This window comes from Orcinus orca, chromosome 6 (assembly GCF_937001465.1).
Source record: "Orcinus orca chromosome 6, mOrcOrc1.1, whole genome shotgun sequence".
Lineage (NCBI taxonomy): Eukaryota > Metazoa > Chordata > Mammalia > Artiodactyla > Delphinidae > Orcinus > Orcinus orca.
Genome location: NC_064564.1, coordinates 64,562,456 through 64,684,351, shown reverse-complemented (window position 1 = coordinate 64,684,351; position 121,896 = coordinate 64,562,456). Strand labels below are relative to the sequence as shown.

General features: G+C 38.5%; 1 protein-coding gene across 3 annotated transcripts; it reads right to left on the bottom strand.

Annotated features, from left to right (window-relative positions):
• Nucleotides 1-353: 353 nt before the first annotated feature.
• On the bottom strand, nt 354-89,069 carry RANBP6 (RAN binding protein 6). Of its 3 annotated transcripts, none has more exons than XM_004279116.4 (2): nt 88,984-89,069; nt 354-5,110 (listed from the first exon to the last, which is right to left on the bottom strand). In XM_004279116.4, the coding sequence occupies exon 2, from the start codon at nt 4,916-4,918 to the stop codon at nt 1,601-1,603; it is 3,318 nt and encodes a 1,105-aa protein (XP_004279164.1). In that variant the 5' UTR covers nt 4,919-5,110; nt 88,984-89,069; the 3' UTR covers nt 354-1,600. The 3 variants fall into 3 exon arrangements, with proteins under 3 accessions (XP_004279164.1, XP_004279166.1, XP_004279165.1); XM_004279118.4 differs by lacking the exon at nt 88,984-89,069 and having other exon boundaries at nt 354-3,667; nt 4,783-4,938; XM_004279117.4 differs by lacking the exon at nt 88,984-89,069 and having other exon boundaries at nt 354-3,667; nt 4,724-4,935.
• Nucleotides 89,070-121,896: the final 32,827 nt, after the last annotated feature.

Genomic DNA, 121,896 nt, shown 5'->3' with positions numbered 1-121,896 from the left:
AGAAAAACTGCCTTTCCATCCCACCATCCAGAGAAAACCTCTATTACAGTAATATCAATACTTTGTAGTGGGGTTTTTCTATTTATTCATCTATACTTTAAAATTTTATCTTAAATAAACTTAAAATTGTGACTATACTGTACCTAATGTCCTTTTCTTTTTTCTCTCATTAACAATAAATAATTGTAGGGAATGTACAAGAATTGCATATCTAAAATCTCAACTTCATATCTGTCCACAATGGCCTAGATGGCCTGCTCATGAACTTGTAGGAGGTGAAACAGAGATTCTAATGTAAAAGGAATTCCAAACCATAAAAAAGAACACAGCAGAAGTAAAAACACCAACAGCAATAACAGCTACCATTTATTAAGCACTTACTAAGTCTTAAATATTTACTAAATATGTTACATAGACAGTACTCATAATAGCCCCAGGAAATCCTGACAGATGTATTTGTTCTTAAATTTTGGATTAATATCTTGCTGAGTAGAAAGGTTTTTTTCTACCCTACAAAAAGCCTGACATTAAAGACCAACATTGCAATTAATTAACCCTAGATTTACAGAACTGTTTTCTTACAATGTATACCTACTGCTAAATAACTTCTCAAAGCTGTTTTCTTTTTCTCGTTTAAAGATTAAATTAATTTTGCTTCCCTTTCATGATCACAATAGAATTCTCTTTAATGCTACTATATAATCTATTAAGAACTTCTCCAAAATAGAAATCTATTTAAGCCCCACCTTGAATCAGGGCTTCTCTTCTTGTTGAACTGCTTTGCAGGAAAAAATGGCATACATACACAATGCAATATTCTGCTCAAATACATAACACTGATTGACTCCCACAAATATTATTTACTATTTGTCAAACACTGTGTTACAGTATGTTACATGCTACCAATGTTAGATGTACCAGGATGCGCTTTTCAGTAACCATGGTCCTTAGAGTCCTGGATAACTTGAAAAAAAAGAGACTGGTCTAAGACTTCAAAGTTTTAACTCTCAGCTGGACACTTTGGGAACTAGAATATGGATATATCTCAGTCTCAGGAGGACATTATTAAAACGTTCATATGTATTATGGAGAAAACTTCCCACATCCATTGTAATATCTCAAATCTCTGTTCCAATTTCAGCATCCTCCCATTACTATGATAACTAGGAGTATTATCAAGGAGGAATAAGCCTGCCACTATATTCTTCACCCACAATTCCAAAGATGTTTGTCCTGGAAGTTCTCCTATCCCATCTTTGTGAGCTCTTAGCATCTTGTGGTAGGCAGCATGACATCTTGACACCAAGTATACTGCTTGCCCAGCATCAATAATTCAGACAAATAGCAACAACAACAGGAAAGGTGACAAACATTTTAAGACAACAGAAGCACAGGTTATCACCAAGGTCTGTGTTTAAGAGATAAAACATGCAAGGTAAACAGAGGCTATAACACTGACTAATCCTGGAGAAACATGGGGAAGGCATATAAACTGCTTAGCAGGAAGAGAACAGTTCTCTCAATCATAATGGAATCCACGCACAAAACTTGTTCAGAGTTACTTTTATGGTGGATGATATTCAAGTAATATTAAGGTGCTTCAGGCAAAATTTAGCAACTCCTGTAAGGCTTCCTGCTGCTCATCATCAAGCTGGGAAATGCATTCCAACCATAATTCTTCAGAAGTCTGTACCTGACGCACGACATTAGCTAGGCGTTTGGCACAAGGATCTTCATAGTTAATAGTCTCATTCATTTTTCCTTCTGCAATTACACTGATTATTTTTGGAAGATTGGAATTATTTGGACCAAGTACAACTGGGTGGTTACTTTCAATTAAGTCACAGAGAAAACTCAAAGTCTGAATAGCTTCCTCTTTATCCTCATGCAATGGAAGCCATGACAACCAGTGTGGAAGAACTTCATCTACATTTACACAGTTAGGCTTAAACCTCAAAATCTTGCCTACTGCTGAGATACAGTTCTCTGTAGCAATGACATTTTTTTTGGTTTTGGAATTTGCACACTTAATAACTTTTACCAGCAGCGGAACAGCTTCTGAACATAAAGAACGATAATCATCTCCACCAAACTGTGCCATAACACCCAGGCCATAAGCAGCCGCTTGCCTGACTTCAGGGTTGTTGTCTCGCATATTTAGTAGCATTGGCCACCGAAAATATTCTACATATTTAAATGAGGTTGGACTACAGTGTTCTATGATATCATCAAATATGCACAATCCCCACTGTCTGTCTGGCCATGGCCTATTAGAACAAATTAGTTTTACAATTAATGGAAGCAGCTGTTCAAACCACGGTAAAATCTTTTCCTTGTAAGTACTAAATAATGAGTGCAAAATATCTGATACTTTGGTCAGAATATAAACATCACATTCATCCTCATCTTGCAGAGACATTTCAACCTGTTGGTCATAGTTTTCTTCCTGTCTTTTAACCTGTCTCAGTTCTTGGTTTTTAAAGTGCCCTTCAAGTTTTGCTTTCAGTATTTCTCCCAGTTCTTCCAACTGTTCATCATTGAGGCACCCATCTCCCATTACTTCAATGGACTTTGCAAAAGAATTCATTATTTCTGAGAGTACATCTGTATCAGGTTCGGTCCCAATAGCCTTGATTAAAGGATCACATATGAAGTGCCACATCTGTGCAAGATACTCTGGGCCATGAATTCTTGCACATTCCAGGAGAAAAGGCATGGACTCTGCTGCTGCCACTCGAACATTGTCATGGAAATAAAATTTCAGTAAAGGAACCATCAGTTTTACAACTTGTTCTGTGTATTCCACGAATCCTTCCCTTAACTCCTTAGCATAATAAACCAACATCTGGCAAGCAGTTGCTTTTGCTTCAAGCCCTGAAGTCTTAATTCCAAAACTCTGCTGGTCTCCAAGATTTACAAACTGCCATCCATCATCATCACTCATATTCTCCACATCTTGTGTGTCTAAGAGAGCAACGTCAGGTTTAGCTGAAGCAGTCTTAATAAGAGGCTCAATAACCAGTGGAAGGTACTGTTGAAAATCATTTCCAAGAATTTTACACATTCTGGCCCACGCTGAAATGATGTAAGAGGTCTGAGGGTCATCATCTTCCATATTATTTAAGTCTGATTGTGTTTTTAACAACAGTTGCATCACATTTGATGCATCTTGCATGAATTTTTCCTTCCCAACAGCAAGACCAACATGGCTAATGCATTCAATAGTTTTTCCTTTCAGAAGTTTGAGTTCCTTTTGAACAGCAAGCTCAACAATCTGCTTTAGTGAGGGCATAAATATATCATAGTATGGAACAAATTTTTCTTCTATTGTATCTGCAACTGAGGCAATGGCTGTCACAAGCTGTTCCAAGGCCAACTTAGTTCCATTGCGAATCAACTCTTGAAGTTTAATCACCAAGATGGAATGTAGATTTCTCACCATACTATCCAAATATAGAACTATCAATGATTTGGGGCAGTCTTCAATAAAAATAATAAGCGCAGAAGCTGCATGTGACTGCACACGCTGATTACCTTGATTTTCCATGGTACGCAACAGAGCTGCAATCACCGTTTCATGGAATTTCTTTTGGAAGTTAGGTGCAAAATCTGTAGCCATCTGTCCAAGTGTAGTACAGGCTGCAGCCCTCACCCTTGGATGAGGATCCTGAAGAAAAAGCAAAACAGAGTTAACTGTTTCGTCTAGAATTGATTCCATTTGCTGATGGCATCCTTCTCCAATAGCAGATAAGGCCATTAATCCAGCATGTCGATATTTCCAGTCAGGGCTCTGAAGCATCTGCATGATATGCTCCTTAGTCATTGGTAAAACAAGTTTTCCACCGAGCCCACAAGCCAGTCTGTCTAGTGCACTCTCAGCAGCAACTGCATTGCTGTCAAAATCATCTTCTTCCATTTCATCAGCATTTACCCAGTCCTCATCATCTTGTAGATCGACCATCATTGCCAATATATGAGGAACTGCCTGTGCAATAATATTTGTATGTTTTTTCAACATTGGGGTTGCAGTTTCAGACAAGGTCACTATTACTTCAAGAGCCAGCTGGCGTTGCAGATTACTAAGTCTAGAGTCTCCACATAACTTTAGACTCAATTGCAGAGTATCTTCTAAATAAGGACCCAAATATTTAGGTACAGTATCTGCAATCTCAACAAGGGATTCTAGCACTGAATCATCATCCTGGTAGCATGAATCATTCACAGCCTGTAAGATTCCAGGAAGCAAGTCTGCAAAGTCTTTGAAAAGAGCAATATTATTCTCATTAGCAAGTACAAATGCAGCTGCAGCTCTAGCAGATAATGTCCTGATTGCTGGATGTTCTTGATCTTGAATACACTGGTCCAACAACCGTTTGATGATATCCAAATCGTGCCGATCTTGGGTCCCAAAAATCCCAGGAAAGTGCCAGAAAACGTGAAGTGCAACTTCCCACAGAACCACATTTTTAGAGTAGATTGAATCAACAAGGAACTTCAGACCTTCGGGCCAGTGGTTAGTGCCATCCTCATCTATCAAATTCCTGGCCAGCACTGCAAAAATATCACAAAGTTTTTTCCTCATACTAGCATGGGTTTCTAACTTAACAGCCAGTATCAGTTCAATCTTGACGTCCCTCTGAACATCAGAAGGCAGATTTGGATAGACTTCCTCAAACCCAGAGGACAAAAGCCGTCGTAGCAGGGCGGCAGCCATTTGTCTCACCTCATAACCTGCTCTTCTATTTCTGACGGCATCTAAGAGGAATGTAGTCTTACACAGACCTGGGATATTTTCATAGATTTCCTCTGCTTGTCTCCGCACCATACAGCTTGGATTGATGAGGTTCTTCAGAAGCTGGTAAAACTCTTGCTTTCCCGACACGGTCGCCGGTACTCCGGCAGACCCGCACGCCGCCATCGCGTTCTGTCAAAGCGACCGCGACGGAGCAGGAGGGCGGGGGTCTGCGGCTCGAAGCAGTGACGTCAACGAGGCGCCGGCGGGGATGGGCGGGAGCGCTCTTTCCTCCCCTGCCTGGCCCTCGGTCTGGGCCCTGGGAAGGTGGGAGCGAGGGTCGCTCTCCAACAGTTTTCCAATCAGATGAAAATGTACCTACCGAGGAGAAAGAAAATGAAAGAAAAGTATGATATTGATTGTATTAGAATGGGATTATGGATGATTTTTTTTCGCCTTTTCTTTATTTCTAAACTATCTCTATTGTTACACTGATAATTTTAAAACAGAGAGTACTCCTTGAAAAGCCGCTAAGTGAAAGAAGACGATCACAAAAGGCCACATGTATGATTCCCTTTATATGAAAGGGCTTAAATAGGAAAATCCATACAGAAAATAGATTAGTGTTTGGCAATGGCTAAGGGGAAGGGAGATAGAGAATGACGGCTGTCAGGGGGGTTCTTTCTGGGTGATGAAAATATTGTAGAATTGATTGTGGTGATAGTTGCACAACTCTGTGATTATACTCAAAACTATTGAATTGTACAATTTAGATTGGTGAATTCTATGGCATGTGAATAATACCTCAATAAAGCTGTTCATCAAATAAGTACAATAAAAGATAAAGACAATGATTACTACCCCACTATTAGGTGTGCAGACTCAGGTGTGTGTCGGAATCACTTGGCCTGTGGATTATAATAAAGAATGAGAAAGACAACTGAGTAAAGTATGATGAAAAGTGACCTGGGCTAGTAATCAGGAGACTAGAATTCTGGTCTTGTCTCTAAACTGATTTTGTATCCCTGGTCACGTCACTCAAGATTTTCTTTGCAAACTGTAAAATGCCTTTACAGTTTTTCTTTTAGTAGGAAGCTGCTGAGATTATTCTAAGAAATAAATGCCCCTGAGGCTAAATATTGTTTCTTTAATTCAAGCAAGTGTGTCAATCAAAAACAATGATCATTCCTCTAACAATGATTAGATCTTACTTTTGTATTGGCACCTTGCCATTCTGTCATTTTGACCATTATACAGGTTTGCAAGGTTGGTAAGATAGGTATAATACTAATTTTAGATGAGAAATGGAAACTCAGGGCTGACTTTTGATGGATGGATTTTTATTAACTATTTGAAGAAATAGAAGAAGTTTCTAAGTAAAGGGAAGAGCTGTGTTCAAATGCAGAAAGGTCTGAGAGCCTAGTGTGATGAGTTCTGTCAGTACTTTTTGCTGGAGCATTGGGTATGGGACTTAAGGGTCTTGGGGATGACATAGGAGGCAGTAAAGAAGAAGACAAGAGTTATATAGAGGCCAGATCATGAAGAGTCTTATATTCCATGTTAAGAGATTTGGCTTTTTTTTTCCCCCAAAGGTAAAGAGGAGCCTTTTAAGGATTTTACTCAAGGCTGTGAAATAATCCATTTTAAGAAAGATTACTTTGATGGCAATGCAAAAACTGAAGTGTGAAGACTGGAGGCATTTAGGAGGACAATAACCTAGTTCAATTACACTGAAAGTCTAAATCACAGCAGTGGTGGAGGGAAAGAAAAGAGGGGAAGGATTGCAGGTCTTAAGAAGTCATATCAATAGCAACATAGAGGGGAAGGAGAAGCCTAGGAAATCTCCCCAATGGCCTGGGCATCTTCTTGGAGGTGCTGCAATTTACCTATTTCTTTACCTACACATGTATAAAGAACAGAATTAATGCAGACCAAAAGACTGCTAACTCTTTCTGGAGGAAAAAGAGGCTTCCCTAAGAAGGTGAGTCCCCAAATCCTTTTTGTTCTCTAGTTGCTCCCACTCTATGGTGATGGTCATTGTTACAACAGTAAGAGTTAAACTGAATCCATTTTAGGAAAAATATTTATGTTCTTTTATTTTAGAAAAACATACACAGATTTAAAATCTTAAGGTACTTCCTCTCTAGCTTGCATTTAACTTTTGCATTGTTATTTCCCTTCCCCCCCCTGCCCCGCACCAAGAAGCACACATAATAACCAAGATTTCAAGACTGGACTTGAAGACTTGGTTAGAGTTGAACAACTTTATGAAAATTTGTAATTAAAATTGGCTTTTAAAATACTTTGCACTGTTGAGAGGCCATTTAAGAATGTTTCCATAAGGTGGCTCAACAGCAGACAATTCGAGTGTTTATTAGCAGCTTACTAAGTGAAGAAAGTGCAAAATAAGTTGCAAATTTCTTCCAAGATCTGAGAGATTTAGAGTCAAATGAGGGGGGTAGAATTAAATTGGACATAGGGGGTAGAATTAAATTGGACATACTTGACATTTTTTCAAGAATAATCCAGAATAAATAAAAATACAGAAAACAAAAAATACTACTATGAAGGCTCCTACCGATCTAATATGGAACAATATGAATATCAAAAAGAATAACGCCTTCGATGGATTAAAAAAACTTTAAATATATCAACAAAAGTTCTGAGTTTCTAATACTAACAAAAGCCACCAATGCATTGATCATCTTTGGAGGATGCTAAGTCACCAACTGAAAATTGATAAAGAGGAATAATCAAGATTTTTCCTGCCTTTTCTGTACAAACTGTATTTCAGGATAACCAAATAGTTATCCACTTCTTCTTGATAGAATTCCAGATAAAAGGAGCACAAAAATGCTAAAATCAGAAAATTGCTGTGTTGTAACCCCAAATGAAATAATGAATGTAGGTAACAGTAACCAATGGATGCTAAAACCATTAAATGAAACATTGATTGGGAACTTACTAATAGAGGGATAAGGATGAAACCACCTAAAGTTCCTGATTAATCTTAATATTCTTAAAAGTGGGATAAACCAGAAGTGTCATTTACATGTTGTCTTTCGGCTTCACATTCATACTTTCTCTAATTTGTTCTCTGATTCTGAGGTTAGGCTCTGGAAACAAAATTTCTCCTTTTTCAGCTGGGTCCCTGATAATTTCCACCAATAGGAGCTGCTAGATATTGGAGGATAGAAAAGGGACAGAAAAGAGATTGATCCTTCTTGTTTTTCCTTTTCTTGTCTGGATTGCCCTAGCAGTGGCCCTTCCTCCTGGTGACATCAATTTCCTCCCTCTTGCAGCCCAATCTCTTCTCTCTGCAGATATACCCACAGTAGCCTGGGGGCACTCCTTCCTCAGAGGTTTCAGCCATAGCTCTGAACTCAAAGATACCAGTTCTGTTTTGTTCCTTCAGCTTTAGGGATGGTAGCAGTTCCTTCAGTTACCATCTTTTGATTACCTCAGTGCTATTTATTCACTCCTTCAGGTCTCTCACACCTGTGTGACCAATCTCTTAAATCTCCTCTTGAAGTACTTAGTGTGGTTTCTATTTTCCCACCTGGAACTTGACTCATTCATATACCAGGCATTATGTGATGCAAAAACTGCAAAGTATTTTTATCTTAAATCAGGTTTATTAAGGTATAACTCATGTGCAATAAAATTCACCAATTATAAGTGTTTAATTAGGTAAGTTTTGACAGTCAAGTAACCATGACCACAATCATATATAGAATATTTTCATTACCCCAAAAAGTTCCTTTGGGTCCCTCAGTAGACAATCTCCTTTCCGCACCCCTGGCTCTAAGCAACTACTAATCCGATTTCTGTTGCTATAGCTTTGTCTCTTCTAGAATTTCATATAAATGGAATTATTCAGTATGAAGCTTTTTGTGTCTGGCTGCTTTTACTTTGTACAATGCTTCTGACATTTGTCCACTCTGTTGCATGTTTGTTCCTTTTATTCCATCATATGAATACACCACAATTTGCTTATGCATTCACCAATCGACAGACATTTGGGTTGTTCCCAGTTTTAGGCTATTATGAATAAAGCTTTTATGAATATATGAGTACAAGTTTTTGTGGGAAAATATGTTTTCATGTCTCTCGACAAATACTAGGAGTGAAATGACTTGGTCAAATAGTAAGTGTACGTTTATAAGAAACTGTCAAATGCTTTCCAAAGTGGATGTACTATTTTGCATTCTGACTGAAATATATGAAAGTGCCATTAGCTCCACATCCTTGTCAGCATGTGGGATTATCAGTCTTTTAAGTTTTAGTCATTCCAGTGAGCATGTCTTGGTATCTGATTGTGATTTTAGTTTGCATTTCTCTAAATACTAACAGTGTGGATTATCTTTTCATGTGTTTATTTGCCATTTGTGTATCTTCTTTGGTGAGGTCTTTGTTCAAATCTTTTGCCCATTTTTCAAAAAATCTAATTTTTTTGTCCTCTTGCTATTGAGTTTCAAAAGTTCTTTAAATATTCTGGATACTAGTCCCTTATCAGATGTATGCTTTCAAATATTTTCTCCTTTTCTTTTTCTTAACCATGCTTTTTAAAAATCAAAAGTTATTAATTTTGTTGAAGTTCAATTTATCATTTAAAAATTTTTAAGGTTTCTGCTTTTTATGTCCTATTTAAGAAATCTTTACCCAACTCAGGTTCACAGAGATTTCCTCTAATGTTTTCTTCTATAAGTTTTATAGTTTTAAGCTTAAAGATTTTACATTTAGATCTAGGATCTATTTCAAGTTGATTTTTGTATATGGTATGAGGCATGGGCAGAAGTTCATTTCTTTTTGCATATGAGTTTATAGTTGTTCCACTTTTATCCCACTGATTTGCCATCTTTGTTGAATATTAATTGACCATATACATGTAGTCTTATTTCTGAACCTTCTTTTCTGTTCTATTAATCTATATGTGTATCCTTATTCCAATGCCGCACTGACTGTATTGATTACTATAGCTTTACAATAAATCTTGAACCCAAGTAGTTATAGTCAGTGATTCTAAAGATCACTGAACACTGTAATTTTTAGAAAGTACTCTCTAGACTTTAGTAAGTTTAAGATATTTTTAACCTAATTAAAGTCCATACATATTTGTGAATTTGAGTATAATTGGGAACTTTTTGCAATCTATACACATTGTGCATTTAAAAATTAAATAATGGACCAGAAAAAATGAGAAACAAATTTCTTCTTTATTTGTTTTCAATGTAAACTTATTGATTTAGAATAATACCTCAACTTTTTCACACAGATCATCTCCCTCCCCTCCAAAAAATAGCTGAGGAGAAAGGAATTTCTGACACTTTGGGCTGTAATCTGAAGCAGCTTATGTTTTAACTTAAAATTTGAATGTAAATATGATGTTCCAGTTGCTAATATTTTCAAGCTTTTTCATATGAAATTGTTTTCTCTATAAGCTTTCCATTTCCTTCATTTATTCAACAAATATTTAATGAGTACCTACTATGTTCCAGGCACTGTGCTGGGACACTGGGGATACAATAGTGAATAAAACAGAATGCCTACCTTCGTGAAGTTTACAATCTACTTTGGAACTCCTTAGCTTATGCCAGGAGGACCAGCCATGTTTAACCTGTGGTTTTATGGATTTCTCAGCATATTACCCCTTACATCCAAGTATATGAGAAGCACAGTAGTAAAACACTGTTATCGTCTTTAAGAATTGCATGGCAATAATTCAGAATATTAAAAGTTGAATAAAAACATCATGAATTGGAGAGAACAGAAAACTCACTATGTGAGTACTGAACTCGCTTCTTTACCAGATGGTTGAAAATATGTACATTAGTACTTGCAGGTATTAACTGATTTAATTTCATAACAAATAAATGAGGATACAGATAGATTAAAAAATTTTTTAAATACAGATTAAATAACTGAGAGGAAAGTTATAATAATGATGGAGGATATCAACCATCCAGACATTTCATGTCATTTTGTTCTTCTAAAATTAGAATGTTTGGCTCCAACTCCCAGGGTTAGACAGAACCCAGCAGAAACAATGCCCAGGGCAGAAGTGGTGAAGAATGAGAAAAGAACCAAAGTAGGAATCAGCCTGGGCCCCACTACTCCAAACAATTAATTATAAACTATATTAGCTGTAATTTTAATAAAAAAGACAAAGCAGACATATTAAACTAAACATATTATCTTACAAAGATAAAACACTCAGAAGAGTGTCTCTTTTATACTGCTACTACTACTACTATTACGGTTATAAGAATGAAAATATATCTGATTAATTAGAGACAATATTTTGTACAGTTTCTTGTATAATAGGCAAAATATAAATTATAAAAAGGACCTGTCCCACTGGGTAGTATACTTGGGAAGATCATCTTGAAAGATGACAAAACATTATTATCTGCATTTTCAGTTGGTGTGAGAGGTAATCCTGACTTTTTAAGTAAGTTTCAGAAGTTGTACAGTCAGGAAGAAGTAATAATAATAATGAAATAATAAAGAATAAATTATTTTTCCATTGAATTAGAACTCTTGTTAGTGTAAAACTGTTATTAGTGTACTGATCTGTTTTGTAGCCATTATAACATTTTGCCTAATTTATCACTGTGTGTCTACTTTTAAAAGATTTATGAAAATCTGATATATTAGAATTATGAAGAGTCTAATTGGTTAAACTTGTGCTAGGGTGACCAATCATCCTGGTCTGCCTAAGACTGGGGTTTCTTGGAATGAGGAGTTTCAGTTCCAGGACAGTCCCAGGCAAAGTGGAACAGTTTGCCTAACTTTCAATCACTTTTTAAGTATTGGAAAAATATCATTTGTAAAAAGTCATTAACTATAAAGGTTAAATTAGATTCAAGTTAAGCACTTTTGACAATAATCCTTTATAAGTGATGCTATGTACTTCATATGCATTTCATTAAGTATACATAATGTTTGGTTGTCCTACAGTTATTGTTACTAAGCTTTAAGTAGTGACTGCCTGATCTCTCCATTTTGTTTTTCCCGTTGAGACAAATAAGTTATCTTTGGGGTAATACTTTGACAACCTTCAAACTCTCCTTGCCTAAATCAGATATTTCATCAGGAGTGGGGAAAAGGTAAACTATTCTAATTCCATCATTTCTTCTATGTTTGTAAGCTGGCATTTTTCTGTAATAAAGAGCTCTCCCTCATGACCTGAGGCTATTTGGCAACTGTGAAGGAGTGCTTAATTCTTTCTCATTAATTATCAATTTTCAGAGTAGGGAGGTGAGTAATAGCCACCTCCAATCATGACAAATACAGTTGGTTTGTTATGTTTTGTTTGGCTTCTCTTTTTTGAATTGTCAAGAGCTGTGAAGAATCTGAGATTTTACGCTACTTCAAAGCTAACAAGTTAGCCTGCCATAGTTTCATGGATGATAGTAAAAGATATGAGACTCTGCATCAGAGACAAAAAATAATTTGTTACTCATGGCAACAGCAGCAGTCAGAGTATCAGCATTTTTCACTGGTTCCCAACTCGCAATTCCTACAGCATGATGCAAAGAGGGATAGATGCCAGCTATACACATCAAGGACTGTGTTACAGGAGGGAAACGCTGAGCTTAGATTACAAACCTTTTATAACGGACAGTAAAGCTGACTGCTTTTTTTCCAGGGGGGGACATTATCTTTTTATTCTGGATAGTAATCATGCTTGCCCTTTGCTCCAGAGGGAGACATTATATCTGTCTTCCAAGGCTATTCACTACACAAGCATACTTAATAATATAGTCCAGAATGTCTTTGCTCACAAGATGTGCAGAAATATGAGATACCATGGGTATAGTTATGTGCTGCTTGTTCTCCATTGCTCCCCTCCCTCCTTACATTCTCTGCCCTTTTCTGTAGCCCAGGAGGCTGACATCTACAGACTGCATCACTCAGGCTCCCTTGCTCTCTGTCTTCTGGTTGAATTGGCTTATGAGAGGCATTAGCAAGAGACTGGGAAGAGGTGGCATCGGGTATTTAGTCCCCATCTCTCTGCCCTGTTCTCGCCCCACCTTGAGGCAGTCCTGGTACAGGCTGCATTCTACTGATACAATTCTTATAAGGAGGCCCTTTTTTCCAGGCTGCAAACTCTCTGTAGGTTCATTCTCTCCCATATCCACTTTAGGCCTAAATATGGTAAAAGTGTATAAACGTTCCTAGACCCTGTGTTTTGTTATGTTCTCTTAACCTTGCCCACATTTTTGTAAACAATCCTTTCAGCACACTCTCTTCAGTAACACTTTCTAAATATGTTTTCTGTTTCCTGCCAAGATCTTGATAAGAACTCATAGATTCAATTAATTTTAAAAGAGAAAAAAGCTAAAATTAATAAAACCAAAGATTAGAAAGGTAGTTTAACAAAAAAAGAGACTTTTAAATTTAATTTTATTTTATTTTATTTTGGCTGTGCCATGCAGCTTGTGGGATCTTAGTTGCCCGATCAGGGATTGAACCTGGGCCTTGGTAGTGAAAGTGTGGCGTCCTAACCACTGGATTGCCAGGGAATTCCCAAAAAGAGATTTTAAAACATGAAAATATTATTATCCTCAACATGCTAATTCATGCAAATATATTTATACAAAAATATAAGATCAAAACCAATAAAATCCTTTTAGAATAATTTATAGAATGTGAAATTATTTGAAAAATAAAAGAATAAAAAATACAAAAGATGGGCTTCCCTGGTGGCGCAGTGGTTGAGAGTCCGCCTGCCGATGCAGGGGACACGGGTTCGTGCCCCGGTCCGGGAAGATCCCACATGCCGCGGAGCGGCTGGGCCCGTGAGCCATGGCCGCTGAGCCTGCGCGTCCGGAGCCTGTGCTCCGCAACGGGAGAGGCCACAACAGTGAGAGGCCCACGTACTGCAAAACAAAAACCAAAAGATTTATATCCTACTTGATAAATGGCCAGAGCAGATGATTTATCAACAAAGAAATATAGACTATAAATCTTGACGAGAAAAAATATTCAATTTGGGTAGTAATTAAAACAAAGCAAACTAAAGGCACAACCACATCTCCACATAACTAAGATAAATTACAGGAACAACACAGCACTGGTGGATTGTTGGAAAATAAATCTATTGCTGGTGGCCCCTGATTATTAGCTGAGAATCTAGAATGGTGGTTAAAAAGTCTTTGATGCAGAAATTCCACTTTGAACAATAGATCCTAAGTGGATGATACAAAAGAAGACAAAAATGAGGTGCATATTTTTCACAATAGATGTATGTTAAGAGTATTAAAAAAATGAAAATAACCCAACAATGGGTAGAATAATTGTTAAATAAGCCATGATATTTTAAGATGTGTTGAAATGTTTCAGTGAGAAAAAGAGGATATATTATATGTACACACTACATATACTGTGTATTAAAATATGGCTCTATGTGCCTGGAGTGAGGGAGACTCTGGGAGAGACTTCCTTCCCAGAGGGCATCTCAGTGGGCCTCCAGACGTGTGCCAGAGGTTCTTCCCCTCATGCCAGGCTCCAGGACAAGCAGGTAGGCCTCTGTCACAGAGGGACAGTGGTGTATCTGTCCACTCTTTCTGTTCTGTGCCCTCGGGGTGGTGGCCAGCCAAGAACTGTCTCTCCGTTTGTTGCAGTCCCAGGAGACCCAAAAGTACAGGCTCTGCTGGCCATGAGCCAAGCAATCTCGAGGTGTCCCCTGGGTGGCAGCCACAAAAATCTTATGCCAGACATGTGTGCAGTTTCCCCTCCATTATCCAAAAGAAGACACAAATGAAGTGCATGTTTTTCACAGTAGATGTACCTTGAGTTGCAAAATCTGGGGTCCTGTACTCTGGAGCGTGGCAGAGGGAGAGCAGGAAGATAGCACCTGCCCTCTGGGGTCTCTGGAGAGGATTACAGTCAGCCCTTAGATGTGTAGATGTGTGTTTACCTACAGGCCTGCCCCTCAGGCTGCAGCTATGAAAATATGGCATCTGAAGCCTGACGGGTTTGTGTCTTGGCCAAGGTCACACAGCTGGGACATGATGGCAGCAGCACACACCCTGGACAGGGGTGAGGAAACTGCTCCCAGATTTTACTCTACATTAGTTAAGGTGTGGTTCCAGGACATCCAGACTCATGCATCACAACTTCCTACCCGAATCTATGGAGAGATGTGGCATGAAAGAAAGCACCTTGAACCTAAAGGCAAATAGCGATAACATCGGTTGTCAGAAAAGTGGTGAAACAGCATGGTGAAAGGAATGCTATGCACAAAAGCAGGTGGCAAGTTTTGCATGAGATCCCATGGCAGGTGAATCTCTGGATAACTCATTCATTAAACAGTGGACTCTACTATCAATGATACCAGCACCTTGGATGAGAATTCTTAAGAGTGCTGATGAAGCTACCACAACTCACAGATAGCAGAAACCTACCACACAATCTCCTAGAGATTAGCCAACACAACAAGCCTAAATATAAGAGAAGGGTTAAAAAAAAAAGTTCATTTTCCCAGAGACTTCTCAAGAAAAAGTATCTTCCTTTGAAAAAGGAGCACCCAAGACAACAGCTTTCCTCAGTGAATTTAAATCCTATTTTAAGAACAGAATCATCTAGACAGAATTGCATGTGGAGTTTTCTTCCTACCATGATAAGTGTAGCAATAATATTGGAAAGACTGACTCTATGCTTTGGACTAGGTGAGCCCTCTTAAGGGTCCTTTTCAAATTCCTAAGCTATAGTTTTGGGAGTCATTTAACAGAAAGCTTTTACAGAAATTGTAGTCAATCACATTATAGTAGGTTTCCTATTATTCATCCTGGTCATTGTTTTATTTATTTTTTTTTTTGCGGTACGCGGGCCTCTCACTGTTGTGGCCTCTCCCGCTGCGGAGCACAGGCTCCGGATGCGCAGGCTCAGCGGCCATGGCGCACGGGCCCAGCCGCTCCGTGGCATGTGGGATCCTCCCAGACCGGGGCACGAACCCGTGTCCCCTGCACTGATAGGCGGACTCTCAACCCCTGCACCACCAGGGAAGCCCTGGTTATTGTTTTAATAACAATAAAGTGACAGACTGATAAGAAAATGTGGCTCTATGTTCTTTGGGTTCTTTTTGTTTTCCTGTAAAGTTTCTTAGATTTCTAACTTATTTTGAAGATGTTGATTTACATAGAGATTTAGTGCAACATTCTATGTTTGTGGCATTTACTTGGTCTTTACCTATGCATTTTTTTAATGAAGAAAATGTATCAATAAAATTAATGAAAATGTTATATGAATAGATAGAATAATGGCTGGAACAATGAGTATTCTTAGAGGACAATAAAAAAACCCTTTAGATTAGTGTCATTATAAATCATTCATTGACAATGGGAACAGAACCTTTCCTAGGCCCAGAGAACTTAGGTAACTTGTCTGAGGTCACACAGCTAGAAAGGGCAGAACAAGACTGGAAGTTAGTCTTTTTGGCTTTCAAAATGCCCCTGGTGTGGGAATATACACCATTCAGAGTACAAGTAGAGGGGATAGATCTTAAGGAAAAGAATGGACACTTCTATTGCAAAGGAGGAGAGCCTGAAAGAGAATGCATGGGAGGTAAGCTTGCAGTTGAGGTGGTAGATAGGCAGTAACTGAATGACTTTTTTAAAAGACGATGATCTCTATTTTCTTGGCGAGACTATTGGCCTTAAGTAAGGCAGTGAGTGTTTGAGGAAAAAGTCAAAGGTTTTGGAGAAGCCACTGGAGTGAGGAGTGCAGGATAAAGGAGTTGAACAAAGATAACTTTAAGAATTGAAAAGGAAAAAAAAAAAAGAATTGAAAACTTTTCTCCAGTTGAGATTAGAAACCAGGAATCCACAGTGGCAACAATCCATCAATTATACTGTCAAGTGAAAAAGGCAGGGTTCAATGTCATTGGTTCAATTCCATTTTGTAAAACACCTATATGTGTGTATAAAACATGTGCAGGAAAATGTATAGTATATATACCAATTTGTTACAGTGGTTACTTCTAGGAGGTGAATGCCTTTGAGGTTGGGGGAAAGGACTTTTACTTTTTACTCCATATATTTCTGTATGGTTTGAACTTTTGTAGCAATATATTCTTGCATTACTTGTATAAAAAATGGGGAATGTGATGGTCTGGTAAAGGCTTTAAGTTCCTGAGCATGTCTATGTTTCCATATAGATCATCTAGAGCCAATTATATAGTGACCTAAAGCTTCAGAGCCAGGAAAAGTCCTATCTGGCTCCTCACAGCACAGCTCACAGCTGCTGCAAAACCCACAAGGCTTAAAACAGAGCCAGCACTCTAGAATTAGTGGTATCTGGTCCCACTGCTGCTGTGGTGGAGGATTCCAACTAACCATACTGCTTGCATCTGTCCATTAAAAGTCATTCAGACTCAGAGAAGATCTGGAAGGCTCATAAAATTATACTTTCCAGCTGCTGAAAACTGTGCTTATAGGGAATCTCCCTCCGGCTTGTGGGGGAGGTTTCCAGGTTCTGTTTTGGCATCTGTGATGAGTGACAGTTGCAGAAATTTCATGGCTGGCCCCGAATGTAAGTGCTTTCCTGTTTATATTTGTATCTCAAGATAAATCTAAAGCAACACCAGTTAATTTCTTGAAATATTTCTAGTCAATGCAGTTTTCCTGTGAAGATTAATTCTACAGAACAAGACAGATGGGAGATACCAATGACAAATGAACATTCAATAAGCAAGACTCTTCTTGATAAAGGAAACAGAAACTGAGGATTGAAGGCCAAGAATCAAAATTAAACTGTCCATCCTGATTACATAGCATTAATACTGGAAAGGACCTGGAAGGTAGAGAGATTCAAATTTGAGTTTCACCACTTAGGAGGTGTGAGACTTTGGGGAGAATTACTGAACTTCTTCAATCCACAGTTTGCTCATTTTCAATGGGGAATAATAAGACTTAGTTCACTGGGTCATTGTGACATCCAAATGAGACAAAATATAAATGGAGAGGTTTTTTTGCAATATTAATTCATGTGGGATTTTTTTTCTCTATATTTTCCCCATCTTCATTTTCCAAGAAGGTCCTTTGTGTATCTCTTCCTTGGGAGTTATTATAAGGAAGAAAGCTGTTGTTTGAAGACAAAGTTGTTTTTCCTATGTTTCGTGAAAGCTTAAACTCATCAAGGAGATTGTTTTAAGTATGAGTGGGGTGGGAGGGGAGTGGGTATCCTTACAAGGAATGAAATGGAACAGAGAGGAAGTGGACATTTCCCCCCAATTTAGGGAAAGGATGAAGAATGTTCCATGAGGATGGGGGAACTACTGTTCTTCTGGAAGTTGGATCTCCACAGGTGTGTGGAGTACATGTGAAACTATATGCTAATACCTGGCTCCCAGACTTGTAAATATTACTGTGCCCCAAAGGAGCACACTCCCATACTTGCATACTTCCAAGGGACTATTTGGGCTTGAGTAATGAGCATCTTAGTTGGTGGTCCAAAGTGTGGACCAAAGCCCGGAGTGGTTTCTCCATTTATTTTTTTCTTATAAGACCCATTGAACCTTTTGTATAACTCAGTTGGATGGGAGCGTGTCTTTGCCTGTAGTCCTTTGAGATCACAGCTTGAGACAAAGGCTGGGGTGTAGGTAATTTATTTGAGAAGTAATCTCATGGAACAGGAGTTCAGCACAGGAAATGAGGGGAAGTCAATAAAAGGTTGCATTATTGAATTGGTTACTGGCATGGTTTCAAATCAGAATTGTCCCCCCAGAGAGGACTAGGAACAAGAGGGAGAACTGTTTATTCTTCTGCTCCTGCCTCCCATCAGTTGGGACACTAACCTCTCTGGTTTGCATGTATGTGAGAGCTGAGCAGGCACCTACGAGCACTCACAAAAAGGAATCAGAGAAGCCCTGAGGCAGGAAGTGAGGGAAACTAGGCACAGGCTTGAGGGGAGGCACTTTCAGTGCAAAGAGGGAGGAAGCCTGCAGGAACCTGTTTACCACAGCCATGGCTGGAGTCGGAGTTGAGGGTTAGAGGATGTGAAGTGGGGTTCCAGGTGTCTGATACAGAGAGAGGCTCAATAATGACTGAGCAATATGGGGCATAGAGATTTTAAAAATTTATTTTCCTCCTGATTAAAAAGATATATATATATATATATATATATATATTTGGAGTAGAAACTAACAATTTGATTAAATACAACTGTAATCTTTCTGACATACCCTTATTTGGGGTCTAAAATTTAATCCTGCTGTAGTAGCACAATGCCTAACATAACAGGCACTAAAAAAATACTCAATGAAACGAAAAAAAAAATGTTAGTTTCCTTTCTCTAATCACACACGAATATACATAATAAGCACACACACATGTACACACACAGTCTTTTCTAAAAATAAGAGGAAAGATATTAGTAAGTGCTGTGATTCCATTATGAGTTTGTACCTGTGTGATGTTAGCATTTGGCTCTGAACCTCCTAGAAACTGACCAACAGTCACCCCTCACCTGGCTGGCAACAGAGTCCTCACAGTGCTGTCTAATGGTACATAGAGCTACTCCATTAGCCCTCTGAGGAAGAAATTAGTTCTGAGCCCTCCAGAGCGGAATCACCCAGCAGAGCTGTATCAGAGCATTAACTGTCCAGTTTGCCCCACTTTGTAGGTCCCATAAAGGCACACAGGGTAAGCCCTTATGCTCCAAGACCACACTTTCAGAAGCACCCTGTGAAATCCATCCTTTCTTCTTGGCAAGAGTATCTAAATTTCAAGTATTTAGAGGACCTGGATACAAAACCCAACATTTTTTCACTGTTCAGACTCTAATCCTGTCCCTTCTTATAGAGCATATAAATATTCATAGAAATGAAGGAAAAATCATTATGCGATTCCTGAAGGCCTACCTGCAAACACAACTAGAATTACAATCCTTAATTACAAGAATAATAGAGAAGAGCTGCTTCTGAAGGAAACGTAACATAAACATATTATGGCTTATTGACTGGAGTCTGGGGATACCTGGCTATAACAGTATTTTTATATAAGTGGTCCCCTTTGTAATTCTATGTACTGTATTTTATGGATTTACAACTATTAATCTGAGAAGGAATCCAAAGCTTCACCAGAGTGCTAAAGAGTTACTTAGCACGTTAAGAACAGCTGTAAAAATTTATATGTGCTAGTGTGAGGAAACCTTTTAATCTTACCACACGGTGGTGCTATTGCTTTGAGCGTAGGGAGACTAAGGCAGGGTTCTTGAACAGGCATACAAATTACCTCAGAGAACCTTGAGGAACAAGGGGTGACGTGGCTGCAGAAAGTTACAATAGTCTTAAGAGAAAGTTTCAAATTCCTAGCAGATAAAATGCAAATCCATTAACTAAGACATTGATGATCTAATACATTTACGTGATTTAATATGTAAAATGTGGTTGGGTTTTACTGTTTTAAAATAGTATGTAACACAAAAATGCAAGGTTTTAAGGACCTACTGGCTAACCAATTCCCTAAACATTTATTTTACACAATATTATAGGTTCTCTTCAACACACAGATGGCTCACTATGTGGTACTATTGTTCTTGCTGTGTTGTCCGAGTTTTATTTTTCCCATTAGCTCCATTCTGGATTTTTGTATGTAGACATTGTACTTGGCATGCATTGAATTCCAGCTAGATTCAATCATTCATTACATGCAGATGGAAAGTTCAAAGTAGAAGATACAACTCCTGCATAAGAACAAAAAACTGTCTGATGGAAATTGCATGAAGAACCCAAGGAAGAAACATAACAGAGCTGGTTACGTCGGCAAAAGCAAAATATACTTACAGATGAAACAATTTGCTTTAAAAGAATATGAGGGAGAAGGTGGTGGTGGGAAGTAGGTGGTTGTATAGGTGAAATGGGATGAGCATGTGATAACTAGCAGGGTGATAGGTAAATGGGGGTTCCTTATGCAATTTATTTTTGAATATTTTTGAAATTTTTCGTAAAAAATAAAATTAGCGTATACATAAAATAACAATGCTAAAGGGCTGGGTAAGTGAATTTTTGGTAATCGGATTCAGGAGTGTGAGAACACACATCAAGCCACAAAATTAATGGAAATGAAGGAAGAATACTAATGCAGAAAATGTTTTAATGCAAAGGAAGTGAATAAACTGGAGTCAAGTGTGATACTGAGTTTATATTATTCAATCATCATTTAGATTAAACTCTGTTGGCAAGAAAAATACTTCACAACATTTTTCTAGCAAATCTAAAATCAGTTTTTGAGACTTTAACTATCCTAGCCTTTTTTTCTTTTAGTGGGGGTAAGGGGATTGGCAAAAGAGTTAGCAAAGAACTGTTAGGAAACACGAGGGACTCTTCTTTTCAGCAAAAGGGGCTGGAAGAAGGCTGGTCCTTCCAATTAGCCTTGTAAATTCTTCATGGCTTTAAAAAGAGAAGACTTAACTAGTTTATTTTTATTATCAATGATCCACTCAAAGGTATTTCTTTTGAGAAATCTGTTTTATCTCCACTGACAAAAGAGGATCTTCCCAGGTTGTTACAAATGTATGTCTACGGGATTTAATATTTTTGAAAAGGTTACATGAAAATGTGTTTGTATCCATGAATATCTCCTTTTCATTTTTTAATTACAGTATAGTTGATATACAATATCATATTAGTTTTAGGTGAACAACATAGTGATTCAGTATTTCTATAGATTATCCTCCATTTAAAGTTACTACAAAATAATGGCTATATTTTTCTGTGCTGTACAATATATTCTTGTTGCTTTTTTATTTTGTACATAGTAGTCTGTAGCTGTTAATCCCATACCCCTATCTTGCCACTCCCCCTTTCTCTCCCCAATGAACAACTAGTTTGTCCTCTATATCTGTGAATCTATTTGTTCTGTTATATATATTTGTTTGTTTTATTTTTTAGATTACACATATAACTGATAACATGTAGTACTTGTCTTTTTCTGTCTGACTTCCTACACTAAGTACTATATTCTCTGGGTCCACGCATGTTGTTGTAAATGGCAACATTTCATTCTGTTTTTTAAAACTGAGTAATATTCCATTGTGTGTGTGTGTGTGTGTGTGTGTGTGTGTATACACACACACACACACACATATAAAACACGTCTTCTTTTTTAATTTAATTTTTATTTTATATTAGAGTATAGTTGATTTACAATGTTGTGTTAGTTTCTTTCTTTCTTTTTTTTGCGGTATGTGGGCCTCTCACTGTTGTGGCCTCTCCCATTGCGGAGCACAGGCTCCAGACGCACAGGCTCAGCGGCCATGGCTCACGGGCCCAGCCGCTCCACAGCATGTGGGATCTTCCCAGACCGGGGCACAAACCCGTATCCCCTGCATCAGCAGGGAAGCCCAGTTTCTTTTCTTTTCAACCACTGCGCCACCAGGGAAGCCCAGTTTCTTTTCTTTTCTTTTTTTTTTAATTTTTGAATTTCATTTATTTTTTTATACAGCAGGTACTTATTAGTTATCCATTTTATACATATTAGTGTATACATGACAATCCCAATCTCCCAATTCATCCCACCACGCCCCCCCAACCCCTCCGCCGCTTTCCTCCCTTGGTGTCCATATGTGTGTTCTCTACATTGGTGTCTAAATTTCTGCTCTGCAAACTGGTTCATCTGTACCATTTTACTAGGTTGCACATATATACGTTAACATATGATATTTGTTTTTCTCTTTCTGGCTTACTTCACTCTGTATGACAGTCCTAGATTCATCCACGTCTCTACAAATGGTCCAGTTTGGTTCCTTTTTATGGCTGAGTAAGATTCCATTGTATATACGTACCACGTCTTCTTTATCCATTCATCTGTTGATGGGCATTTAGGTGGCTTCCATGACCTGGCTATTGTACATAGTGCTGCAATAAACATTGGGGTGCTTGTGTCTTTTTGAATTATGGTTTTCTCTAGGTATATGCCCAGTAGTGGGATTGCTGGGTCATATGGTAATTCTACTTTTAGTTTTTTAAGGAAACTCCACACTGTTCTCCATAGTGGCTGTATCAATTTACATTCCCACCAACAGTGCAAGAGGGTTCCCTTTTCTCCACACCCTGTCCAGCATTTGTTATTTGTAGATTTTCTGATGATGCCCATTCTAACTGGTGTGAGGTGATACCTCATTGTGGTTTTGATTTGTATTTCTCTAATGATTAGTGATGTTGAACATCCTTTCATGTGTTTGTTGGCCATCTGTATATCTTCCTTGGAGAAATGTCTATTTAGATCTTCTGCCCGTTATTTTTTATTTTTATTTTTTTTTGCGTATGCAGCCTCTCACCACTGTGGCCCCTCCCACTGTGGAGCACAGGCTCCGGACGCGCAGGCCCAGCGGCCATGGCCCATGGGCCCAGCTGTGCCACAGCATGCGGGATTCTCCCGGACCGGGGCACAAACCCGTGTCCCCTGCATCGGCAGGTGGACTCTCAACCACTGCGCCACCAGGGAAGCCCCTATGCCCGTTTTTGGACTGGGTTGTTTGTTTTCTTGATATTGATCTGCATGAGCTGCTTATATATTTTGGAGATTAACCCTTTGTCAGTTGCTTTGTTTGCAAATATTTTCTCCCATTCTGAGGGTTGTCTTTTGGTCTTGTTTATGGTTTCCTTTGTTGTGCAAAAGCTTTTAAGTTTCATTAGGTCCCATTTGTTTATTGATGTTTTTATTTCCATTTCTCTAGGATGTGGGTCAAAAAGGATCTTGCTGTGATTTATGTCAAACAGCGTACTTCTTATATTTTCCTCTAAGTGTTTTATAGTGTCTGGCCTTACATATATGTCTTTAATCCATTTTGAGTTTATTTTTGTGTATGGTGTTAGGAAGTGTTCTAATTTCATTCTTTTATATGTAGCTGTCCAGTTTTCCCAGCACCACTTATTGAAGAGGCTGTCTTTTCTCCATTGTATATTCTTGTCTCCTTTATCAAAGATAAGATGACCATATGTGTGTGGGTTTACCTCTGGGCTTTCTATCCTGTTCCATTGATCTATATTTCTGTCTTTGTGCCAGTACCATACTGTCTTGATTACTGTAGCTTTGTAGTATAGTCTGAAGTCAGGGATCCTGATTCCTCAAGCTCCGTTTTTCTTTCTCAAGATTGCTTTGGCTATTCAGGGTCTTTTGTGTTTCCATACAAATTGTGAAATTTTTTGTTCTAGTTTTGTGAAAAATGCCATTGGTAGTTTGATAGGGATTACATTGAATCTGTAGATTGCTTTGGGTAGTATGCTCATTTTCACAATGTTGATTCTTCCAATCCAAGAACATGGTATATCTCTCCATCTGTTTGTATCACCTTTAATTTCTTTCATCAGTGTCTTATAGGTTTCTGCCTACAGGTCTTTTGTCTCCTCAGGTAGGTTTATTACTAGGTATTTTATTCTTTTTGTTGCAATGGTAAATGGGATTGTTTCCTTAATTTCTCTTTCAGATTTTTCATCATTAGTGTATAGGAATGCAAGAGATTTCTGTGCATTAATTTTGTATCCTGCTACTTTACCAAATTCATTGATTAGCTCTAGTAGTTTTCTGGTAGCATCTTTAGGATTCTCTATGTATAGTATCATGGCATCTGCAAACAGTGACATCTTTACTTCTTCTTTTCTGACTTGGATTCCTTTTATTTCTTTTCCTTCTCTGATTGACTGTGGCTAAAACTTCCAAAATTATGTTGAATAATAGTGGTGAGAGTGGGCAACCTTGTCTTCTTCCTTATTTTAGAGGAAATGGTTTCAGTTTTTCACCATTGAGAATGATATTGGCTGTGGGTTTGTCATATATGGCCTTTATTATGTTGAGGTAAGTTCCCTCTATGCCTACTTTCTGGAGAGTTTTTATCATAAATGGGTGTTGAATTTTGTTGAAAGCTTTTTCTGCATCTATTGAGATTATCATATGGTTTTTATCCTTCAGTTTATTAATATGGTGTATCATATTTATTGATTTGTGTATACTGAAGAATCCTTGCATTCCTGGGATAAACCCCACTTGATCATGGTGCATGATTCTTTTAATGTGCTGTTGCATTCCGTTTGCTAGTATTTTGTTGAGGATTTTTGCATCTGTGTTCATCAGTGATATTGGTCTGTAGTTTGCTTTTTTTGTGACATTTTTGTCTGGTTTTGGTATCAGGGTGATGTGGCCTTGTAGAATGAGTTTGGGAGTGTTCTTCCCTCTGCTATATTTTGGAAGAGTTTGAGAAGCATAGGTGTTAGCTCTTCTCTAAATGTTTGATAGAATTCATCTGTGAAGCCATCTGGTCCTGGGCTTTTTTTTGTTGGAAGATTTTTAATCACAGTTTCAATTTCATTGCTTGTGATTGGTCTGTTCATGTTTTCTATTTCTTCCTGGTTCAGTCTCCGAAGGTTGTGCTTTTTTAAGAATATGTCCAGAGACAAATTGGGAGACAGGCACTCTAGTACGGAATGGTTCCATGTAGTTGTCGGGACTCCTCAGTTCACTACCATGCCATCAATAAAGCGTGTTGTGAGGTCTTCATCCTTAGTTCAAGATAGTTGCTAAGACTCCAGTTACCACATCTGTGTTTGATTCAGGAGGTTGCAGAAAGGGATAGTGATGTACCTCCTATCCTATTTCAGCAGACTTCATGGAAATCTCATACTCATTCAACAAAGATTTTTGGAGCACCACTGTGTGTCACTCATGGCTTTGGACACTGACCATACAAAAATATAACTTAATTCTGATTGATGAGAATTTAGCCACATGGTTGCATTTAGCTTCTACAGAAGCTTAATGATATGCCCAGCTAAAAACAGAGATTTTCTTACTAAGGATGAAAGGTTAACTATAAAGGAAGGTAACTGGAAGTCTTTGCCACACTGTTATTGAAAAATAGAAAAATATTTACATTTAACATCTCAGCCTAAATCCTTAACAAAGTCTTCAAAACTCTACAAGATATAGCTTCTACCTACTCTGTATTTTCATCCTTATTTTTGTACTCCCATTACACTGGCCTTTTAAAAAAATTGCTCTAGTAAGTCATATTCCTTCCTGCTTTAGACCCTCTGCCCACATTGTTCTTTCATTCTTTATGTAGCTAACTTCTGCTTATCCTTTAAATATTTTTTACAACATTAATTCACATACTATGTAATACATTTAAATTATGCAATTCATAGGTTTTTAGTTTACTACCAGAATTGTGCAACCATCACCACAATCAATTCTGAACATTTTCATCACCCTAATAAGAAATGACATTCCTTAGAAGTCACCCCGCATTTACCGCTAAAGCCCTCATTCCTGGGAAACCATTCATATGCTTTCTGTCTCCAGAGATTTGCCTATTCTGGACATTTCATATAAATAGAATAAAATAACATGTGACTGGCTTTTTTCATTTAGTGTGATCTTTTCAAGGTTCATCTATGTTGTAGCATGTATCAGAACTTAACTATTTTTCTTACATTATCATATTACATTGTTTGGATAAACCACATTTTATTTCTCCATTCCTTAGTTGGTAGACATTGCAGTGTTCCCATTCTTTGATTATTATCAATATTGCTATGAACATCCATGTACAAGTTTTTGTGCAGACATATATTTTCATTTCTCTTGGCTATATACCTAGAAGCAGAATTGCTGGGTCATATAGAAACTGTATGTTTAATTTTTCAAGAACAGTCAGACTGTTTTGCAAAGTGGCTGCACCATATTACACTTCCACCAGCGTGTATGAAGGTTCCAATTTCTCCACATCCTTGCCAACACTTGTTGTTTTTCTGTTTTTTAAAAAAATATAGCCATTCTAATGCATGTGAAGTGGTATCTTATCGTGGCTTTGATTTTCATTTTCCTGATGGCTAGGGATGTTGAGTATATTTTCATATACTTATTGGACATATATATATCTCCTTTGGAGAAATGTACAGTAAGTCCCCTACATATGAATGAGTTCTGTTCTGAGAACACATTCATAAGTCTAATTTGTTTGTAAGTCCAACAAAGTTAGCTTAGGTACCCAAGTGACACAGTTGGCTATATAGTACTGTACTTTAATAGGTTTATAATACTTTTCACACAAATAATATATAGAAAAAACAAAAAATAAACACTTTTAACCTTACAGTACAGTACCTTGAAAAGTACAGTAGTACAGTACCACAGCTAGCATACGGGGGCTGGAATCGAGTGAACAGGAAAGAAGAGTTACTGACTGGAGAAGGGAGAGGAGGTGGGAGATGGTAGAGCTGAAGGATTGTCAGCAATAGGAGATGGAGGGCAAGCTGCAATTTCACTCACGCCTGATGTTGATGGAATGCACATTCACATCTTTGAAGGTTCGCAACTTGAAGGTTTGTATGTAGAGGACTTACTGTATATTTAAATGTTTGGCCCATTTTAAAAATTGTGTTGTTGGTCTTTTTATTGTTTAGTGTTAAGAGTTCTTTATGTATTCTGGATATTAGTCCCTTATCAGATAAATGATTTGTAAAAGTATCTCCCATTCCACACATTGTCTTTTTACTTTTTTGATCGTGTGAAGCATAAAAGTGTTAAATTTTGATGAAGTCCAAGTTATTTACTTTTTCTTTGTCGTTTGTGCGTTTGGCGTCATACCTAAGAAACTATTGCCTAATCCAATATCAGAAAGATTTACCGTTATGTTTTGTTGTAATAGTTTTATGTTTTAGTTTTCATCTAGGTCTTTGATCCTTTTTTTTTAAGAAGATGTTGGGGGTAGGAGTTTATTAATTTATTAATTTATTTTTGCTGTGTTGTGTCTTCGTTTCTGTGCGAGGGCTTTCTCTAGTTGTGGCAAGTGGGGGCCACTCTTCATCACGGTGCGCGGGCCTCTCACTATCCCGGCCTCTCTTGTTGCAGAGCACAGGCTCCAGATGCGCAGGCTCAGTAGCTGTGGCTCACGGGCCCAGCTGCTCCGCGGCATGTGGGATCCTCCCAGACCAGGGCTCGAACCCATGTCCCCTGCATTAGCAGGCAGATTCTCAACCACTGCGCCACCAGGGAAGCCCCTAGGTCTTTGATCCATTTTTAGTTAAATTTTGCATATGGTGTGAGGGGCTAATTTCATTTTTTTTACATGTGGATATCCAGGTGCCCCACACCATCTGTTGAAAAAACTGTTCTTCCCCATTGAATTATCTTGGCATTCTTGTAGAAAATCAGTTGACTATAGACACATGGGTTTATTTGTGGACTCTCAAATCTATTTCATTTTTCTATATGTATATCCTTATGCAAGTACCATACTATCTTGATTTCTACAACTTTGCTGTAAGTTTTGAGATTGGAATTAGTGGTCCTCCAACCATGTTCTTCTTTTTCAAGATTCTTTTAGTATCTTTCAAATCATATTATTTTTTACTTATGTATAATTGACTTACAATATTATACTAGCTTCAGATGTACAACATAGTGACTCAATATTTTTATACATTATAAAATGATCACCACAATAAGTCTAGTTACCATCTGTCACCATACAAAGATATTATGATATCCCTGACTATATTTCCCATGCTGTACATTTTATCCCTGTGACTCATCTCTTTTATAACTAGAAGTTTGTATTTCCTAATCTCTCTTACCTGTTTTACTCATATCCCCACCCTCCTTCCATCTGGCAATCACATGTTTGTTCTCTGTATCTATGAGTCTGTTTCTGCTTTGTTATGTTTATTCATTTGGGTTTTTTTTAGATTCCACATGTAAGTGAAATTATATTTGTCTTCCTCTGTTGATTTATTTTGCTAAGCATAATAATACCCTGTAGGTCCATTCATGTTTTTGCAAATGGCAAGATTTTATTCATTTTTAATGGCTGAATAATATTCTGTTGTGTATATATACCACATCTCCTTTAACCAGTCATCTATTGATGGACACTTAGGTTGCTTCCAAATCTTGACTTGTGAAAATAATGCAATGAACGTAGGGGTTCATGTAGCTTTTTGAATTAGTGCTTTTGTTTTCTTTGGTATTTACCCAGAAGTGGAATTGATGGATCATATGGTACTTCTATTTTTAATTTTTTGAGAAATCTCTATACAGTTTTCCATAAAGTATGCCCCAGTTTACATTCCTACTACAGTACACAAGGGTTCCTTTTTCTCCACATCCTCACCAACACCTATTATTTGTTGTCTTTTTGATAACAGCTATACTGACAGGAGTGAGGTTATATCTCATTGTGGTTTTGATTTGCATTTCCCCGATAATTAGTGACGCTGATCATGTTTTCATGTGTTTTTTGGCCACCTGTTTGTCTTCTTTGGAAAAATGCCTATTCAGAATCTCTGCCCATTTTAAAATCAGATTTTTTTTTGATGTTGAGTTGTATGAGTCCTTTGTATATTTTGGATATGAATGCCTTATCACATATATCATTTGCAAATATCTTCTCTTGTTCAGTAAGCGGCCTTTTCATTTTGTTGATAGTTTCCTTTGCTGTGCAAAAGCTTTTCAGTTTGATGGCATCCCATTTGCTTATTTTGGCTTTTGTTTCCCTTGCCTGAGGAAACAGATCCAAAAAAATTATCATTAAGACTGATGTCAAAGAGCATACTGCCTCGGTTTTCTTCTAGGAGTTTTATGGATTCAGGTCTTATATTTAAGTCTTAATCTATTTTGAGTTTATTTTTGTATATCTGTGAGAAAGTAGCCCAGTTTGATTATTTTGAATGTAGCTTTCCACTTTTCTCAACACCATTTATTGATGAGTGAGGCTGTCTTTTCCCCATTGTATACTCTTACCTTCTCTGTCATAGATTAATTGCCCATATGAGAGTGGGTCCATTTCTGAGCTCTCTATTCTGTTCCTTGATCCATGTGTCTGTTTTTGTGCCAGTACCATAGTGTTTTGGTTACTGTAGCATTGTAGTATAAAGTCAGGGAGCATGATACCTCAAGCTTTATTTTTCTTTCTCAAGATTGTTTGGGATCTTTTGTGTTTCTATACAAATTTTAGAATTTTTTGCTCTAGTTCTGTGAAAAATTTCCTTGTTATTTTGATAAGGATTGCATTGACTCTGCAGATTACCTCAGGTAGTATGGTCATTTTAACAGTATTAATCCTTCCAATCCATGAGCATCATATATCTTTCCATTTGTTTGTGTCATCTTTTTTTAAAAAATACATTTATTTATTTATCTATCTATCTATCTATTTATTTTTGGCTGTGTTGGGTCCTCGTTGCTGTGCGCGGGCTTTCTTTTAGTTGCAGCAAGCAGGGGCTACTCTTCGTTGTGGTGCATGGGCTTCTCATTGCGGTGGCCTCTCTTGTTGCGGAGCATGGGCTCTAGGTGCACAGGCTTCAGTAGTTGTGGGACACAGGCTCAGTAGTTGTGGCACGCAGGCTCACTAGTTGTGGTGCATGGGCTTAGTTGCTCTGTGGCATGTGGGATCTTCCCGGATCACGGCTCAAACCCGTGTCCCCTGCATTGGCAGGCGGATTCTTAACCACTGCACCACCAGGGAAGCCCCTGTTTGTGTCATCTTTGATTTCTTTCATCCGTGTCTTATAATTTTGCAAGTACAGGTCTTTTACCTTTTTAATTAGATTTATTCCTAGCTATTCTTTTAGAGGCAATTGTAAATAGGATTGTTCTCTTAATTTCTCTTTCTGATAGTTTGTTGTTAGTGTATAGAAATGAAACAGATTTCTGTACATTTATTGTGTATACTGCAATTTTACTGAATTCATTTATTAGTTCTAATTTTTTTTTTTGGCGGCATCTTTAGGATTTTCTATATATAGTATCATTCACCTGCAATCACAGTTTTACTTCTTCCTTTCCGGTTTGGATGCCTTTATTTCTTTTTCTTGTCTGATTGCTGTTGCTAGGACTTCCAATACTATATTGAATAAAAGGGGTGAGTGTGGGCATCCCTGTCTTGTTTCTGATCTTACAGGAAATACTTTCAGTTTTTCACAATTGAATATGATGTTGGCTGTAGGTTTGTCATATATGACCTTTATTATGTTGAGGTATGTTCCCTGTATATCCACTTCATTGAGAGTTTTTTTTTTTCTTTTTTTTTTTTTTCATTGAGAGTTTTTGTCATAAATCGATGCTTGATTTTTTCCAAAGCCTTTTCTGCGTTTATTGAAATGATAATATGACTTTTATCCTTCAGTTTGTCAAAGTGGTATATGATGTTGATTGATTTGTGGATATTGAACCATCCTTGCATCCTTGTGATAAATCTCACTTGATCATGGTGTATGATCCTTTTAATGTATTGTTGTATTTGGCTTGCTAATATTTTATGTCTTCAGTGACACATTTGTTCGTTATTAGCACATGTTTTAGCCTCCATAGATTTGTGGTATTTTACAGTTTTTTTCCTTGTAGTTGATTTCTAGTCTCATGCCATTGTGGTCAGAAAAGATGCTTGACATGATTTCAATCTTAAATTTATTGAGACTTGTTTTGTGGCCTAGCTTGTGATCTATCCTGGAGAAAGTTCCATATGCACTTCAAAAGAATGTGTTTTCTGCTGCTTTTGAATGGAATGTTCGATATATATCTATTAAGTTCACCCGTTATAAGGTGTTGTTTAAGACCATTGTTTCCTTATTGATTTGCTGTCTGGATGATCCATCCATTGATGTAAGTGGGGTGTAAATGTCCCCTACTATTATTGTGTTACTGTCAATTTCTCTCTTTGTGTTTGTTAGTATGCTGTATGCTTTTAGGTGTTCCTATGTTGGGTGCATATATATTTACAATTGTTATATCTCCTTCTTGGATTGATCCCTTTATTGTCATATTATGCCTTTCTTTGTCTCTTGTTACAGTCTTTGTTTTAGAGTCTATTTTGTCTGATACAAGTATTGCTACCTCAGCTTTTTGTTTCCATTTTCATAGAATATCTTTTCCATTCCCTCACTTTCAGTCTGTGTCTGTCTTTAGCTCTTAAGTGAGTCTCTTGTGGCAGCATATAGGTGGGTCTTGTTTTATTAGGCATTCAGCCACTCTATGTCTTTTGATTGGACTATAGTCAATTTACAGTTAAAGTAATTATTGATAGGTATGTACTTACTGCATTTTTAAAATTGTTTTCTAGTTCTTTTTTGTTCCTTTCTTCTTCTTTTGCTCTCTTCTTTTCTGATTTGATGACTATTTTTAGTGTTATGTTTGGATTCAGTTCTCACTTTTATGTGTGTTGTTTCAGTTTCTTTCATAGATATTCATATTATCTATTTCTCCTTGTGTTTTCCTTGTTTGTGTCTTTAAAGGAACTGGTCTATTTCAGATAAGTTGTCAAATTTGTCAGTATTGAGTTGTTCATAGTGTTCCTTTATTAATCTTATAATGTGTTGACATTAGTACTAATGACCCCTTTTTCTTTTCTGATATTGATAATTTGTGCCTTCTCTCACTTTTTCTTGGTTAGACTGATGAGAGCTTCATCAATTTAATTGATGTTTTCAGAGAACAAGCTTTTGGCTTCATTGATTTTCTCCATTGTTTTTCTTTTAACAATTTCATTCACATCTAATCTAATTTTTATTATATATTTTCTTCTGTTTGCTTTAGGCTTCAATTGCTCTTCTTTCTTCAGTTTCCTAAGATGGAAGCTAAATAACTGATATTAAATCTTTATCCTTTGATCAATAATATATGAATCTAATGACTTAAATTCCCCTCTAATCCCTGCTGTTGCTGCATCTCACAAATTTTGAAAAGTTGTATTTTCATTTAGTTCAAAGTATTTTTTATTTTCTCTTAAGACCTGTTATTTGACCCATGGATTATTTAGAAATGCGTTATTTAATTTCCATATATTTGTGAATTTTCCAGCTATCTTTCTATTACTTATTTCTATCACTTATCACTATTTCATTATGGTATGAAAACATTCTTTTTATTTTTTATTTTTTTGTGGTACGCAGGCCTCTCACTGTTGTGGCCTCTCCCGTTGCGGAGCATAGGCTCCGGATGCACAGGCTCAGCAGCCATGGCTCACGGGCCCAGCTGCTCCGCGGCATGTGGGATCCTCCCAGACCGGGGCACGAACCCGTGTCCCCTGCATCAGCAGGCAGACTCTCAACCACTGTGCCACCAGGGAAGCCCAAGAACATTCTTTGTATGATTTCTATTTTTTTACATCTGTTACAGTTTGTTTTACAGCCCAGAATGTTGTCTATCATGGTGAGTGTTCATGGTTGAGAAGACTGTGTATTCTGCTGTCATTGGGAGGAGTGTTCTATAAATATCAATTAGATGTAGTTGATAGCACTGTTCTTCTATATCCTTACTGCTTTTCTGCTTGCTTGATCTATTTATTACTAATGGAAGGGTATTGAAGTCCCTGTTCTAATAAAATGGGTTTGTCTTCAAGTTCTATCAGTTTTTGTCATATATTTTGACACTTTCTTGTTAGGTGTATACATATCTAATATTGTTATGTTTTCTCAGAGAATTTATCATTATGTACTGCCTTTATCATTGTGCAATGCCCTTCTTTAACTTTGATAATCTTTCTTGTTCCAAAGTCTTTTTTTGTGTGATATTAGTATAGATACTCCAGGTTTCTTTTGTGCTGCTGTCCCTTTACTATTAACTTAATAAAGTCTTCATCTTTATAGTGGGGTTTTTTTCTTCAGGGAATGATATTTTAAGGCTTGATTTTTTTTTTTTTTTGGTCATGATTCTCTACTGATTCCTCCATGATGGTGTAATCTTCTTCAACAGTGACCAGGACCTTCTTGCTCACCAGACTAAAGATGTCTTCAGGCAGATAGCCTTTGGGCTCATCTGTCTTTATAGTGACCATGTCCAGTGTTAGAGGATGCTTTCTGGAATTTTCTAAAGTTGGTTTCTTGTAAACAACATAAAGTTAGGTCTTTTTTTCACTCTGATAATCTGTCTTTTAATTGGCATATTTAGAACATTCACATTTAAAATGATTATTGATATAGTTGTATTAATATCTACCATGTTTTTAACTGTATTCTATTCATTGCATTTGTTTTTTTTCTTCTTTTCTCCTATCTTTTTTGCCTTCTCTTGTTTTAATTGAATATTTTATATGACTTCATTTTATCTCCTCTATTAACCAATCAATTATTCTATTTAAAAACTGTAGTGAAATTTAAAACGTACATTTTTAACTAGTCTAAGACACTTTCAGATAACACTATGTCACTTCACGTGGGCAGATACCTTAAAACAGAGTACTTCTGGGCTTCCCTGGTGGCGCAGTGGTTGAGAGTCCGCTTGCCGATGCAGGGCACATGGGTTCGTGCCCCGATCCGGGAAGATCCCACATGCTGTGGAGCGGCTGGGCCCGTGAGCCATGGCCACTGAGCCTGCGCATCTGGAGCCTGTGCTCTGCAACGGGAGAGGCCACAACAGTGAGAGGCCCGTGTACCGCAAAAAAACAAAAACAAACAAACAAAAAAACAGAGTACTTCTAATTCCTCCCTCTTATCCCTTGTGATATTGCTGTCATTCATTTCATTTATATACATGCTATAATGACCCACTACCTTGTTACTATTATTGCTTTAAAAAGTTATATCTTAAATTTACTTAATTAAGATTAAGAAAAATAAAAGTTTTATTTCACTTTTATTTATTCCCTGATTCTATTCCTTATTTTTATGTGGCAGGTTTCTGAGCTGTATTATTTTTCTTCTGCCTACAGAACTGCTTTTTTTTTTGAGTCAAAATAATTTTATTATAATATTGCTTACATATGTACAAACTTAACACTACATAGAAATTTCTTAATCTCATTACATTTTTACCATTATAAAATCTAAACCAATTTCAAAATCAAAACACAGTATAAAAATAGAATTAAAAAATTAACAATATTAATTCAATATGCTAGATTTTATTTCACTAAAATCACCATTAGTAAGAATGTGAAGTACTGATTGCTTGTGGTATGGGCTCCTTTGAGATTGGCATGTCTACAGTTTATTTTATTTCATTTTTTTAGACTTTATTATGGAAAATTTCAAACACAGAAGTGGAAGGAGTAGTGTAATAAATCCTCATGAATCCATCAATTAGCTTCAAGAATTATCAACACATGGCCAGTCTCATCTCATCTATATCATTCTCTTGTCCCCTCTTCATTTTTTTTATACAGTAGGTCATTGTTGCTTATTTATTTATTTAATTATATTTTAAAATTTATTTATTTATTTTTTTTGGCTGCATTGGGTCTTTGTTGCTGTGCACAAGCTTTCTCTAGTTGCGGCGAGTGGGGGCTACTCTTTGTTGTGGTGTGTGGGCTTCTTATTGTGGTGGCTTCTCTTTGTTGCGGAGCACAGGCTCTAGGCACATGGGTTGCAGTAGTTGTGGTACATGGGTTCAGTAGTTGTGGCTCATGGGCTCAGTTGCTCCATGGCATGTGGGATCCTCCCAGACCAGGGCTTGAACACATGTCCCATGTCTTGGCAGGCAGATTCTTAACCACTGTGCCACCAGGGACGTCTGGTTATTTATTTTAAATACAGCAGTGTGTACATGTCAATCCCAAACTCCCTAACTATCCATCGACAGAGGAATGGATAAAGAAGTTGTGGTTCATATATACAATGGAATATTACTCAGCCATTAAAAAGAATGAAATAATGCTATTTGTAGCAATATGGTTGGACCTAGAGATCATCATACTGAGTGAAGTAAGTCAGAGAAAGAGAAATATCATATGATATTGCTTATATGTGGAATCTAAAACAAATGATACAAATGAACTTATTTACAAAACAGAAACAGACTCACAGACTTAAGAGAATGAACTTATGGTTACCAAGGGGGAAGGGGGAAGGGGAGGGATAGTTACACAACTCCTTTTAATATTTATTCTGGTGATTAATTCTCTGTTGTTGTGGGTTTTTTGTTTTGTTTTGATTTTATCTGAGAAAATCTTTTTTTAATCCCTTACTTTTGGAGAGTAATTTCACTGGATATAGAATTCTAGGTCGGTGGTTTTTTTTTTGTTTTTTCCCAACACTTTAAATATTTCACTCCACTTTCTTCTTGCTTCCATGGTTTCTGACAAGAAGTCTGCTCTAAGTCTTATCCTTGTTGCTCTAGAGATAATGTATTCTTTTTTGCAAAGATTATTTTCAGATTATCTTTTTGGTTTTTGTAGTTTAAAAAAATTTTTATTTATTTATTTTTGGCTGCCTTGGGACTTTGTTGCTGCACATGGGCTTTCTTTAGTTGTGGTGCGTGGGCTTCTCATTGCTGTGGCTTCTCCGTGGCAGAGCATGGGCTCTAGGCACATGGGCTCCAGTAGTTGTGCCATGTGAGCTCAGTAGCTGTGGCTCACTGGCTCTAGAGCGTAGGCTCAGTATTTGTGGCACACAGGCTTATTTGCTCCACGGCATGTGGGATCTTCCCAGATAAGGGCTCAAACTTGTGTCCCCTGCATTAGCAGGCAGATTCTTAACCACTGCACCACCAGGGAAGCCCAGTTTTTATAGTTTTAATATGATGCACAGTTATATATGTGGGGGTTTGGGGTTGTTGTTTAGTTTCATTTATCCTTCTTGGTGTTCTCTGAGCTCCTTGGATCTGTGGCTTGTCTGGCATTAATTTTGGAAAGTCTTGATCATTAGTATTTTACATATTCTTCTGTTTCTTCTCACTTTCTTCTCCTACTGGTACTCTAATTATATGCCTAGTACCCCTTTTGATATTGTCCCACATCTCTTGGATATTATGTTCTGGTTTTCTTGTCTTTCTTTTTTTCTCTCTTTGCATTTCAGGTTGGGAAGTTTCTACTGACATATATTGAGGCTCACTGATTTTTTTTCAGTCATGTTGTGACTACTGATGAGTCCATCAAAGACATTCTTCATTTCTGTTACTGTGTTTCTTATTTCTACAACTTCCTTTTGATTCTTTATTAGAGTTTCTACCTCTCTGCTTATATTCTCCATCTGTTCTTGCATGTAGTCTATCTTTTCCATTATAGCACTTAACAATAATCATAGTTATTTAAATTCCCTGTCTGATAATTCCAATACCTATGTCACATCTGAATCTGGTTCTGCTGATTGCATCTCTTTAGACTGTGTCTTTTCTTGTCTTTAGAGGATTAATACTAAACTGGTTAGAAATTCAACTGTTTTAAATATTTCCTGTAGATATTGGTGCCAGAGACTTCAAATTCCTGCAGTGTCTTTGTCTCACCTGTTGACTTTGGGCTTCTCTCAGTACTCCTCCTCAGAAAATCTGTATCTTGCATCTGTTTCAGCTGTGGTCCATAGTTGTTATTGTGCAGCCCCATCTGTGTGGCATAGGGGAGGGGGAACATTCTACCATCTTCTGATTACATCTCAGTCTTTTAGTGGGTCTATGTCTTCAGGCTGTGACCTTTACAAGTGTTGCTTCAGTGATATAGCTTTTCCATCCTACCTTCTACTTCCTTCCCTTGTTTCAGCTTTACAAATCTATTTTTTTGAAGACCTTATGCCTGTTGAGTATGCTTTTTTCCCCCATATTAGGTGAGACAGAAAAGCTAAAGGAGAATAAAATAGAAGGAATGCTTTTCCAAGCTGTGATAAGGCTCTGACAATGTACTTTCACCTAGAGAGTGGTTTTTTGTCATGGAGAAGATCCTGGGCATATTTTATAATGGTCATTCCTCATCTTTCCCTGCCAGAACCACAAAGAATCTTTCTTGGGTCTTTACTATGAGAACCTGGTGGGGTTCCTGGAAGCAAAAGCCACAAAAGTGTAGTGGCCTCCAAAGTTTCTCACTTACACACCAGTCCAATAGTCCACATAGCCTCCAGAAATTCATCAAAATTACCAGTTAAGTGTTTTACCAGTTTATGGCTCCAGCAACTTCTGCTTCAGGTAAGCATATATCATCTTTTTCTCTCTGGATATACTTGTCTCTCCAGATTTCAGAGTTGTGGTTTGTCCTGTGACCTCAGTTTTTTGATGTGTCCATGAAAAGTTGTTGATTTTCAGTTTATCTAGGCTTTTCTTTTTGTAGGGACAGGAATGATAACTTCTAAGCTCTATACATGATAGAGCTGAAACTTGAAAGTCATTTTTCCTCTGTTTTCTTTCATAAACTGAATCTTATAACCCTTTTATTGAATTTTTAAAATTTTGGCTTTCCTATTTTACATTTTCAAGAGTTCTTTCTGGTTTTCTAAGGTTTTTAAACCACATCCTGTTCTTATTTTTTGAGTGCCACATCTGCTTTTATCTTTCTAAGGACACTAATTTTTCATTGGAATTCTAAAGACTTTGTACAAATAAAATTTCTTTGGGTTTCAAATTTCACTTTCACAATTTAGAATTAAATTTTTTTCTCACTCTTTTTGGGAGTAGTTTTGCTTCATTAAAAGCATTATTATACTGGAAACCACTTTTCAGGTTTTGTGTTTTTAAATATCTAGTTATGTCTTAACAGATATCATATCTATCAGAGACCAAAAACCTTAGTTAAATTTAAAAACTTTTCTGGTATGGACTAAGAAGTGGACTAATTGTTCACAACATGTTGACAGCTCTCTTTAAATCTTTGTAGGTTCCAACAGATGTACAATATTCAAAACATCTGGCTAAGGAGAAATTATTAGGCTGCCCCTGAGTGGAAGAAATTAGCATTGCTTTCAGAGAAACAGTTCTTTTTAGTTCTTACAGGTGAGGATTGCAGTCCTTAAGTTGTTTTGCTCTATTTTTCAAATAACATTATAAAATGCCAATGAATCCCCAGCTAGAGATAATGCTACTATTTCTTTAAAACAATTTTTTTGTATTATGAACTTCTGGTAAAAATCTTAAAACATCTTTTAAATAATTCATTATTATAGACTCTTCCATGTCAGGTGTCCAGCTAGACATCCGGCTGTTCTACAGTCTAAAATACAGGATTGTTTATCTCTACATACAAAAGCTTCTGTCAATATTAATACTCTTAGTTCAAAACTAGAAAAAAAAACTGCTGTTACTACCATCTGCCATTTGTTGAGTCCTATTAAATGCCAGATACTAGTCTAATCTTCAAAGATAACTGGTATTATACTCAAATCACAGAAAAAGGGAACTGAAGCATAGAGAGGTTAATGACTTCCTCAAAGTCATAGAACCAGATAAGTGGGAAGCCAGAATTCTCACCCATGTCTCTCTGGTCTATATCCACTCCCCATACCTTCTTTGTTTCCAGATTTGTGTCCATTTTTAGGGGTCTGTTAACATTGTGAATGATCTTGTGTAATTCTTTCTTCATGATCATTTTCCCATTCAGCTGAGAAATTTCTATTTCAAGATCTCTCTATCTAAAGTCTTCAGAATTAGTATTTTTGATACCTGTATAAAATATTTTTGATGTCTGTGTAAAGTCTTGCTCTATTTAAGTAGTCTTGTTATGTATAAGACTTCACTGGAGAAGACTTCCATGGAGGTAAAGAAGTCAATCACAAGTGCAAGGACCAGGAAAGCATCACCTATGAGATCTTCCATTAGTCTTCTCTACTTACCAAGGCTTCTGTGACACTGGACTGACCTTGAAGTGGAGGAAGGGGAGTCACATGATACCTGAGTTTGGGAACTACCATAACAGGTCAATCACTGTGACCACTGGGAGCATGAGTCAGAACTACTAAAAATGGCTGAAGCTTATCCAAACAATGACCTGAAATTAAGCACTAAAATCTATCATCTCCTAAGAAATAGTCACTAGCTTCCTGACAGTGTAGTCACCAGATCCCTATGAAATTAGAGGAAGGCGGTGAGTAAAGAAGCCTCCCTGGAGATAAGAAAACACCAGTGGTCATAGTTGACTGTGATTATCAAAATAATCTGATAATTAATCTAGTAACACTGAAACTTGCATGTATCCTGGAAAGACAGAAGTGCATCCAAAATGTATCCAAAAAGGCCATGCTTTCTCTGAAAAAAAGGATGGCGAAATGGCAATTCCATGAGACCTTAAAACTCCAAAGAACTGCTGAAACACTTTCTCAAGCATAAAATCTAAATAAATTTATGTATTTTACTAGACCCAAGAAATATTGGGTTGGCAAAAAAATTCCTTGGTTTTTAAAGTAATAATAAAGGACACATTTTTCATTTTTACCAAGAACTTTATTGAACAACTTATTCACCCTTTTTTTTTTTCTTCCACCGCGGAGCACAGGCCCCGGACGCACAGGCCCAGTGGCCATGGCCCACGGGCCCAGCCCCCCCGCGGCATGTGGGACCCTCCCGGACCGGGGCACGAACCCATGTCCCCTGCACCAGCAGGCGGACTCCCAACCACTGCGCCACCAGGGAAGCCTCGTATTCACTCTTTTGTTCCACTACCTTCTGCCATTTTCCAGGCAACTTCATAATTCCATCTTCCCCAAACGTTTTATCTTTTTGAGCAAAGAACTGTTCCAGGTGCCTTTTACAGTCTTCCAGGGAATTGAAAATTTTTCCATTAAGAGAATTTTGTAAAGACTGAAATAAATGGAAATCCAAAGGTGCAATGTCTAGTGAATATGGCGGATGAATCAGAACTTCCCAGACAAGCTGTAACAGTTTTTGCCTGGTCATCAAAGAAACATGCGGTCTTGCGTTGTCCTGATGGAAGATTATGCATTTTCTGTTGACTAATTCCGGACAGTTTTCATCCAGTGCTGCTTTCAGTTGGTCTAATTGGGAGCAGTATTTGGAATTAATCATTTGGTTTTCCGGACGGAGCTCATAATAGAGGACTCCCTTCCAATCCCACCATATAAACATCACCTTCTTTGGATGAAGACCAGCCTTCGGTGTGGTTGGTGGTGGTTCATTTCACTTGTCCCATGATCTCTTCCATTCCTCCTTATTATACGGTATCCAATTTTCACCTCCTGTCACAATTTGTTTTAAAAATGGAATGTGTTCGTTGCCTTTAAGTAGAGAATTGTATGTGGAAATATGGTCAAGAAGGTTTTTAATCACTTAACTTGTGTGGGAGCCGAACACCAAAGCGACTAACATAAACAAGCTGGTGTAAGTGATTTTCAGTGCTTGATTTGGATATTTTGAGCATGTCCGCTATCTCCCATGTGGTATAACGTTGATTGTTCTCAATTAATGTCTCGATTTGATTGCTGTCAACTTCAATTGGTCTATCTGACCCTGGAGCATTGTCCAGTGAGAAATCTCCAGCACGAAACTGCACAAACCACTTTTGACACGTTTGATCAGTCACAGCATCTTCATGCACCAGACAAATCTTTTTTGTGTGTTTCAGTTGCGTTTTTACCTTTCTTGAAATAATAAAGTTTAAATATGCCGAAAATGTTGCTTTTTTCCTTCCATCTTCAATATTAAAATGGCTACAGAAAAATTTACCAATTTTGATTTTTTTTTAATGCATGTTGAGGGCTTCCCTGGTGGCGCAGTGGTTGAGAGTCCGCCTGCCGATGCACGCGACACGGGTTCGTGCCCCGGTCCGGGAGGATCCAACATGCCGCTGAGCGGCTGGGCCCGTGAGCCATGGCCGCTGAGCCTGCGCGTCCGGAGCCTGTGCTCCGCAACGGGAGAGGCCACAACGGTGAGAAGCCCACGTATCGCAAAAAAACAACATTAATAATAAAAATGCATGTTGATATGACAGATGTCACAATATAATCTAACAAAATTGTTTTTAATGAAGTTAAAGACAACTAAGCACTACTAGAGCCATCTTACGGAAAAACCCAACGAAGTTTCTAGCCAACCTAATATTTAATTTTGTGTGTGGTATGAGTTATAATAATATTTTTTATGTCAGTATCGCTTCTTAAATTTGAACTAATTTATTGGTATCTCATCATTTCAGCTCCAGAGAAATGTAGTGCTGTGCCCACCTAATTGAGACAAGCTGGTTCTCTATAGGGAGATGCAAATTAGCTTAGAAGTCATGGATTATCCATTAATAGTGACATGGTGGGGTGGGGATGTCTTGTAGAGAGAAGGTTTGGGCATTGGGAAGATGATACTGTGTCTAACTTTTAATAATCAATAGAGTACTTTTGAAGATGCTGCCTCAATTTAAAAGGGAGTTTTCATCCAAACTTGGCACCCAAATAATCATTTCTCTCTCTCTTGTTTTAAATAACAGCTTTATTGAGGTATAATGCGTATATCCTAAAACTTACCTTTTAAAGTATACAATTCAGTGGGGTTTTTGGGTGTGTGTGTATTCACAGAGTTATGCAACCTTCACTATCTTATTCCAGAACATTTTCATCACGCTGAAAAGAAACCCCATACTCATTTGCAGTCATTCCCCATTAAATCATTTCTCTTTGGCATTCATCTTCTGGGCAGTTTTACAGGGTGCTCCTGCCTTGTCCTGGACTCTGTGTGCTCTCTATTCATGTATAAACTTCTATGACATGTGCTTAAATTATTCCTGTCAACTCTGAGTCTTCCCAGCACCTAGCCACTGGCTGTTTTTCTGGCTATGTCCAGTTAGGGCCCAGCTCTACCTACCTGACTCTACAGAGAAAAATCCCCCTCCAAGAGTGCTCAAAAACTCCATGGGAATGTGTCAATCTGCTACTTCCTGTGGTTTTCCAAGAAATACAATAGATATGTAAAAATGTTTTTGGAATTATAATTGCCAATGAAATCTCTTTGAGATTTCATTAGCTTGGAGCTCTTTTCCAAACAACATTTGTAGTTTGATCAATGTAACACAGTAATATACATATCTTTGCTTTGCTAAATGGTTAAAACACTTCACACAGTTTATTAAAAATATCAGAAAACTGATAAAGTTAAAAAGTAAATAAAATAAATATTAAAATAAGTTGGAAATCATCTATTCTATTGCTTCATAGTTAACCATTCCCTCCTTCATAAATAAGGATGACTCTTTTATGTTCCACTTTTTGTATTATCCTTTTGTTCACCTACATCAAGTATTATTTAAGGATCATGCTTTCTCTCTTTTACTCCAACACACTAGTTTTTATTTTGTTTCTATTTTTCAATTATGATGATATTAAAGCAATTTTTAAAGGAAAAATATCCATCCATAATCCCACACACACCTAGTAAAATTGCTGCTATTTTTCTCTTCATTTTTACTTTTTTCCCAGAAAACATATTTTTTTGATTAATTTTCCTGAAATAACTCTATAATACATTTCCCCCTGTATTTCTGCAGGAAAATTTTAAGAAACCCCCATCAAGTTTCTTTCAGGTTGCTTGTAGGCTTTCTATAGGTTTACGCTTACAAACTCAGGAATCTGATAAATTCTACTTCACATGATTACTATAATAAAAACTCCTTTCCACATGGGCCTTTCTATAGAGCTTGTCACAGCATACCAGCTGGCTTTATCAGAAAGTGGAAGCAAGAGGGTAAGAAAGAATGCCAGCAAAAGAACATGCTCCCTTTTTCCTTTTCTACAGATACATTTTCTCATAGCTATAACTCAGGTTGCATATATTTTTGTGTCCTTACTTTTCCACTTAACCCAGTTACTTTAACTTATCCCATGTATAATACCATTAATTTCAAAGCCTCATAACAGATTGTTCTATATTTTACATATATTTTACTTACACATTTTTTATTTTGGGGCTAATATGGTAGCTTCAAATTTTTCAAAAGTATAATTTGGATAAGGAAAATGTTGAAACTACCTGGTAGAAGAAATGAAGCAGACTTTGAGCATGGTCAGGCCCCATACACTGAGTTTAAGACTCTCCATCAAATAAGGGGAGACTAAGACTGCTCTGGGTTTAGGGTCTAGAAGCAGTAGGGAAGGAGATATGGGGAAAGGGCAGGGCCTCTATCTAATGTCAGATGGAATTGAAATATTTGGGTCCCTTCTCAGATCCTGGGGCCACATCAGAGGAGAGTGCTTACAAGGTCATCTCTCTTCTGCTATCCACTTTCTTCCTGGTGATTCCTCCCTAGGAGTAGCCCCAAACTTCGATTGACTGGGTGGTTGCTTGATGGCTAAACCATGTAGAGGTCATTCTTCCCAAGGGCTGGTAGAAGAACTGGCTCATCTGCAGTGAGCTAGCTCCTTCTTTTTTTTTTTTTTTTTTTTTTTTTGCAGTACGCGGGCCTCTCACTGTTGTGGCCTCTCCCGTTGCGGAGCACAGGCTCCGGATGCGCAGGCTCAGCGGCCATGGCTCACGGGCCCAGCCGCTCCATGGCATGTGGGATCTTCCCAGACTGGGGCACGAACCCGTGTCCCCTGCATCGGCAGGCGGACTCTCAACCACTGCGCCACCAGGGAAGCTGTAGCTCCTTCTTTAGGGAGGAAGCACCATGGTTCTCAGAAAACTTGGATTCAACAGCACTGGCAGAGAAAGGGCAGGAACAGAGTCAGAAACAGTTACTTCTTGTTTCTTCAGAAGCCAACTTATCATCTCTTCTCCAACTCTGCCTGACTCCAACTCTTCCTCCTGGGTTCCCTAATTTTGGGCAGGCTCCACCATCCATCCTGTTACCCAAATCACACACCTGGATGTCCACATGACACTGTCCTCTTCTGACCAAGTATTTTCTGATCACATACGAATATTACAATAAATAAAGAATCTAATCCATGACTACATATTGTCAAGTGGTTGAAGGAATTATTGAATAAGTGGACTGATAGTATTAAAGGTTTTTCTGTGTGCAGAAGGTCAATAGGCACATGAAAAGATGCTTATCACTGCTAATTACTAGAGAAAAGCAAATCAAAATTACAATGAGGTATCATCTCACACCAGTCAGAATGGCCATCATCAAAAAATCTACAAACAATAAGTGCTGGAGAGGGTTTGGAGAAAAGGGAACCCTTATGCATTGTTAGCGAGAATGTAAATTGATACAGCCACTATGGAAAACAGTATGGAGGTTCCTTAAAAAACTAAAAATAGAACTACCATATGACCCAGCAATCCCACTACTGGGCATATACCCTGAGAAAACCATAATTCAAAAAGAGTCATGTACCAAAATGTTCATTGCAGCTCTATTTACAATAGCCAGGACATGGAAGCAACCTAAGTGTCCATCAACAGATGACTGGATAAAGAAGATGTGGCACATATATACAATGGAATATTACTCAGCCTTAAAAAGAAACTAAATTGAGTTATTTGTAGTGAGGTGGATGGATGTAGAGTCTGTCATACAGAGTGAAGTAAGTCAGAAAGAGAAAAACAAATACTGTATGCTAACACATATATATGGAATCTAAGAAAAGAAAAGAAAAAAAAAGTCATGAAGAACCTGGGGTAAAACGGGAATAAAGACACAGACCTACTAGAGAATGGACTTGAGGCTATGGGGAGGGGGAAGGGTAAGCTGTGACAAAGTGAGAGAGTGGCATGGACATATATACACTACCAAATGTAAAATAGATAGCTAGTGGGAAGCAGCCGCATAGCACAGGGAGATCAGCTCGGTGGTTTGTGACCACCTAGAGGGGTGGGATAGGGAGGGTGGGAGGGAGGGAGACCCAAGAGGGAGGAGACATGGGAACATATGTATATGTATAACTGATTCACTTTGTTATAAAGCAGAAACTAACACACAATTGTAAAGCAATTATACTCCAATAAGGATGTTAAAAAAAAAAAACAAACACATGCACTCCAATGTTCATAGCAGCACTATTTACAATAGCCAGGACATGGAAGTAACCTAAATGTCCATCAACAGAGAAATGGATAAAGAAGGTGTGGTACATATATACAATGGAATATTACTCAGCCATAAAAAGGAACAAAATTGGGTCATTTGTAGAGTTGTGGATGGACCTACAGAGTGTCATAGAGTGAATAAGTCAAAAAGAGAAAAACAAATATCGTCTATTAATGCATATATGTGGAATCTAGAAAACTTGTATAGATGATCTTATGTGCAAAGCAGAAAAGAGACACAGACGTAGAGAACAAATGTATGGATACCAAGGGGGAAAGGGGGGTGGTGGGAGGAATTGGGATATGGGGATTGACACATATACACTATTGATACTATGTATAATATAAATAACTAATGAGAACATACTGCATAGCACAGGGATCTCTACTGAATGCACTCTGATGACCTAAATGGGAAGGAAATCTAAAAAAGAGGGGATATATGTATATTTATAGATGATTCATTTTGCTGTACAGTAGATACCAACAAAACATTGTAAAGCAACTATACTCTAATAAAAATTAATTTTAAAAAGTCTACAAATAGTAATGCTGGAGGGAGTTGTGGAGAAAAGGGAACCCTCTTACACTGTTGGTGGGAATGTAAATTGGTGCATCCACTATGGAAAACAGTATGGAAGTTCCTCAAAAAACTAAAAATAGAGTTTCCATATGATCTAGCAATCCCACTCCTGGGCATATATACAGACAAAACTATTATTTGAAAAGGCACATGCACCCCTATGTTCATAGCTGCACTATTTACAATAGCCAAGACATGGAAACAATCTAATGCCCATTGACAGATGAATGAATAAAGAAGATGTGGTACACACACACACACACACACACACACACACACACAATGGAATATTACTCAGCCATTAAAAAGAATGAAATAATGCCATTTGCAGCAACATGAGATTATCATACTAAGTGAAGTAAGTCAGAAAGAGAAAGACAAATACCATATTATATCACTTACATGTGGAGTCTAAAATATGACACAAATGAACATACCTATGAAACAGAAACAGACCCACAGACATAGAGAACAGACTTCTGGTTGCCAAGGGGAAGGGGGGTTGGGGGAGGGAAGGATTAAGAGCTTGGGATTAGCAGATGCAAACTATATATTATATATAGGCTAAATAAACAACAAAGTCCTACTGTACAGCACAGGGAACTATATTCAATATCCTGTGATAAACCATAATGGAAAAAGAATATATATATATATAAAACTGTCACTTTGCTGTACAGCAGAAACTAACACAACATTGTAAATCAACTACACTTCAATAAATTTTTTTTACATAAAGAATTTTTTTAACTTTTTACTTTATATTGGAGTATAGTTGATTAACAATGTTGTGGTAGTTTCAGGTGTACAGCAAAGTGATTCAGTTATACATGTATATGTATCTATTCTTTTTCAAATTCTTTTCCCATTTAGGTTATTACATAATATAGAACAGAGTTCCCTGTGCTATACAGTAGGTCCTTGTTGGTTTTTAAAGTCCATTTAAAAAAAGATTTTTCTATGTGTAGAATGTAAAAAAACTGTAGATATTTAACAACACATTTATTACTAGATGCTTCCATGTATATCTTCAATTAAAATAATTCTGACCAAACACGGTTTACTTCAGATTGCTTGTGTCTGGCATACGAGAAGCGTTTAATCAAACTGGTATGGTTTTCACATGATGTCCACAACCACTAGCAACTTTTGATTCATTTCTGACTGAAGACAATGATTCAAATAGGCAGAATGTTCTTTTGCTGTGTTGAAAACTTTAAAATTTTAAAAATTTTCTAGGGACTTCCCTGGTGGCACAGTGGTTAAGAATACACCTGCCACTGCAGGGGACACAGGTTTGAGCCCTGGTCTGGGAAGATCCTACATGCCACAGAACAACTAAGCCTGTGTGCTACAACTACGGAGCCTGAGCTCTAGAGCCTGCAAGCCACAACTACTGAGCCCGCATGCCACAACTACTGAAGCCAGTGTGCCTAGAGCCCATACTCTGCAACAAGAGACGCCACTGCGATGAGAAGCCCGTGCACCACAACAAAGAGTAGTCCCCACTAGGCACAAGTAGAGAAAGCTTGCACGCAGCAACGAAGAACCAATGCAGCCAAAAATTAATTAATTAATTAAAAAAATAAGTAACAAAATATTCTAATCTGGTTGCTTTAACAAACAAATAGCAAGGGAAAAAAGAGGAGAAGGTGAACTGCAGAAAACCAGAGAGACTTAAGAGATATAATGAGAAATGTTTGGATCCTGATGTGACAAACTAAAGGTTAAAAAATTCTGAGACAGACCAGGACATCTGAACTATGACTGGATATTTTATAATATTAAAGAATTAATATTTTTTAGATGTGAATTGTGCTTTTATGTTTTAGAAAAGAGTCCTTCAGAGAAAGACAAATACCATATGATATCACATATACGTGGACTCTAAAAAAGTTGAACTCATAGAAACAGGGTAGAATGGTGGTTGCCAAGGGCTGGGGGGCAGGGGGGAATGTGGAGATATTGGTCCAAGGGTATAAACTTCCAGTTACAAGATGAATAAGTTCTGGGGATCTAAGGTAGAGCACGGTGACTATAGTTAACAATGTTTTATTATATTCTTTAAAGTTGCCAAGAGAGTAGACCTTAAATGCTCTCACCACTACCACGACCACCAAGAAAAAAAAAAAGGTAATTATATGAGGTGATGGATGTGTTAACGAACTTTATGGTGGTGATCTTTTCACAATATATATGTATCAAATAATCCAATGTACATCTTAAACTTACACAATATTATATGTCAGTTATACTCAATAAACCTGGGGAGGAAAAAAGAGTCCTCACCTTTTATAGAAGCATAATGAAGTATTGACAGATGAATTGAGATAATGTCTGAGATTTGCTTTAAACAATACAGTAGGGTGGTGGGGCTGGCTGGGTGAAAAGTAGATGAAACAAGACAGGTTCACTGGCAAGCTGTTTGGCTGGCCATGACTCCTCATGTTACTACTTCACCTCAAGACCCTGACTCTCACCACTTCATGGCTACCCTCCTTTTGACTTTACCTTCTGCTGGTAACTATCTCAGTTACTAATTCAGAGGTAGCAGGAACTTGGAGGCAGATGCCTCATCTCTTCTATAGTTGGATCCAACATTTCAGATTACTTCTCAGCAGGACAGAAATTTTACTCTCCATGCATTTGACAGGCTTAATTTAGCTTAGCAGCTTTCAAACTTCTTTCATGGCAGAAACATTTTCTCAAACAAAATCTTAAACAAACTTAGATATATAAACATATAAAAGTGGAGCCACTCCAATTGACCAATCATCTAGGAAAACACTCTATGCTGGCTCATATTAAAGAAAGTGCATGTTCTAAGATAAGCCAAGGGGGAAGACAGATGCAAAGCTACATCAAAGTAGGGCTCTTCCTAGAAATGTTGCTGGACTGAGCATGGTGAGAAATGAGGGGAGAGAAGATACAAGAGTCTGGAGTCAGGCTTTGGGCACAGCTTCTGCAATAGCCAGTGGTCCCTTTCTTCCAGATATCCTGTTGTTGGGTAAGTTGCTTTGCACAACTTTATCCTCACCATGGGATCCACTCTACTCTTGCCCATTATGATTGTTTGCTCATTCTATGCACCCATGCAGAGGCATGTCTCACTCAGGCTGTCCCCACTCATGACCACATGAGATTTTTCCTAGTACAGAAAGTTTTATTCACTGGTGATTAAAACCTGATTCATGAGTGAGTCTTACACCAACGTAGGTCATGATTTACAAAAAGCCTGCAAATTTCCTTATTTCCAAGAACTGGATAGTTAGTTTTTTCTTGGCCAGGTTTAGAACAGCTTACCATGTATGGAAAGGGAGTCCTTTCTTTGGGAACTTCTATTGTAGTCGGTGCTAAGCTATCTGGTGGGATCCATGGTTTCCTTCTTTTAGAAGCATCCCTGGAGTGAATCAGGGCTCAAGATTCTTTGCCAGAAAATGGCTGGAGAGGAATTCTATAGGTATGAATCACAAAGGCTTAGCTTTCTTAATATTTATTAGTGTTTTATGTTAATACATATCTGCAACTTTTCTCATTCCTAATTTTAACATATATTCATCAGCTGACGAATTTGGCTATAGTAAGTACCTGGTGAGCTCAACTAAGTGGGACTCAATATTATTAGTTGTGGTGTAGTTGTTGTTGTTAAAAAACGTTATTTTTAAAAGTTTTAGATTTACAGAAAAGTGTTACTGTTATTATATGAAGGTCAACTACATATAATCCTCATGTTAAGGGTACAGGAGACAATAGTTATCCTCTTAGAGTCAACCACTCAATCTTGCCCCTTTCACCAATTTCCCAATCTGTAACACTGGCCAATCACTTTGGATCTTTTAACTAGCAAATCTCACTAACCAGGGGTCCAGTACCCCAAAACTAGACCCAGGGAGGAGGGAGTGGGGGGAAGGCAAGGTACCAGACATGGTCCATTGGACATAACCTTAGCATCATTAACAGAAAGTTCTTGAGACCAGCCAAAGGGGCCAGTTACTATGTAAAAGAAAGATGGGTAAAACCAGAAACCATAAAACTCCTAGAAAAAAATATAAGTGGAACCCTCTTTAACATAAATTGTAGCAATACTCTTTTGGCTCCATCTCCTAAGCAAAGGAAATAAAAGCAAAAATAACAAATGGGACCTAATTAAATTTAAAAGCTTTTGCCCAGCAAAGGAAACCATTGCCAAAATAAAAATACAAACTACTGAATGGGAGAAAATATTTTCAAATGATATGACCAATAAGGGGTTAATATCCAAAATATATGAACAGCTTATACAACTCAACATCAAAAAAACAAACAACCTGATTAAAAAATGGGTAGAAGACCTGAATAGACATTTTTCCAAAGAAGACATACAGATGGCCAACAGGCACGTGAAAATATGCTAATGATTATTAATCATCAGAGAAAAGCAAATTAAAACCACAAAGAGATATCACATCACACCTGTCAGCAACAAAAACCCCCACAAATAACCAACATTGGTGAGGATGTGGAGAAAAGGGAATCCTCATACACTGTTGGTGGAAATGTAAATTGGTGCAGCCACTGTGGAAAACAGTATGGAGCTTTCTCAAAAAACTAAAAGTAGAACTACCATATGACCCAGAAATTTCACTCTTGGGTATCTACCCGAAAAAATAATGAAAACAGTAATTCGAAAAGATACATGCCCCAATGTTCATAGCACATTATCTACAATTGCCAACATATGGAAGCAACCTAAATGCCCATCAACAGATGTATGGGTAAAGAAGATGCGGTATACACACACACACACACACACACACACACACACACACAGTAGAATATTACTCAGCCATAAAAAAAAAATTAAATTTTGCCATTTGCAACAACATGGGTGGACTTGGAGAATATTATGCTAAGTGAAATAAGTCAGACAGACAAAGACAAATACTGTATGATAACACTTATATGTGGAATCTAAAAAATACAACAAACTAGTGAATATAACAAAAAAGAAACAGGGAGGAATCAAGATGGTGGAATAGAAGGACGTGGAACTCACCTCCTCCCACAAATACCTCAAAAATACATGTGGAAAAATTTTCACAGAATACCCTACTGAATGCTGGTAAAAGATATCAGATATGCAGAAGTGCAAGAAAGATCACATAACCAGGTAGGATGAAAGAAAAAAAGAAATTGGGACAGGACCTGTACCCCGGGAGGGAGCTGTGAAAGAGGAAATGTTCCCGTACCCTGGGAGCCCCCTTCAGAGGTGGGGAGATCAGCCTGGACAGGAAGGGAGCTTCAGAGGCTCAGAGGAGAGTGCAGCAGCTGGTTGGCAGCAAGCAGAACAGAGAGAGACTGGCACATAGGACCTGCACTACCTCGCTGCAATCCCCTGTCCAAGATGCACGCCTGCTGGTATATGTGGGGGCTGGGTGCTGAAACTCCAGTTTCAGAGGACAGACCAGGGAGAGGACTGGGGTCGGCTGCATGGAGACAGCCAGAAGGGGCTGGAGAGTGGTGCAGGCCACAACTGGGGGGTTTACGTGGAAGAAGCCCAGGCCTGCCATAGAAGCAAAGCACCATTGCTAAGGGATATGCGAAGGGAGGTATGGGGCCTGCCATAGCGGGTGCTTTCTCCGCTCCAATTTTATGAGCTCTGGGAGTAGGACAATGGGTGCTACCATGGCTGGGATGGGTCCAGCCTTAGCAGCTGTGGGCTTTGTGGGCATGTGCATGCAGAGGTAGGTCCGGGATCTGGGCTGCTTCCATAGCTCCCACAGTGGGTCCAGGTGTATGACTACTATAGTCCTGGTACCTGACTTCAGTAGACTGGCGCCTAAGGATCTGTGCTGGTGGTTTTGTGAACACAGTGACTAAGGGTCACTAGAGCTAATTGCCTGCATTCCCACAGTGGAGGCGAGGTTGAGGGAAGTGCCAACAACAGTGTATTTTGTGAGCCCAAACAGATGACACCACAGAGCACACTCCCTGGTGGACAGCTCTGATGAAGGAATACTCAGTGGCTCCTCTCCCAGCTGGGGTGCTCCAGTCCTGCCTACCTCACACTACAGCGCAGAAACAGATCTGGGGGCTTCTATTCCAACAACCAGGGCACAGACCTTGCCCCTGACAGGGCAGTGACAAACACAGAGCAAAGAAGAGGCCCCACTCAATATCCAGTGCAGGCTCTAGTCACCAGAACACCAGTCATGCCCCCTATCAAGGGGATAACAGCCAGCACACAGTGAGGAAAGAGCCAGCAGGCATCCACACTAAAAACAGCCCTTGCACAAAAAATATTAAACCCATGCAGGCTATGCAGGGACACTCCCACATAAAAATAGCCCTCCAAGACCACAGTAGAAAACTGTTTCTCCTAAACTCATAGAATAAGAGAAATATAAGTAAAGTGAAGAAGCAGAGCTTTGAGATGGAAAAGCAATAAGGCAACAGAGATCCTAAATGATACAATAGAACCGTTAGACTTAATTGATAATTTCAAGACATTACATCCCCAAAAACAGAATACACATTCTTTTCAAGTGCACATGGAACATTCTCTAGGATAGACCCCATACTAGGGCACAAAACAAGGCTTGACAGATTTAAGAGCATAGAAATAATTTCAAGCCTCTTTTCTGACTACAACATCATAAAACTAGAAAGCAAACACAGTAAAAGAAATAAGAAAAAAATGATTACATGCCGGCCAAACAACATGCTACTAAAAAACCAATTGGGTCAATGATGGAATCAGAGAAGAAATTTAAAAATACCTTGAGGCAAATGAAAGTGAAAAGACAACCATAAAAAGTCTGTGGGATGCAGCAAAAGCAGTTCTTAGAGGGAAGCTCATAGTCATAGAGGGCTTCTTCAGAAAACAAGAAAAATCTCAAATAAACAACCTAACCCACTACCTAAAAGAATCAGGAAAAGAAAAACAAAAAAACCCCTAAAGTCAGCAGAAGGAAGGAAATAATAAAAACCAGAGAGGAAATAAATAAGAGGTTAAAAACAATAGACAAAAGTCAGTAAAATCAAGAGTTGGTTCTTTGAAAGGGTAAACCAAATTGACAAACCTCTGGCCAGGCTCACTAAGAAGAAAAGAGAGAAGACCCAAATAAACAAAATAAGAAATGAAAGAGGAGAAATCACAGCTGATACAGCAGAAATACAAAAAACTGTATGAGAATACTATGAACAATTATATGTCAACATATCCAACAACCTATTTAGAAGAAATGGACAATTTTCTAGAAACATATAGCCCACCAAAACTGAATGAAGAAGAAATAGATAACTTGAGCAGACCAATCCCTAGAAGTGAAATAGAATCTGTAAAAAAAAAAAAAAAAAAAAAAAATTCCTACAAACAAAAGACCAGGACCAAATGGCTTCACAGGCAAATTCTACCAAACATACAAAGAAGAACTTATACTGATCCTTCTCAAACTCTTCTAAAAGACTGAAGAAGAAGGAACACTTCCAAAGACATTCTATGAAGCCACCATCACCCTGATACCAAAACCAAAGACACTATCAGAAAAAAAATATATAGATCAATATCTTTGATAAATATTGCAAAAATTCTGAACAAAATATTAGCAAACCGAATCCAATAATATATAAAAAAGGTCATACACAATGACCAAGTTAGATTCATCCCATGGTCAGTCAGAAGGATGGTTCAACATATGCAAATCAAGCAATGTGATACACCACATTTACAAAAGAAAAGACAAAAGCCACATGATCATATCAATAGATGCAGAAAAAGCATTTGATAAAATTCAACATCCATTTGTGGTAAAAATCCTTATGAAAGTGGATAAAAAAAGAACATATCTCAACATAATAAAAGCTGTTTATGACAAACCTACAGCCAATATAATACTCAATGGTGAAACGCTGAAAGCCTTCCCACTAAAATTTGGAACAAGACAAGTACACCCACTCTCATCACTTCTATTCAACATACTTTGGAAGTCCTAGACACAGCAATCAGACAAGAAAAAGAAATAAAACGTATTCAGATTGGTAGGGAAGAGGTAAAATTGTCATTATATGTAGATGACATGATACAGTGTATAGAAAACCCTAAAGATTTCACACAAAAACTACTAGAACTGATAAATGAATTCAGCAAGGTAGCAGGATACAAGATTAACATAAAGAAATCGATTGCATTTCTTTACAGCAACAATGAAATACCAGAAAAGGAATGTAAACAAACAAGTCCTTTTAAAATTGAATAAAAAAACAATAAAATACTTAGTAATAAACCTCATCAAGGAGGTGAAAGACATTTATGCTAAGAACTACAAAGCTTTAATAAAGGAAATTGAAGATGATTCAAAGAAATGGAAAGATATCTCATGCTCTTGGATTGGAAGAATGAATATTGTTAAAATGGCCATACTACCCAAAGCAATCTACAGATGTATTGTGAGCCCTATCAAATTACCTATGCCATTTTTTCACAGAACTAGAATAATCCTAAAATTTATATGGAACCATAAAAGATCCAGAATTGCCAAACCAATTCTGAGGAGGCATAACCCTCTCAGACTTCAGACAATACTACAAAGCTATAGTCATCAAAACAGCGTAGTATTGGCACAAAAAGACATGTGGATCAATGGAAAAGAATAGAGAGCCTAGAAATAAACCCAGACACCTATGGTCAATTAATCTTTGACAAATGAGGCAAGGATATACAATGGGGAAAAGACAGTCTCTTCAGCAAGAGGCATTGGGAAAGTTGGACAGCAACATGCAAATCAGTGAAGTTAGAACATACCCTCACACCATACACAAAAATAAACTCAAAATGACTTAAAGACTTAAATATAAGACAAGACACCATAAAACTCCTAGAAGAGAAGGTAACATTCTCTGACAATAAATTGTACCAATGTTTTCGTAGGTTAGTCTCCCAAGGCAATAGAAATATAAGCAAAAATAAACAAAGAGGACCTAATCAAGCTTATAAGCTTTTGCACTGCAAAAGAAACCATAAACAAAATGAAAAGATAACATATGGACTGGGAGAAAATATTTCCAAATGGTGTGACTGACAAGGGCTTAATTTCCAAAATATACAAACAGCTCATACAATTCAATAACAAAAAAAGAAACAACCCACTCGAAAAATGGGCAGAAGACCTAAATAGACATTTCTCCAAAGAAGACATACAGATGGCCAATAGGCATGTGAAAAGATGCTCATCATCGCTAATTATTAGAGAAATGCAAATCAAAACTATGAGGTACCACCTCACACTGGTCAGAATGGCCAATATTAAAAAGTCTACAAGTAATAAATGTTGGTAAGGGTGTGGAGAAAAGGGAACCCTCTTACACTATTGGTAGGAATGTAAATTTGTGCAGCCACTATGGAAAACACTATGGAGGTTCCTCAAAAAACTAAAAATAAAGTTGTCATATGATCCAGCAATCCCTCTCCTAGGCATATATCTGGAGAAAACTTTAATTTGAAAAGATACATGCACCCAATGTTCATAGCAGCACTATTTACAATAGCCAAGACATGGAAACAACCTAAATGTCTATCAACAGATAAATGGTTAAGGAAGATATGGTGGGACTTCCCTGGTGGCGCGATGTTTAAGAATCTGCCTGCCAATGAAGGGGACACGGGTTTGAGCCCTGATCCAGGAAGATCCCACATGCCATGGAACAACTAAGCCTGTAAGTCACAACTACTAAGCTTGTGCTCTAGAGCCCAAAAGCCACAACTACTGAGCCTGCGTGCCACAACTACTGAAGCCCACAGGCCTACAGCCCATGCTCTGCAACAAAGAGAAGCCACCACAATGAGAAGCCTGCATACTGCAAGGAAGAGTAGCCCCCACTCGCCGCAACTAGAGAAAGCCCATGTGCAGCAACAAAAACCCAACACAGCCAAAAATAAATAATAAATAAATTTATTAAAAAAAGATGTGGTGTATATATATGTGTGTGTGTATATATATATTATATTATTATTATACACACACACACACACACACACACACAATGGAATATTACTCAGCCATAAAAAAGAATGAAATAATGTCATTTGCAGCAACATGGATGGACTAGAGATTATCATACTAAGTGACATAAGTTATAAAGAGAAAAACAAATATCATATATATCACTTATATGTGTAGCCTAAAATATGACACAAATGAACATCTCTATGAAACAGAAACAGACTCACAGATATAGAGAACAGACTTGTGGTTGTCAAGGGGAGAGGGGTAGGGGAGAGAAGTATTGGGAGTTTGGGATTAGCAGATGCAAACTATTGTATGCCAGATGGATAAAAAATAAGGTCCTACTGTATAGCACAGGGAAATTATATTCAATATCCAATAAACTAATGAAAAAGAATATATATATGTATAGCTGAATCACTTTGCTGTACAGCAGAAATCAACATGACATTTTAAAACAGCTATACTCCAATAAAATTTTTTTAAAAAAGAAACAGACTCACAGATATAGAGAACAAAATAGTGGTTACCAGTGGGGAGAGGAAAGTGGGGAGGGGCAAGGTAGAGGTAGGGAATTAAGAGGTACAAACTATTATGTATAAAATAAATAAGCTACAACACAGGGAATATAGCCAATTGTATACTGTACAGCACAGTGAATATAGCCAATATTTTGACTATAAATGGAGTATTACCTTTAAAAACTGTGAATCACTGTGGTGTACACCTGAAAATTATACAATATTATACATCAACTATACCTCAAATAAGAAAAAAAAACCAGACTCTGGTTAAATGAAAAAAAAAAAAAGAAAGATGGGTAGGAAGGAGGAGAGCAACTGTGAACTAAGGGAGGGAGTGAAGGCAAATCCAGTAGCTTAGGTTGTCAGACTAACATGGGCTGGGGCAGCAGATAGCAAGAGAACTGCAGGAAGGGGTCTCTATAGAGCAAACAGGGCTGGCATGAGACTCTAGCCTGATGTGCTTCAGAGATGCCAGGTCCCAATCACCACATGCCCTTCACACATGGTTTGAGGGCTCTGAAGTGGTTGAGGGCTCTGATGTTCCACAGAGAGACTACTTTGCACACTAGTGCCTTCACCTCTTTCATCCCTACATCTCCCAGGAAACTACCTGCCAGTCATTCTCCAGAAAACTAGGCTGAACATTGGACCCACCTAGATGCTTCTGAACTTTACCAATGTCCAGACCCCATGGTTGTGAACTACTGCTCTCAAAGGCCAAGCTTTTTCTTATGCTCCTGGAGTGGAGCCAGAGAGAAGGGAAAAACAGGCTCCACAGGCTGCAGTGTGGCTGCTGGCCAGATGGACTTCTTCTGGCTTGGGATTTAATTTCTGCTGTCCCAGGGCACCTACACCTCTCCTGTGCCCTGATCTACCTGCTGAGGACAGCTCCATCAGTGCAGGTTTTTAAAAATTAATTAATTAATTAATTAATTAATTTTATTTTTGGCTGTGCACGGGCTTTCTCTAGTTGTGGCGAGCGGGGGCTACTCTTTGCTGCAGTGCATGAGCTTCTTATTGCAGTGGCTTCTCTTGTTGTGGAGCATGGGCTCTAGGCACACGGGCTTCAGTAGTTGTGGCACACGGGCTCAGTAGTTGTGGCTCACGGGCTCTAGAGCACAGGCTCAGGAGTTGTGGTGCACGGGCTTAGTTGTTCCATGGCATGTGGGATCTTCCTGGACCAGGGATTGAACCCATGTCTTCTGCGTTGGCACCACTGCACCACCAGGGAAGTCCCATCAGTACAGTTTTTAATTATTGTAACAAAGCTCTGTCAGAGAGGTCCTAGCAGGAAAACAATGGCACTCCAAACAGGGAACCCAAGCAGGGCTAATGAAAGAATCAGTTACAAAAGTTACAAGCACAGTATGACGGGGAACCGAGCATGGTGCTGCTTTTTGTGCTAGAAGGGTCATGAAGGAGGAGAGGGCTGGGCCCAGAAAGTGTAGTTCTAGGAACGGACTGTCAGGTGGCAGCTGAGGGTTCAGCACAGGGAAACCATCAACATGCAGAGACTTGGTAAGGAGGGAGCTCAGGAACTACAAGCCCTGACCTCGCTCTCCTGTATGTCCCAAGAGTGACTGATCCTTCGGCTAAGGACCCTGGATTTTAAGACAGACATGTGGCACAGACCTGTAGTGTCCCCACACCCACAGCTGAGCCACAGAGACAGAGATGTGCCAACAACTCTCAGCCCTCGTGTCACGTGAGACAGAAATAGATATTTGTTATACTAATCTGGGCAAAGTTGCTGAGCGGGGCAGCCCATAAAGTCAGCCTCTGTAATCACCAGCAGATTGTGGGGGATGGAGAGTGGGCCTAGAGAGGCACACAGAAGGTATCCAGCTCAAAGGCCAGAGATCCCCATCTCTATCTAGGCATCTTCCCTGGGCAGATATCTCTGTCTGAGGGCCAGGGGTCTAGCCTGAGGCAGAGCTGGAAGTATGCTCCTTGGGTCACTGGGTATCTTCCCAGACTGACACCCTCTCCTAGATGAAATTCCTAATGGTGCCTCATTCTTCTTTGTATCCTCTGTGCCCAATACCCGCTCATGGAGACATAATAAAGATGAAGGTGCTGAGTGTACATAAAGCCATTTATCTCTGCCACACTAGTTTCAGAAGATCATATTACTCAAGACAGTCTGGATAATCTCTTAAAAATTAACCTGAAAGGTTTTTTTTGTCAAAATGTTTGTTGAGCAAGGATTTCCCTGGTGGCTCAGTGGTTAAGAATCTGCCTGCCAATGAAGGGGACACGGGTTTGAGCCCTGGTCCGGGAAGATCCCACATGCCATGGAGCCACTAAGCCCGTGCACCACAACTACTGAGCCTGCACTCTAGAGCCCACGAGCCACAACTATTGAGCCCAAGTGCCACAACTACTGAAGTCCGTGCGCCTAGAGCCCGTGCTCCGCAATAAGAGAAGCACCGCAATGAGAAGCCCGCGCACCACAACGAAGAGTAGCTCCCGCTCTCTGCAACTAGAGAAAGCCCGTGCAGCAACGAAGACCCAATGCAGCCATAAATAAATAAATAAATAAATAAATAAATGTTGAGCAGAATGTGGTATGACTTAAACAATGTACTTACTCAAATAGTTACCGTAAGTGCTTCATCATAAGGCTGTAGCCCTTATTCTTCTTCAATTACACACACACCAGGATTATTGAAAGGTTGGTCTTCTAATTGTATTTAAGCAATAGAACCCAAAAGTCTTGAGGTAAGTCAGGATAGAGAGATCTAAAGTTTAACCTGGAAACTCTGAATCGGGTATCACTAATTCTCCTGTCCAGTTTTCTCTTGACTTGAAAGCTCTTGTTGGGTAATCTGACTTTGCATAAATGCTGAAAGATGAAGTTGTGGGAGTGGCAAAATGCAGAGACTCACAAGTGTGTCCTCCTTAAAAGACATTTTAATAAATAAGAGTTGCGGCTGGAGTTTCCTGCAGTCATTGTGGTTGGGCATTTCTAGCCAACAACAAAGCATTTTGTACTTCAAAAAAGTACAATGGTCTCAGTTTTATCCAAGTGGCTTCCCCAAGGAACTTTAACCATAACCCGTTCAAATTTGAACTTGTATTCAAAGTACAAATATTTATTTAAATTAGTATTTTTGTAGTACATAAATGAATGTGTATATTTTCTGAATTCTTTTAATAAGACTTTTTGCTTCCATGCCCTGTTGCTTACTTTGAGCTATGTGCCATACTAAACACCTTACATGTACTATCTCCTTTAATCCCATAATAACTCTACAAGGTATATACTATTTATCCTCATTTTACTGATTTACAACTAATATTCAGCGATGTTAAGCGACTGGCCCAAGTCAGCCTTCATAATATCCAGAATTCAAACATTTGTCACCACTTCCATTGCTCTTATCTGGTCTAAGTCAACATCACCTGTCACTAGGATTACTGCTATAGTCTCTTCTCAGGTATGCCTGCTTTGATCCTAGTCCCCCTACAGTCTATTCAGATAATGCCACTCCTCTGCTAAATGCCTGTAGAGGCTCCCCATTTCTCTTTGAATAAAAGTAAAGTCCTTTCTTTGAGTTTTAAGGCCCTATCTAACATGCCATAGTTACCTCTTTATACCCACAACATCTTCCCCTACACTCTTCCTTGCTCAGAATGGAATTCTTGCTATTTCTAAAGGCCAAATGTGTCACTCTAGCCTTGAGGCTTTGTCCCAGCTGTTTCCTCATACTGGAACAATCTTCCCCCAGATACTTGCATGACTAACTCTTCATCTCCTTTAAGAATTTGCTTAAATGACACCTTCTCAATGAGGCCTACCCACTCTTACCTTCCTATGTTAAATTGAAACCCATCTGCTTTATCTCTCTGCATTCCTTTCTTTGGGAGCCAAAACCCCCCAGGTCAGTCTGGATTTGAGATGCCTTTTTTGCTTACTCCAGGTGGCTGTGCAAATGTTATCATTTTCTATGTGTGCTAGGTAAAAAAGTTTGACAAGCCCTGCTTTAAGCAATCATGCAGATAATTTAATTTCTCAGGTTTCTTACTGTTAAGCAAGACAGATACACAAGACAGAAGTTACAAATGAAAAAGATGGTTTTAAAGTCTTAGAGAGATAGATATTCTTAGATATGAAATGGAATGAATATTTAATTACATATATTGCAAAAAACCAACAAAGCTATAATAATTAAAACAATGTGATATTGTCACAAAAATAACAAAAAGTTCAGACTGTTTCTTTCTCTCTTTTTAAAAAACAAATTTCAAGTTTACAATACATTATTTTAACTACAGTAACCATGCCACATTAGCTTTCCAGGACTTACTCATTTTATAACTGAAAGTTTGTACCTTTGAGCAACATCTCCCCATTTTCCCCATCCTTCAGCTCCTGATAACCACCATTCTACTCTCTGTTTCTGTAAGTTCAAATTTTTTTAGATTCCACATATAAGCAAGATCTTGCAGTACTTGTATTTCTGTGTTTGGTTTATTTCAGTTAGCATAATGTCCTTTAGGTTCATCTTCGTTGCCGCAAGTGACAGCATTTCTTCTTTTTAATGACTGCATAATATTTCTCTCTGTTAGTGCCGGTCACACAGTGAGGCCAAACAAACTGAAATGTTGGAGTTTGGAGCAGAGAAAGGTTTATTGCAAGGCCATGAAAGGAGGTGGGAGGCTCATGCCCCTCAAAACCCTGAACTCTTGTGTGTGTGTGTGTGTGTGTGTGTGTGTGTGTGTGTGTGTGGGTGGGTGCATGCACACCTGTGTGTACACACACCACATTTTCTACATCCATTCATCCACTGACAGACACTTAGGTTGTTCCATGTCTTGTCTATTGTGAATAATGCTGCAACAGACATGCCAGTACAAATATCTTTTGAAGATAGTGATTTCATTTTCTTTGAATATATACCCAGAAGTTGGACTGCTGGATTATATGGTAGTCTATTTTTAATTCTGGGGGAAGTTGATATATTGTTTCCCATAAGGCTGGACTAATTTACAATCCCACCAACAGTGTACAAGGGTTTCCTTCTCTCCAAATCCTCACCAATATTTGTTATTTTTTAATTTTTAAAATAATAGCCATCCTAACAGGTATGAGGTTAGGTTACTATAATTTTGATTTGTATTTTCCTGTATATTAATGATGATGTTGAGCACCTTTTCAAAATGTGTTGTCTTCTTCAGAAAAATGTCCATTCGGGTCATTTGCCCATTTTTAAATTGGGTTTTTTGGTTGTTTTGTTTATGCTTCTAAGAGTATTGTGGTTTCAGGTCTTATGCTTAAGTCTTCAATGCATTTTGAGTTGATTTTTATGCATGGTGTAAGATATAGGTCCAATTTCATTATTTTGCATGTGGCTGTCCAGTTTTCCCAATACCATTTACAAAAGAGGCTATTCTTTTTCCGTTGTGTGTTCTTGGTACCCTTGTCGAAAACTGGTTGACCATATATGTTTAGGTTTATTTCTGCACTCTCTATTCTGTTCCAATGGTCTAGGGATCTGTTTTTATGCCAGGTCAGACTGTTCCTGATTGCAGTAGAAAAGAATACATTCACAAAATTGTTGGTTGCATACCATTTACTGAAGGCCTTATCCATACACTCTAGTAATGATACCATGCCTGGCATAGCAGCTGCTACTAGGCTACTACTTGGTTGAGCTTGCAGTAGCTACAGTCATCCTCCAGAATCTAGCCAGTTTCTGCAGGGGACAGGCTGATAAATTAAATGGAGATATGATAAGGACCATTACTGCTATGTCCTTTAAGCCTTTAAAGTGGCACTAATTTCTACCAGCACTGCCCTCCCACCTCCACCATAAGGATGTGATACTGCGTTTGACTTCATATCTTGTCCAGGTTACTTGGCTTTTCCTACTATTATAGCTCTTTCCTCCTATGTCAAAGGAACTGGGCACTCCTTTTTCTCCAGTGTACAGTCACCCGAGTAAATGGTCATAAGGAAGAACTGAAAAAATCATTATAGCATATACTTGCTATCATGTTTCAAGGTCCTTCCTCCTAGGGACCCAGCCAATAGGTTCTGGATCTAAAATTGGCTCATATGTAGGAACTGAGCAAGGTGCCATAATGCTATTGGGGCGTCTGCCCTCAGCTTCTTTGTCCTCAGCTTCTTTGTCCTCCATGCTTGCCCCTCTCCCTTTTTTTGTTTGTTTTGGTTGTACAATACCTGCCAAAATTGCTGCCTGTATATTTTGCCTATGGGGTACCAAACTCCATAATTATTTCAATAACTCCCTGAAGATCAAGCTTTCTTGGCAGCCTACCTGATTTTGCTGGTCATTATGAAAATTGTGACACTTTGGCTTTGAGTAGTCAAGTACTACCACCAGGAATTTACTACTTCATGGGTCCCATCATCCCCATGATATTAGTGAACCCGGCTCTGTGACTGCATCTCCTACCAACAGTCTGGGTAAGCAGAAAAGAGCCGCCACTGAACTTCTTAATGATCCTGCATATCCTTTCGACCAGTGCGTTCCTAATAGCTTGAAAAAATGACATGTACTCTGGGCCCTTCTTTGGCACATAATCATCTGAGAGTCTTTGGTTTCACATAATATAATCACTTCAGCATGGCTACTTCCTTCAGCTTCTTTATTCCCTACTCTGCTATCTTCTGGGAAACTCAGCAGTAGCCATCGTTCTTTCCAACCTTCTAAGAGTCACCTTAGAAGGTGACTTAGAGTCACACAGTTTGTCCTATACACTGGGGTCCTTGCCAAGGTGTTAAATCTCATATTCCAAGAAAGTGCTTCTAAGTCAAAGAATTCTGCTTATCTCCTCTTACATTTGAGGCCCCTTGATCCAGCATCCTCGACATCAAACTTTGAGGGTATTACCCTGACAACTGCTCACACATGCTAGCTGATTCTTGCAATTTATTTGGTATATGGTCTCTTTCCTCCCTTACAGGCCCAGTCAACCCAACTGAATTATACTGAGATTTAACCCTATGACCAACCTAGTGACTAAGAGAGGAGAGGAAGCAACTCCTCAGGGGAAAATATTATCTTAATGAATGAAAGGATAGGACTCTAGGCTGAGAAAGTGAAATTATTAAAAATAAATGAAGATGCTACAACTAAAATGTACAATAATGTTTTTAAAAAAATCACTGGATGTGCTAACAAGACAACTGGAGATGGCAGAAGAAAGAGTCAGTGAACTTGAAGACAGATTGATAGAAATTCAATCTGAAGAACAGGAAGAAATATGATAAAGGAAAAATAAATAATCTCTTGGACCTGTGGGACAATATCAAATGATCTAACATGTGTGTAGTTAGAGTCTTAGAAGGAAAAGAGAGAAGGGGCGGACAAAATATTTTAAGAAATAATGGCCAAATATCTTAAATTTGGAATTCAACAAAAACATCAACATCCAAATCTGAGAAGTTCAGCAAACTCCAAGCAGGATAAAATACACATAAGGGTGCATATGTGTGCGTGTGCATGCACGTGTGCGCACGCACACACACATACACACACTCCTATGTATACCATAGTCAAACCGCTAAAAAAGAAAAGTTAAAAAACAAGTAACCAGAGAAAAGAGATACATTAACATACATAAGAACAACAATATAAAAAACAGTGTTGTCCAAACACAATGAAATGAAATCTTTAAGATACTGAAAGAAAAAAAAACAAAAGTTGCTCAGCCCTAATTCTATATTCAGCACAAATATCCATCATAAAAGATGGTTTTGGACCTTTCCCTTACACCATATATAAAAATTAACTGAAAATGGATCAAATACATAAATGTAAGAGCAAAACTATAAAACTCTTACTTCTTAGAACATTTTTCGGAGGTTCGAGACAAGATGGCAGAGTAGAAGGACTTGAGCTCTCAACTCCTCTCACAAAAACACCAGAATCACAACTAACTCTGAAGAACCATTGACAAAAAAGACTGGAACCCACAAAAACTGATATTCTACATCCAAAGACAAAGAAGAAGCCACAACAAGATGGTAGGAGGGGTGTATACGTGATAAAAAGACAAATCCCATACCTGCTGGATGGGCGACCCACAAACTGGAAAATAAATGTATTGCAGAGTTTCTCCCACAGGAGTGAGAGTTCTGAGCCCCATGTCCAGCTCCTCAGCTGGGATATCTGACATTGAAAGGAGGAGCCCTCAGAGCATATGGCTTTGAAGGCCAGTGGGGCTTGATCACAGGAACTCCACAAGACTGGGGGAAACACAAATGCCACTCTTGGAGGGCGCACACAAGGTCTCGTGTGCACTGGGTCCCAGGGAAAAAGCAGTGACTTCATAGAAGCCTGGGCCAAACATACCTGCTGGTCTTGGAGGGTCTGCTGGGTAGGTGGGGAGCAGCTGTGGCTCACTGTAGGGACAAGGACACTGGTGGTGGAGGTACCGGGGAGTACTCATTGGTGTGAGCTCTCCTGGAGGCCACCTTTTCAGCACCAAGACCTGGCCCCAACCAACAGCCTGTAGGCTCTAGTGCTGGGACACCTCAGGCCAAACAACCAATAGGGCAGGAAAACAGCCTCATCCAGCATCAGACAGGCTGCCTAAACCTTCTTGAGCTCACAGCCACGTCTAAACACCCTGCCCTGAAATGGCCCTGCCCAGCAGAGGAACAACACCCAGTTCTACCCACCAGTGTGCAGGCATCAGTTCCTTCCACCAGGAAGCTTGCAGAAGCCTCTTAGACAAGCTTCACCAACCAGAGGGCAGACACCAGAAGCAAGAGGAACTACAACCCTGCAGCCTCGGAACAAAAACCGCAATCACAGAAAGTTAGACAAAATGAGATGACAAAGGAATATGTTTCAGATAAATGAACAAGTTGTTCCAAAAGAACAACTAAGTGAAGAGGAGAGAGGCAATCTACCCAAAAGAGAATTCAGAGTAATGATAGTAAAGATGATCCAAGATCTCAGAAAAAGAATGGAGGCACAGATTAAGAAGTTACAGGAAATATTTAACAAAGACCTAGAAGAACTAAAGAACAAACAAACAGAGATGAACAATACAATAACTGAAATGAAAAAAACATTGGACGGAATACATAGCAGAATAAATGAGGCAGAAGAATGGATAAGTGAGCTGGAAGACAGAATGGTGGAAATCACTGCTGCAGAACATAAAGCAAAAATGAAAATAAATGAGGACAGTTTAAGAGACCTCTGGGACAACATTAAATACATCAACATTCACATTATAGGGGTCCCAGAAGAAGAAGGGAGAAAGGGCCTGAGAAAATATTTGAAAAGATAATAGCTAAAAACTTCCCTAACATGGGAAAGGAAACAGTCACCAAAGACCAGGAAGCACAGAGAGTCCCAGACAGGATAAACCCAAGGAGGATCATACCAAGACACATATTAATCAAACTGACAAAAATTAAATACAAAGAGAAAATATTAAAAGCAACAAGGGAAAGCCAACAAATAACATACTAGGGAATCCCCATAAGGTTATCAGCTGATTTTTCAGCAGAAATTCTGCAGGCCAGAAGGGAGTGGCATGATATATTTAAAGTGATGAAAGGGAAAAACCTACAACCAAGAATACTCTACCCAGCAAGAGTCTTGTTCAGATTTGATGGAGAAATCAAAAGCTTTATAGACAAACAAAAGCAAAGAGAATTCAGCACCAACACACCAGTTTTACAACAAATGCTAAAGAATTTCTCTAGGTGGAAAAGAAAAGCCCACAACTAGAAACAAGAAAATTATGAATGGGAAAGCCCATTAGTAAAGGCAAACATACAGTAAACGTAGGAAATTATCCACACACAAATATGATACCAAAACCAGCAACTGAGAAGAGAGTAGAAATGCAGGATATTGGAAATGCATTTGAAATTAAAAGACCAGCAACTTAAAATCTTGTTCATATATAGACTGCTATATCAAAACCTCATGGTACCTGCAAGCTGAAAATCCACAATAGATATACACACAAAAAGAAAAAGGAATCCAAACATAGCATTAAATTTAGTCATCAAATAACAAGAGAACAAAAGAAGGGAGGGAAAAAAAGACCTTCAAAAACAAAGGCAAAACAATTAACAAAATTGCAATAAGAACATATAAAATGAGTGTGCTAATAACAGTACCTGCACCTTTATTGAGCTGTTGTGAAAATTAATGGAGTTAATACATGTACTACAGGGTTGGTGCTCGCTCAAGAACTAAGCAGCTGGACCTTGGGTGAGTCAGAAACTCCAGGGCTCAATTTATCTCTCGATAGGATAAAGGACACAAACTAAATCATTGCTATCAATGAAATCAATTTTTAAAAAATGGAGTGTAGTGATTCTGGCTGAGATAGAGGGGACCCAGGCTCTGTCTGCTAGCCTTGCCCTGTTCCCTCTCTATCTGGACACCGCAAGGAAGCCCATGGAGTTTGAAAGGGAATGAAACCCCATTATAAGATATAGACTGGCTCAATGAATACAGAAACAAGACCCATATATATGCTGTCTACAAGAACCCACTTTAGATCTAGGGACATATACAAACTGAAAGTGAGGGGATGGAAAAACGTATTCCATGCAAATAGAGATCAAAATAAAGCTGGAATAGCAATACTCATATGAGACGAGATAGACGGTAAAATAAAGGCTGTTACAAGAGACACAGAATGACAATACATAATGATCAAGGAATCAATCCAAGAAGAAAATATAACAATTGTAAACATATATTCACCCAACATAGGAGCACCTCAATATATAAGGTGAATGCTAACAGCCATAAAAGGGGAAATTGACGGTAACACAATAATAGTGGGGGACTTTGAAACCCAACTTACATCAATGGACAGATCATCCAGAAAGAAAATCAGTAAGGAAACACAGGCCTTAAATGACACATTAGCCCAGATGGACTTAATTGATATTTATAGAGCATTCCATCCAAAAGCAGCAGAATACACATTCTTCTCAAGTGTGTATGGAATATTCTCCAGGATAGATCAGATGCTGGGCCACAAAGCAAGCCTCAGTAACTTTAAGAAAACTGAAATCATATCAAGAAACTTTTCCAACCACAATGCTATGAGATTAGAAATAAACTACAAGAGCAAAACTGCAAAAAACACAAACACATGGAAGTTAAACAATATGCTACTAAACAACGAATGACACACCGAAGAAATCAAAGAGGAAATCAAAAAATACCTAGAGACAAATGAAAATGCAAATACAATAATTCAAATCCTATGGGATGCAGCAAAAGCAGTTCGAAGAGGGGAATTATAGCAATACAAGCATACCTCAGGAAACAAGAAAAATCTCAAATAAACAACCTAAACCTACCCCTAAAGCAGCTAGAGAAAGAAGAACAAATGAAAGCCAAAGTTAGTAGACGGAAAGAAATCATAAAGATCAGTGCAGAAATAAATGAAATAGAAACAAAGAAAACAATAGCAAAGATCAATAAAACTAAAAGATGTTTCTTTGAGAAGATAAAACTGATAAACCTTTAGCCAGACTCATCAAGAAAAAGAGGGAGAGGACTCAAATCAATAAAATTAGAAATGAAAAAGAAGTTACAACTGACACCACAGAAATACAAAGGATCATAAGACACTACTACAAAAAAACTGTGTGACAATAAAATGGACAAATTCTTAGAAAGGTACAATCTCCCAAGACTGAACCAGAAAGAAATACAAAATCTGAATAGATGAATCACAAGTACTGAAATTGAAACTGTGATTTAAAAAATCCCAACTAACGAAAGTCCAGGACCAGTGGCTTCACAGGTGAATTCTATCAAACATTTAGAGAAGAGTTAACACCTATCCTCCTGAAACTATTCCAAAATATTTCAGAGGAAGGAACACTCCCAAACTCATTCTATGAGGCCAACATCACACTGATACCAAAACCAGACAAAGATACCACAAAGAAAGAAAATTACAAGCCAATATCACTGATGAATATAGACATAAGAATACTAAATGAAATACTAGCAAACCAAATCCAGTAATACATTAAAAGGATCATACACCATGATCAAGTGGGATTTATCCCAGGGATGCAAGGATTTTTCAACATCTGTGAATCAATCAGTGTGATACACCACAATAACAAATTGAAGAATAAAAACCATATCATCATCTTAATAGATGCAGAAAAAGCTTTTTTTTTTTTTTTGCGGTACACGGGCCTCTCACTGTTGTGGCCTCTCCCATTGCAGAGCACAGGCTCCAGATGTGCAGGCTCAGTGGCCATGGCTCATGGGCCCAGCTGCTCCACAGCATGTAGGATCCTCCCGGACCGGGGCATAAACCCATGTCCCCTGCAACAGCAGGTGGACTCTCAACCACCAGAAAAAGCTTTTGACAAAATTCAACATCCATTTATGATTAAAAACTCCAGAAAGTAGGCATAGAGGGAGCATAACTCAACATAATAAAGTCAACATATGACAATCCCACAGCTAATATCATTCTCCACAGTAAGAAGCTGAAAGCATTTTGTTTAAGATCAGGAACAAGACAAGGATGTCCACTCTCACCACTTTTTTTTTCTTTTTTAATGTGGTACACGGGCCTCTCACTGTTGTGCCCTCTCCCATTGCGGAGCACAGGCTCCGGACACGCAGGCTCAGCAGCCATGGCTCATGGGCCCAGCTGCTCCATGGCATGTGGGTTCTTCCTGGACCAGGACACGAACCCATGTCCCCTGCATCGGCAGGTGGACTCTCAACCACCAAGCCACCAGGGAAGCCCTCTCTCTCACCACTTTTATTCAACATAGTTTTGGAAATCCTAGCCATGGTTCATCAGAGGAAAAATAAATAAATAAATAAAAGGAATCCAAATTGGAAAAGAAGAAGTAAAACTGTCACTGTTTGCAGATGACATATTATACATAGAAGATCCTAAAGATGCTACTCAAAAACTATTAGAGCTCATTAATGAATTCAGTACCAATGGTATTTTTCACAGAACTAGAACAAAAAAATTTTTAATTTGTATGGAAAAACAAAAGACCTCAAATAGCCAAGGCAATCTGGGTAAAGAAAAACGGACCTGGAGGAATCAGGCTCCCTGACTTCAGACTATACTACAAAGCTACAGTAACCAAAACAGTATGGTATGGGAATAAAAACAGGAATAAAGATCATTGGAACAGGATAGAAAGCCCAGAAATAAACCGACACACCTATGGTCAATTAATCTACAACAAAGGAGGCAAGAATATACAATGAAGAAAAGATAGTCTCTTCAATAAGCGATGCTGGGAAAACTGGACACCTACATGTAAAAGAATGAAATTAGAACATTTTTTAACACCATATTCAAAAATAAACTCAAAATGGATTAAAGACCTAAATGTAAGACCAGATACTATAAAATTCTTAGAGGAAAATATAGGCAAAACACTCTTTGACATAAATTGCTGAAATATCTTTTTGGATTCAACTCTTAGGGTAATTAAAATAAAAAGAAAAATAAACAAATGGGACCTAATTAAACTTAAAAGCTTTTGCACAGCAAAGGAAACCATAAGTAAAATGAAAAGACAACCCACAGAATGGGAGAAAATGTTTGCAAATGAGACCAACAAGGGGTTAATCACCAAAATATAGAAACAGTTCATGCAGCTCAATATACAAAAAAAAAAAAAACTCAATTAAAATATGGGCAGAAGATCTAAATAGACATTTCTCTGAAGAAGTCATACAGATGGCCAAAAAGCACATGAAAAAATGCTCAACATCTCTAATTATTAGAGAAATGCAAGTCAAAACTACAATAAGGTATCACCTTACACCAGTCAGAATGGCCATCATCAAAAAGTCTACAAACAATAAATGCTGGAGAGGGTGTGGAGAAAAGGGAACCCTCCTCCACTGTTGGTGGGAATATAAATTGGTACAGCCACTACTGAGAACAATATAGAGATTCCTTAAAAAACTAAAAATAGAGCTACCATATGATCCAGCAATCTCACACCTGGGCATATATCTGGAGAAAACCATAATTCAAAAAGATACATGCACCCCAATATTCAGAGTGGCACTATTTACGATAGGCAAGACATGGAAGCAGCCTAAATGCCCACTGATAAAGGAATGGATAAAGAAGATATGGTACATATACACAATGGAATTGTACTCAGCCATAAAAAGAATGAAATAATGCCATTTGCAGCAACATGGATGGACCTAGAGATTATCATACTAAGTGAAGTAAGTCAAACAGAGAAAGACAAATATCATATTATATCACTTATATGTGGAATCTAAAAAAATGATAAAAATGAACTTAATTACAAAACAGAAACAGACTCACAGACTTAGAAAACAAACTTATGGTTACCAAAGGGGAAAGGGGAGGGGGAGGGATAAATTAGGAGGTTGGGATTAACATATACACATTACTATAAAATAGATTATCAATAAGGACCTATTATATAGCACAGGGAACTCTACTCAGCATTCTGTAATAACCTGAATGGGAAAAGAATCTGAAAAAGAATATATATATAGGAAGATGGCGGAAGAGTAAGACGCGGAGATCACCTTCCTCTCCACAGATACACCAGAAATACATCTACACGTGGAACAACTCCTACAGAGCACCTACTGAACGCTGGCAGAAGACCTCAGACCTCCCAAAAGGCAAGGAACCCCCCACGTACCTGGTTAGGGCAAAAGAAAAAACTAAACAGAGACAAAAGGATACGGACGGGTCCTGCACCAGCGGGAGAGAGCTGTGAAGGAGGAAAAGTGTCCACACACTAGGAAGCCCCTTCGCGGGTGGAGACTTCGGGAGGCGGAGTGGGGGAGCTTGGGAGCCTCGGAGGAGAGCACAGCAACAGGGGTGCGGAGGGCAAAGCGGACAGATTCCAGCGCAGAGGATCGGGCCAACCGGCACTCACCAGCCGAGAGGCTTGTCTGCTCGCCTGCCGGGGCGGGCGGGACTGGGAGCTGAGGCTCCGGCTTTTATCGGAGCGCCGGGAGAGGACTGAGGTTGGCGGCGTGAACACAGCCTGCAGGGCGTTGGTGCGCCGCGGCTGGCCGGGAGAGAGTCCGGGGAGGGGTCTGGACCTGCCGAAGAGGCAAGAGACTTTTACGTCCCTCTTTGTTTCCTGGTGCACAAGGAGAGGGGATTAAGAACGCTGCTTGAGAGAGCTCCAGGGACGGGCGCGAGCCGCGGCTAAGAGTGCGGAGCCCAGAGACGGACATGAGACGCTAGGGCCGCTGCTGCCGCCACCAAGAAGCCTGTGTGCGAACACAGGTCACTAGCCACACGCCCTTCCGGGGAGCCTGTGCAGCCCGCCACTGCCAGGGTCCCGGGATCCAGGGACGGCTCCCCCGGGAGAGCGCACGGCGCGCCTCAGGCTGCAGCGTCACGCCAGCCTCTGCCGCTGCAGGCCCGCCTCGCACTCCGTGACCCTCCCTACCCCCGGGCCTGGGTGAGCCAGAGCCTCCGAATCAGCGGCTCCTTTAACCCCGTCCTGTCTGAGCAAAGAACAGACGCCCTCCGGCGACCTACACGCACAGGCGGGGCCAAATCCAAAGCTGAGCCCCTGGGAACTGTGAGAACAAAGAAGAGAAAGGGAAATCTCTCCCAGCAGCCTCAGAAGCAGCGGATTAAAGCTCCACAATCAACTTGATATACCCTGCATCTGTGGAATACCTGAATAGACAACGAATCATCCCAAATTAAGGAGCCCTGTGGATGAAAGGCTCTTGGTGCTGCAGCCAGGAGTCAGTGCTGTGCCTCTGAGGTGGGAGAGCCAACTTCAGGACACTGGTCCACAAGAGGCCTCCCAGCTGCACATAATATCAAACAGCAAAAATCTCCGAGAGATCTCCATCTCAACGCCAGCACCCAGCTTCACTCAACGACCAGCAAGCTACAGTGCTGGACATCCTATGCCAAACAACTAGCAAGACAGGAACACAACCCCACCCATTAGCAGAGAGGCTGCCCAAAATCATAATAAGTCTACAGACACCCCAAAACACACCACCAGACGTGGACCTGCCCACCAGAAAGACAAGATCCAGCCTCATCCACCAGAACACAGGCACTAGTACCCTCCACCAGGAAGCCTACACAACCCACTGAACCAACCTTAGCCACTGGGGACAGACACAAAAAACAACAGGAACTACGAACCTTCAGCCTGCAAAAAAGGAGACCCCAAACACAGTAAGATAAGCAAAATGAAAAGACAGAAAAACACACAGCAGATGAAGGAGCAAGATAAAAACCCACCAGACCTAACAAATGAAGAGGAAATAGGCAGTCTACCTGAAAAAGAATTCAGAATAATGATAGTAAGGTTGATCCGAAATCTTGGAGATAGAATGGACAATAGAATGGACAAATTGCAAGAATCAGTTAACAAGGACCTAGAAGAACTAAAGATGAAACAAGCAACGATGAACAACACAATAAATGAAATTAAAAGTACTCTAGATGGGATCAATAGCAGAATAACTGAGGCAGAAGAACGGATAAGTGACCTGGAAGATAAAATAGTGGAAATAACTACTGCAGAGCAGAATAAAGAAAAAAGAATGAAAAGAACTGAGGACAGTCTCAGAGACCTCTGGGACAACATTAAACGCACCAACATTCGAATTATAGGGGTTCCAGAAGAAGAAGAGAAAAAGAAAGAGACTGAGAAAATATTTGAAGAGATTATAGTTGAAAACTTCCCTAATATGGGAAAGGAAATAGTTAATCAAGTCCAGGAAGCACAGAGAGTCCCATACAGGATAAATCCAAGGAGAAATACGCCAAGACACATATTAATCAAACTGTCAAAAATTAAATACAAAGAAAACATATTAAAAGCAGCAAGGGAAAAACAACAAATAACACACAAGGGAATCCCCATAAGGTTAACAGCTGATCTTTCAGCAGAAACTCTGCAAGCCAGAAGGGAGTGGCAGGACATATTGAAAGTGTTGAAGGAGAAAAACCTGCAACCAAGATTACTCTACCCAGCAAGGATCTCATTCAGATTTGATGGAGAAATTAAAACCTTTACAGACAAGCAAAAGCTGAGAGAGTTCAGCACCACCAAACCAGCTCTACAACAACTGCTAAAGGAACTTCTCTAGGCAAGAAACACAAAAGAAGGAAAGGACCTACAATAACGAACCCAAAACAATTAAGAAAATGGGAATAGGAACACACATATCGATAATTACCTTAAATGTAAATGGACTAAATGCTCCCACCAAAAGACACAGATTGACTGAATGGATACAAAAACAAGACCCATATATTTGCTGTCTACAAGAGACCCACTTCAGACCTAGAGACACATACAGACTGAAAGTAAGGGGATGGAAAAAGGTATTTCATGCAAATGGAAACCAAAAGAAAGCTGGAGTAGCAATTCTCATATCAGACAAAATAGACTTTAAAACAAAGACTATTAGAAGAGACAAAAAAGGACACTACATAATGATCAAGGGATCGATCCAAGAGGAAGATATAACAATTGTAAATATTTATGCACCCAACATAGGTGTACCTCAATACATAAGGCAAATACTGACAACCATAAAAGGGGAAATCGACAGTAACACATTCATAGTAGGGGACTTTAACACCCCACTTTCACCAATGGACAGATCATCCAAAATGAAAATAAATAAGGAAACACAAGCTTTAAATGATACATTAAACGAGATGGAGTTAATTGATAATTATAGGACATTCCATCCAAAAACAACAGAATACACGTTTTTCTCAAGTGCTCATGGAACATTCTCCAGGATAGATCATATCTTGGGTCACAAATCAAGCCTTGGTAAATTTAAGAAAATTGAAATTGTATCAAGTATCTTTTCTGACCACAACGCCATGAGACTAGATATCAATTACAGGAAAAGATCTGTAAAAAATACAAACACATGGAGGCTAAACAATACACTACTTAATAATGAAGTGATCACTGAAGAAATCAAAGAGGAAATCAAAAAATACCTAGAAACAAATGACAATGGAGACACAACGACCCAAAACCTATGGGATGCAGCAAAAGCAGTTCTAAGGGGGAAGTTTATAGCAATACAAGCCCACCTTAAGAAGCAGGAAACATCTCGAATAAACAACCTAACCTTGCACCTCAAGCAATTAGAGAAAGAAGAACAAAAAAACCCCAAAGCTAGCAGAAGGAAAGAAATCATAAAAATCAGATCAGAAATAAATGAAAAAGAAATGAAGGAAACAATAGCAAAGATCAATAAAACTAAAAGCTGGTTCTTTGAGAAGATAAACAAAATAGATAAACCACTAGCCAGACTCATCAAGAAAAAAAGGGAGAAGACTCAAATCAATAGAATTAGAAATGAAAAAGGAGAGGTAACAACTGACACTGCAGAAATAAAAGAGATCATGAGAGATTACTACAAGCAACTCTATGCCAATAAAATGGACAATCTGGAAGAAATGGACAAATTCTTAGAAATGCACAACCTGCCAAGACTGAATCAGGAAGAAATAGAAAATATGAACAGACCAATCACAAGCACTGAAATTGAAACTGTGATTAAAAATCTTCCAACAAACAAAAGCCCAGGACCAGATGGCTTCACAGGCGAATTCTATCAAACATTTAGAGAAGAGCTAACACCTATCCTTCTCAAACTCTTCCAAAATATAGCAGAGGGAGGAACACTCCCAAACTCCTTCTATGAGGCCACCATCACCTTGATACCAAAACCAGACAAGGATGTCACAAAGAAAGAAAACTACAGGCCAATATCACTGATGAACATAGATGCAAAAATCCTCAACAAAATACTAGCAAACAGAATCCAACAGCACATTAAAAGGATCATACACCATGATCAAGTGGGGTTTATTCCAGGAATGCAAGGATTCTTCAATATATGCAAATCTATCAATGTGATAAACCATATTAACAAACTGAAGGAGAAAAACCATATGATCATCTCAATAGATGCAGAGAAAGCTTTTGACAAAATTCAACACCCATTTATGATAAAAACCCTGAAGAAAGTAGGCATAGAGGGAACTTTCCTCAACATAGTAAAGGCCATATATGACAAGCGCACAGCAAACATCATCCTCAATGGTGAAAAACTGAAAGCATTTCCACTAAGATCAGGAACAAGACAAGGTTGCCCACTCTCACCACTCTTATTCAACATAGTTTTGGAAGTTTTAGCCACAGCAATCAGAGAAGAAAAGGAAATAAAAGGAATCCAAATCGGAAAAGAAGAAGTAAAGCTGTCACTGTTTGCAGATGACATGATCCTATACATAGAGAATCCTAAAGATGCTACCAGAAAACTACTAGAGCTAATCAATGAATTTTGTAAAGTGGCAGGATACAAAATTAATGCACAGAAATCTCTGGCATTCCTATATACTAATGATGAAAAATCTGAAAGTGAAATCAAGAAAACACTCCCATTTACCATTGCAACAAAAAGAATAAAATACCTAGGAATAAACCTACCTAAGGAGACAAAAGATCTGTATGCAGAAAATTATAAGACACTGATGAAAGAAATTAAAGATGATACAAATAGATGGAGAGATATACCATGTTCTTGGATTGGAAGAATCAACATTGTGAAAATGACTCTACTACCCAAAGCAATCTATAGATTCAATGCAATCCCTATCAAACTACCACTGGCATTTTTCACAGAACTAGAACAAAAAATTTTGCAATTTGTATGGAAACACAAAAGACCCCAAATAGCCAAAGCAATCTTGAGAACGAAAGAAGGAACTGGAGGAATCAGGCTCCCTGACTTCAGACTATACTACAAAGCTACAGTTATCAAGACGGTATGGTACTGGCACAAAAACAGAAAGATAGATCAATGGAACAGGATAGAAAGCCCAGAGATAAACCCACGCACATATGGTCACCTTATCTTTGATAAAGGAGGGAGGAATGTACAGTGGAGAAAGGACAGTCTCTTCAATAAGTGGTGCTGGGAAAACTGGACAGGTACATCTAAAAGTATGAGATTAGATCACTCCCTAACACCATACACAAAAATAAGCTCAAAATGGATTAAAGACCTAAATGTAAGGCCAGAAACTATCAAACTCTTAGAGGAAAACATAGGCAGAACACTCTATGACATAAATCACAGCAAGGTCCTTTTTGACCCACCTCCTAGAGAAATGGAAATAAAAACAAAAGTAAACAAATGGGACCTAATGAAACTTAAAAGCTTTTGCGCAGCAAAGGAAACCATAAAGGAGACCAAAAGACAACCCTCAGAATGGGAGAAAATATTTGCAAATGAAGCAACGGACAAAGGATTAATCTCCAAAATTTATAAGCAGCTTATGCAGCTTAATAACAAAAAAACAAACAATCCAATCCAAAAATGTGCAGAAGACCTAAATAGACATTTCTCCAAAGAAGATATACAGAGTGCCAACAAACACATGAAAGAATGCTCAACATCACTAATCATTAGAGAAATGCAAATCAAAACTACAATGAGATATCATCTCACACCAGTCAGAATGGCCATCATCAAAAAATCTAGAAACAATAAATGCTGGAGAGGGTGTGGAGAAAAGGGAACCCTCTTGCACTGTTGGTGGGAATGTAAATTGATACAGCCACTGTGGAGAACAGTATGGAGGTTCCTTAAAAAGCTACAAATAGAACTACCATATGACCCAGCAATCCCACTACTGGGCATATACCCTGAGAAAACCATAATTCAAAAAGAGTCATGTACCAAAATGTTCATTGCAGCTCTATTTACAATAGCCCAGAGATGGAAACAACCTAAGTGTCCATCATCGGATGACTGGATAAAGAAGATGTGGCACATATATACAATGGAATATTACTCAGCCATAAAAAGAGACGAAATTGAGCTATTTGTAATGAGGTGGATAGACCTAGAGTCTGTCATACAGAGTGAAGTAAGTCAGAAAGAGAGAGACAAATACCGTATGCTAACACATATATATGGAATTTAAAAAAAAATATCATGAGAAACCTAGGGGTGAAACAGGAATAAAGACACAGACTTACTAGAGAATGACTTGAGGCTATGGGGAGGGGGAAGGGTAAACGGTGACAAAGCGATAAAGAGGCATGGACATATATACACTACCAAAAGTAAGGTAGTTAGCTAGTGGGAAGCAGCCGCATAGCACAGGGAGATCAGCTCGGTGCTTTGTGACCGCCTGGAGGGGTGGGATAGGGAGGGTGGGAGGGAGGGAGACGCAAGCGGGAAGAGATATGGGAATATATGTATATATATAACTGATTCATTTTGTTGTGAAGCTGAAACTAACATACCATTGTAAAGCAATTATACTCCAATAAAGATGTTAAAAAAAAAAAAAGAATATATATATATATATGTATAACTGAATCACTTTGCTGTACACCTGAAACTAATACAACATTGTAAATCCCAATATAAAATTAAAAATTTTATAATCACTTAGAAGAAAACACAGAGAGAAGTTTTCATCAGACTGGATTTGGTGATAACTTGAATATGACACCAAAACAAAGGCAACTAAAGAAAAAAAATAGATAAGTTGAACTTCATAAGCTGAAATTCTCAACTTTTGTGCATGAAAGAACACTATCAAGAGAGTGAAAAGACAGCCCACGGAATGAGAGAAAATATTTGCAAGTCATATCTGATAAGGGATAATTTCCAGAATATATAAAGGACTCCTACACTCAACAACAAAAAAACCCAATTCGAAAATGTGCAAGGAACTTGAATAGGCATTTCTTCAGAAAAGATATGCAAATGACTAATAAGCTCTTGAAAAAATGCTCAACATCACTAGTCATTAGGAAAATGCAAAACAAAACCACAGTGAGAGACCACTTCACACCCATTGAGATGGCTATTATGCAAAAAAAAAAAAAAAAAAGGAAATAACAAGGGCTGACAAAGATGCAAAGATGTTAAGAAATTGGAACCTTGGTACATTGCTGTTGGAAATGTAAAATGGTACAGCTGTTCTGGAAAACAATGTAGTCGTTCCTCAAAAAGTTCAACATGGAAAACAATGTAGTCGTTCCTCAAAAAGTTCAACATAGAATTACCATATGATCCAGCAATTCACTCCTTAGTATATATCCCCCAAAACTGAAAGTAGAGACTCAAACACATACTTGCACACCAATGTTCATAGCAGTATTATTCACCATAGCCAAAAGTGGAAACAATCCAAATATCCATCAGTAGATGAAGTGTTAAACAAAATGTGGTATATACATACAATTAAATATTTTTAGCCTTAAATGAAATTCTGACACGTGTGACAACATGGATGAACCTTGAAAACATGCTAAATGAAATGAGACAAATATTGCATGATTTCACTTATATGAGGTACATAGAACAGGCAAATTCATGGAGACAGAGTGTAATAGAAGTTATCAGGGGCTGGAGGGAGGGGAAAATAGCAGTTATTGTTTAATGGGTACAAAACTTTTGTTTGGGATGATGAAAAAGTTCTGTAAATGGACAGTGGTGATGGATGCACAACTTTGTGAATGTACTTGTTGCTACTGAATTGTACACTTAAAAGTGGTTAAAATTATGTATATTTTACCACAGTAAAAAATGTTTTAAAAAAGGTAAAAAATTAAAAAGAGTTGGGCTTCCCTGGTGGCACAGTGGTTGAGAGTCCGCCTGCCAATGCAGGGGACACGGGTTCGTGCCCCGGTCCGGGAAGATCCCACACGCCGCGGAGCGGCTGGGCCCGTGAGCCATGGCCGCTGAGCCTGCGCATCCGGAGCCTGTGCTCCACAACGGGAGAGGCCACAACAGCGAGAGGCCCGCGTACTGCAAAAAAAAAAAATAATAATTAAAAAGAGTAGAATAAACATCTTCAAACAAATGAAAACTTCAAGAATTCATCATGCACTGTACTTGAAGCTTTATCTGTACTGTTTTCTTTACATACTAATTCTATAAAGAAGATAAAAATTTCTATTGTACACATGAGGAGAGAAAGCCTTAAAAGATTGACTTGCCTGAGATCAAAGAGCTAGTAAGTAGGCAAATAGTGATTTAAACCCATGTTTGCATGTTTCTAAACACATGAACTTTCCACTACATTATTTTTTTTAATTAGGCTGCAAATTCCTAAAGGGATTCCATGATACCTTTACTTTCTCTGATTTTACAATAACCCTCCCTTGACTTCTAATCACCTCCAGTAGCCCATAGTGTTCTTGATTGAAAATGTTAATACAATTTATTATTCTTAACAGAAATTTCAAATACTCAGAAGATTCCAGGTAATATGTACATTATAGACAAAGAATTCACCATTTTATATCAAAAGTGTATTTCTCATTTTAAAGCTTTTTTTCAAAATGTAAATCTATTTTTACCGTAAATAAAATCCATGCTGATTGTTAAAAATGATTTTAAATGTGCAGACAAGTGAATAAAAGTGTGTGCCCTTATAATCTTACTCCCTAGAGATAAGTCCCGAAAGCATCATTTTGAAAATTTGATTATTTCAATTTTGTTTCAACGTTATTTAGTTTTGTGAATTTTTCATAATAATTGAATAATTAATTTTTTTTTGTTTCAGTCCCTCTGATTCGAGTTAGCAAATAATGACTGAAACAAAAATGTTAAAGTTATAACTCAAAGTGTACAAAACTAAGTAATTATAAAAACACTAAGTTTTGTCAGGTTTTAGCCTTTATACTTCTGAGGTTATCGAAGCTTAAAAACTTCACAAAGTCAATATTACAACTTTAACTTATTTTTTTTTATTCTTTTATACTTTGGCCTTGCCACACAGCACATGGGATCTTAGCTCCCCAGCCAGGTATCAAACCCATGTTCCCTGCATTGGAAGTGCAGAGTCTTAACCACTGGACTTATTTATCTAACTTATCTTCTTAACCACAGCATAGTGTCTTTTGAATGAACATGCCACAATCCAAGGTCTCAGGGGGGTTCACTTTTTCTATCTTTATGAGCCCCCAAATTGCTCCCTTTATTTCTCCTTTAACTGGGGAAAGGGGTTTGGCTAAGCTGGGACATGCGTTTTGGAGATGCAAGGATCTTGGTTGGGCTGGAAAAATAATGAACTACAAGAAGTTCTCCCAAGACATGAGACCCACACACGTTCCTGCTCATGTGAGCATGATGAGAGAATTTCATCCTTCCTTTACCTCTGAATTGGAGGAATTTGCCACAGGAATCTGCCTAGCTCATATACTGCCTATGCTGGAAGGAGGTTGACAGGAGCATGAATGACACTTGTGAGTGCATTCATGGAATCACCCTCCTGGCTGCCCCCACTTTAAAAAGAGGTGCAGCAGTCCAGAATGCTTTTGCTAAACTAGGAGTCCACACTCTCTCAGCAGATTCTAAAAGCACAAAAAATTGTTTTAAGAATCTCTCACACCAGACTTAGCTAAGTGAATCCTGCAGTCCACAGGCCCTGATATAACTCAGGAACCACTTGAGTTTTACTTGATCAACAGTTCAGAACTAAATCTGACAAATTGAGCATCAGTAAGGATAATAACTGCAGTGTACTGAAACATATTGAATGTGTTTAGAACTGTGAATTCATAATCATGCAAAAACTAGTTTTAATTGTTCACCTTTGAAAGATGGTAAAGAACTTTATTTTGAAAATTGGTAAATAAAGAGAAAAATCGAGCATTTATCCTGCCTTTACAATACAGACTATGTGATTGGATAACTAAAGAGCAGATGAGGAAAAGTTTCTCTTGACACGATATTCCAACAAATAAATGAAGAAGGAATGACAGAACTGGAAAACAACATGTTGCATATCTAATGAATTAAGGATGTAAGCATTCAGCATCAATGGCTATTAACAACTCAAAGTAACCATTATGTGCCTCTTGTTGCACAAAGCCATCTGTGAAGCAGTCTCCACTCCAAAAAAAAAATCAAACTTGATTTAGATTGTTCTTTAGATCCAAGTACCAATTATAGGAAATATAGAGGACAGAGATGCACACTTGGATGATAAAGCTAGAAATAAAAGTAAGAAAGCAATTACCATAAAGGTTAGTTAGGAAAGTGGTTATTTTTAGTGGGGACTTAATAGGCTCTCATGGAGAGCTTCTGGGTTGGCTGGCAAGGTTGTATTTCCTTTCATGGGTGGTGGTTAAAGGGTTGTTTGATTCATTAAATGGTACATTTGTTTTTCCTGTGGATGCGTTAAGTGAAAACGTTCCAAACATTTAAAAATCATTAAGTTTGAAGAAGGTTATGGCAGATCAAGCTTTACATTGATATGTACAATAAGGGAGCAGAGCCAAGAATCATTTCCAGGTGGGCAGGGTGGAGAGAGTGGGAACAGGGTAGACAGAAGCACCATATTCCAAGCCTTCTTCTACAAAGCAAACAGCAATTTCAGCACTTACTGGGAAACAGCCAAGATCTCCAGCTGTCAACCTAATAAGGCTGTGGCTTCCATCAAGAATCACATTCCTGCTGTGGAAACAGCTTAGCAGTTTCTCAAAAAATTAACCTAGAATTATCATATGATTTAGCAATTCTAGTGCTAAAGAATTGAAAACAGTTTCTTAAACAAATATATGTATACACTGTTCATAGCACCACTATTCAGTGTAGCTGAAAGGTGGAAACAACACAAATGTCCATCAATGGATGAATGGATAAACAAATTGTGGTACTGACACACAGTGGAATGTTATTCAGCTATATAAAGGAATGAAGTACTGATACATGTTACAATGCAGGTGTACCTTGAAAGCACTATGCTAAGGGAAAGCAGCCAGACATAAAGGGTCATATACTGTATGATTCCATTTATACGAAATATCCAGAACAGGCAAATCCATAGAGACAGAAAGAAGACTGATGGTGACAGAGGCTGAGGGAACAGGGAATGGGAAGTAGCTCCTTAATGGATATGGGGTTTCCATTTGGAATGATGAAAATGTTTGGGCACTAGATACAGGTGGTGGTTGCACAACAGCACAGATTTACTTAAATGCCACTGAACTATACACTTAAAAATGGTCATGGTGGTAAATTTCAGTTATGTGTATTTTGCCAAAATTTAAAAAAAATTTTAATTTTACTATTTAGTTTTATGTTACATGAACTTCAGTAATAAAAAACAAATAACCACATTGCTTCATTTACTTGATGTCCGCTGCATACTCCTCCTGTGCCAGACACTATGCACATGAAAGAGAAATAACCCCAGGATGCAAGGTGCTCACAGTCTAGTCTGAGGTCAGACAGATGGAGTGCATATGAATCCCAGTGCATAAAAGTGGGTGTGTAAGAAGTAAAACTTGTTTTATTTTTCTCTCATTCAACCTAGTTTTTACTTGAGTCTTTTATTTCACTGAGGTGGCAGAAACACAATTTTATCAGATTTGGAGTTTTCACCTCCTTTTTCCAGAGCTGTATCTAAATTCCTGGCACTTAAATAATGCAAAGCTATGGGGGATGGAGTGGGCACAGTCGGGTCTCCAGTCTCTTCCTCCCTGATAGCTGCAGAGGTATCTAGAAACCAAACAGTCTGCTGGACCAGAAACACTGGTGCTGACATAATATGGTGATAACAACAGCTTATCTTTACATAGTGCTTATTATGTGCCAGGAGTTATCCAAACACTATGCAAACACTGTTTAATTTAAACAGCAACCCTTCAAGGTAGTACTCTCTTTATCCCTGTTTTATAGATGAGAAAGTCAAAGGACATAGAAGCTACATGATTTGCATAAGGTCACACAGGCTGGTAAATGGCAGAGCTGATATTGGAACCCAGGCTGCAGAGTCTACATGTTTAACAAGTACTTATTACTATCCCTTGCGCCAGTCAGTGTGGCTCCCTCTAGGAGGTCAGCTTGCCCTGCTGCTTCCCTGACATACTTGGAGCCTCAAGAATCTTTCTGTTACCTCTATTTGGCCTCTTGTTCTAGGTGTGCTGTTTGCTGTCCAGATACTCTGCCCTTCAACTCTCATCCACTTCCTTCTCTTTTTCTCCTTCTGTCCCTGAGGAATCCTTTTCTAAGGTCTAGGAGAAAGTCCCTCACTCTATCAATTTTGCTGTTTTCCCTAAACATTTTGTTTCATTTTCATACTTTGAGTTTTTAGAAACCAAATCAAGAAATAGACTCAAATTTTATGTATGGAGGGGTGGGGGGAGGACAGTGTGGGGGTTAGGATGGCAGGAAGAGAAGGGAAGAAGAAAAGCAGAAATATCAAATGGAAAACGAAGCTACATAAAAATTTTAAAACATTCTTTCAGTGTCTTTTGGTGAAGTTAGTGGATTGACCATCATGTTTATTGTCTTTCCTTCTTAGCACTCCTAATTTTTTTAGGGTGCCCTCAAGGATATTTTGCATGTTCTCAACCAAGCAGTAACAATGCTTTGCTCTCCTCTCTGGGGTCACTGGATCTATACATTGTAGTATGTCTGACTGCCACCTCATCGCTGATGTTAGTGTAGTTTCACTCAAGCTTCCTTTCTGTCATAGCAATGAAAGGAAGCTTGAGCACCATTTTCTAAAGATCTGGGAGGCTGCTATGGTAAACTGGTTACAAAACAGCCTCAGTTTTCCTTCTCTGTACTTAAACTCTTTGCAATTTGACTTTGCAGTCACTCTCATCAAGAAGTGGAATCTATTTCTTTTTACTCCTTAAATCTGGGCTGGCCTGTGACTTATCTGAGCATCAGAAGTGTCTGTACTGGTTCTAAGCCTAGGCCTCAAAGGCCTTACACACTTCTGCTCTCTCTCTTGCTCCTCTGCTTTCACCATGGGCACATGCTGGAGCTAGCCTGTTGCAGGATGAAACATGTGGAGCAGAGCCATTCTTGCCAGCCAAGGTTATCTTAGACCAGCCAAAGGCCAGTCAACCACCCAACAGCTGAGTCCCAGCTGTCACAGAAGCACTGCCAAGATCAGCAGAACCACTCTGCCGACCCACAGACTTGAAATAAATGGTTGTTATGAGCCAAGAGTGGACGCTCGAATCACTGACCCTAGTTTGAAGATCACTTTATAATAATCTAGTGTTGTCTTTGTTTCCCCACTAGATTGGTACTCTTCAAGAGCCAAGACCATTCATCTGTGTCCCCAGCACCCAGAACAATATCTGAATGTTAAAAGGATTAATGAATCAATGAATTGGGAATGTCAAGATGTTCAAATCTAAGAAAAGGTGTTTATAGGGGAGGGTGTGGATATCAGAGATGGTAGATGTTGGAATTGGCTCACAGAAAAAGAAACTGGGCTTTCTAGGAGGAAGGATGAAACTGGATGTGGTCAGGAATAATCAGCAGGCCTGGCTAGTGAAGTTAGACATAGAATCTATGAAAGACACAGACCTGGTTATTGCTGGTATGACCCAGGTTCCTCTGAGGTTAGGGATAAAAGCTAGAATTTTTTCTCCTGGAAAACTGATTGCTTTTTTTTTAAAATTTGAAAATGGAATTGGCTTTATTCAACAATTCATGAATCAGGCAGCATCCCATGGGCTCTCTGAGGGGTTGTACAAAATGGAACATTTTATAGGAAGAAGGGTGGGGCAAGGGAGCTATTAGCAAAAGAAAATAATTATATTTAGGCCAGGATTTCTTTTAGGGCGGAAGGAAAAGGCAAGGGTTTTACCATGCCAGAAAACTAGTTGCTTTGAAGAGGACTATGAATAGGTTCCTTTGACTTTTCTTTCCTTAGAGTTCTATCTAAGGATGAAGTCCTCCTTATCTTCAAGGAGTCCTGATCTTAAGGCAGGTGAGACCACAGTGCATATTCTCTTCCACAACACAGGAAGAAATCTTGAGGCCCATTGGCACTCTCCCTGGATGTCAGAATAATAAATACGTACTGGTAGTGGCCCCTTGAATAAATGTATTTGTCATATTCCTGGATTTCACAGGACTGTAACTTTTATCATTGTGAAAAAGGTTTGAAGGACTGACAAAGAGTTGCAAATATTTCTTTTACCAATCAAGTAGGCATGGAATAATATCATAATAAAGGTCAGGGTTACCCAAAAGGGTATAGTTGGCCACCTTATACTCATATATGTCTTACATTGCCCGCATTACTCTCATTTTGTCCTAGACCAGTGAGAGCACTATCTTGAATCTGTAACATTCCATGGGTTGGCAACTGCTGGTATAAAAAATGGACAATTGTAACTAGGGAGCAATAACAAATCTTAAGGCTATAGTGGACTATAACAATGAACCATGAAAGAAATATGGCCTGTCTGGAATTACCCTCCTCTAAAACTACATTACTTCCATAGTAAGGACAGTGACTTCTTTGCTGAAGTACAGCTGTCAGGATATACCTTTAGTACTTTGATAAAGAGCTCTTTGTCAAACCCGGGTTTCCCCAAAATTAACCCTCAGGATGATGAGAGGATTTGAAACCATATTATACAATAAACTAGGACTTCTGTGCTGAGAGAAGACTTGGGCGTATTTGCAGGGTAGAGGGAATAGTGGTTAAAGGGTATAACTTCTGAACTACCTGTCCAGTGAAGAAGCCAATGACTTTCCCAGCAAATTGTGATCTTGCTTCCCTAGTCATGGTAGACCAAAGCTAAACCAATTGATTCACTCCTACAGTTTGGGATTGGGACTCACAAACTCCTAGTAGGTTTTTGGCAGAGTGCCAAGAACTCCTAACTGAAAGAGCTCTTCAAAATCAAGAAGGCTTCTCAGAGAGGAAGCATGTGTGCCTTACCTGAATCAATTCTCTTTTCTCCCCCTTCCACCTCCTAAATAGAGAAACCAAGCAGCCATTTGCCAGGGATCTTAGAGTAAGAATTAATACATCAGAAAGTTATTTAGATCAGACAAAACCCTTAAAGAACCTACAAACTCTAAGAAGCTGTAGTACATTGAGATGATTTTAGGTGATTCCACTGATGAATGTTTTTATTTTAATAGTTATGCTAATTCATTTATCTTCATAAATTTCAGTATTTAAAAAAAATCTTCTAGGACATCAAACTCATGGTTTGATGAATATTGTTTAGGCCTCATCTATTTACGTAAAAAAAAAGATGGGTTTAAAGAACAATATTACATATATAATATAGATAGTCAGAAAATAAGGAAAAGATCATTATAGTGAGTCACAAAGGAGGCTCAGCCACTTTCAAAGTTTTCAACAAAAGCTGCTGAAATGTTAAAGCTCTTTGATCTCATTAGTAATGCAAATTTGTGGTACAATGACTTGTGATATGTATAATAAACCCAACAGTGAAACCCACTGAGGCATCAATCTTTAAGAAACTGGCTTGGATGATTCAGAGAAGGAATAACTACTTGCTGAGTGGTTGGGGCCTGTCAGACATCTTTTTTTCTTTTTTTTCGGTACGCGGGCCTCTCACTGTTGTGGCCTCTCCCGTTGCGGAGCACAGGCTCCGGACGCGCAGGCTCAGCGGCCATGGCTCACGGGCCCAGCCGCTCTGTAGCATGTGGGATCTTCCCGGACCGGGGCACGAACCCGTGTCCCCTGCATTGGCAGGCGGACTCTCAACCACTGCGCCACCAGGGAAGCCCCAGACATCATTTTAAATGTTTTACAAGCATTAACTCATGTGATTCCTGCAACAAACTTATGAGGTAGGTAATTATTTTTATGCCCATTTTCCAGATAGGTCAACTGAGGCATGGAAAGATTAGTAAGTTGGCTAATTATCTACCACTAGTAAATCACAGAGAACCTACTTTTTCTTGAACAAGTGTCACACCCCCAGTCTGCTTATTTTGAATTTAAACTAGATTTTGGTTCCTGGGTCCTATAGCTTATTCAATTTTAACCCCCAGTGTTAGCACAATGCCTGGTACTTGGTTAAAAAAAAAAAAAAGAAAAAAAGAAAAGAAAAGAAAAAGAATAAATAAAGGGATAGGTCCAATTATCGTAGTAGTTTGAATGACCCTAAAATTTCTTCCATATTTGCTTATTTTCCATTTAAAACCACAGGCTCTAGGCAACTCAGTCAAAGAACTGAATGAAGTCCCTAATCAAAGGCCTCTTTCCTCTCATAAACTGGGTTGTGGTCAGGGTTAGAACCTGGCAAACTTTCAACTCAGCTGCTTAAGAAACACAATGTAGTCCAAGGGTTTGAGTTGCCTCTGATGACTTCAAAAGTTCATTTTACCCACTGTTACTCTGTGGTTCTTTCAATTTCACTACCCCATTGCTGCCATAGTTCTCTTGCCCCATCACCCTCCCCCCTTCATTAAGAATGCTCCCAAGACCCCCAAAACTTCTTACAAATAGTCAGTTCTTCCACCAAGTGGAAGTGTCTTAGTTACTGTAGTGCTGCCTGGTACAGTTGAGAAAGGACGTAGAAAGGGGAATAGGAAAAGTGATACTTGAGGCCTGTCTTGTGCATGCCAGGTATAGCCTCCATGACTTCAGAGATCAAGGATCTCAGGTTGGGGCTCTGTTCTATAAAGGGAGTGGGGTATTTTCTGTTTTCTAAGTTGTCTACTATCCTTGGCAGTTAGCCCATTAGCACATGGGCTTTTAATCCTTAATATGAACTTTTAATCCTTTCAACAAGTGAGTTTGTTTAATCCTTTTGCACTATGGCATATTTTTTAGGGCAGGAGAAAGCCTTCTTTCCACAATCTCCACCACTCATTCCTCTACCCTGCCTAAATTGTGCATAAATTGTGACCCTTTAGCAGGCAGGTCGTTTCCTGATTTCATAATTTGTGGCTACACTTGGCAATTATTAAATCAGTATATCATTCAGGAACAAATATGAACTTTCATCTCTTTGATAGATAAAGACAAGTCTTTTCATAATGCGCTCAAGAATGCTGGTCATGTTAAGGCTGTGTTAATCTACAGAAGAAAATAAATTTTCATAATTCATCGTATTGTTTCCCACCTCCCACCCTTAGCCGGTAATTACTCACTAATGGGCAGGAATAGAGAGAAAACAGATACATGCCCAGAATCTTCTTATGACTTTACTGGCCTCTCTAAATTCTTTTTTTCACTCATTTATTCATTCAACAGATAGCAATGACTTTCTATGCTGTCTATTTAGCTGGGCCTAGCTGGACCTTGCTGGGCCGGATTCTGAGCTGTAGGTTGGTTCTGTGGGGTTCCAGCCCGTTTTTTCTCATGACAATGGCAGAAGTGCAAAGAAGCAAGTCCAGTTGCACAAATACATTTCTAGTCTCTGCCTGTGTCAAGTCTGCTAACATCTCATTGGCCAAAGCAAGTCATAGAGTCAAGCTCAAAGTCAAAGTACAGGTAAGTATACTCTATCTCTCTAACAGGAAGAACTGTAAAGTTGCCTGGCAAAACATTTAGATATATGAAAGAATAAATAATTGGGAACAATTATACAATCAATCACATTGACAAAAGAAATCATGATACAGTTTCAAAAAGCCCCATGATTTCCAAGCAGTATAAAATACCTAAAAAATCAAACCTAGGCAGGTCATATAAAAACTGTGGAATACTAAAACCCAAATGTTTTATTATTATTCAGGTATGGTGAGGCCAACATATCAGGAGACAACTGTCATTGAAAAGATAGTTTGTTACTCACAGCTCCAAAGACGAGGGGCAGGCCAAACATGTAGTCACACAGGGAAGCATCAGGGTCAATCAGGAGGCAGAAGGAGTGAGCGGAAAACATGGGCAAGAATCTTTATTGTGGTTTCTGTGGGAAGGAATGGGCAGGTTAGGACTGGTTAGTTTGAATAATTTCAGTGGGCTCTGGGGTGTAGGGACTGTTTCTACTTGTCTAGTACATGGCCCTGGGGGTAGTGGCTTGGTATTGTGAGAGCCCAATAAAGGAGGTGGTTGGAGTATGGGCTCTAGATTGGTTGGTTCACATATGAAACAAATTCCCAGGCAAATAACTTACTGTCTCCAAGTTCTGGTTAGCCCTTGGAGGTGCAGCCAGCCTCTCCAGGGTCAGCAAGGACCCAGATGTCAGAGCATCAGAAATATAGAAAAATAAAAAGGCATGATGAATACCACAAGAGAATATCTTAAAAGCAGGCAGTGAAGAAAACAAAAGGCATATTTCTTCCAAAGAAGAAATAAACTGACAGATGACATCTCAGCAAAAAAGAAGTCAGAACACAATGGAAAGATATCTTTAGTGTACTGAAAGAGAAAAATTGCCAGTCTAAACATTCTATGTCTAGAGAAAATATTCTGCAAAAAGGAAGTCCAACAAAGATATTTTCAGACAAACAAAAACGATGAGAATTTGTCACTGCTAAAGAAAATATTAAAGAGAGTTCTTCAGGCAAAAGAAAAATGAACCCACATAGATACAGGCACAGAGATGCAGAAAGAATAAAAAATAAAACAACACATAAAATTTGTGGTATATGCACACAGTATAAATGTAAATATAAAATTTCATTAAAGCTTTAGAAATAAACCTCGCCAAGGAGGTGAAAGACTTAAATGCTGAGAACTACAAAATTTTAATAAAGGAAACTGAAGATGATTCAAAGAAATGGAAAGATATCCCATGCTCTTGTATTGGTAGAATTAATAGTGTTAAAATGGCCATACTACCCAAAGTAATCTACAGATTTAATGTGATCCTTATCAAATTATGCATGACATTTTTTACAGAACTAGAAAAAATAATCCCAAAATTTATATGGAACCATAAAAAATCCAGAATTGCCAAACCAATCCTGAGGAAATAGAATAAAGCAGGAGGCACAACCCTACCAGACTTCAGACAATACTACAAAAGCTACAGTCATCAAAACAGTGTGGTATTGGCACAAAAACAGACATACAGATCAATGGAACAGAATAGAGAGCCCAGAAATAAACCCACACACCCATGGACAATTAATCTTCAACAAAGGAGGCAATAATATACCATGGGGAAAAGACAGTCTCCTCAGCAAGTGGTGCTGGGAAAGTTGGACAGCCACATGCAAATCAATGAAGCTAGAACACACCCTCACACCATACACAAAAAATAAACTCAAAATGCCTTAAAGACTTAAATATAAGACAAGACACCATAAAACTCCTAGAAAGACTTAAATATAAGACAAGACACCATAAAACTCTTAGAAGAGAAGGTAACATTCTCTGACAATAAATCATACCAATGTTTTCTTAGGTTAGTCTCTCTAGGCAATAGAAATAAAAGCAAAAATAAACAAATGGGACCTAATCAAGCTTATAAGCTTTTGCACTGCAAAAGAAACCATAAACAAAATGAAAAGACAACGTATGGACTGGGAGAAAATATTTCCAAATGGTGTGACTGGCAAGGGCTTAATTTCCAAAATATACAAACAGCTCATACAATTCAATAACAAAAAAACAAACAACCCACTCGAAAAATGGGCAGAAGACCTAGATAGACGTTTCTCCAAAGAAGACATACAGATGGCCGATGGGCATGTGAAAAGATGCTCATCATCACTAATTATTAGAGAAATGCAAATCAAAACTACAATGAGGTGCGACCTCACACTGGTCAGAATGGACATTAAAAAGTCTACAAGTAATAAATGTTGGTAAGGGTGTGGAGAAGAAGGAACCCTCTGACACTGTTGGTAGGAATGTAACTTGGTGCAGCCACTATGGAAAACACTATGGAGCTTCCTCAAAACACCAAAAATGGAGTTGCCATATAATCCAGCAGTCCCACTCCTGGGCATATATCGAGATAATTTTAATTTGAAAAGATACATGCACCCCAATGTTCATAGCAGCACTATTTAGAATAGCCAAGACATGGAAGCAACCTAAATGTCTGTCGACAGATAAATGGATAAAGAAGGTGTGGTGTATGTGTGTATGTATGTGTGTATGTATATATATATATATATATATAATGGAATATTAGCCATAAAAAAGAATGAAATAATGCCATTTGCAGCAACATGGATAGACCTAGAGATTATCATACTAAGTAAGTCAGAAAGAGAAAGACAAATATCATATGATTTCACGTACATGTGGAGTCTAAAATATGACACAAACGAACATATCTACAAAACAGAAATGACTCACAGACATAGATTTGTGGTTGCCAAGGGGGAGGGCGGATGGGGGAGAGAAGTATTGGGAGTATGGGATTAGCGGATGCAAACTATTATATGTAGGATGGATAAACAACAAGGTCCTACTGTATAGCACAGGGACCTATATTCAATATCCTGTGTTAAACCATAATGGAAAAGAATATGAAAAAGAAGTTACATATGTATAACTGAATCACCCTGCTGAACAGCAGAAATTAACACAACATTGTAAATCAACTATACTTCAATAAAATTTAAAAAATAAATATAAATATATAATTTAACATATTGTTAAAGGACATGTAATCATTGGCATAAAAGGCAAAAAGCCGGAAGAGAGTGATGTCAGCATCATGGCGAAGTGAGGTGCTCTCTTTGTGTCTCCCTTTCGATCTACAACCAGTAAAACATCTACAACTCAACAAAGGTGACTCTGCCTAACACACCATGATGTCAGAAAGGTCCATACACATCTGAAGGTGGGTGAGCTGGAACACATAGAGGAACAGTGGAGGCAGTGCCTGCAGTCCTGCTCATCACCCCTACCCCCACTCACCCCCCCTACAGCCCCAGAGAACTTGGCAGCAGCAGGAAAGGTGGCAGACATGCCTTCGGCCTCCTAGTCACAGCAGTGCCCATGGCCACAGATAACTGGGCAGCAGTGGCAGCAGAGCCTGTGAACTTGTCCCTCCAGCAGCAGAGGCACCCACAATTCTGGCCCCCATCCCATGCCCACAGTGGCAGAGGGCACAAACCTGACAAGACTAGACAGGGCATTGGCTTCTGTGACCCTGGCTCCTCCTGCCCCCCCCCACCCCAATAATGGAAGAAAATGCAATTCAGGAGGTCCAGATTTGGTGGAAGCATCCACCACCCTGGTGCTCCAGGCAGCAGTGCCAGTGACACTAGCAGCAGCAAGGTGCCAACAACCCCAGAGGCACAAGTAGCCGTAATGAGGGCACTGGGAGAAACCTCTGACAGAGGCACTTGCAGGTAGAAAGTGCCAGCTTACAAATATAACCAGAAGCAGCTTAAGAAAAACCAAAAACTTGTGCTATAGCACCACCTACTAGCAAACAAAAAAGCCTCTAATTTCTAACCTATTGAATCCTCAGAATCAAGTTTTTAAAAAAGTTTTACCTAAAAAAGAAGAAAGGTGTTCGCTATTTCAAACGTGCCAGCAGAGGATCAACTCATCAAGCACCATGAAGAACCACAGTAACACTATCACAAAAAGAAAATGACAATTCTCCCGGAACAAAACTTAAGTCACAGAATATTGTCTCAAACTGACAGAGAATTCAAAGTCAGTTCAGTAGGCTTAATAATAAAATTAATGAACAGAAGGAATACTTTACCAAAGAGATTGAAACTCTAAAAGAACCAAACAGAAATTTTGAAGCTGAATAACTCAATAAATGAGATGAAGAATGCATTAGAAAGAATTGGAAATAGAGCAGGCCATATGGAAGAGAGAATTAACAAGCTTGAAGATATAAATCTAGAAATGATACAGATAGAAGAGGAAAGAGAATTAAGATCCAAAAAATGAGAAAATTCTATAAGAGCTATCAAATCTTTTAGGAAAGGCAACATTAGGGTAATGGGTATCTCAGAAGGAGAAGAGAGGCAGAGGGGAGCAGAGAGTTTATTTAAAGAAATAATAGCTGAGAACTTCCCAAACCTGTAGAAGGAGCTGGATATATAAGTACATGAATCTAAGAGAACAATTAATTACCTCAACACAAAAAGATCTTCTCTAAGACACAGTATATTAAAACTATCAAAAGGCAATGACAAAGAAAGAATTTTAAAGGCACCCTGGGAAAAAAGGGATGGTAACCTACAAAGTAACCCCATTAGCCTATCAGCAGATTACTAAGCAGAAACTTTACAGGCCAAGAGCGGGTGGAATGACATTCTCAAAATATTGAAAGATAAAAACGGTCAGCCAAGACATCCAGCAAACTTATCATTCAGATAATACAAAAGATTATAAGAGAATATTATGAACAGCTATATGCCAACAAATTAGGCAACATAAAAGAAATGGAAAAATTCTTAGAATCATACAACCTTCCAAGACTGAATCATGAAGAAACAGAAAATCTGAATAGGCCAATCAATAATAAAGATATTGAAACAGTAATCAAAAACCTCCCAAAAAACAAAAGTCCAGGACCAGATGGCTTCACAGGTGAATTCTACTAAACATTCAAAGATTTAATACCTATTCTCCTCAAAAATCTTCCAAACAATTGAAGAGGAGGAAACAAACACTTCCTAATTCATTCTACAAGGCCAGAATTACCCTGATACCAAAAACCTGAGAAAGACAACATACACAGAAAAAATCACAGGCCAATACCTCTGATGAACATAGATGCAAAAATCCTCAGCAAAGTACTAGTCCACTGAATACAATACATTAAAAGAATCATATACCATGATCAAGTGGGATTTATTCCAGGGATGCAAAGATGGTTCAATATCCACAAACCAATTGAAATGATACATCACATTAACAAAATGAAGGATAAAAATCACATGATCATTTCAATAGATGTAGAAAAAGCATATTACAAGATTCAACACCAAATAAAAACAAACGTCTCAGTAAGATAAGTATAGAAGGAACATACCTCAACATAATAAAGGCCATATATGACAAACTCACAGCTAACATCACACTTAATGGTGAAAAACTGAAAGCTATTCGTCTAAGATCAGGAACAAGACAAGGATGCCCATGCTCACCACTTTCATTCAACATAGTACTGGAAGTCCTAGGCAGAGCATTAGACAAGAAAAATAAATAAAAGGCATCCAAATTGAAAAGGAAGAAGTAAAATTATCACTATTTGTGGATGGCATAATTTTATATGTAGAAAATCCTAAAGATTTTACCAAAAAGTATTAGAAAAAATAAACAAATGCAGTAAAGTTGCAGCACGCAAAATCAATGTACAAAAAGCATTTCTATATATAATAACAAACTAGAAGAAAGAGAAAATAATTTAAAAATCCCATTTACAGTCCCAACTTAAAGAATAAAATATGTAGAAATAAATTTAATCAAGGAGGTGAAAGAACTGAACTCTAAAAACTATAATTGTTGCAAGACACTGAAGAAACACAAATAAATGGAGAGATATTCTATGCTTATGTATTGGAAGAATTAACACTGTTGAAATGTCCATGTTATCTAAAGCAATCTACAGATTCCCTATCAATATCCAAAGGTCATTTTTCACAGAAATAGAACTCTAAATTTTAAAATTTATCTGAAACAACAAAAGACCCTAAATAGGTAAAGCAATCCTCAGAAAAAATAACAAAGCTGGAGGTATCACAATCCCTGCTTTCAAACTATATTACAAGCTATAGTAATCAAAACAGCATGTATTGGCAGTAAAACAGATACATAGATCAATGTAACAGAACTGAGAGCCCAGAAACAAACCCACACATACATGGACCCTTCATTTATGACAAAGGAGCAAAGAATATACAACAGAGAAAGGATAGTTTCCTCAATAAATGGTGTTGGGGAAACTGGACAGCCACATGCAAAAGAATGAACCTAGACCACTAACTCATACCAAACACAAAAATTAACTCGAAATGGATTAAAGACTTGAATGTAAATCTGAAACCATAAAACTCCTAGAATAAATCACAGGCAGTATGCTCTTCAACATCACTCTTAGCAATATCTTTCTGGATATGTCTCCACAGGCAAGGGAAACAAACAAAGAATGAACAAACTATATCAAAAAATCTTCTCCACAGCAAAGGAAACCATCAATAAAATGAAAAGACAATCTACTGAATGGGAAAAGATATTTGAAAACCATATATCCAATATGGGGTTAATATCAAAATATATAAACAACTCAAAAGTTAAAAAAAAAAACCTAAATAATTTGTCAGAGGAGCTGAATAGACATTTTTTCCAAAGAAGACATACAGATGGCCACAAACACATGAAAAGATGCTCAACATCACTAATCAACAGAGCAATGCAAATCAAAACCACAATGAGATAACACCTCATGTCTGCTAGAGTGACTATTCTCCAAAAGGCAAAAAATAATAAGTATTGGCAAGGATGTGGAGAAAGGGAACCTTCAGAAACTGTTGGTGGGAATGTAAATTGGTGTAGCCACTATGGAAAACAATATAAAGATTCCTCAAAGAATTAAGAATAGAACTACCACATGATCTGGGTATTTACTTAAAGAATATGAAAACAACAACCTATGGAATGGGAGAAAATATTTGCAAATTGTATATCTGAAAAGTGACTTGAATCCAGAATATAAAAAGAATTCCTATGACTCAATAATAAAAGGCAAATAATTACAAAATGGGCAAGGGATTTGAATAGACATTCTTCCAGAATGAGCAAATATTGTGTAGTTCTACTTATATGAAATATCTAGAGCAGGCAAATTCATAGATTTTGGGGTCAGGGAAAATGGGGAGTTATTGCTTAAGGGTTACAAAATTTCTGTTTGGAATGATGAAAACGTTTTGGAATAGACAGTGGTAATGATTGAACAACAGTGTGAATGTAATTAATGCTACTTAATTGTACATTTTAAAATGGTTAAAGTGGGGGGACCTTCAAGATGGCAGAGGAGTAAGATGTGGAGATCACCTCCCTCCCCACAAATACATCAAAAATACTTCTACAAGTGGAACAACTCCTACAGAACATCTACTGAACGCTGGCAGAAGACCTCAGACTTCCCCAAAGGCAAGAAAATCCCCATGTACCTGGGTAGGGCAAAAGAAAAAACAGAGACAAGAGAATAGGGACAGGACATGCACCTCTGGGAAGGAACTGTGAAGGAGGAAGTTTCCACACACTAGGGCCCCTTCACTGGTGGAGACGGCGGGTGGGCAGTGTGTGTGTGGGGGAAGCTTTGGAGCCGTGGAGGAGAGCGCAGCAACAGGGGTGCAGAGGGCAAAGCAGAGAGATTCCCGCACAGAGGATAGGCGCCGACCAGCACTCACCAGCCCGAGAGGCTTGTGTGCTCACCCGCTGGGGCGGGTGGGGGCTGGGAGCTGAGGCTCGGGCTTCGGAGGTCAGACCCCAGGGAGAAGACTGGGGTTGGCTGCATGAACACAGCCTGAAGGGGGCTAGTGCACCACAGCTAGCTGGGAGGGAGTCCAGGAAAAAGTCTGGACGTGCCAAAGAGGCAAGAGGCCATTGTTTCCGGGTGCACGAGGAGAGGGGATTCCTTTCCCATGTGCCCACAGTAGGCAGAGCACCACCTAAGGGAGCTCCAGAGATGGGTGCGAACCACAGCTATCAGCTTGGACCCCAGAGACAGGCATGAAACGCTAAGGCAGCTGCCGCTACCACCAAAAATCCTGTGTGCAAGCACAGGTCACTATCCATACACCCCCCCACCCCCCACCACCAGGAGCCTGTGCAGCCCGCCACTGCCAGGGTCCTGTGATCCAGGGACAACTTCCCTGGGAGAACACATGGTGCACCTCAGGCTGTTGCAATGTCACACTGGCCTCTGCTGCCACAGGCTCATCCCATATTCCAATTATGACTATTGTACCCCTCCCTCCTCCCAGACTGAGTGAGCCAGATCCCCCTAATCAGCCACAGCTTTAACCCCCTCCTGTGTGGGTGGGGAACAGATGCCTGACCTACATGCAGAGGTGGGGCCAAAACCAAAGCTGAACCCCAGGAGCTGTGCGAACAAAGAAGAGAAAGGGAAATTTCTCCCAGCAGCCTCAGGAACAGTGGATTAAACCCCCACAATCAACTTGATGCACCCTGCATCTGCGGAATACCTGAAGAGAAAATGAATCATCCCAAAACTGAGGCAGTGGACTTTAGGAGCCACTGTAGACTTAGGGTTTTCTGTCTGCAACTGATTTGTTTCTGATATTTATGTTTATCTTAGTTTAGTTTGTAGTGCTTGTTACCATTTGTGGATTTGTTTCCGGGTTTGGTTGCTCTCTTCTTTTATTTTAAGTTATTACTATTTTTTTATGTTACTAATTTTAAAAGATTTTTAAAATTTATTATCTTTTTATTTTTATTTATTTTCTTTTTTTCTTCTCCCTTTTCCTCTGAGTTGTCTGGCTGACAGGGTCTTGGTACTCTGGCCTGTTGTCAGGTCTGAGCCTCTGAGGTGGGAGAACCAAGTTCAGGACATGGGACCACAGAGACCTCCAAATCCATGCAATATCAATAGGTGAGCGCTCTCCCAAGGATCTCCATATCAATGCTAAGACCCAGCTCCACCCAACGGCCAGCAAGCTCTAATGCTAGACGCCCCATGCCAAACAACTAGTAAGACAGGCACACAACACACCCATTAGCAGAGAGGCTGCCTAAAATCATACTAAGTTCACAGACACCCCCAAACACACCACTGGACGTGGCCCTGCCCACCAGAAAGCCAAGATCCAGACCCACCCACCAGAACACAGGCACAAGGCCCTTACACCAGAAAGCCTACAACAGCCACTGAAGCAACCTCACCCACTGGGGGCAGACACCAAAAACAATGGAAACTATGAACCTGCAGCCTGCGAAAAGGAGACCCCAAACACAGTAAGTTAAACAAAATGAGAAGACAGAGAAATATGCAGCAGGTGAAGGAGCAAGGTAAAAATCCACCAGACCAAATAAATGAAGAGGAAAGAGGCAGTCTACCTGAAAAAGAATTCAGAGAAATGCTAGTAAAGATGATCCAAAATCTTGGAAATAGAATGGAGAAAATACAAGAAATGTTTAACAATGACCTAGAAGAACTAAAGAGCAAACAAACGATGATGAAGAACACAATAAATGAAATTAAAAAATCTCACAAGGAGTCAATAGCAGAATAACTGAGGCAGAAGAATGGATAAGTGACCTGGAAGATAAAATAGTGGAAATAACTACTGCAGAGCAGAATACAGAAAAAGAATAAAAAGAATTGAGGACAGTCTCAGAGACCTTTGGAACAACATTAAATGCACCAACATTTGAATTATAGGGGTCCCAGAAGAAGAAGAGAAGAAGAAAGGGTCTGAGAAAATATTTGAAGAGATTATAGTTGAATACTCCCCTATCATGGAAAAGGAAATAGTCAGTCAAGTCCAGGAAGCACAGAGAGTCCCATACAAGATAAATCCAAGGAGAAACAAACCAAGACACATATTAATCAAACTACCAAAAATTAATACAAGGAAAAAATATTAAAAGCAGCAGAGGAAAAGCAACAAATAACATACAAGGGAATCCTCATAAGGTTAACAGCTGATGCTTCAGCAGAAACTCTGCAAGCCAGAAGGGAGTGGCAGGACATATTTAAAGTGATGAAAGGGAAGAACCTAGAGCCAAGATTACTCTACCCAGGAAGGATATCATTCAGATTCAACAGAGAAATTAAAACCCTTACAGACAAGCAAAAGTAAGAGAATTCAGCACCACCAAAGCAGCTGTACAACAAATGCTAAAGGAACTTCTCTAGGCAGGAAACACAAGGGAAGGAAAAGACCTACAAAATCAAACCCAAAACAATTCAGAAAATGGTGATAGGAACATACATACCAATAACTACCGTACATGTAATTGGATTAAATGCTCCAATGAAAAGACATAGACTGGCTGAATGGACACAAAAACAAGACCTGCATATATGCTATCTACAAAGACCCCCTTCAGACCTAGGGAAACATACAGACTGAAAGTGAGGATATGGAAAAAGATATTCCATGCAAATGGAAATCAAAAGAAAGCTGGAGTAGGAAGTCTTATATTAGACAAAATAGACTTTAAAATAAAGACTATTACAAGAGACAAAGAAGGACACTACATAATGATCAAGGGATCAATCCAAGAAGAAGATATAACAATTGTAAATATTTATGCACCCAACATAGGAGCACCTCAATACATAAGGCAAATGCTAACAGCCATAAAAGGGGAAATCAACAGTAACACAATCATAGTAGGAGATTTTAACACCCCACTTTCACCAATGGACAGATCATCCGAAATGAAAATATATAAGGACACACAAGCTTTAAATGACACATTACACCAGATGGATTTAACTAATATTTATAGGACATTCCATCCAAAAACAATAGAATAAACTTTCTTCTCAAGTGCTCATGGAACATTCTCCAGGATAGATCATATCTTGGGTCACAAATGAAGCCTCGGTAAATTTAGGAAAATTGAAATCGCATCAAGTACCTTTTCCGAACACAACTCTGTGAGACTAGATATCAATTACAGGAAAAAAAAAACTGTAAAAAATACAAACACATGGAGGCTAAACAATACGCTACTAAATAACCAAGAGATCACTGAAGAAATCAAAGAGGAAATCAGAAAATACCTAGAAACAAATGACAATGAAAACACGATGGCCAAAAACCTATGGGATGCACCAACAGCAGTTCTAAGAGGGAAGTTTATACCAATACAATCCTACCTCAAGAAACAAGAAAAATCTCAAATAAACAACCTAACCTTACACCTAAGGCAATTAGAGAAAGAAGAACAAAAAAAACCCCCAAAGTTAGCAGAAGGAAAGAAATAATAAAGATCAGACCAGAAATAAATGAAAAAGAAATGAAGGAAATGATAGCAAAAATCAATAAAACTAAAGCTGGTTCTTTGAGAAGATAAAAAAACTTGATAAACCATTAGCGAGACTCATCAAGAAAAAAAGGAAAAAGACTCAGATCAATAGAATTAGAAATGAAAAAGGAGAAGTAACAACTGACCCTGCAGAAATACAAAGGATCTTGAGAGATTACTACAAGCAACTATATGCCAGTAAAATGGGCAACCTGGAAGAAATGGACAAATTCTTAGAAAAGCACGACCTTTTGAGACTAGACCAGGAAGAAATAGAAAATATGAACAGACAAATCACAAGCACTGAAATTGAAACTGTGATTAAAAATCTTCCAACAAACAAAAGCCCAGGACCGGATGGCTTCACAGGCGAATTCTATCAAACATTTAGAGAAGAGCTAACACTTATCCTTCTCAAACTCTTCCAAAATATAGCAGAGGAAGAAACACTCCCAAACTCATTCTACGAGGCCACCATCACCCTGATACCAAAACCAGACAAAGATGTCACAAAGAAAGAAAACTACAGGCCCATATCACTGATGAATATACATGCAAAAATCCTCAACAAAATACTCACAAACAGAATCCAACAGCACATTAAAAGTGTCATACATCATGATCAAGTGGGGTTTACCCAGGAATGCAAGGATTCTTCAATATACGCAAATCAATCAATGTGCTACACCATATTAACAAATTGAAGAATAAAAACCGTATGATAATCTCAATAGATGCAGAAAAAGCTTTTGACAAAATTCAATACCCATTTATTATAAAAACTCTCCAGAAAGTAGGCATAGAGGGAAGCTGCCTCAACATAATAAGGGCCATATATGACAAACCCACAGCCAACATCGTTCTCAATGGTGAAAAACTGAAACCACTTCCTCTAAGATCAGGAACAAAACAAGGTTGCCCACTCTCACTACTATTATTCAACAGAATTTTGGAAGTTTTAGCCACAGCAATCACAAAAGAAAAAGAAATAAATGGATTCCAAATCGGAAAAGAAAAAAGTAAAACTGTCACTGTTTGCAGATGACATGATACTATACATAGAGAATCCTAAAGATGCTACCAGAAAACTACTAGAGCTAATTAATGAATTTGGTAAAGTAGCAGAATACAAAATTAATGCACAGAAAACTCTTGCATTCCTGTACACTAATGATGAAAAATCTGAAAGAGAAATTAAGGAAACACTCCCATTTATCACTGCAACAAAAAGAACAAAATACCTAGGAATAAACCTACCTAAGGAGACAAAAGACCTGTATGCAGAAAATTATAAGACACTGATGAAAGAAATTAAAGGCCATACAAACAGATGGAGAGATATACCATGTTCTTGGACTGGAAGAATCAACATTGTGAAAATAAGCATACTACCCAAAGCAATCTACAGATTCAATGCAATCCCTATAAACTACCAGTGGCATTTTTCACAGAACTAGAACAAAACATTTTTACCATCTGTATGGAAACACAAAAGACCCTAAATAGCCAAAGCAATCTTGAGAAAGAAAAACGGCGCTTGAGGAATCAGGATCCCTGACTTCAGACTATACTACAAAGCTACAGTAATCAAGACAGTATGGTACTGGCACAAAAACAGGAATATAGATCAATGAAACAGAATAGAAGGCCCAGAGATAAACCCACGCTCATATATACAATGGAATATTACTCAGCAGTGAAAAGGAGTGAAATTGAGTTATTTGTAATGTGGTGGATGGACCTAGAGTCTGTCATACAGAGTGAAATAAGTCAGAAAGAGAAAAACAAATATCATATGTTAATGCACATATGTGGAATCTAAAAAAACGGTACTGATGAACCTAGGGGCAGGACAGGAATAAAGATGCAGATGTAGAGAATGGACTTGAGGACACGGGGAGGGGGGGAAGGGTAGGCTGGGAAGAAGTGAGAGAGTAACACTGACATATATACGCTATCAAATGTAAAATAGGTAGCTATTGGGAAGCAGCTGCATAGCACAGGGAGATCAGCTTGGTGCTTTGTGACTACCTAGAGGGATTGGATAGGGAGTGTGGGAGGGAGGCGCAAGAGGGAGGGGATATGGGAATATATGTATACATATAGCTGATTTACTTTATTATACAGCAGAAACTAACACAACATTGTATAGCAATTATACTTCAATAAGGATGTTAAAACTTGTAAAAAAAATTAATTTAAATTAAAAAATAAAGTAAAAAAAAACCCAAAATTGCACCAGATTAGAAATGAATAAGGATATCAATCAAAGAAATAAAAAGATTAAAAATTATGAAAATATTTTATGCAAATCTACAGCAACAAATTTTAAGACTCGATGGAAATTGATGATTTCCTTCCACAATAGAAATGGCTAGAACTGACCTAAGGAGTATAAAACATAAAAAGCCCAATTTTCATAGAAAAGATTTGAAAGGTAATGTGGTAGCCTGAATAATGATTCCCCCAAAGAGGTCTGTGCACTAATACCTGAATCTGTTAATGAGTTGCTTTATAGGGTCAAGGGACTTTACAGATTATGTTTAGGAGATAAAGAAATTATCCAGCATTATCTGTTTCCTTCAAATGATGTAATCTCAAGGGTCCATATATAATAGGAATGTTAGTAGGATAAATAATGACCCCAAATATATTCAGGTTCTAATCCCTGGAATTTGTGAACATTACCCTATGTGGCAAAGAGATTTTTGCAGATGTAAGTTCAGGATTTCGAGGAGTGATTATTCTGTATTATCTGTTTGGCCCTAAAAATAATTAAAAGTGTCTTTATAAGACGGAGTTAGAGGGTGATTTGACCACAGAAGAAGGTAATGTGACCAGGAAAGCAGAAATTTGAAGATGCTACACTGCTAGCTTTGAAAATGGAGGAAAAGACCAGGAGCCAAGAAATGCAGGTGGCCTCTAGAAGCTAAAAAAGACAAGGAAATGGATTCTTCTCTAGACCCCTCAGAGGAAGTGCAGCCCTGATGACACCCTGACTTTAGCCCAGTAAAGCTGATTTTGCACTTCTGACCTCCAGAACTATACGAGAATCAATTTGTGTTGTTTTACTAAATTTGTGGTAATTCGTTACAGTAGTAATAGGAACCTAATACAGGTGATTATTAAAACCATTAAAATAAGGATCAGATGTTTCATAACTGTGCTCTAATGCTTAAATAACAGGTAATTCTGATGCAGTTTAAGCTCCTTTATTTATTTTATAAAGCAAGCATAATCCTATTATTGAAACCAGATAAAGAGCAGGAAAAAGTAAAACTTTCAGGCCACTTTCACTAATGAACCTAGATATAAAAATTCTAAATAAATTATCAGCAAACAAAATTTAACATCTAATAAAATTAATTTTATGTATTATTACTAAATGCTGTAAAGTTTAGGAATGCAAATGTATGGTCTAAAAATCAATTATTCATTACAACAACAAATTAAAGAAGAAAAACCATATGAACACTTGCTGAAAGGGCATTGATAAAATCCAGCAGACTCTCCTAATAAATGCTTTACATAAAATAGAAATAAAAAGAAATCAATGGGAAAGGCAATGAATGAAAAGTATATGAAATCTAATAAGTGCTCATTCATTCAATAAGTAGTTACCACTACCAGGTACACTGAGGATACAATAGTGAACATGATAGATACAATCTGTACTCCCTAAAGCTTTCAGTACAGTGGGAGTGACAGGCAGTTCACTGAAGGCTTTGATGTGGAAGTAGGATATGGGAACCCATGAGAAAGCACTAAACCCAGTTAGGGCTACATAATAATAGAATTCTTGCAGGGACTAACATTTAAATTGAGATTGGAAAAGTGAGTTCAATGTATCTAGATTAAATGAGAGTGATTCATTGTAATGTACAACGTGATAAATATAATTAATACAGCTGTATGTTATATATGAAAGTTAAGAGAGTAAATCCTGAGTTCTAATTACAAAGAAATTTTCCTTTAATTTTGCATCTCTATGAGATGATGGATGTTCACTAAACTTATTGTGATAATCATTTCCTGATGTATGTAAGTCAAATCATTATGCTGTATACCTTAAACTTATACAGTGTTGTTTGTCAATTATATTTCAATAAAACTAGAAGAAAAAAAATAAAGGTAGAATGTTTGGAGAAAATATTTCTGGGAGAGACAATAGTCCTTACAAAGGCCTAAATATGAAAGATCCAAAGTTGATGTGACTGAAGTACAGAGCAGGAGTAGAGTGAAGTATGTGATAAAACTGGTGGGGAAGGCCCAGTCTAGACCAGGAAGGATCTTGAACCATATCAAAGATCTTGGACTTTATCCTATATGCAATGTGAAGACACTGGTGAGATTTAAGCAGGGGAATTGTGTTGGTTCTTCTCTATTTCCCTGACCTGCAAATCCATTCTTTGCCTTGATCCTGCCCTGGCAAGCTGATCCCCACAGGGTCCATCACCCAGTTTCTTTTGCCTACCGGCTTCTGGCTTGGTTCAGCCAATGAGTTGTCTATGCCCTGTGCCCTCCTGCTTCAGTGCTACATCTCTGACAGTGAGTATATCTCTCCTGGACCACAGATCCTACCAGGTAGCGTCTTTGTGGCTCCAGCTCTCACTGAGTAACTATTTCTTGCCCCTTCAGGCTTTAAAGATGGATACGACTTCTCCTGTTTCTAGTCTCCTTAATCCTGCTCACACCTCTGTAAGTAGGCCTTTTATCAAAACTTTTCATTTGAACCATCTCAATTAAAGTCTATTTCCTTTTGAGAGCCTGACTGACATGGGAATGATTAGATCACATTTCTATTTTACAAAGATCCCTTTCGCAGCTTTATGGAAAACAGATTGGAGGATGGCAAGACTGGCTTCAAGAAGACCAGTGAGGAGGCTATTCTGGAGGTAAGAGAGGACAGTGGCTTGGGCTAAGGTTGCAGAACTAGGGATAGGGAGTGAGGAGTCCAGCTCCTTGCCAAAATCCTATTTGTGACTTTTCAGGTCCTACATACAATAGGCAATTACAAAGACTTTCCCAGGCAGGCCTCATAGGGAAAAGCTTGCCTCCCACACTAGACTTGGTGCAGAGCCAATGCACTTCAGTCTCTAAAGGGGGTTGCAGCCATACTCTTACATACATCTGCATTCCTAGTCCAGGCATCTCCATTTGGAGGTCTCCTTATCAGGGAATCTAGTAGACGCTTTTCCCACTCTGACACAGTACTCAGTATTTTTCCACTCCTCGCCCTTCTCCCTCTTCCTCTCCTTTGGCCCCACAGTTCATAAAATTGTAGGAGCCTTTTGTCTGAGGCTCCCTCAACAGTGAGTCAACCCCACCCATTCACCATTTCATGGCAGAAAATGAAATGGGAGGAGTCGGCACTTAGTTTGCTTTTATCCTCTTCCTTATACTATTGCAGTTAAGTGATTAAAGGCTTGACTGTTACTTTCATTTTGGCTCATTATTAATCAGCTACTCCAGCACCTGACAGCTCAGTTTCTCTAGCTCAGTTGAGCTCCTGACAGAGAGAAGCATGTGGATTCCAGAGATATTTGGAAGATAGAGTTGATAGGTTTGGCTATTGATTAGACTTGGGGTGGGGTGGATGAAGAGCAGTGAGGGAAAATGCAAAGCCAAGGAAGCTGCCTAGTTTTCTTATTTGGGCAACTGAGTGGATAGTGCTGCCATTCACTGGAATGTGAAACAAGGAACAGCAGGGAGATATTTCTGTTTGAGGTCTGTGGGTCATCCAAGTCAGATGAGCAGAAGAGAGTTGGATATGTGAAAAGGAATTTAGGGGAGAGGTCTGGATTGAGACATAGATTTGAGAGTCATTGATTTATAAAAGTTAACTGTAGCTATGGACATGGATAAAATGGCCCTGGGAGAATACAGAGAGTGAGAAGAAAAGTTGGTCTGAGACTAAGGCCCACAATGGTCTATTCTTAAAGTTGACCTCTTGGGATTCTCTAGATAATTCTCTAATGATATATTTTTCTATGACTCTATCAAAGCCCTTCTTAAACTTACTGAATAAAATAGAGATAGCAGATTATAATGGAGAGCCGAAATTTAGAGTCAGCCCCATCATTCCTACTCTCCTCTGGCCTCCACATTGACCTCCCTGCCCCTATACCTCTAAACTATGCCCTGGCTCCCTCCTCTCAGGGAGCTGGAGGATGATGGACTCAATCAAGCCATCTCTTCTGTTCCCTTTCCATGAAATCACAAAATCTTGACCTCCCTGTATTTTGAGCCTCTCCAAAGAGCAAAGGAATAGCCAGAATTTAGAGTTTAAATCTTTGAGTTTTTCTTTACCTGAAAACAGGGATAATACTAGCACTTAGTTCATAACATTCTGTATCAAATGATATAATGAGATAAATTAAAGCACTTATGACAGAGCTTGGAACGCTGTAGATACTCCATAAAAGTGAACACCCTTTCTCCGAACTCCATGTCCCTCAGAACTGATAGGAATCCAGAATGCTGATTAAAGCACATGGTTAATGGCAAAGTTGTTCCTCAATGAAAGCAGCTGCCTTCACAACTGCAGGTAATATATTTCTTGGAATAATGTGTTCTGTACATTTACAGCAGTTGTGTAAATGATTATTTCTTTTGGTTCACAAATTATTTCTCCTAATCCGCAAAGGGAACGACCTCTAAACCAAACCTGACTAAGCCCCTTTCTCAAGGAGAAGGCATCATGCCTCTGAGTAAAACTGCAGAGTAATTTCTTGAAACCTTTTAATTTTCTCTTTCCATTTTCTATTGGCAAGCTGAACCAAGCAGAAGGCTAAATTCCTAAGTATCCAGAAATTTAGAGGTCACTGTGTGCACTTCATCCTGAAAGGTCGAAATTAAATCAATCTGACAAAGATGGGGATTTCCTGATTTTTGTTCTGTTTGTATTGAAATATGCTTTTGTTTTGCCTAAAATATTGTTTCAAAACAAAGACCTGGCAAGATGCCTGAGCAGACTTTCTGCTGTCTCTTCCATCTCCTGTGTCCCTATATGAGAGGCAGCGTAACCCCACAGTTCTATGAAAAGAACGCAAGTTTTGGAGTTAGGCTGTCTTGGGCTCAAATATGAGCTTCACTGCTAAGCAGATATGTGACTTTGGATCAGCCACTTAAGCTCTCTGAGCCTTAATTTTTCTATCTGTGTAATGAGAATTTCATTTGGGTTCCAGTGTCAATTAAATGAAAAAAGTATGTATAAAGCCTCTGGTACACAGTAGGTACCCAATAAATGGCAGTCATGATAATATTTATTATGGTGGGTTAAACCAGACAGAAGAATGGAGTGGGTCCAGAAAACATTCCTTGAGAGGAAGAAAGGAAAGAAGGAGTAGATAGAGCGGGAAGAGAAAGTCATGACTTTTTATTCATTTCTCAGGGAAATTGGAAGGGACAATAAGGATGGGAGGGTCACTTGGGAAGCTGTCCTGGATGAAAAGGATATGCAGAAAGATTCATCAGGTCAAAAAAGGGAGGTAAAAGTTCATTAAGACTTCTATTTGCATTCAGACAAAAATTCCGAAGGAAAAAATTCCATTTAGAGATGGGACTACAATTCTCAGGGAGGTGAAATGGATACCATTACCCCAGAGGACTCTACAGTGGACTCAGGATGGAGGGAGAACACTAGAGAAAATACCTGGTAATCAGAACTGCAAGGGTAGCTAGTGTTATTTGTCTCTGTGTTTGTTTGGTTTATTTTCTACCCAAGAACCATTTCTATATCCTTGAGTGAGAGCTCCCTGTTTAACTTGGGAAAATTACCTTCCCCAATGAAGTTGCCATCCTTTCTAAGACTGACCAACTTAATTATCTTTCCTTGAACTTTGAATCTTCAATAGAGATTTAAAAATGAGAAATGGGTAGAGTGAATTCCTCTAAGCAGGATTGCCTTGCAGAGCCCTGACCCTCACCCTACCCCCATCAGTTTCTGTTTCCCAGATCCATTTTTTTCTAAACTGGATTCTCCAGGCGGATTCAATTCTGTTAGTTACCCAATATCCTTCCAACAAATCCCATTTCTGCTTAAGTACGTAAGAGATGGATGTCTAATTGCTCAGTTATGGCACTGAATCAAAACACAATTTACGAGAAAAGAGGCCTCTAAAACCAAGGGGATGATCACATCAATGCTATGATATCACTCCTTGGGAAAGCTGATTTTTAGTTTCATTCCTACCCTTCAACATTCTCTATACTGAAGGGTGCTGGACATCTGCAAACTAGATTTTCTAGGTTTCCTTGCCAGGTAGTTTCCAGTGAGATTCCACCAAAGGCAGGTCCTAGAGAAAGACTAGGAAAGAGAGAGAAGACATCTTTTTCATTTTTTGCATTTGGATCTATCAGTGGCAACAGGCAACCATAAGCTCCAGAAGTTCTGGCAATGAGTCCAGTAGCATCAGTGGAACTGTGGGCTTCCAAGTTCTTTCAGTCTCAGTAAGAGTGCAAATTCTCAGCTCCTAGAAGCTGAGCAGTTGTTTCAACAGTATCAGCAACCACAGAAGGGCCCCAACAGCATAGCCTCAGTAATACAGCCCTTGTGAGCTCTGGGTACCATCATTTGCCCATTTTGGCCTCTTTGGATTTTATTCCCTCTATTTGAAATGCCTGGAGCAATTCTGCTTTTCTAACTTGGCACTAACTGATAACTGGGTGACTTAATATTAAACTTTTGGTGGGGATGTTAACATGCGACTAGAATCAGCAAGGTGTAGTGCAGTCAGACAGACCTGTGTTTAAATCTGGGTCTACTACCCAGTAGCAGTGTTATCTTCGGCAAGTAACTTAACTTAAAGATGTCTCAGTTTCCTTATCTGTAAAATGGAGATGACAGGATTCCTCATAGGGACATATGTAGATTAAATGATACAATGTATGTACCTGGCACTTAGTAGGCACTCAACAAATTTTAGTTTCCTGTCCATCCCTTTCTTAGCACTTGCCTATGCATGGTTTGGGTACAGGAGCATAAATACATTCCAGAAACTTTTACTTCAGACAAGTTTATCTCACCAACCAAAATACAACAGAAATGGACTATAAGAGGAAGTCAGATATGGAGGGGAAACATTTCCTGTCAGTTGTTGACAGGAAATATTAAGCGGGATTTCCAAAAAGGATGCTTTCCAGAAAGAAATATGATGCAAAACAAAATTTAAACTCTTACTTCATAACAACCTAGTTCAAATCATAAATATAGGCCTGTACTCAGAAAAATGATGTTCTTATGTACGCATGGGAATTAGATGTTAATCTTGCAGAGAAAAACTGGCTGCTACTCCTACTGTGGGTATTTTCGTAATGTCACTTGGAAAACGGAATGAATTATTTTTGACCTATCTGGATAGAAATTTCACATTTCGTGTCATTTAGTATGAGTTGTCATGGATGTTAACAGAGAAAATATGCCTTTTCACATAAGGCCCCTTTAGCCCTTTGGAGCACTGGCTCTCTAGTATTTGAAGTAAATCCAAAAGTATTTGAAGTAAATCCAAAAAGATAAATAAAAATTACTAAAAGATCATTGCAGGGACCTCATGAAGAAATATTAAGGATTAAAGATGTTTAGGCTTGAATAGAATTATAGGATACTAGTATTGGATGAGGAGATCCTCACTTTCAATCTTATTTTTGGATGCGGAAACCTAAGGTCAGAGGAGAAGGGACCTGCTCCTACGTCATATATTTGAAGGCAGAAATGTGACAAGGTTTCCTATATCTGGGAGGGAGGCCCCAAAATGTGCTATCTTTTGCTTGTCTTCTGGAATGGCTTTGGCCAGAGTCTTTAGCTTCTAAGGTTGGGGCTGGAGGATAATCACAGTTATTTACCTTCTCAGGGCCTGCAGGCATTAGAATTTTTTTTAACTATCTATCAGAAAAGCTCAAAGAGTGTTCTTCCTATGTTTCCCTCTACATTTAGGCCTTTAATCCATTTTCACTTTATTTTTGTGTAAGGTGTTAGGGAGTGTTCTAATTTCATTCTTTTACATATAGCTGTCCAGTTTTCCCAGCATCACTTATTGAAGAGACTGTCTTTTCTCCATTGTATATCCTTGCCTCCTTTGTTGTAGATTACTTGACCATAGGTGCGTGGGTTTATCTCTGGGCTTTCTATCCTGTTCCACTGATCTATATTTCTGTTTTTGTGCTAGTACCATATTGTCTTGATTACTGTAGCTTTGTAGTATAGTCTGAAGTCAGGGAGCCTGATTCCTCCAGCTCCATTTTTTTCCCTCAAGACTGCTTTGGCTATTCGGGGTCTTTTGTGTCTCCATACAAATTTTAAGATTTTTTTGTCCTAGTTCTGTAAAAAATGCCATTGGTAATTTGATAGGAATTGCATTGAATCTATAGATTGCTTTGGGTAGTATAGTCATTTTCACAATATTGATTCTTCCAATCCAAGAACATGGTATATCTCTCCATCTGTTTGTGTCATCTTTGATTTCTTTCATCAGTGTCTTATAGTTTTCTGAGTACAGGTCTTTTACCTCCTTAGATAGGTTTATTCCTAGGTATTTAATTCTTTTTGTTGCAGTGGTGAATGGGATTGTTTCCTTAATTTCTCTTTCTGATCTTTCATTGTTAGTGTATAGGAATGCAAGAGACTTCTGTGCATTAATTTTGTATCCTGCAACTTTACCAAATTCATTGATTAGCTCTAGGAGTTTTCTGGTGGCATCTTTAGGATTTTCTATGTATAGTATCGTGTCATTTGCAAACAGTGACAGTTTTACTTCTTCTTTTCCAATTTGTCTTTTTTGACCCACCTCCTAGAGTAATGGAAATAAAAACAAAAATAAACAAATGGGACCTAATGAAACTTAAAAGCTTTTGCACAGCAAAGGAAACTACAAAGACGAAAAGACAACTCTCAGAATGGGAGAAAATATTTGCAAACGAATCAACGGACAAAGGATTAATCTCCAAAATATATACAGCTCATGCAGCTCAATATTAAAAAAACAAACAATCCAATCAAAAAATGGGCAGAAGACCTAAATAGACATTTCTACAAAGAAGACATACAGATGGCCAAGAGGCACATGAAAAGCTGCTCAACATCACTAACTATTAGAGAAATGCAAATCAAAACTACAATAAGGTATCACCTCACACCGGTTAGAATGGGCATCATCAGAAAATCTACAAACAAATGCTGGAGAGGGTGTAGAGAAAAGGGAACACTCTTACACTCTTGGTGGGAATGTTAATTGATACAGTCACTGTGGAGAACAACATGGTGGTTCCTTAAAAAACTAAAAATAGAATTACCATATGACCCAGCAATTCCACTGTTAGGCATATACCCAGAGAAAACCATAATTCAAAAAGACACATGCATCCTAGTGTTCATTGCAGCACTATTTACAATAGGTCATGGAAGCAAACTAATGTCTATCAACAGACAAATGGATAAAGAAGATGTGGTACATATATACAATGGAAAATTACTCAACCATAAAAAGGAACGAAATTGGGTCATTTGTACAGATGTGGATGGACCTAGAGACTGTCATACAGAGCGAAGTAAGTCAGAGAAAAACAAATACCATATGCTAACGCACATATGCAGAATCTAGAAAAATGGTACAGATGAACTGGTTTGCAAGGCAGAAATAGAGACACAAATGTAGAGAACAAATGTATGGACACCAAGGGGGGAAAGCGGGGGTGGAGGTGGGGGTGGTGGGATGAACTGGGAGATTGGAATTGACATGTATACACTACTATGTATAAAATAGATAACTATTAAGAATCTGCTGTATTAAATAAATAAATAAATAAAATTCAAAAAGGAAAAGTTCAGCCTCTCTCTCAGGAGGAGCATCAGCTGGCCACTCCTTGCAGGGTCACTGTGCCTGGGTACATTGGCTCCAGGAGAAGGGCAGGCACCACAGAGTGCCATCTGGGCCAACTCTGCCCAGATCTTTGGCTTTAGGGAGCCCCAGTGGTGATCTTCTGTTTTTGGTTAGTAGGTCACACATAAAAATAGATGTTTCAATCTAGTATTGAATAGACAGACACTTGCTTTCACATGTATCCTTCAATATATTTTCATTATAATCTTCACAACTTTTATAACTACAAATGATCAAAAAGGCCTCAATTTTGAAGAATGCACATAAAATGAAGAGGGACTGCTCCTCTATGTTCTAGCAAGGAACAGAGATTGGCTTAGGAAGCATGTCCCTTGTTATCCAGTCTTATGTTCCTTCCAGTTTCTCTAAAATAACTAACAATAGCATTCAAAAGTAGTAAAATATGGTGCCCTACATGTGTTTTATGAGACTTTGTTAACCCTTGAAAAGAGACTTGTAATAGGTGGTCTAAATTTCCAGGAGGCACAACTGAAGGATTTAAAGTAAATATTTTAATATTACACTAATGGTTACTAAGGATTATCATAGAATTACTACTTCTTCTGGAGAGCCTGAAGAATGTTTGACAATTTGAGGGAAGAAAAGATAGACAGAGGGACTTCCCTGGTGATCCAGTGGTTAAGAATCTGCCTTCCAGTGCAGCGGACGTGGGTTTGATCCCTGGTCAGGGAACTAGGATCCTATACGTCACGGAGCAACTAAGCCTGTGTGCTGCAACTACTGAGCCGCACACTCTGGAACCAGCATGCCACAACTAGAGAGAAGCCTGTGTGCTGCAACGAAGAGCCCACATGCTGCAATTAAGATCCGATGCAGCCAAATAAATAATAAAAAAAAGAAAGGAAGGAAGGGAGGGAGGGAGGGAGGGGGAGAGAGAGAGAGAGAGAGAGAGAGAGAGAAAGAAAGAAAGAAAAAAAGAAAGGAGGAAAGGCAGGCAGGCAGGAAGGAAGGAGGAAAGGAAGAAAGAAAAGGTAGCCAGAAATTAGTTTTAGCTCACACTGTTCTTTGAATGTGTTGACAAGTGATGCTGAGAAGTCATCCCCACAGGACCCAAACCAAGAGGAATGAAAGAGGATATACAGCATTGGCAGTTAACTTAAGAAATCAGACTTTTTGAGTGCTGCTGTTATTTTTAACCACTTTGTTTTTAAAAAAAATAACAGCTTTATTGAAATATGATCCACATACATACAATTCACTCAAAAGTATACAAAATCAGTGGTTTATAATATATTCACAGAGTTGTGGGACTATCACTACACTCAATTTTAGAACATTTTCATGAACCCAAGTGAAATCCTGTACCCATTAGCAGTCACTCCCCATTCGTTCCCTCATCTCTTCTCAGACCCTGGCAACCACTAATCTACTTTTTGTCTCCATCGAGTTGCCTATTCTGGACCTTTCATATAGATGGATTCACACAAAATATCACTCATACATGGTCTTTTGTGTTGTTTCTTTCACTTAACATAATGTTTTTAAGGTTCATCCATGTTATACTATGTACCAGTACTTCATTCCTTTATATTGCTAAATAATATTCCATTATATAGATATACCACATTTTGTTTATTCATTCATTAGTTGATGGACATTTAGCTTGTTTCCCTTTTTTTTTTGCTATTATGAATAATGTCCGTATGAATATTCAGGTACAAGTTTTTGAGTGGACATAATGCTTTCACATCTCTTGACTATATACCCAGGAGCGGATTTCCTAGGTCATATGGTAACTCTATGATTAACCTTGTGAGAAATTTCCAGACTGTTTTCCAAAGTGGTTGCACCATTTTATAATCCTACCAGCAGGATCTGAGGGTTCCAACTCTCCACATCCCTTCCAAAATTTGTCATTATGTCTCTTTTTTATTTTAGCTATCCTAGTGTGTAAGAAGTGGTACCTGATGGCTTTGATTTGCATTTCCTAATGGATAATAATGTTGAGTCTTTTCATGTGTTTATTGGCCACTTGTTTATTTTCTTTGAAAAACTGTCTGCTTTTGATAGTTTTGCTGTACATACATCCTTTTTTAAAAAATTAATTTTTATTGGAGTATAGTTGCTTTACAATGCTGTGTTAACTTCTACTGTACAGCAAAATGAATGAGCCATAATATACATATAACCCCTCCCTTTTGGATTTCCCTCCCATTTAGGACACCACAGCGCATTAAGTAGAGTTCCCTATGCTATACAGTACGTTCCCATTAGTTATTTTATACATAGTATCAATAGTGTATATGTGTCAATCCCTATCTCCCAATTCCTCCTTGGTATCCATACATTAGTTCTCTACGTCTGTGTCTCTATTTGTGCTTGGGAAATAAGGTCATCTATACCATACATCCTGATAGGCAATATTTTTCTTTCAGTACTTTCAAAATGTAATCCCACTGCCTTCTAACAGTCATTGTTTCTTATGAGACTTCAGCTGTCAAACTAATCAGCATTCTGCTACATAAGGTCAATTGTTTTTCTCTTACGCTTTCAAAATTTTTACTTTTTTTTTACTTTGGCTTTCCACATTTATGATACATTGTGTATCTTTATTTATCCCAGTTAGAATTTATTGAGCTTCTTGGATGTGTAAATTAAAGCTTTTCATGAAATTTGGGAAGTTTTCAACCATTAATACTTCGATTATTTTTTTCTACTCCTTTCTCTTCTCTCTTTATGGTGCTCCCATTAGAGAGGTGTATGCGCACTTAATGGTGTCCCACATTTCTCTGAGGCTCTGTTCATTTCTCATTTTTTCTCTCTGTTCTTCAGATGGCATAATCTCTATCAATTTATCTTTGAGTTCACTGGTTCTTTTTTATGCCTGTTCAAATCTACTACTGAGTCCCTCTAGTCAATTTTTCTTTCAGTTATTGTACTCTTCACCTCCAGAACTTCCATGAATTTATCATTTCTATCTCTTTATTGATACTCTCTATTTGATAAGACACCATCATCTTACATTTTTAACCTTTTAAAGCATGGCTCCTTTTAGTTCTTTGAACATATATTTAATAGCTTTTCTGCTGAGTCCATTTGAGTACTCTCACAGAAAGTTTCTGTTGCCTGCTATTTTTCCTGTATATCACACTTTCCTGTTTCTTTGCATGTCTCAAAATTTTTTGTTGTTGAAAACTGGGAATTTTAGATATATTATAGCAGTTCTGTATACTGCTTCCCTCCCCTGAGCTTGTTGTTATGGTTGTTTGCTTCTTTATTTTTTAATGACTTAGCTGGACTATTTTAATGAAATCTTTGATATTGCTCCTGAGAAGGCCCAGCCTTGGGCATGTGCATATGATGATGACATTGATTTTAGCAGGATCCTCTCTGTCTCTTTTCCTGTCTTCACTGTTAAGCTACCTGCTTTATTTGGTATTACACTCAGCTGTTAGGCTTTATTAATTGCAAGTTGATTTCTCCACTGTTTTTGGTAATGCCCTGGGCCATAAGTTGCTCTGCAGTCTGATCCAGTTAAATTCAGACCTCTTAGCAGTGGTAGTCTTTGAGTCCCTTCTATGAGGCTTGTTATAACTCTAATAAGACTATTGTTAGCTATATCTTTTCCTGGTTCTCTCTAGTAGACTACTTGACCTATAGTTTAGTTGTTGTTTTCATGGAGTTACTGTCTTTCTTTTAATGTTTACCACCAAAATGGCCATTGTTTTCAAGAGTGCCCTTAGGCTTCTTCATTCTCTCTTCCAGATAAAGTCAGTTCTCTTGAGGAGAGCTTTGGAATTCTCTTATTATGGCCTGCCTCTCCCTCTGGAAAAGATCTTTGCACCTCTGCTCTAGAGCTGGGGGGCAGGTACAATGGTCCACTTCTCTTAGAGTGACACTTCTGCTTTATGAGCAGAGTGCTAGGTAGTGGTGGCAGCTTCTGATCTTATCAGTTTGCCCTCTAAGTTTCAAACCCTCGATCCTACAAGTGAGCTGTGGTGAGGATATTCACGGCCTCAGTACTGTCAGATTGCCATGCCTTAGGTATAGATTCTGCCCTATTAGTGGGGACTAGATGGAGGAAAGGAGATCCCAACTTCTTGGCCACACTCTCCTAGAATTTAGACTCTGCAACACAAAGCTGGAAAGCATGAGGAATGCTGTCAGCCTGCCCCTCCCAGGGAAATACCAAAGCCCAGGGAAATGGAGGGAGAAGGAGCCCTGTCTTCTTGTCCATATCTACCTGGTGTGAGCTTCCATTATGCTGAGCTGTGAGGTGGGGTGGGGAGGAGGATGGAGCAGACAGATCATGGCTCAAGTTCCACAGACTTTTGTTCTCATCAAGATCTAGATTTTCCTTGAAAAAATGCTTCTTCATTTGCACTGTGCCCTTAGGAGAATTTCCAGAGACTTTATTTTTTAAAATAGTAATTTTCTATTAGAGAAATGCAAATCAAAACTACAATGAGGTATCACCTCACACCAATCAGAATGGCCATGATTAAAAAGTCTACAAATAACAAATGCTGGAGAGGGTGTGGAGAAAAGGGAACCCTCCTACACCGTTGGTGGGAATGTAAATTGGTGCAGCCACTACGGAAAAGAGTATGGAGGTTCCTCAAAAAACTAAAAATAGAGTTGCCATATGATCCAGCTATCCCACTCCTGGGCATATATCTAGAAAAAATTATTATTTGAAAAGGTACATGCAGCCTATATTCATAGCAGCACTATTTACAATAGCCAAGGACTTCCCTGGTGGTGCAGTGGGTAAGAATCCACCTGCCAATGCAGGGGACACGGGTTCAAGCCCTGGTCCGGGAAGATCTCACATGCTGCAGAGCAGCTAAGCCCGTGCACCAAAACTACTGAGCCTGCGCTCTAGAGCCCACGAGCCACAGCTACTGAGCCCACGTGCCACAACTACTGAAGCCTGTGTGCCTAGAGCCTGTGCTCCACAACAAGAGAAGCCACCACAATGGAAAGCCCGAGCATTGCAACGAAGAGTAGCCCCCACTTGCCACAACTAGAGAAAGCCCACGCACAGCAATGAAAACCCAATGCAGCCAAAAATAAATAAATAAATAAATAAATTTTTAAATAAATAAATAAATATAATAGCCAAGACATGGAAACAACCTACATTTCCATCAACAGATGAATGGATAAAGATGTGAGAGATATATATATATATATATATATATATATATAATGGAATATTACTCAGCCATAAAACAGAATGAAATAATGCCATTTCCAGCAACATGAGATTATAATACTAAGTGAAGTAAATCAGAAAGAGAAAGACAAATATCATATGATATCACTTATACGTGGAATCTAAAATACAACACAAATGAACATATCTACAAAACAGAAGCAGACTCACAGACATAGAGAACAGATGTGTGGTTGTGGGGGTGGGAGAGGGAAGGATTAGGAGTTTGGGGTTAGCAGATGCAAATTATTATATATATTAATATATGATACAGGGACCTATATTCAATATCCTGTGATAAACCATAATAGAAAAGAATATGAAAAAGAATATATACATATAACTGAATCACTCTGATGTACAGCAGAAATTAACACAACATTGTAAATCAACTACACTTCAATAAAATTTTTTATAAAACTAGTAATTTTCACTAGTTATAGTTGTTCTACTGGGAGTGGAGGGGGTTTTCACAATACCATTCCAGAAGTCCTAGCAACTAAATTTTTAAAGGCATAATGGAGCTAATGGAGATCTAGAGAAACTCAACTAAAATGATAATTAAGATCATGGTTAAAAAAAGAAAGACTTTCTCATTAAGAAACAAAAAGCCTGAGAAGAGAATCAATTGATGCTTATTAAGTACTTTGAAGCACATGTATCAGAATATTCCACCAACTGAACTTCCCATTCCTTATTTCAGTCATATATCATAATCCTGTTGATCCTTCAGTAAAGATTTGATTACCTGGCTTATAGTCTTTCTCTTCACCATTCATCTTGTCATCACTATTGATGATTCAAATATTCATGAAGATAATACAAGCAACATCCAAGTCATAGCTCCTCGACCTCTTCACCTCCAGTGAACTTGTCTTTCAATCCACTGCAGTTATTCACTCCCACAGCCATGCTTGATATCAATTATTGTACCATTAACAAAATCTCTATTTCAAGCATACTGCTTTCTGATCACCACCACCTCTTTCCAGCTCATCCTTAGTCCATAAGTCTTTGACTTCACAAGCACTTTCAGCTCAGTGATCTTAGCACCTTTGAACTGCCTATCAATTCAATCACGTTCTCATTTTCCTCTCACCTAGTTAACATTCCAGGATTGGTCACTTTCATCACACCTTTGCATACATCCTCAATTCCTTTGCTCCTATCTTCCCTCCATCATTCTCACCCAACATATCCCAACCCTGGTAAAATCCAATTCTCCACCCACTCAGCACTTACACCAAAGCTTCTGTACATAGCCCAAGAAAAACACATACATTCCTGATAGACCTCACTTAAAAAGTAAGACCCCCAAATGCAAGTGGTCCTCAGGATTGTTCAGCATTTCTCATATTCTATTCTATTCTGTTCTGTTCTAACATTAAACAGCTTCTCCACCTTTCTCACACTCAGTTCATGACCTTTCTTCTTTTTCCCTCGGAAGCAAGTAGATGACAACTTTCATGTCTTCCCACACCCAAATATGCCAGCCTACTTTCATCTGTGCCATATATTCTGACTACCTTTTAAAAATAAGTGATACGAGACTTCTCTGGTGGTCCAGTGGTAAAGAATCTGCCTTGCAATGCAGGGGATGTGGGTTCGATCCCTGGTCAGGGAACTAAGATCCCACGTGCCATGGGGCAACTAAGCCCACATGCCACAACTATTGAGCTTGTGTGCCTCAACTAGAGCCTGCGTGTTGCAAACTACAGAGCCCATGCGCTCTGGAACCTGCACACTACAACTACAGAGACCACGTGCCTGGGAGCCTGAGCGCCACAGCTAGAGAAGAGAAAACCTACACGCACAACTAGAGAGAAGCCCACACACCACAACGAAGAGCCCACACACCACAAGAAAAGATCCCGCATGCCTCAGCGAAGATCCCATGTGCCACGGCTAAGACCCAACACGGCCAAAAATTAATAAATAAATCTTAAAAATATATCATTATAAAAAATTAATAAGGGATATAAGTTTAACTCCTCCATGTGTGCATTAGATCCCATATCCTTGAGCCTGCTCAGAGACTATAACATTGTGATTACCCCTTCTCTCACCTGCATCATCATGTTCCACCCTCTACTCTCTAATTCATATCAACATACAAACTGTTGCAATATCTCCTAAAATATACTTCCTTACATCCAGATCACCACCCTCCAGATAACCTCTTCTTTCCAGCAACTCTTTAAAAGAGTTATTTATTCTCATGATCTCTGCATTTATCCTGTTGTTCTCTCTTGAAGGCTTTCATCTCCACCCTTCCATTAAAGTAGCTCTTGCCAAGGTAATCATTATCTCCAAATTGCCAAAACCAATGGGGAGTGCTTAGTACTATCCCTTCTTAACTTCTTAGCAGAGTTTGACACAGTTGCAACACTTGAAACACTTTCTCCATTTAGCTTTCAAGACATCACAGTTTCCTGGATTTCTTCTTACCTCATTCATGATTCCTTCTTGTCTTAGTTGCTCAATTCTCTGACTCTTTCCACATTTAAGTTAGAATGCTTCAGGGTTTAATCTTCAGATCTTTACTCTTCTCAGTCTACATTTCCTCTGTTTATGGACTGAATTTTGTATTTCCCCAAAATTATATGCTGTAGCCCTATCCCCCAATGGGATGGTATATGGATATGAGGCCTTTGGGATAATTAGGGTTAGATAAGGTCACAGGGCCATAGTGTCAGTATTAGTGCCCTTCTAAGAAGAAACACCAGAGAAATTGCATTTTCTGTCTCTCCACGCATGCACAGAGGTCATGTGAGCACACAGCAAGATGAAAGTCACAAGCCAAAAGAAGAGCCCACAGAATGAGATCTACCTTGACAGAACCTTGTTCTTGGACTTCTCAGCATCCAGAAATAAATTTCTGTTTTTTAAGCCAGAAAGCCTATGGTATTTTGCTATGGCAGCCTGAGGAGACTAAGACACCACCCTATGCAACCTCATCAAGTACTATGGCTTTCCATTTAGTAACGAAAAAACCATGTATCTGCCAAACCTCAAACTTATATATCCAGCAGCATACTTACATCTCCACTTGAATATGTCTAGCAAATATCTTATATTTAAGTAGCCCTAGATGAACTCTTCTATCTCTCCACACCACCACCCCCAACTTGCTTTCCACTTATTCCTCTGTATCTCAGTAAATGACACCTCTTCTCCCTCTTGGGAAGCTCGATATCTTGGAATTATCATTGATGCCCCACTTTCTCTCACATTTCACCTGAAATTTTTAGAAAATCTTGCTGCTTCTACCTTCAAAATATACCCCAAATCAAAGTACTGCCACACCTTGGTCTAAGTCATCATCATCACTTGCCTGGATTATTGCAATAGTCCTCAGTTGAACTATTTTTTTTAAAACTCTTGTCAACTCTTTAAGTCTTTCCTGTATACAGCAGCAAGAATTTTTTTTGAAAAAGCATAAGCCATATAATGTCATCTGACTACTGAATATCCTCCAATATATCCACATCATGCATAAAATAAAACTCATGGCTTACAGAGCCCTACATTACCTGGTCCCTTGTCTCCTCCCTGATCTTCTCTCTTATCCCTTTTCTCGTCATGCACTGGTCTTCAGACACACTGCATTTATTACTCTTCCTTGGGCAACCCTGCTCTTGCTTCAGGCTCTCTACATCTGCTGTGCTCTCTGCCTGGAGCTCTTCTCCAAGATATACAGGCAGGTTTTCCCCTCATTTCATTCAAATCTTTGTTCAAATGTTACTTACCTAAAGAAGCCTTTCCTGCTCACCCTTTCTAAAATAGCAGACCCTGACATACTCTGTGCTCTTATCCAGCTTTTTTTCATAGCATTTGCCACGACCTGATATTATATCATATATCTATTTATTTATTTGGCTATATTTTTCTTATCTTACTAGAATATAAGCTCCCCTGGGTAAGGGGCTTTGTTTTGTTTTGTTTTGCTTTGCTGCTGCGTTATCTGTGTATTGACTAGTGCTTGCCACTTCAGAGCTGTTAAATAAATATTTGTTGATTGAGTGAATGCATTGACTTGTAGAAAGAACAGAGGCTAATACAACTTGTTATTTTTTTCTAGAGAAGGGGCATTTTCTTTAAGAAATATACAGAGATACCAATGTTTCCAGAGTAATTTTTAGATTTTTGAATATTCAATATGGAGAATGTGAGGAGAAAAATTATGGAAATTATGCTTGTTAACTTATTCATTCAATAAATATTTATTGAGTGCCTATTCTGTGTCAGGCACTGTTCTAGGTATTGAGGATAAAATAATGAACAAAACATACACAAAACTTTGCACTCATAATTAGGAGAATGAGGGAAAAAACAAGGTAAATTAGTAAATTGTACAATGCAGAAAAGAGTGATAGCCAAAGGGGGAAAAGGGGAAGAAACACTACAGGTTAAATATCCAGAATTCACCAATAGATCAATTGTAAAGAAAATAAAGAAAGTGGGGCGAAAACAATAGATTATACTCTAAAATATGACCAAACTATGGTGTCTAAGGAGTCACACTTGGAAGATTAAACTAAAAATACAAGAGAATGATTGTTATAAAGGTCAGTGTAGTTTTTAACTGAGGGAGGAAAGACAGGGTTGTGATAGAATGGGGTACATAGAAGGGGTTTTCTGAGGCGAATGACAGGATTCTGTTTCCTGACCTGGGGGGTGGTTACAAGGGTATTCACCTTATAATGATTCATTAAACATACATTTATTTTGGATGGTTTTCTGTACCTGTGTTTTATTTTACAATAAAAGATTA

Bases quoted from the DNA above. Each gene is read 5' to 3' on its own strand.
- RANBP6 (XM_004279116.4), bottom strand. From the start codon at position 4,918: ATGGCGGCGTGCGGGTCTGCCGGAGTACCGGCGACCGTGTCGGGAAAG.